Source organism: Cherax quadricarinatus, chromosome 76 (assembly GCF_038502225.1).
Source record: "Cherax quadricarinatus isolate ZL_2023a chromosome 76, ASM3850222v1, whole genome shotgun sequence".
NCBI lineage: Eukaryota > Metazoa > Arthropoda > Malacostraca > Decapoda > Parastacidae > Cherax > Cherax quadricarinatus.
In genome coordinates, this window is record NC_091367.1 from 15,097,586 (window position 1) to 15,241,764 (window position 144,179).

The 144,179-nt window shown below is 39.7% G+C and overlaps 2 protein-coding genes across 2 annotated transcripts; both read right to left on the reverse strand.

The window, feature by feature from the left end:
• Positions 1 to 5,429: 5,429 nt before the first annotated feature.
• On the reverse strand, positions 5,430 to 77,828 carry LOC128703639 (protein phosphatase 1 regulatory subunit 21). Its single transcript, XM_053798383.2, has 19 exons — positions 77,675 to 77,828; positions 76,033 to 76,101; positions 74,593 to 74,718; positions 71,832 to 71,918; positions 70,570 to 70,728; positions 68,379 to 68,592; positions 64,641 to 64,831; positions 57,580 to 57,770; positions 49,898 to 50,025; positions 46,961 to 47,053; positions 41,299 to 41,426; positions 40,035 to 40,172; positions 25,235 to 25,429; positions 23,333 to 23,443; positions 22,606 to 22,743; positions 16,760 to 16,881; positions 11,853 to 11,958; positions 8,937 to 9,004; positions 5,430 to 6,388 (listed from the first exon to the last, which is right to left on the reverse strand). The coding sequence occupies exons 1-18, from the start codon at positions 77,729 to 77,731 to the stop codon at positions 8,984 to 8,986; spliced, it is 2,274 nt and encodes a 757-aa protein (XP_053654358.1). The 5' UTR covers positions 77,732 to 77,828; the 3' UTR covers positions 5,430 to 6,388; positions 8,937 to 8,983.
• Positions 77,829 to 93,955: 16,127 nt separating this feature from the next.
• On the reverse strand, positions 93,956 to 134,829 carry LOC128703641 (sucrase-isomaltase, intestinal). The gene is made up of 19 exons (XM_070101328.1): positions 134,672 to 134,829; positions 129,960 to 130,102; positions 129,177 to 129,281; positions 127,873 to 128,024; positions 126,016 to 126,187; positions 124,861 to 124,960; positions 123,031 to 123,155; positions 121,821 to 121,946; positions 118,225 to 118,356; positions 116,515 to 116,745; positions 115,458 to 115,648; positions 115,008 to 115,115; positions 113,968 to 114,104; positions 113,482 to 113,605; positions 111,679 to 111,808; positions 110,715 to 110,876; positions 102,677 to 102,825; positions 98,085 to 98,220; positions 93,956 to 94,845 (listed from the first exon to the last, which is right to left on the reverse strand). The coding sequence occupies exons 1-19, from the start codon at positions 134,781 to 134,783 to the stop codon at positions 94,627 to 94,629; spliced, it is 2,754 nt and encodes a 917-aa protein (XP_069957429.1). The 5' UTR covers positions 134,784 to 134,829; the 3' UTR covers positions 93,956 to 94,626.
• Between the last annotated feature and the right edge of the window lie 9,350 nt (positions 134,830 to 144,179).

Below are 144,179 nucleotides of genomic sequence, written 5' to 3' on the forward strand. Positions count from 1 at the left end.
TCTTCAATACTTTGGTGAAACCAGCTGCCCATTTTTTTACTGATTTAAAGAACACCTTATTAATACTTTCCCTGCTGACACAAACAATGGTCCTCTGCTAAAATTATCTAACCTTCTAGACCTCACAAATTGGTCGTTGTACACAACTTTCCTAATACGAATCCAAGTCCTGATTTTGCTTCAGTAGATGCTTGCTTCTCTCACTACATTATCAAATGTTATAATCTTCAGAACACTTCTGACTTAACGTGACCTTTGCCTTCTTTTCACTTTTACTCCTGATCTATATTCTATATTTCCTTCACTTTTCCTGTTTCTTTTTCCATTATTGTTTATTATCTAGCAAGGGTAAGTACACCTACTGAAGTGCCCCTCTTTTATTTGTTTGTAAGCCTTTCGGTGATGTGTTTTAGTGCTGAGTTACCTCCTCCTCCACTACCATGAGATGTAATTTACTGTAATTACTGCTACCAGGACATGCCTAGAATGGATCCTTAAGCCTGCTACAGTGCTCCTGTTTATATACTACTACTACTACTACTATTATTACTAAGTCTGTCACTACCATTACTATGCTACTTTCTTCTTTTCCCTCCTTCTTCCCAACTTTCTTCTGGTCTCCTCTGCTTTTTCTTGCTCAGCTGACTTAATAAAAATCAGTATGGACCAAAACATCCTTAGTTTCTTAATTATGGGTTACTTGTACAAAGATTTACCTATTTAATGCTTTGACAAGATCTAACAAAGCTTTCCAAAGCTTCTTTGTTTAGTACTGTAATCATAATATATGGTAATAAATCTTAACCCTTTCAGGGTCCAAGGCCAAAATCTGAAGTGGTGCCCCAGTCTCCAAGAATTTAAAAAAAAAAATTGTAATTTTTTCTTATGAAATGGTAGAGAATCTTTTTGTGAAATGTAATAAAACAAAAAGTACTAAATTTGATGGAAAATTGACGAAATTATGCTCTCATGTATTTTGATGTGTCAGCGATATTTACGAATCGGCGATTTCGGCGACTTTGACTCCCATTTTAGGCCAATTACATTATTCCAGTCGACCAAATTCTTAGCTATTTCACTAGTATTACTTCTATTCTATCGATTGAGCACAAGAAATCACAAAGTCAACTGTTTCAACTACAAAATAAAGTGACCAGAAATTGGTAATTTGGCCAATTTAACACAAAGTTCAAAATATTCCAATTTCAAAATAGGGTCCAGAATAAACAATGTAGGTATTCCTGGCACTAAACTAACATTTCCTCTGTTCATTAGTTATGTTTTGAGGCTTTACAAATAAATTTCGTTTTTATTTTTTATTCACATAATGAATTTTTATTCACACCAAAAAATAGAAGATTTACTGTTATGCAATAATGTAATAATTGTATAAATATCATCACCACATCTGTGAACGTATATTAGACCCACCAGCTGGCGTGTATTAGACGTGTGAGGTCGTTTGTTTACTCTTGAACATCGGCAAAAATTTAACATTTCCGCCACTTTGAGCTCAGTTTCAAGCCATTTCCAGTGCTAAAACCAATCAAAATTATCTCTATTTCTGTAATATGTCTTCCATTCTATCAAATGAGACCAAGAAATCACAAATACAACTATAAAAAACATACAAAAAAAACACTGCAAAGTCGCTGTTTTAATTGAAAATCACGGTCTCAGTTTTTTTTTCTCTCATTATACACAGTGTGCTGCAGGATTTGTTTTATGTGGTGCACACATACCACATAGATGTATTCTCTCATATCTAGGCCCAAATTTACTACTCACAGTTTATCAGAATGAGCTAAGCTCATGACGTAGATCTACGGTTTGGACCCTGAACGTAAAGCCGTAGATCTACAGGACGGACCCTGAAAGGGTTAATAAAAAAGTTATTTACCAGTGCCTCACATCACCATTTTTGTCCTGTCCTTGTATCCTCAAATTTAAAATGCAGACAAAAATCTCTGAAATGTGTGTTGAAGTTCTCTGCTTATAACTTGCAAATATAAATAAAGTATTTGACTAGATATACAAATAAGAATAATGAATGTTTCCTGAAACATACACTGGATCACAAACCCAGTAATAACCAGGTACATAATTAACATTTAAAATGGAAGACAAAATATTTGACATAAAAACAGAAGTTAACAAGCTATAAAAAGTTGCCAAGTGCCTAAGAATGTACAAGATCACTTGGTATCTGGCTCAGGGGTGGCAATCATTTTTGATCCGAAGAAGAGGGTAGTACTAGTTCCTAGAATCACGAACATTTCACAAGCATCCACACACCCCCTTAACCCTTAAACTGTCCAAACGTAGATCTACGTTTCTTCAGCATTTGAAAGTATGTAAAAAGATTAGATCTTCTTTACTTTTTTTTACGTTTGAAACCGTGTAAAAAAAAATTATCTACGTTTTTTTTTTTTGTTATATTTGAAAATATGTAAAAAAAAATGTAGATCTACTTTTGGAGCACTACGCATGTGAACGTAGATCTGCTTGGACAGTTTAAGGGTTAAAGGTCTATCATTAAAGGGAAAAATTCTCAAGTATGACGAAGATGACAGGAGTGAAGAAATATTGTACCCAGTATGGAGCACTTTTTGTGTCAATTGAATGTAGTCTGTTGCAATTTAACCCCCTGAGGGGTTCGTCCCGTAGTTCTACGACTTTGAAGCCAGGGTCCAAGCTGTAATACTAAGTCACGAGCAGTAAAGTTGAGCCTAGATATGAGAGAATGCATCTATGTGGTAAGTGTGCACCATATAAAACAAATCCTGCAGTATGCTGTGCATAATGAGAAAATAAAAAAACTGCGACCATGTTTTTGGATTAAAATAGTGACTTTGCAGTGTATTTTCACATGTTTTTTATAGTTGTATTCATGGTTTCTTGGTTTTGTTTGATAGAATGGATGATATATTACAGAAATAGAGATAATTTTGATTGGTTTTAGTACTGAAAATAGCTTGAAACTGAGCTCAAAGTAGCATAAATATTCTATTTTTGCCGATGTTCAAGAGTAAACAAATGACGTCATGCGTCTAATACATGTCAGCTAGTGGGTTTAATGCGCGTTCACAAATGCACTGATAGTATTTATACAATTATTACAATACAGCCTCTCCTCACTTAGTGACATACTCATTTACTGACAACTCGAACTTATGACAGGCTCTCTGACCAATATACATACCTAAATAATGTATATTAGAGCTGATTTTCTCTATTTTGTTTAATACAATATACAGTACACTACTGTATAAACATTTAAAAATACCCCAGAAATGTTATAAATGGTGCAAAAATGACATTAAAACTATATCAAAGATTGACACAAATCCACTACCAATATAGTATGCTCCTCACTTAGTGACGAATTCATTTACCGACGTGGTCTTAGGAACAGAACTCCGTCGTCAAGTGAGGAGAGGCTGTATTGCACAACAGTAAATCTTCAATTTTTGGTGTGAATAAATATTCATTATGTGAATTAAAAATAAAAATGGAATTCATTTTTCAAGCCTGGAAACATAACTAATAAACAGAGGAAATGTTATTTTAGTGCCAGGAATGCCTGCATTGTTTATTCTGGACCCTATTTTAACCCCTTGACTGTCGCTACCCCAAATCCTGAGGTGTCTCCTGGTGTCGCAAAATTTAAAAAAAATATTATTTTTTCTTATGAAATGAAAGACAATCTTTTCCCGATTGTAACGACACCAAAAGAACGAAATTTGATGGAAAACTGATGGAATTATGTTCTCGTAAATTTAGCGACCTCAGCGATATTTACAAATCGGCGATTTTTGTCCACATTGAGCCTTATTTTCAGCTAATTCCATTGTCCCAGTCGACCAAACTAATGGCTATTTCTTTAGAACTCCATTTGTTCTATCGACTGAGTACAGGAAACTGCCCATTTACTGATTTCAACTACCCAATAACGTGGTCAGAAATTTGCAATTTGGCCAATTTCACAAAAATTAAAAAATACGACAATTTCAAAATAGGGTCCAGAATGAACAATGCAGACATTCCTGGCTCTAAAATAACATTTTCTTTGTTCATCAGTTACATCTCCAGGCCCCTCTGATATTACTCTTGCTTTCTATTCTGAATTTTTATTCAGACAAAAAATAGAAGATTTACTGTTATGTAGACTACTGCAATATTGTAATAATTGTATAAATAATGTCAACCCATTCATGACTGCATATTAGAATGGCTACTTGGACATTTATTGGAAAATGACATGATTTGTTTAGTTTTGAACATCGGCAAAAATCAAACATTTCCCCTACTTTGAGCTCCATTTCAAGGTTCTTTTCATAGTAAAACCAATTAAAATCACCTCTATTTCTACAACATGTTTTCCATTCTATCAAATGAGACCAAGAAAATGAGAATACAACCATAAATACTATACGAAAATAGACCACAAAGTCGGCATTTTAGTTAAAAAAAACGATCGGAGTTTTTTTTCTCATTATGCAATGCGTGCTGCAGGATTTTTTTCATATGGTGTACACTGACCACACAGACCCATTCTCTCACATGTGGGCCTACCAGTTTTCTCCTGCTTGATTTGAAGCCGCTAGAATTATTGAGTATATATACATCTGAAACACTGGCTCGTAAGACGTACATATACGGCCGAAACAGTCAAAGGGTTAAATTGGAATATTTTGAACTTTGTGTGAAATTGGCCAAATTACCAATTTCTGACAACTTTATAGGGTAGTTGAAAGAGTTGACTGGGCGATTTCTTGCGCTTAATATATAAAATAGAAGTAATACTAGAGAAATAGCAAAGAATTTGGTCAACTGGAATACTGTAATTGACCTAAAATGGGAGCCAAATTTTGTACATTTTGTTTTATTACATTTAGAAAAAGATTCTCTACCATTTCATAAAACAAACAAGTTTTTTTTTTTTTTTTTTTAAATTCTAGGACCCTGTGGACAAGTTTCAGATCGGGGCTCTAGACCCTGAAAGGGTTAGACTATTATGAATTACAGCAAATAAAAGTTTTCTTCAACCGGAGGTAGGAAATACAGTACCTGCACTCTGAATGAGGGGTGTTAATGTTACAGTTTTATAACTAGCGTAAGCACGCATCTGATAAAACAGAGATAGAGTGAATGATGAAAGTGTTTCTTTTTCGGGCCACCCTGCCTTGGTGTGAAATGGAAAATACATTGCCTGCACTTTAAAGAAGGGGTTTGGGATATTAGCAGTTTGGAAGGACTTCTGAACTTTTGTATCTGAGCACCTCTGCAAAGACACTGATTATGTATGAGTGAGGTGAAGGTGTTGAGTGATAATGAATATTTTCTTTTTGGGTCACCCTGCCTCGGTGGGAGACGACCGATGTGGTAAAAAAATATATATATATATATCATTAATTTAAACAAACATATAACAATATACTTTATTATTATAGACAGAAGCACCAAGATATTTTAGAAATTATATCCATAAGTAAAAGTTCTCAGTATATAATGCTAAGGGTAAGACCACTGTTAACACCTTTCAGCAAACAATGAAAAGGTCTGCTAAATTCTGTCAACCATTGTCTACAATTATTTAAATTGTTATAAACCATTATATAATAAATGTATAAAGTATATTCTTGAATTTATTTCCTACAAGATTCAACTGTGACAACACTATCACATAAGTCACAAGTATGCAAAAGAATTATGAAAAGAATCACTTGTGTGTATTGGTAACTTATTCAGTGACTTAGGTCAATTCATGGCGTCACCTCGTAACTTACACTGTATCTTGCTCAGTCATTGTGGTCAACACTCCTTGTCACCTTATCACTATCATCATTGTTACTGTTCTCATTATGGAGTCGCTGTACCAGTAGCAACAAAACTGATCCCTAGAATGATACCAAATAGAAATAACTAATAACTTTTTCAACTTCACAAGGATTCTGCAACTTAGCAGACGTTAAACCATGTATAAATACGATATCTTAAGTATAATTTTCCAGGCACAGATCTTAGAGGAGCCTTAATGGTCCAATGTTTTCCATTCATTCAATTAATATAATCATGGAGAAATACTAAACCATAAGGGGGGATATATAGTGCCTTCCATTTACTGAAGATGCAAATGTTTGGAGAGCCTTACTGATTCAGCATTTGAGGCAATCCCCTCTCTGATCATCTTCAAAGTTCACATGGTAAGAATTCCATGATTGCTTCCTCCTTTTGACTTTGCATTCTCATCTTTTTCCATTAAAGGCAATTAGGACAACCAGTTCCTTGGCACCCCCTCTAGGATGCTCTCAAATACAAATCTTCATCATTCTGTGAGTCAACAGTCCATGGAGTGCTGTAGTCATCCTGCTTCTCCATTCTGTTTCTGCATGCAAATAGATAATACAGTATTACTTTACATTCATTGAAATATTGTTTTTACTACTCAATAATTCCATATACTTCACTGGTCTTAGGTAATTAGTAGGCTTTAGTACATATTTAATCCAATTCATTTTGTACAGAGATGCAACATATATGAATTTAGTTTGATGTGACTATACTAAATCTCAGTTGCATTATTTGCACCTAAGTATGCTGTCTACAGAACTTTTCCTTGTGGGGTGACAAGGCAGCAGTAATATTTAGCTTTATCTTGTTGATTTAATTAAAAAAATTTAATGTTTGTGAAATATGCACCCCTGCAATGGATTCTGTTCCTCAACCAACATTATTCACACTACTACAGTACAAACTAATCTACTGATACCTCATTAGAAGTGTATATGTACAGAGATCTACATCAACAAAACATCTAAAACTAATCACAATATAAGGCCACCCAAAAGAATAATCACCTTCTCTTTTCAATTATAATAATTAAAGCTACTCAAAATGAAGCACTGGAACTGTATATTCAAAAATACTGCTGTGGATTAAGTCAAGACAATATTATTACACTATTACTACAGTAGGTCCAACATTAACCCTTTGACTGTCACGGCCGTATATATACGTCTTACGAGGTACCGTTTTTGATGTATATATACTCATAAATTCTAGCGGCTTCAAATCAAGCAGGAGAAAGCTGGTAGGCCCACATGTGAGAGAATGGGTCTGTGTGGTCAGTGTGCACCATATAAAAAAAAATCCTGGAGCACGCAGTGCATAATGAGAAAAAAAAACTCCGACGTTTTTTTTAATTAAAATGCCGACTTTGTGGTCAATTTTCATATAGTATTTATGGTTGTATTCTCGTTTTCTTGGTCTCATTTGATAGAATGGGAAACATATTATAGAAATAGATGTGACTTTGATTTTACTATAAAAAGAACCTGGAAATGGAGCTCAAAGTAGGGGAAATGTTTGATTTTTACCGATGTTCAAAAGTACACAAATGATGTCATTGTCCAATAAATGTCCAACTAGCCATTCTAATATGCAGTCATGAATGGGTTGATGTTATTTATACAATTATTACAGTATTGCAGTAGTCTGCAAATAGTAAGCCTTCTATTTTTTGTTTGAATAAAAATTCAAAATAGAAAGCAAGAGTAATATCAGAGGGGCCTGGAGACATGACTGATGAACAAAGAAAATGTTATTTTAGAGCCAGGAATGTCTGCATTGTTCATTCTGGACCTTATTTTGACATTGTTATATTTTTTAATTTTCGTGAAATTGGCCAAATTGCAAATTTCTGACCACATTATTGGGTAGTTGAAATCGGTAAATGGGCAGTTTCTTGTACTCAATCGATAGAAAAAATGGAGTTCTAAAGAAATAGCTATGACTTTGGTCGACTGGCACAAAGGAATTAGCCGAAAATAGGGCTCAAAGTGGGCGAAATCGCCGATTTGTCAATATCGCCGGGGTCGCTAACTTCGCGAGAGCATAATTCCATCAGTTTTCCATCAAATGTTGTTTTTTAGTGTCATTACAATCGGGAAAAGATTCTCTATCATTTCATAAGAAAAATCATTTTTTTTTTTTTTTTTTTTGACACCAGGAGACACCTCAGGATTGGGGGTTGCGACAGTCAAGGGGTTAATGATATAAATATGTTCCTGAATGTTTTGTTGTAATTTGAGGGTTGGAACCATTTTTTTTCCCCCTCCACCAACAACCACATTATAATCAGAGATGCAGTCCTGAACCATAATATTCTGTATGCAATTTAATTTTTTCCTATAAATATTTACTAGTTATTTTACATTAAACACTGCTCTTCTTCAGCTGCAAGTACAGTATGTATTCCCCATATGATATTAATACATACCTGAAAATTATTTCCATGTAGAAAGGTCTGAACTAGGAACCTATTTTCTCACATACGTTATAATAAAAAATGAGTTCCTGACCAATAATAATCCGTATCTTACTAAACACAATTTTATTTTTTGATTATATACCCGTACTTTTATTCTACATTCAGTACTGGTTATTTTCACTAAGGGTATTAAACAATGTTTAGTTAATACATACATATTAATTAAAGAGAACAGAGCAACTGTACAACACTGTATTCAGTACAGTAGAAGTATTGGGGCTGGTGGCCCCATTTGCACACTGTTCTGACAGACATGAAGACATTCAGTCTTAAGAGACATAACCACTCCAACAATCAGGCTTGGCAGTCTGTATGAAAGAGCAGTTATGGGAATTCACCTGTTAGAAAACACAAGGGGGCGATAGTATACGTAACTGTACTATGACCCCATAAGAGATGTTTGAGATGAATAGCCCAAGTGAAATCAGCCAACCACCAGGGTGTGCACTTGTGAAAATGCCTAACTTAAATCCCATGAGATGGCAACATTGGCAGCAGAAAGAAGGGAAGACTCAAACTGGTGCAACAGCTTATCAGTGTGGGATATGTCCAGGGACAAAAATAAATTTCAAACATTGGCATGTCAACTAAGTACATTGATTACCTTAAAATTTTGAAGAAAATTATACTGCAGATTTCTATTCTTTTCCTTCACTTCTTTCCTTTTCTGTTCTGCAAAGAAGAGAAATATTTGATAAAAAAATCACCTAGTTTGGCAATTTTTTTAATATATATTTTAAACAGAACTCAAGTCTGGCAAAACCAGTTTCCCTGAATCCCTTCATAAATGTTACTTGTTGACATTCCAACAGCATATCAAATCATAAAATATTACTTCTAATTGCTCCTATTTAAAATGCTCACACAAGCTTACTGGGCATCCAAACCCCTAGCACTCAAAACTCCTTTTCCCCTTCACTCAATTAGTGCATAATTTACAGTTATAATGTGATAATTTAAGAACATAAGAAAGAAGGAACACTGCAACCGGCCTACTGACCCATGCACAGCAGGTCCATGTCCCCCCTTCCTCCTGGATTAGCCCAATGACCCATCCAGTCTGGTCACCTCCACTCAAGGATGGAGCACTGCACCATACCCAGCAGCACAAGCTAGTCAGGTCCAACTCACACCCACTCATGTATTTATCTAACCTATTTTTAAAACTACGCAACGTTTTAGCCTGAATAACTGTACTCGGGAGTTTGTTCCACTCATCCGCAACTCAATTACCAAACCAGTGCTTTCCTATATCCTTCCTGAATCTGAATTTTTCCAACTTGAAACCATTGCTGCGAGTCTTGTCTTGGCTGGAAATTTTCAGCACGCTATTTACATCCCCTTTATTTATTCCTGTTTTCCATTTATACACCTCGATCAAATCCCCCCTAATTCTACGCCTTTCTAGAGAGTGCAGATTCAGGGCCCTCAGTCTATCCTCATAGGGAAGATTTCTGATACATGGGATCATCTTTGTCATTCTCCTCTGTACTTTTTCCAGAGCATTTATATCCATTCTGTAATACGGTGACCAGAACTGAGCAGCATAGTGTAAATGAGGCCTAACCAAGGATATATAGAGTTGAAGAACAACCTGAGGACTTCTATTATTTATACTTCTAGATATTTTTTTTTTTTATTAACACACTGGCCGATTCCCACCAAGGCAGGGTGGCCTGAAAAAGAAAAACTTTCACCATCATTCACTCCATCACTGTCTTGCCAGAAGGGTGCTTTACACTACAGTTTTTAAACTGCAACATTAACACCCCTCCTTCAGAGTGAAGGCACTGTACTTCCCATCTCCAGGACTCAAGTCCAGCCTGCCGGTTTCCCTGAATCCATTCATAAATGTTACTTTGCTCACACTCCAACAGCACGTCAAGTATTAAAAACCATTTGTCTCCATTCACTCCTATCAAACACGCTCATGCATGCCCGCTGGAAGTCCAAGCCCCTTGCACACAAAACCTCCTTTACCCCCTCCCTCCAACCTTTCCTAGGCCAACCCCTACCCCGCCTTCCTTCCACTACAGACTGATATACTCTTGAAGTCATTCTGTTTCGCTTCATTCTCTCTACATGTCCAAACCACCTCAACAACAGTTTTGGTAATCCCCCACCTCCTCCTAACTTCCACATTGCCCTCAGACATGACATCTCCACTGCCTCCAGCCTTCTCCTCGCTGCAACATTCATCACCCATGCTTCACACCCATATAAGAGCATTGGTAAAAGTATACTCTCATACATTCCCCTCTTTGCCTCCAAGGACAAAGTTCTTCGTCTCCACAGACTCCTAAGTGCACCGCTTACCCTTTTCCCCTCATCAATTCTATGATTCACCTCATCTTTCATAGACCCATCCGCTGACACGTCCACTCCCAAATATCTGAATACATTCACCTCCTCCATACTCTCTCCCTCCAATCTGATATTCAATCTTTCATCACCTAATCTTTTTGTTATCCTCATAACCTTACTCTTTCCTGTATTCACTTCTAATTTTCTTCTTTTGCATACCCTACCAAATTCATCCACCAACCTCTGGTTTTACTATAAAAAGAACCTGGAAATGGAGCTCAAAGTAGGGGAAATGTTTGATTTTTTTGTCGATGTTCAAAAGTAAACAAATGATGTCATTGTCCAATAAATGTCCAACTATTACAGTATTGCAGTAGTCTGCATAACAGTAAATCTTCTATTTATTGTTTGAATAAAAATTCAAAATAGAAAGCAAGAGTAATATCAGAGGGGCCTGAAGACATGACTGATGAACAAAGAAAATGTTATTTTAGAGCCAGGAATGTCTGCATTGTTCATTCTGGACCTTATTTTGAAATTGTCATATTTTTTAATTTTCGAGAAATTGGCCAAATTGCAAATTTCTGACCACGTTATTGGGTAGTTGAAATCGGTAAATGGGCAGTTTCTTGTACTCATTCGATAGAAAAAATGGAGTTCTAAAGAAATAGCTATGAGTTTGGTCGACTGGAACAATGGAATTAGCCGAAAATAGGGCTCAAAGTGGGCGAAATCGCTGATTTGTATATATCACCGAGGTCGCAAACTTCGCGAGAGCGTAATTCCGTCAGTTTTCCATCAAATTTCATTTTTTTGGTGTCATTACAATCGGGAAAATATTCTCTATCATTTCAAAAGAAAAAATAATTTTTTTTTTTTTTTAAATTTTGCGACAGCAGGAGACACCTCAGGATTGGGGGTTGCGACAGTCAAGGGGATAAATAAAGAATTTGGCTAAGCATAAGAAATCTTCAACTTACAAAACCTCCGGTTACAGGCAATTACAATATGTTTGAGTTCCACTTATATAGTTATTAATGCTAATACGTGTGATATGAGTTGTTTTCTATGACAACAACTCGTGTCACATGTATATAAGGTTGTTTCTAGAGTTAAACACCAAGTTAAACACCAAGAATGAAACTCTTTTGTAAGTTAAACCCTCAGTAAAGTAATCTGTCTGCTAATTAGAGACTTGAGTATGAAATGAACTTACCTTGTTTTCATATTTTAGATGTTCAATCAACTCTGACTGTGCTGTTATTTTCTCATTGAGATCAGCCAAATGTTCAGACATTGTTGATATTTGTTCCTCATAATTTCTGAAATAAACAGAACATGAGAACAAAAAGAATATAATTACAGTAGTTATTATTACTACTACTATTATTACATTTATGTGGAAATACTAAATATGGAAGGGTAACACAGCACCTGGAAATGAAAGAAAATTAGGTTTGACTGAAGGGGGAGTAGCTTCAATGCCTTGGATCAAGAGGCCTTCGCCAGTATCACGTTTACCTCTCACCTCCTTAGTCATGAGACTAGTGAGAAAGGATACTCAGTCACTGCTGAGGGCACTTAATGTTAAAACAAAATAATGAGTTAACTAGAAGAGCAAGTTATTGCAGTAATGTTTACATGGCATGTATGTTGAAAAATACACAGATAACCTGCACATAGGAATACACAAATAACCCACACATACAAGAACAAAACTTGTGACATTCTGATCTGACTTAGACCATTAACTGTGTGACAGTTTATGGTTCAAGCTGGACCAAAACATTATCACAAGTGAATTGTTCCAGTCACAGTATTGTGTCATTTTATTCATCACGAATATACAATAATTTTGCAGTTTAAACACAACTTACAATTACACAGTAATATGTGAGGGAGAAGTGAATTTCCAACAACTGTGATGGGGTTGTATTACATGGGGTGATTTTAAATAAAAATGACAGTAGAGAAGTGAACTGTTTAAAGACAATGTAACCTAACGATACAGTTTTTCTTTTCTCATAAGGAAATTCGAGTTTGTTGTACATGAACCTATTCTATATTCATGAATACTGTAAAACATTTTTTTACACAACTATTATGTGTAAAATGACAGGGAGCTGGAGAGCATGGCTGTATTGCAGCAGCAAAAATCCTCTGGTATTATTGTACAGCTGTAATGATAACAAGAATAGTTTGCTTAAATAATAAATATCTCCTAATCAATTACAATGTCTTATAAACTGTTTATTGCTTAATTCCAAATATGTATATACAGGTTTCCCTTATTTTATAAGAGTTCACTGTAAGCGAATTCTCTATTATCGATGTTCCACTTTTATCTGTATTGCCATAACTGCAATATGCAGTTGCTGTTTTAAATCATTTATAACAGTTCCAGGCCATTTGTATGAAGTACACTGGGTACACTGCTTCTTTACCACCACCCTGGCAGGGTGCATCACTCCACCACTACCCAGGCTGGGTGCACTGCTCTTCTACGAACACCCAGGCAGGTAGTATTGCTCTTACACCATTACCCCGGGCAGGCTGCATTGCTCCTGCACCACCATTCTGGCATGCTAAACTTGAGCAGTGACTTCCATCCTAGATGGACATGCAAGCTGTTGTTCTCACTTCTACAAACATACATTCATCCATATCACACACACACTAAAGTACATAGTAATTCTCAAAGTTAAATATGGATGTAATCATATTACTTACATGTTTCCTCTTGCTGGGAGCTTGTGACTAATTAATGGTCCAAGTTGGACCGAAACATTGCCGTAAGTTTCTTTCTCCTATGTGAGAGTTATTTGCGTATTGCTTCAGTCATGCTTTTTTATTCTTTATGGTCATTCTTGCCTGGAAACAAGTTTTGAAGGATATTTGGCTTGTGTAGGTACTAGTTTGTTTCTTGAAGACTGGAAAAATTGAATTACTGCTCATGCAGTAATTTTGTGTTGCATTTGCTTAGCTTGAACATTTCTAAGCTGACTTAATAAGTCAGCTTTTGATTCACTTAAAGCTTAATGTTGATCTCTTAAAAAGATTATACTGTATACCATGTTTTTGGAAGAAACATGGATATTAGTTTCCTTATTGTTCTATGGCATTTTTCCATGCATTCTCATCCATTTTTGCTGATATTTCTTATCTCATCAACAGAGCTATAGTAGAAGTATTGTAACTGTAGTATATATTTCATCACAGATATCACAGGAATATGTAGGTAATTACTGTCATGTGCAGTAAGAGACAGTGATGCAGTGTGTGAAGTATGATGCTGTAGTGAAACCTGGGTTAAGCTGTTAATGGGCACTGTATTTTTTCTTCCAACTGTTCACATACAGGTCATTTATTGAAATAGAATGAGATAGATGATGAAGTAGAAATTGCTAATTCATAAAAGAATTCAACCTTAAAAGGCAGGGAAATGGCATTTTCAGTTATCTATAAATCACTAATTATTAGCAAACATTGTTGACACTCAAAAGGTTTGTTCCTTTTCCAGTTGCTTTGATACATATTCCTTTCTTTTATTTAAATATAGTATGGGATAGGAGAATTTGTAGAAATTGCTAATTCATTATGAAATTAAACTTTTTAAAGGATAGGGAATTTTTTTTTAACAAGTCGGTCGTCTCCTACCGAGGCAGGGTGACCCTAAAAGAAAGAAAATCCCCAAAAAGAAAATACTTTCATCATCATTCAACACTTTCACCTCACTCACACATAATCACTGTTTTTGCAGAGGTGCTCAGAACACAACAGCTTAGAAGCATATACGTATAAAGATACACGACATACCCCTCCAAGCTGCTAATATCCCGAACCCCTCCTTTAGAGAGCAGGCACTGTACTTCTCATTTCCAGGACTCAAGTTCGGCTATATAAAAATAACCGGTTTCCCTGAATCCCTTCACTAAATATTACCCTGCTCACACTCCAACAGATCGTCAGGTCCCAAATACCATTCATCTCCATTCACTCCTATCGAACACGCTCATGCACGCCTACTGGAAGTCCAAGCCCCTCGCCCACAAAACTGCCCTTACCCCTTCCGTCCAACCTTTTCGAGGACGACCCCTACCCCGCCTTCCTTTCCCTACAGATTTATACGCTCTCCATGTCATTCTACTTTGATCCATTATCTCGAAATGACCAAACCACCTCAACAACCCCTCTTCAGCCCTTTGACTAATACTTTTATTAACTCCACACCTCCTAATTTCCACACTCCGAATTTTCTGCATAATATTTACACCACACATTGCCCTTAGACAGGACATCTCCACTGCCTCCAACCACCTCCTCGCTGCTGCATTCACAACCCTGGCTCCACACCCATATAAGAGTGTTGGTACTACTATACTTTCATACATTCCCTTCTTTGCCTCCATAGATAACATTTTTTGTCTCCACATATACCTCAACGCACCACTCACCTTTTTTCTTTCATCAATTCTATGATTAACCTCATCCTTCATAAATCCATCCGCCAACACGTCAACTCCCAAGTATCTGAAAATATTCACTTCTTCCATACTCCTCCTCCCCAATTTGATATCCAATTTTTCTTTATCTAAATCATTTGATACCCTCATCACCTTACTCTTTTCTATGTTCACTTTCAACTTTCTACCTTTACACACACTCCCAAACTCATCCACTAACCTTTGCAATTTTTCTTTAGAATCTCCCATAAGCACAGTATCATCAGCAAAAGGAACTGTGTCAATTCCCATTTTGTATTTATTTCCCCATAATTTAATCCCACACCTCTCCTGAACACCCTAGCATTTACTTCTTTTACAACCCCATCTATAAATATATTAACCATGGTGACATTACACATCCCTGTCTAAGACCTACTTTTACTGGGAAGTAGTCTCCCTCTCTTCTACACACCTTAACCTGAGCCTCACTATCCTCATAAAAACTCTTTGCAGCATTTGGTAACTTACCACCTATTCCTTATATTTGCAACATCTGCCACATTGCTCCCCTATCCACTCTATCATATGCCTTTTCTAAATCCATAAATGCAATAAAAACTTCCCTACCTTTATCTAAATACTGTTCACATATATGCTTCAATGTAAACACTTGATCTACACATCCCCTACCAACTCTGAAACCACCTTGCTCATCCGCAATCCTACATTCTGTCTTACCTCTAATTCTTTCAATTATAACCCTACCATACACTTTTCCTGGTATACTCAATAAACTTATTCCTCTATAGTTTTTACAATCTCTTTTGTCCCCCTTCCCTTTATATAAAGGGACTATACATGCTCTCCACCAATCCTTAGGTACCTTCCCCTCTTTCATACATTTATTAAACAAAAATACCAACCACTCCAACACTATATCCTCCCCTGCTTTTAACATTTCTGTCATGATTCCGTCAGTTCCAGCTGCTTTACCCCCTTTCATTCAACATAATGCCTCACGCACCTCCCCCACACTCACATCGTGTTCTTCTTCATTCTTAAAAGATGGTATACCTCCCTGGCCAATGCATGAAATCACCACTTCCCTTTCTTCGTTGACATTTAAAAGTTCCTCAAAATATTCTCGCCATCTACCCATCTACTAACTCCTCTACTCTGTTTTTAACTGACAAATCCATTCGTTCTCTAGGCTTTCTTAACTTGTTTAACTCGCTCCAAAATTTTTTCCTATTTTCATTAAAATTTCTTGGCAGTGCCTCTCCCACTCTATCATCTGTTCTCCTTTTGCACTCTCACCACTCTCTTCATAGGGAATATGTACATAATATATCCATTTTTTGCACCACCACAATCTCTTAGCATGCTTGTACAGTTTCAATAATGTACAGTAAAATGTACAAAAACACTGATATTGTATTTACCAATCCCTGCATAACTTATGCATCTAAAATGCAGTGCTCTGGATTCATCTTAAGGATTTGACTCTAAGAGAAAAGTAAAACTTGTTAAGGGATTTCAACTATATTCAAATAAACACTATGAAAAGCTGCAAAAAATCCTGGTTGAACAGGCAAACCTGGCCCCAGACTGGGCCACAAAGGTGAAAGGTGAAAAAAAAAAAAAAAAAAATCTTGAAAACTATCATAGGTATGCATACCTGGAGGTAGTCTGCAGTGTTTCTTTGAGCTGATTGACAATCTCTCTCTGATTATCAACCTCCTGGTCACAGCTGGCTCGATTCTCCTCACTCACAACCAAACGTCTCATCAATGATTCACACTGTAATTTTAAATGCATTATTTTTACTAGGAATAATTATTTAACACTGGCCATTTCCCACCAAGCTAAGGTAACCCATCAATTAAGAAAACACTTTCACCCATTCAATCACTGTTTTGCCTGAAGGGAGCTGACATCACAGTTCAGATGCCCCTCCAAACTGCAACATGCCTACCCCTCCTTTACAGTGTTGGCACTGCACTTTCCACTTCAAGGACTCAAGTCTGATTAACTGGTTTCCCTGAATCCCTTCATAACTGTTACCTTGCTCACACTTCAACAGCTCATCAAATCACATGCCTCTGATGATTCCTATATAACACACTCACGCAAGCCTGTTGGATGTCCAAGATCCTAGCACTCCAAACCTCCTTTACCCTCTCCCAAAAACCTTTCTTAAGATGACCCCTACCCCTCAACCCTAGACTCAGCCATCTGAATAATACTTTTGGTAACCCTGCATCTCATAGTCACCAATCTCTGAATTCTCTGCATAATCACACCATACATTGCCCTCAAATATATAATTTAAAGCACACTATTTTTACTAGAGATAATTACAATACATTATATCAAGTGAACTCTTGGTTATCGGCTGTGCCGCTTATCGGCCTGCTTTTCGGCTTCTGGTTTCGGCCATTATTTCGCTTATCGGCCGGTGACACTCGTGCATTCCTGAATCAGGTAGCTGGCTGAGTGAGAATGCTTCTGCTCATTCATCCAAACATTTTGCTATAAATCAGTGTTTTTCTCTGTTATTTATTAAGTGCAAGTGTGAAATAAGTAAGCATGGCCCCAAAGAAAGTTCCTAGTAAAGTTTCTGTGGTAAAGAAAGTGAGAAACACTATGGAATTTAAGAGAGAAGTGATTGAAAAATTTGAGAGTGGTATGCGAGTGTTGGAACTTGCCAGGATGTATGGGAAAAACAAATCTACTATCACTTCCATCCTGGCATAGAAAGAACAAATCAAGGAAGCTGTTGTTGCGAAAGGAGTAAGTGTGATAACGAAATGAAACAGGTCACCAATAATGGAAGATATGGAAAAGTTATTATTGTTGTGGATCAGGGAAAAACAATCAGGGGAGATAGTGTTGTGGAGTCAGTGATTTGTGAGAAGGCAAAGCAGTTGAATGTGGATCTTGTAAATAAAATGCCGGGAACAAGTGCTGTTGTTAGTGAATTTAGGGCCAGCAAAGGCTGGTTTGAGAGATTTAAGAAGCGTAGTGGCATACACAGTGTGGTAAGGCATGGAGAGGCTGCAAGTTCTGATAAATGTGCGGCTGAAAAATCTGTGAAAGATTTCATGGGGTACGTAGAGGCTAAAGGATTCCTCTGCCAACAAGTGTTCAATTGTGACAAAACAGGCCTGTTTTGGAAGAAAATGCCAAAGAGGACCTACATTACACAGGAGGAAAAGGCCCTGCCTGGACACAAGACTATGAAAGACAGACTTATTCTCTTGTTTCGTGCTAATGCTACTGGGGATTTCAAAGTGAAGGCTTTACTGGTGTATTACTGAAAATCCCAGAGTGCTCATGAAACACAATGTTTTCAAGATTAAATTGTGTCAGTTGTGGAGGGCTAACAATAATGCATGGGTCACAAGCCAAATTTTCAAAGAATGGGTGAATGATGTGTTGGGCTCGAGTGTGAAAAAATACCTCCTGGAACATAAACTGCCACTCAAGTGCTTCCTGGTACTGGACAATGCTCCTGCTCATCCTCCAAACTTGGTAGACCTATTGTCTGTGGAATTCTGTTTCATCACAGTGAAGTTCTTGTCTCTTAACACCACTCCTCTCATCCAGCCTATGGACAAGCAGGTCATTTCTAACTTCAAAAAACTGTACACCAAAGCAATGTTTCAAAGGTGCTTTGAAGTGACCTGGGACACAGATTTGACCCTAAGAGAGTTCTGGAAGAATCACTTGAATATCCTCCAGGACTTTGAACTCTGCTTGGAGAAAATTGTGGCCAAAATGTGCCCAGGAGAGGGATTCTGAAGGGTTTGGAGCTGACCCTGAGGACCCTATGCCTGTTGTGGAAGCCACTGTATCTCTGGGCAAGTTCCTGGGGTTGGAGGTAAGCAGTGAGGATGTGGAAGAGCTGGTGGAGGACCACAGGGAAGAGCTAACCAATGAAGAGCTGCAAAAGCTTCATCTGGAACAACTACAGGCCACAGCTCAGGAACTTGCTTCAGAGGAGGAGGAAGAGGGAGTGAAGGAAGTGCCTTCTTCAGAGACTAAGGAGATTTGTGCAATGTGGACTAGGGTACAAGCTTTTGCTGAGAAATATCGCCCTGACCAAGCTGAAATAAGCTGCATCTGCAACAGGCTCAGTGATAGAACCTTGTCCCACTTCAGGGAAATCTTAGAAACATGCCAGAAACAGAGTTCTCTAGACATACAGTGGACCCCCGGTTAACGATATTTTTTCACTCCAGAAGTATGTTCAGGTGCCAGTACTGATCGAATTTGTTCCCATAAGAAATATTGTGAAGTAGATTAGTCCATTTCAGACCCCCAAACATACACGTACAAACGCACTTACATGAATACACTTACATAATTGGTCGCATTCGGAGGTAATCGTTATGCTGGGGTCCACTGTATTTTGTGCAACAGGGGTCCAGTGACTCTCAAGCTGGTCCTAGTGGCATTAAAAGACAAAGAAGGGAAGTAACCCTGAAGCCGTTAAGGAGGGGGATTCCCGTTCCAAACAATAAACTCTCCTCCCTCTCTCCTCCTCCCTATCTTCCATAAGCCAACAGCAGTCTTCAGTAAAGGTATGTAATATGTACTGATTTAATTGTTTATGTATTTATTTTATTTAGTTCTCACTGTTTTGTGTATGTAAAACTATACAGTGCCTGCACTCGGAAGGAGGGGTGTTAATGTTGCAGTTTAAAAACTGTAGTGTAAAGCACCCTTCTGGCAAGACAGTGATGGAGTGAATGATGGTGAAAGTTTTTCTTTTTCGGGCCACCCTGCCTTGGTGGGAATCGGCCAGTGTGTTAATAAAAAAAAAACTATAATTAATCTCTAAAAAATGTATTTTTTGTGAATATTTTTGGGTGTCTGGAACGGATTAATTGTATTTACATTAATTCTTATGGGAATAATTATTTCGGTTATCGGCCATTTCAGTTTTAGGCCGGCCTTCTGAAATGGATCAGGGCTGATAACCGAGGGTCCACTGCATTATGATTTGAAGCAAATTATCTTTACCAGGTCTTCTACTTCTTTCAACAAACCAGCCATATCCCACCAAAGCATGTGGCCCAAAAAGAAAAACGAAAGTTTCTCTTTTTAACTTTAGTAATCCCTTCTCCTGTATATATTACTAGACTCTTGCTCTGAGCATTTTAGTCACTGCTTACGACAAGCATGCCCACAGAGGAAAAATTCTGTTCCACTCACCCATGGAGATAAGAGGAAATAAACAAGAACAAGAACTAGAAAGAAAATAGAAGAAAACCCAGAGGGGTGTGTATATACATGCTTGTAAATGTATGTGTAGTGTGACCTAAGTGTAAGTAGAAGCAGCAAGACGTACCTGAAATCTTGCATGTTTATGAGGCAGAAAAAAGACACCAGCAATCCTACTATCATGTAAAACAATTACAGGTTTCCGTTTTACGCTCACTTGGCAGGACGGTAGTACCTCCCTGGGCGGTTGCTGTCTACCAACCTACTACCTAGACTTTACTGGGTATAATCAAATAATATGTGACATGATTATAAGTACACTACCTTTACTAAGCACAAATGTGAAAATACAGGGAACCAATGAATGCCAAAATAATGACAAATCTGTACTTATGAACAAAATTCTCCCAAAATTATGTAATAGTGAGAATTTTGTTTTTTTAACATGTCAGCAGTTTTCCACCAAGGCAGGGTGACCCATAGAGAAAAACTCAAAACAGCAACAAAATACTTTCATCATTCTCATTCAACACTTTCACCAACACTCATACAAAATCAATATCTTTGCAGAGGCACTCAGTTATGGAAGTTTAAATGTCCTTCCAAACTGCCAATATCCCAAACCCCTCCTTTAAAGTGCAGGCATTGTACTTCCCATTTCCAGGACCCAAGTCTGGCTAACCAGTTTCCCTGAGTCCTTCACAAAATATTACCCTGCTCACACTCCAACAGCTCATCAGGTCACAAAAACCATTAGTCTCCTTTCACTCCCATCTACCATGCTCACACACACTTCTCTAGTGTATTGTACTGTTAATGAATGCATAAGCAACAAGAATTTTGAGAACTCCTCTAACTATATTCAAACATTTTCAGAGGGCCTAAAACCTACCCTATTCAATATACAAATTAAAAAAAGAAATTATTTGTGATGAGCTATATAGGCTTTAACTATGCAAATAGATTTTGGGTGAGATAATCATAAGGCTTACACATTTTATATCAAGACCTAGTATAGAATATAATATAAATCAATACAACCTGGGCAACTCATAACAATCATAAGTATGATGAGACAGGTTGCATGGTCAATTGCAAATATGCAAATCACATTGAAATTGCATCAGTTCAATGACCTGCATTTGATGGAGTGGTTGAATTGAGGTGCTGAAATCAAAGATTGAGAATTTAGAGTTGATCGATATAACATTTATGTGAGATTTAATAGGCACTTTTTAACAATATTAGTGAAGATGTTGGCAGTTGGGAAACTTCTGGTATTTTCAGGCAATGAGTTCTAAGTTTTTGGACCTATAATTTGCATGATGTTTTTGAACAGGTCAAGTCGTACACATGGAATGTCAAAGATCCTTGTTCTTTGTATTGTGTCCAAGTGTTGTGCTGCAGCTCTCCAGATAGGATTTAAGTTCTGAGTTAATATTTGAATTCAATGTCCTACTGAAATAGCATGCACAGCAGAAAGTGTGAATATTTTGTACATTAAGCAAATTTTAACTTCTGAATAAAGGGGTGTGTGTATTACCTGGAGCCTGATTGAACAATTATTCTGAGATGATTTTGTTGAGTAACAACAGGTTTAAAGTGATTAGCTGTTGATGATCCCCATGCTCTGATACCATAGGTGAGGTATGGATAGATTATAGTAGTACAAAGTAAGCAGGGATGTTTGGTGAACAGTAGCATATTTTGAGAGAATGCCCACAGTTTCTTTTTGTTTTTTTTTTTTTAGGAATGTTCTGGATGCGAGTGTTGAATTTTAGTTTGTCGTCGAAGTGAATTTACCCTCATCTTAATAATTGGTACAGTATACTGCTTTGTTTCTTAACATTATATAGAAGGTCTTGTTTGATGGTGAGTTGGTCAGTCATGATCAAGTAGATATTTTAGCAAGTTCAGCACTACTGTGTTGTTGAAAGCAGCTGGATCAGGATTTGAAATAGCATAAGTTGTGTCATCAACAAACAGAATTGGTTCAAGCTCCTGTGAAGCATTTTGAAGATCACTGATGTAGATTACAAATAGCATAAGCCCCCAAGACACTACTTTGTGGAACCCCTTTGATGATTGATCGGGTTGCTGAAGAACATTCATTAATGATCATATGTTGGTGTCTGTCACCCTGGTAAGATTTCGTGTATGAGAGGGACTGTCCTCGTATTCTATAATGGTTTAATTTGAGCTGCAAACCAACTTAAAAAATTACAAAATATATAGGCAACAAATTATACCATATGTAGTGAGTTTTGTGACAATATATTAAGAGTGACAATTTACTTCATTCTGATAAAGAGCCGCTTGGCTTGTTGCTGATGTAAGTTGCATGTATAGGTGAGAACAACGACTTGTAAAATGATTCCTAATGTCCTTCTCTCTCTCTTCTGATGCTCCATCAACTCCATACACTTCACCAGCCTGCAAAAATAAGTATGACTAGATTAGTTTGTCCTCATATTCAATATCCATTAAATTACTTTATTCAGGAGGGATTGCTAAACTCATAGTGGTCATATAGTACCTGAGGAATGGGAGGCATTCAGATTCAATCAAAGGAAGGGAAAGATAAGTACAGTTTCTTGGATCAAGTGCCCCTCTCTCACTGGAATCAAGGCACCTCTCTTGTCTTAATTATCAGCTGTTGAAGACATGTCTTACTTATCAGCATAGGCAGGTACCATAGCAGTACTTGAGTATTGGAAATGAGAGTAGCAACCCAGGATTGAGTATTTTTGAGGTGGTGGTTCAATGTTTGTCATTTTCTACCCATCATACAAGTGAATCCCTAGTATTATAAACAACAAAAAAAAACTGAGCATTAAAACTCTACTTTCAAGTCAGTATTAACAGTACTACTGATGTAGTTGATGAACCTAAACCAGTGCTTCTTGGTGTGTAACTTACTAATGATGCAGATGATGTACCTGAAGCAGTTTTTTCCTTGTTGTGTAACTTAATATTGATGTAGCTGATGAACCAACAGTGTTTTTCTTGGTGTATAACTTACTATTGATGTAGTTGATGCAACTGAAGCAGAGTGTTCCTTAGTGTGTAACTGGTCACATTCCGCAGAAGCTGTAACCTCACCCTTTAGTTGATTCTCCAATTGCCGAACACGCTACAAGAGTAAAATAAATCCGACTTTAGTCACATCGAATAATCATGTTCATCTGTAAATACGGTAACATTGTTCATCGATAATAAGTCACAATATCACGGCCAGAACAATCCACATCTCACAATACCACGAGAAAACTTTAATACACATTTTAGTCTATCCTACGATCTGACTTCATAATGGTTCAAAATGCATCAAAATGTTGTCTGATGTTTCCTCTTAAATAACAGGTTATCAGTGTATTTGTATTCAAATAGGGATATAAAAATTGAGAGAGAAATGGAGATGGTAATCTATTAGGCAAAGACAACAAATAAAGCCAAGAATTAGTTATTTCTAGTAACTTTATTAATCCAATTTTAACCAAGAACAATAAAATTTATGAAAGTTCATACATTTTAGAAATTTATGTAAGGAGTAGTTGTGTAAGTATTCAAACTTTAAATAACATGTAATAGTGCAACATCTGGGTATCTTTATTCGTAGATGTTTTGCCATCCAGTGGCTTTATCAATACAATACAAAAGATCACTTTGTTCCTCTGTAGTCCTACTCTCTATCTTACCCATAATTCTTTCAATAATACCCCAACCATACGCTTTACTTGGTATACTCAACAGGCTTATTCCCTTATAATTCTTCCTCTCTTTTATCCCCCTCTCCTTTATACGAAGGAACTATGCATGCTCTCTGCCAAACCTTAGGTACCTTTTCCCTTTCAAGCATATACTGAACAAATGCACCAACCACTCTGAAACTATATCCCCACCTATTGTTAACATTTGTCTTTATCTCATCTACTCCAACTGGTTTACCCCCATTCATTCTACCCACTGCCTCCCATACACACCCATCCAGCTCTTCCTCCCTACTCAATGCAAGATATCACTGCTTCCCTCTCTTCAACATTCAAAAACTCTTCAAAATATTTCCTCCGTCTTTCTTATACTTCCACCAACCCCAACTTACTGATTTTTTTTTTAACAACAACAACAACAACAACAAAAACAATTACTGATATTATTTCAAAACTTGTAAAGTAAAAGGACACAAGTGCAACTAATGTGACATTTATTGTGGCAACGTTTCGCTCTCCAGGAGCTTTATCAAGCCATTACAAACAATACATGGACACAGAGGGTATATAAGTAATAGCTTTTATATCCTTTTACTCATGTACGAATTAATTGCTCTACCATATTGTATTACTTTTGTCACTACCACTACTACTACTACCACTAGTGAACATTGAAATGGTACCTCACTAGTATTCACCTCACTCTGAGCCTTTATATACCCTCTGTGTCCATGTATTGTTTGTAATGGCTTGATAAAGCTCCTGGAGAGCAAAACGTTGCCACAATAAATGTCACATTAGTTGCACTTGTGTCCTTTTACTTTACATATTGTCGGTAATTCTACCAACTATATTACATTTCAAAACTTTTTCTTGTTCTCAGCAAAATTTTTTGATCAAACCTCACCCACTCTTATTAACTCTTTTTCTGCATTCCCTTACCACTCTTTTAACACACCAGCCATCTTCCACCGAGGTAGAGTGACCCAAAAAAGAAACACTTTCATCATCATTCACTCTATCACTGTCTTGCCAGAGGCATGCGATACTACAGTTCACATGCCCCTCCAAACTGCAAATATCCCCCACCCCTCCTTTAGAGTGAAGGCACTGTGCTTCCCACCTCCAGGACTCAAGTCTCAAGAGAAAGTTTACAAATTTACTCTAAGGCAATGGCAGATCTTGAGATGATGATGACAAGAGCCACTACAAACCTTTGCTTCCTTTTGATGTTTACACTGCAGTAGCTGGTGCTCCAGCCTCCAATGTTCTCTCTCAGCTTCAAGTTGACTTAATTTTGAGGTTGCAAGAGCCAACTGTTTCATGAGTGAGGTCTCGGTGCCTGCCAGGTTAGTGGCATCTCCAGGGCTGGCTAGTGTACTATCGAAAAGAGCTGGCTTGCTTTCCTCCTGAAACACATGAAAAATTCTAGTCATATATAGTACAAAAAAAGGAAGTGGTGAGATTTGCAGAGCACTTAAATACACAAGAGCACAAAAGGTAAACCTATGTAACAAATATCAACACAACAAGCATGAACAAATGTACTATACAAAAAAAATTGTAATTAATGTTCATGCTAAAACCATAAACCAGACAGAGAAAATACTCCTGAAAATTAAAATGAAAAGTTTATAAAAGTTTTCTATCCTCCTCTGTGGATGATACCAAAATAAGCCAGAAAGTCACTTTGATAGAATACACAAAAAGTTTAGAAACATATGCATTATCAACAAAGTTTTCAGTGGGTAATAGAAAATACAGTGGTACCTCAGTATACGTCCGCGTTGGAATAAGTCCAACTTGGTATACGTCCTGTTTAGACGCGAAAATTTCAGCTTGGTACATGACCTTTGTTTGGAATACGACTCGTGTGCTAGAACTTCCATGGATCAAAATGAGTCACGACACCGTGCGCTACCCTTGTTTACCTCTCTCTCAAGACAAAGCCTTGACTGCCCAATAGCATCAGTAAGCCCATTGCTACCATTCAGTAAACAACCCGTGCTGTAACTCTGTGAATTTTCACGTGATTTTGTGTTTTTTCATATAAATTTTTAGTAAATTCATTAACCATGAGTTCTAAGAAAGTTAATGAGAAGAGCAAAGCAATGAAGAAAATGGTTAGGATCATCATGGAGGTGAAAAAAAGAGATTGTTGAAAAGTATGAAGGTGGCATGTGTATCCAGGACTTGGCTGCTGCATACCATATGCCGAGAACAATGGTATCTACGACTGTGAAAAACAAAGATGTTATTAAATCGGCTAACGTTGCGATGGAGGTGAAATCGATAACCAAACAAAGATCAGGGACATTAGAGCACATTGATAAATTGCTTCTGATCTGGATAACAGAAAAACAGTATGCCGGCGACAGTTTATCAGAGGCAATGATTTGCGAAAAGGCAAAACTGATGCATGCTGATCTTGTGAAAAACAAGGCAGGAACGAGTCAAGAAAGTGAAGTGTTTAAAGCTAGTCATGGCTGGTTAGATCATTTTTAGAAGAGGACTGGCATTCACAGTGTTGTGAGGCATGGAGAGGGAGCCAGTGCTGATAAAGATGCCACCAATGATTTTGTTACAGCCTGTAATGCTATGCATATAAGTGGCTTTGGCATGCTGCTCTTACCTGTATTTTTTTGTACCTCTGTATGTATGCTCAAATTACTAAATAAAAAAATAAATAAATAAATAAATAAATAAATTTGTGGAGGCTGAGGGTTTTGTTTCCCAACAAGTTTTCAATTGTGACAAAACAGGCCTGTTTTGGAAGAAAATGCCTAACAGGACCTATATTACACAAGAGGAGAAGGCATTACCAGGACACAAGCCAATGAAGGATAAGTTAACTCTCTTCTTCTGTGCCAATGCAAGTGGGGATTGCAAACTGAAGCCTCTACTGAGGGCTTTGAATGCTCTCTCTGGGCAGGTCCATGGGTCTGGATGTGAGTGATGGTGATGTGGAAGAGTTAGTGGAAGGGCACCAGGAAGAGCTGACTACTGAGGAGCTGCAGAAACTTGAGAAGGAAGAGCACAAGACAAGATGGATGCACTCTCTTCAGGCTCGGAAGAGGAGACAGAGGAAGCCCCCACTTCATTAATCAAGGAAATCATTGCTAAATGGATGGATGTCAAAAACTTTGCAGAGACGTACCACCTCAACAAAGCCCAAGCAAGCCGTAATAGCATTGTCTGGAATGACCAGACAATGTCACATTCCCGAAACATCTTGAGGAGAAGGGAGCTTCAATCAGGTCCAAATACAGTGGACCCCCAGTTCGCGATGCTATCGGTATTCGATAAATCCGGTAACCGATGCATTATATCGCAGAAAATTTGCCTCGCTTCCTGATACAAAACCCGGTATGCGATGTGGTTTGTACGAGATGCGTCCATGTGTGGCCTGAACTGCCCCATGTGTGCCAGTGTTTACAAGCCAGCCAGTGTGCGTGCATCTAAGGATACATTCGGTACATTCCATATTATCCACATTATCACTGTTTTTGCAAAATAAGTCACCATGGGCCCCAAGAAAGCTCCCAGTGCCAACCCTTCGAGACCAAGGGTGCTAATGACTGTTGAAATGAAGAAAGAGATAATTGCAAAGTACGAAAGTGGAGTGCGTGTGTCGGAGATGGTCAGGTTGTATAGTAAACCCCAATCAACCATCTCTACTATAGTGAGCAAGAAAACGGCAATCAAGGAAGCTGTTCTTGCAAAAGATGCAACTGTGATTACGAAACAGCGACCGCAAGTGTTAGAAAATGTTGAGAGACTGTTATTGGTGTGGATAGTAGGAGATAGCATCTCTCAAGCAATCATTTGTGAAAAGGCTAGGCAGTAGCATGATAATTTGGTAAAAAAATTGCCTGCAACTAGTGGTGATGTGAGTGAATTTAAGGCCAGCAAAGGTTGGTTTGAAAGATTTAAGAATCGTAGTGGTATATATAGTGTGATTAGGCATGGTGAGGCTACATTACTCAGGAGGAAAAGGCACTCTCAGGACATAAGCCTATGAAAGACAGGCTTACTTTGTTGATGTGTTCCAATGCTAGTGGTGATTGCAAAGTGAAGCCTTTATTGGTGTATCACTCAGAAACTCCCAGAGCGTTCAGGCAAAAGAATGTCCTCAAGGCTAATTTGTGTGTGCTGTGGAGGGCAAACAGTAAGGCATGGGTCACTAGGGACTTTTTCTATGACTGGTTACACCATGCATTTGCCCCCACTGTGAAAAATTACCTAATTGAAAAGGAATTAGACCTAAAGTGCCTCCTGGTATTAGACAATGCCCCTGGTCATCCTAGAGCGACTTTGTGGGGACATGAGTTTCATTAAGGTCAAGTTTTTGCCTCCTAATAGCACTCCTCTCCTGCAGCCCATGGACCAGCAGGTCATTTCCAACTTCAAGAAACTGTACACAAAAGCTATGTTTGAAAGGTGCTTTGAAGTGACCACAGAAACTCAATTGACTCTAAAGGAGTTTTGGAAGGATCACTTTACTATCCTCAATTGTGTAAAACTTATAGGTAAGGCTTGGGAGGGAGTGACTAAGAGGTCCTTGAACTCTGCCTGGAAAAGACTGTGGCCAGAATGTGTAGACAAAAGGGATTTCGAAGGGTTTGAGGCTAACCCTGAGAAGCCTATGCCAGTTGAGGAATCCATTGTGGCATTGGGGAAGTCCTTGGGGTTGGAGGTTAGTGGGGAGGATGTGGAAGAGTTGGTGGAGGAGGACAATGAAGAACTAACCACTGATGAGCTGCTAGATCAACTTCAACAGCAAGAGGCCACACCTGAGGAAATTGCTTCGGAGGAGGGGAGAAATTGAAGAAGTTGCCTACTTCAAAGATTAAGGAAATCTGTGCAAAGTGGCTTGAAGTGCAAACCTTCATGGATGAAAATCACCCTCAGACAGCTATTGCAAGCCGTGCTGGTGACTATTACACTGACAATGTTGTGAACCACTTTAGGAAAGTCATAAAGGAACGAGAGGTACAAGCCTCTATGGACATATATGTTGTGCGACAGAGGTCCAGTGACTCTCAACCTGGTCCTAGTGGCATTAAAAGAAGAAGGGAAGTAACCCCGGAAAAGGATTGCTACCTCAAGTCCTAATGGAGGGGGATTCCCCTTCTAAATGCTAACACCATCCACACTCTCCCCTCCTCCTATCCCATCAATCATCACCAGATCTTCATTAAAGGTAAGTGTCAATTATTCTTTCATTATTTATTGTTATTGTTGTTATTGTAATTACTATTCTATTGCATTAAACTTAATATTTCATGTGGTAAAAGTTTTTTTTTTTCATACTTTTGGGTGTCTTGCATGGATTAATTTGATTTCCATTATTTCTTATGGGGAAAATTGATTCGCTTTCCGGTATTTTTGGTTTACGATGAGCTCTCAGGAACGGATTAGTATCGCGAACCAGGGGTCCACCGTAGAAAAGAGAGAGAAATGAGAAGGGGACTCTCCTTCCAAACAATAACATTTCCTCCTCCTCCCTTCTCAGCACTATCCTAGAGGTACTCAACTCTTTCCAGCAAAGTAAAGTGAGGTTAAATTTGCATTTCATCTAATTCTTTTGTATTTATGTATGTATTTTAGTATTAAGCAGTGTTTAAATTACATATTTTAGTATTAAGCAGTATTTAAATTATTTTATACAACCCCATCAATAGGATTTTTTTCATGGGAATGGATTAAGGACATATACTGAGGTACCACTGTAACATGATACTGAATGGTGACATATACCAACTGCTAAAATGTAGAAAGAATGGAGAACCAGATACAAAAAGTTAGTATCTCATTTCACTTAACATTTAGAGAGGGCTGAGGAGGGGTTGTTGAGGTGGTTCAGACATGTAGAGAGAATGGAACAAAATAGAATGACTTCGAGAGTGTATAAATCTGTAGTGGAGGGAAGGCTGGGTAGGGGCCGGCCTAGGAAGGGTTGGAGGGAGGGGGTAAAGGAGGTTTTGTGTGCAAGGGACTTGGACTTCCAGCAAGCGTGCATGAGCATATTTGATAGTAATGGAGACAAATGGTTTTTAATACTTGACATGATGTTGGAGTGTGAGCAAAGTAACATTTATGAAGGGATTCAGGGAAACTGGCAGGCCGGACCTGAGTCTTGGAGATGGGAAGTACAGTTTCTACACTCTGTAGTGTAAAGCACCCCTCTGGCAAGAAAGTGATAGAGTGAATAATGATGAATTTTTCTTTTTCAGGCCACCCTGCCTTGATGGGAATCAGCCGATTTGTTAATAAAAAAAATATTTGGGCATCAAAACATTCGCAAACCCTACAGTACTATATTTCCCTACATCATATTTGGACACCAAATATTCATGAATTTTCAAGATTCGTGAGGTTCTTTATCCCCTAAACCTTGTGAATGTGGAGAGCCTCCTGTACATGAATGTCATTGAAAACTGCTGTATTAGTGAAGTGCCCTAGAACGAGCACCATATTAGCAAGGTAAGCTTGTATTTAGGCACACCCCTACCTCAAAGTATAGAGAATGTACTTTATGTAATGAAGAATAGATACCTCATAATATTTACATAGAAGATATTTGAAGGTCTAGTCCAAAATCTACACACAACTATAACAATATACAGTGGATGTGAGGGAAAAGTTCAACAGATAGGAGTATCGAGCAAGTACATGGTAACAATAGTTTGATTGCCGGCTACTTGTTAAGGTAGGGGAAGTCCAGCTCCCGCTATCCCCCCCCTTTCCCCCACCCCGAAAGTGATAGTTTGATTGCCGGCTGCTTGTTAAGGTAGGGTCAGTCTAGCTCCCGCTATCCCTCCCCCCCCCCCGGGGGGCTCCGGCCGAACAGTAATCACTCGACTCACAGCTCCCAGCACTACTGTAAGTACATGCCTGCTCATATTCTAGTGGACTCATTGGTTGAAAGCTTCACTTTTAACCAATAATAAACTTAGTCCTTTCAGTCTTGCTCTGTTAAATGTCTTAATAATCACCATGTCTTTTAGGTATTGTACTTATCATGGAGAGTGATTTCTTAAGTAGTGGGTAACCTGTCTCTCCAGCTTGGAATGACAGAATGGGTCACCTGCCAACCAACGAGTAGAATTGAAGGAGACGGACTAACGTCCTGAGACGTCCCATGTTTTATCTACTTGCCTGTGCACATGTATGAAGAATCAGGACGTAACCCCTCATCATTGCAGCGGTAAAGAACCTGATTTCCTGTCATCTGGATAGATTATTTATGGCTATAGACTCTGTGAAGAACGAGCCGGTGGGTTGTCACCCACACCTGCGACCCCCCCCACATCATCAGCAACGGCTACGATTTCAACAACACGCAGTGTCACCAACACCAGACACCCAAGTTTTATATATATTAGCATTGAATTCTGATATCATTTATATTTTTCATTTTTCATTTACTTTAATGTAGGATCAATATTTCATATTTAAGTGTTTTATATTTTCTAAATAATGAAGTGTTTATGTTTGTCAGTTTTTATTCTTTTTCTATGCATTAATTTTCCTGAGGAGGAGCCAGCCTTAGCAATACTGACTGAAGTTGTTGCAGGGCTGAGTAAGCCTTCACAAGTGGCAACCTTGCCAGGATCAACTCGACTGAATCAAGATTCAACTTCATCTCGAATCTACCATTGGAACTTCAATGCCGCATACAACAGACGGTTACCACCAGCCATGAGTAATCATTCTCTATGGTAGGACTACAGTACAGGTATTTAAAAGATTTGGTGATTGTTATAGTCTCAATTTATTGTAAGTCAAGTCAGGCAGGATATAATAGTTAATTCTGCCACCTTTTTCGAGCTTGAAACACTTTGGAGGATTAGACTCTAGGGACCCGAGATTTTCCAGTGACAATTTGTTTCATTGAGCTCTTTATTATATCATGGGAACTGTCGTAGGACACTCTTGATTTGTTGGTGAGAAGATTGGATGGTGAAGGGACCCCATTCTACTTACTGTTTGCTCGGAGCCGGCATAGAACCCTTCGTTTTCATTAATACATATTGTTTAATTGAAGCAGGGATCAAGCCTTCTGGTTTATTTGCAGTTTGAGCGGAGCAGGAATTGAACCCTCCGTTTTCTTTAATACCCGTTTCATTTCCCCTGAAAGTTTAAGTTATTCTTGCAAGTATGGAGGAATACCAGTTTTGGATGAATGCTGGAAGTTAGGAATAACAGGGAAAAATTTAGAATCTTTCATTAGTGCTAAGATCCAGGAAAGAAGTGAAAGAGAGAAGAGAGGCAGAAAGGGAAAGACAAGAGGAAAAGGAGAGAGAGAAAATCGAAAGAGAAGAAGAAAAGGAGAGATAATTGAAAGAGAAGAGAAAAAGGAGAGAGAGAACCTTGAAAGAGAAAGCCAAGAAAGACAGAGAGAGAGAGAGAAGACAAAAAGGAGCGTGAGAGACTTGATCGTAAGAAGAGAGCTAGAGTACGTGAGGAACAAGTTAAATTAAGAGAACTTGAGGAAAGAGCAAAGGATAGAGAACGTGAGGAAATAGCTAGAGAACATGAGTTAAGAGAGAGGGAAAAAGATCGCGAGCTCGAAAAAGCTCGCCTTGAATTAGAGAATAAAAAGTTAACTCTTACACAACAACAATTAGAGGAAGGAGTAATTGAACATCATGCAGCTAGTGCACAAATTCCAACACCTAATTTACCTCCCTTCACAGAGGGTGAAGATATTACTTCATACATTATCAGGTTTGAAAATACCACTACCCTCTGTGAATGGCCTGCTGACACCTGGGCTACCAGGTTAGGAATGTTATTTTCTGGTACAGCTTTGAATATCTATGCAACTTTGTCGCAGGATATCATATGTAATTATAACCTACTGAAGAAGGCAATCCTTAAAGCATATCAGAAAACCACAAATTCTTATAGGAAAGATTTCAGGTATGCCACCTTACAGCATGGCCAAAACTTTCAGCAGTTACAGGTAACACTCTTTCGTTTGTTCGACTTTTGGATAGAGAGTTCAGGAATTGATCACAGTTATGAATCTCTTAGAGACTTCATGGTTGCTGACCAGTTTCTGACAGCTCTTCCCCACCAGATAAGAACATCCATTAGAGAACATAACCTGATTAAAGCTGATGAAGTTGCTGAGGCCGCTGACCTGTATGCTGAGGCTCACAATTCCTATAAAGACCTAAAGGGATCGAACCTTAAGGGAAATGGTTCACCTGAACCAAAGATTAAGAAGCCTACAGTAGAAGCAAAGTCACCAGCTATTATACCAACATGTCATTGGTGTGGTGGTATCGGACATAAACGTCCAGATTGTCCTTCCAAGAAAATAGAGAAAGTTGGAAGATGTTTTGTTGATGGTAATGACCAAGCACCCTTCTGTTCAGGAGCAGTTAATGGTATAAAAGGTTTTGTGGGCGAGGGGCTTGGACTTCCAGCAAGCGTGCATGAGCGTGTTAGATAGGAGTGAATGGAGACGAATGATACTTGGGACCTGACGATCTGTTGGAGTGTGAGCAGGGTAATATTTAGTGAAGGGATTCAGGGAAACCGGTTATTTTCATATAGTCGGACTTGAGTCCTGGAAATGGGAAGTACAATGCCTGCACTTTAAAGGAGGGGTTTGGGATATTGGCAGTTTGGAGGGATATGTTGTGTATCTTTATACGTATATGCTTCTAAGCTGTTGTATTCTGAGCACCTCTGCAAAAGCAGTGATAATGTGTGAGTGTGGTGAAAGTGTTGAATGATGATGAAAGTATTTTCTTTTTGGGGATTTTCTTTCTTTTTTGGGTCACCCTGCCTCGGTGGGAGACGACCGACTTGTTGAAAAAAAAAAAAAAAAAATTACGTGACACTGGATGTACGTGCATCGTAATTTCGGACAAACTGTTCCATTACTTTAAAACCTCTCATGTGTCCTCTATTCTTTCAGATTACTTGGGTCGTGAAAATACTTTCTCTACAATACGTTGTTACTTGAAAACTAAATGGTTAACCGGTTGGACTAATGCGGTACTAGCCCCAATTACTTGTTCTATAATAGTGGGTAACATTAACCCTTTGATTGTCGCCGCCGTATATATACATCTTACGAGGTACCGTGTTTGACGTATATATACTCATAAATTCTAGCGGCTTCAAATCAAGCAGGAGAAAGCTGGTAGGCCCACATGTGAGAGAATGGGTCTGTGTGGTCAGTGTGCACCATATAAAAAAAATCCTGGAGCACGCAGTGCATAATAAGGAAAAAAAAACTCCGACCATTGTTTTTAATTAAAATGCCGACTTTGTGGTCTATTTTCGTATAGTATTTATGGTTGTATTCTCGTTTTCTTGGTCTCATTTGATAGAATGGAAAACATATTATATAAATAGAGGTGATTTTGATTGATTTTACTATAAAAAGAACCTGGAAATGGAGCTCAAAGTAGGGGAAATGTTTGATTTTTGCCAATGTTCAAAAGTAAACAAATGATGTCATTGTCCAATAAATGTCCAACTAGCCATTCTAATATGCAGTCATGAATGGGTTGATGTTATTTATACAATTATAACAGTATTGCAGTAGTCTTCATAATAGTAAGTCTTCTATTTTTTGTTTGAATAAAAATTCAAAATAGAAAGCAAGAGTAATATCAGAGGGGCCTGGAGACATGACTGATAAACAAAGAAAATGTTATTTTAGAGCCAGGAATGTCTGCATTGTTCATTCTGGACCTTATTTTGAAATTGTCATATTTTTTAATTTTCGTGAAATTGGCCAAATTGCAAATTTCTGACCACATTATTGGGTAGTTGAAATTGGTAAATGGGCAGTTTCTTGTACGTACTCAATCGATAGAAAAAATGGAGTTCTAAGGAAATAGCTATGAGTTTAGTCGACTGGAACAAAGGAATTAGCCGAAAATAGGGCTCAAAGTGGGCGAAATCGCCGATTTGTAAATATCGCCAAGGTCGCTAACTTTGCAAGAGCATAATTCCATCAGTTTTCCATCAAATTTCGCATTTTTGGTGCCATTACAATTGGGAAAAGATTCTCTATCATTTCATAAGAAAAAATTATTTTTTTTTTTTTTTTAAATTTTACGACACCAGGAGACACCTCAGGATTAGGGGTTGTGACAGTCAAGGGGTTAAAGGTGCCGTTCTTCCTTCAGAGGTGGATCTTTTGTCACCACCCGTGGATCTAAGTTTTCCAGCTCTTCTTCCTTGCAAGTTAAATAATCCCCTTAACAATTCCGCACCGGAAGCTGCATTGTCTCGTACTGTTCATTTGGGGGTGGAAACAGATGATACTGCTCTCAATAGTGAGGTAGCAGGATCACCTGTCCACTCGTCGGGTGAAAGTAAGGGTATTGCCTCCGGCACTCTCAATGTCTTGACTAGGGCTCAGACTATAACCCCGGCTTCTCCTACCTCCTCTTCTCCCACCGTAAGTCCTTTTATTTTCCCAGATTTTATGTCCAAGGATGACTTTGTCAATATACAGCGCAATTGCCCTTCACTTCGGGATTGTCATAATCAAGCTTTTAACAACAAAGTTATCCACGGGAGATACGTATCTCATAAGTTTGAATATATTAATGGTATCTTATATAAATCTGTATTTAAATCTCATTCTTCAGTGATAGATTATTCCCTACTTGTTGTTCCTAAACCAAGTCGAGAGACTGTTCTTCAAATGGCTCATAATTTGCCATTGACCAAACACTTGGCCCATCGTAAGACGTGGCATAAGCTCGAACACACTTATTTTTGGCCAAGCATGTACTCTCAGGTTACAAAGAAGTATAGTTCTTGCAATAGGTGTCAGGTGCTTACTGCACAAAATACACACTCCTAGATCCTGTACATTTATTAAGTCTAAAACTTCCTTCCCACAGAAACGAGATACTCCACCACAGAAAAGGAATGTTTGGCCCTTGTGTGGGGTATCTCCAAGCTTAAATTTTATCTACTGGGAAAAGAATTCATTTCAGAAACAGATCACAAACCTTTGATATACCTAGAAACTTTTAAGGGAACCAACAGTCGCCTCTTGAGGTGGACATTGGCTCTCCAAGCTTTTAAGTTCCATATTGTGTATATCAATGGTTCTTCCAATTATTTCTCTGACTGGTTAAGTCGTGACAGTCACTAGAAGATTTGTTGCCTTACGCGACTTTCACATGTTAGAACTTTTTCCTCGCCTATTCTTCTTATACTCCTTGACTATAAGTCTTGGTATGGGGGAGTGTGAGGGAAAAGTTCAACAGATAGGAGTATCAAGCAAGTACATGGTAACAATAGTTTGATTGCCGGCTACTTGTTAAGGTAGGGGAAGTCTAGCTCCCGCTATCCCCCCCCTTTTTCCCCCACCCCGAAAGTGATAGTTTGATTGCCGGCTGCTTGTTAAGGTAGGGTCAGTCTAGCTCCCACTATCCCTTCCCCTCCCTCTTCCCCCCCCCCCCCCGAAAGGTGACGTGTGGGGCTCCGGCCAAACAGTAATCACTCGACTCACAGCTCCCAGCACTACTGTAAGTACATGCCTGCTCATATTCTAGTGGACTCATTGGTTGAAAGCTTCACTTTTAACCAATAATAAACTTAGTCCTTTCAGTCTTGCTCTGTTAAATGTCTTAATAATCACCACATCTTTTAGGTATTGTACTTATCATGGAGAGTGATTTCTTAAGCAGTGGGTAACCTGTCTCTCTTTCCAGCTTGGAATGACAGAATGGGTCACCTGCCAACCAACGAGTAGACGGACTAACGTCCTGAGAGGTCCCATGTTTTATCTACTTGCCTGTGCACATGTATGAAGAATCAGGACGTAACCCCTCATCATTGCAGCGGTAGAGAACCTGATTTCCTGTCATCTGGATAGATTATTTACGGCTATAGACTCTGTGAAGAACGAGCCGGTGGGTAGTCACCCACACCTGCGACCCCCCCCCCAACATCATCAGCAACGGCTACAATTTCAACAACATGCAGTGTCACCAACACCAGACACCCAAGTTTTATATATATTAGCGTTGAATTCAGATATCATTTATATTTTTCATTTTCTTTAATGTAGGATCAATATTTCATATTTAGGTGTTTTATATTTTCTAAATAATAAAGTGTTTATGTTTGTCAGTTTTTATTCTTTTTCTATGCATTAATTTTTCTGAGGAGGAGCCAGCCTTAGTAATACTGACTGAAGTTGTTACAGGGCTGAGTAAGCCTTCAGAGTGGACCCCCGGTTAACGATATTTTTTCATTCCAGAAGTAAGTTCAGGTGCCAGTACTGAACGAATTTGTTCCCATAAGGAAAATATTGTGAAGTAGATTAGTCCATTTCAGACCCCCAAACATACACGTACAAATGCACTTACATAAATACACTTACATAACTGGTCGCATTGGGAGGTGATCGTTAAGCGGGGGTCCACTGTACAAGAATGAGAGGTATGGAAGGAAATGTAAATTAACACCAGTAAGAAAGTGGAGGCATCCTGGGCACAGGAGAGCACTTTGTCAACATTCATGGGTCGAGACTATTCAACCTGCTACCAGGAGATAACAGAAACATTACCAGAATAAGTGTAAATGTTTTCAAGAGGAAACTGTATTGCTATCTCTGCCAAGTACCAGATCAACTAAACTATGATGGATATATGAGTCAGTGAACTGCCAATAGCAACAGTCTAACCATAGGCTAGACTGCAGGGGGTAATAAAAAACTCTCAAAACTAATTATGGGTATATATTGTTGCTCCTTCATATTAACATCGAGCTCTTCCTCCTTCTCAACAGTGACACTTGTACTGTTCACCCACGTTATCAGCTACACTCATGCACTCTCCAATACCTACTTACATAATACCTCTACATGGAAGAGAGTAAGGTGATGAGGGTATCAAATGATTTAGATAAAGAAAAATTGGATATCAAATTGGGGAGGAGGAGTATGGAAGAAGTGAATGTTTTCAGATACTTGGGAGTTGACATATCGGCAGATGGATTTATGAAGGATGAGATTAATCATAGAATTGATGAGGGAAAAAAGGTGAGTGGTGCATTGAGGTATATGTGGAGACAAAAAAACATTATCTATGCAGGCAAAGAAGGGAATGTATGAAAGTATAGTAGTACCAACACTCTTATATGGGTGTGAAGCTTGGGTTGTGAATGCAGCAGCGAGGAGGCGGTTGGAGATGTCCTGTCTAAGGGCAATGTGTGGTGTAAATATTATGCAGAAAATTTGGAGTGTGGAAATTAGGATAAGGTGTGGAGTTAATAAAAGTATTAGTCAGAGGGCTGAAGAGGGGTTGTTGAGGTGGTTTGGTTATTTAGAGAGAATGGATCAAAGTAGAATGACATGGAGAGCATTTAAATCTGTAGGGGAAGGAAGGCGGGGTAGGGGTCGTTCTCGAAAAGGTTGGAAGGAAGGGGTAAGGGAGGTTTCGTGGGCGAGGGGCTTGGACTTCCAGCAGGCGTGCGTGAGCGTGTTCAATAGGAGTGAATGGTATTTGGGACCTGATGATCTGTTGGAGTGTGAGCAGGGTAATATTTAGTGAAGGGATTCAGGGAAACCGGTTATTTTTATATAGCTGGACTTGAGTCCTGGAAATGGGAAGTACAATACCTGCACTCTAAAGGAGGGGTTTGGGATATTGACAGTTTGGAGGGATATGTTGTGTATCTTTATACGTATATGCTTCCAAGCTGTTGTGTTCTGAGCACCTCTGCAAAAACAGTGATTATGTGTGAGGTAAAAGAGTTAAATGATGATGAAAGTATTTTCTTTTTGGGGATTTTCTTTCGTTTTGGGTCACCCTGCCTCAGTGGGAGACGGCCGACTTGTTAAAAAAAAAAAAAAACTCCATATCCAAAACCTTTGACTACTTAAATGATCTCTTTCTCTCCTCATACCCTATAACCTTACCTTACCTACAAGTCATTATCTAATGTGTCTATCACCTTATCTAATATCTCATCTCTATATTGCCTCTGCTTCCTTATCAAACACTTAACACTTTGCATCAGCATCTCATTCTTACCACGCTAAGTTTATTTGATCCTAAAGTTTCATCTTGTTTACCTCCTTTCAAAACACTGATTCTCAGCAAAACTTACTTATAATGCCTTACCCATTCTTTCATTTGCTCTTCTTTTACACTTTATCATTTTTCTCTCCATCTTATACTCCACCTACTTTGTATCTTATCACTGTAAACACCTTTCATATGTGGTATAAACCTTGGTAATAGATACTGACAAATTGGCTTAGAAAGACACGTAAGGAAGCAATGGTACATATTTACTGTATTAGAAAACATTTCGGTCCTGGGACCTTGATCACTTCTGATCAAGGTTCCGGGATCGTAACGTTTTCTAATAAATATGTCCTAGTGTTTGCTTGTGTGTCTTTCTAAACCACCTTTCATATTGGCAGTTTGGAGGAATATGTTGTGTATCTTTATATATGTATGCTTCTAGACTGTTGTATTCTGAGCACCTCTGCAAAAACAGTGATAATGTGCGAGTATGGTGAAAGTGTTGAATGATGATGAAAGTATTTTCTTTTTGGGGATTTTCTTTCTTTTTTGGGTCACCCTGCCTCGGTGGGAGACGGCCGACTTGTTGAAAAAAAAAAAAAAAAAAAGTTTATGACATAATTTTAATAGCAAAATACTCCAAATACAGACACACAAAAGCAGTGTAATGAGATCCTTTTTGATATTTCACCCAAACACTGGGCTTTTCTTAAGTCCTCAACTGAAAAAGCCAAAGTGGGGAAAACATTGCCTAAAAAAATATTATTACACTGCATTTGTGCATCTGTTTCCATCATGATGGTATTTTATTCCATTTCCCCAAGCTCTTGATCCAACCAACTGCAATTACACTTTCTCCTTCGGATCAAACTTAATCACCTTCCATTCATCAGGCAATGCATGACTTCCATAGGTTTAGTTTCCCCATAAATATTATAATAATCTAGCAGCACTTCAGAATTTTGCTGATATGACAACTTACTTGTGGAATGGATGCATAGTTACTGAGAGATTTATTTAAGCTGTAAGGCATACTGGGGTATGGTGAAGAAGGAGTGCTTGGGGTTGATCCACCTCGAACCCATGAAGGAGCAACTTGCTCTCGGAATGTAGTCGACATCTGTAATAATACACTCAGCAGTTGAAGACACATTAAAAATGTAAACGGCAGCTACAAACACACACACCAGTTGAAGACATAAATGCAGACAGCATCTACAAGAATAAACACAACAGTTAAAGACACATTATAAATGCAGAAAATGTCTACAAGCACACACACACACAACAGTTAAACACATACACTATGCTGAAATGTTAATAATATTTAACATCAAAAGGTAAAAATTGCTAATACACTCCTACACAGTAAGACAAAAACAAGATTCTAGCAATGTGCAGAGAAACTACAACAGCACTGCATTTATCTTTTATTGTGACCACCCCTCGCATCATGATTAAAATTAATTTTTCTTTTACTTCCCATGAAGATTACTGCACTTAAGAAAAAGGAAGCCACTTTACAATGTAATGAGCAAATTCAAGTAATAATTTTTCTACAATATACAAATATTATGAACTACAAATTTCACATTCAGTTATACAAACGTAATCTAAGAACTTATAAGACAGATGACTTTATATATTTTAAACATATTCCAAATATTGGCATTGAGGATTTTCTGAAAGTTAGGAAAATGTATTAATTTGGTTCTTATTTATTTTGCTAATGGAAAGCACTAAACAATTTTGTGTCAGTCAGAATACATTATAAATTTAGTAAGCTAATTTAATTCCAGAGGTGTAAAGTGAAAATAAAAATATCCCAGTACAGAAATACAAGTGTAATAAACAATGGTCAGTGGTACACATTGAGAAAACGATACACAAGTTAACAGGAGTACTGTACGTGCTGACCTACAACTAACACTCTTAAGCTAATAATGAGGACCTCGGTTATAAGTAACTAAGTTTATTTAGGCACAGGTACACATAAATACAATTATCATAGTGTAAATTACTTAGGATAATCACAAAAAAAACAAAGTGGCTTATTTCCACTGAATGCCAAAATTTCAGCACTCTCCTTACCTTTCCAGTTTCTCTCTAAAGCAACAGAAAATTGCCTTGGGTGTAGGAAAAAATAATACAGAACTCATCATACCTTCTGTTTCATTTTCTCCTTGTGGATTTGCTTGCATCATAACCAGTATAACATTAACAATACAAATTAAATGTTAACTAACCTTACTTGTTATAGAAGATAGTGCCATGAGAACAATGACAATCTCATCATTGGCTGCCTTTGCTTCCCCTGATATAGATGGCTGATCTTTTTCACCTGCAGTCTTCTTTTGGTATGTGATGGATGCCTCTGTAGTGTGAGCAAATATATAAAGCATTACAAAAACTTATTCAATAATGTCTATGATGTGTGATAAAGTTTTAAACTGAAAACATTTGAACAGTACATCAAATCGTTAAAAACTTGCTTATGTTTAATTTTCGTCAAACATGCCTGATGGATACACTCAACACCCATTTAAAACCTCTTTTAGTCCATCTCTCAAGAGTCTTCCAGGGATGGCCCCTACCCCTTCCTTCCATCAACCCTGCATTTGTACAACCCCTTGATCATCTTATTCTGTATCACTTTCTCTGAATGCCTAAATCAATTCAAGACCCCTTCCTCCAGCCTTTGAATTGTAATTCACACTGTTTTTTAAAACTTCTATACTCCAAATTCTCTGCATAATATTCACACAACACTGATCTTATTTATTTTCATATAGTCGGACTTGAGTCCTGGAAATGGGAAGTACAATGCCTGCACTTTAAAGGAGGGGTTTGGGATATTGGCAGTTTGGAGGGATATGTTGTGTATCTCTATACGTATATGCTTCTAAACTGTTATATTCTGAGCACCTCTGCAAAAGCAGTGATAATGTGTGAGTGTGGTGAAAGTGTTGAATGATGATGAAAGTATTTTCTTTTTGGGGATTTTCTTTCTTTCTTTTTTTTTTGGGTCACCCTGCCTCGGTGGGAGACGACCGACTTTTTTAAAAAAAAAAAAAAAAAAAAAAAACACTGATCTTAAACATGACATCTCCAGTGCCTTCAGCCTCATCCTACTGCAACATTTAAAGCTCATGCCTCACACTTGTGTGAGTGTCAGTACCAATATTTTTTTTTTTTTTTAACAAACTGGCTGTATCCCATCACAGCAAAAAAATGAAAGTTTTCTTTTTAAATTTATTAATTTATACAGTAGGGGTTGCTAGGCCCTTGCTCCCAAGCATTTTAGTTACCTCTTACAACACGTATGGCTGACGGAGGAAGAACTCTGTTCCACTTCCCCATGGAATCAGTATGTTGCAACATACTCATACAATTCCCTTTTTACCTCTATAAACTTTCTTTTCATAGACACCTCAACACTCCATCTACCTTTCTGCTCTTTCACTGTCGAAAATTTTTTGTTATTCTCATTACTTTGCTCTTTTCTAAGTTCACTTTTCTTTCAAGCACCCAAAAAGACTCCTTTGCCAACCTCTTCAGAAACTCCAAAATACCTGTGTATTCAGAAGTTTCTGGATACAGACATCACAATTCAACTGACCCACAAAAGTGCATCATTCCCATTACTCCTTCAGAGTGCAGGCACAGTTCTTCCTACCTCTAGGTCTTAAATCTGGCTAACTGATTTCCCTGAAACTCTTCATGAATGTTGACTTGCTCGTACTCAAACAACATGACATGTCATAAAACCCACATGTCTCTATTCACTCCGATCTAACAAATTCACATAAGCCCCTAGCAATTTAAACCTCCTTTACTCCTCCTCTCTAACCCTTCCTGGGATGACCCATATCCCTCCTTCCTTCCATACAAGATTTATAGACCCTCATGGCCATCTTATTCTGCTCCATCATCTCTAAATGCCTAAATCACCTCAACAACACCTCCTAAGCCTTCTGAATTATACTTTTGGTAACTCCTCTCCTTATATACATACAGGAGGGCCAGGCTTATACAGCAAGTTAGGTTCCAGGATACCACTGCAAAACAAAAATTGTGGAAAGTGAAACATGGCCTGTTTTCACTTTCACATGTATATAAAAAGTTTGATTACATCTTTATACTATCATATATTAACCCTTTCAGGGTCAACAGGCCCTCTCCCAGACTTGTTGTCAGGGTTGACAAATTTTCACAAAAAAAAAAAAAAAAAAAAAAAAAAAAAAAAAAAAAAAAAAAAAAAAAAAAAAAAAAAAAAAAAAATATTTTTCTTATGAAAGGATAGAGAATCTTTTCCCAATCATAATGACACCAAAAGTATGAAATTTGATGAAAAACTTACGGAATTATGCTCTTGCGAAGTTAGCAGTCTTGACGATGCTTATGCATCAGCAATTTTGCCCACTTTGAGCCCTATTTTCGGCCAATTCCAGTGTAATAATCGATAAAAATCATAACTATATCACTAGAACTCCATTTTTTCTATCGAATGAGTACAAGAAACTATCCAATAAAGTGGTCAGAATTTAGCAATTTTGCCAATTTCACACAAATTTCAAAAGGTGCCAATTTCCAAATAGGGTCGAGAATAAACAAGAAAGACATTCCTGGCACTAAAATAACATTTCCTCTGTTCATTAGACACGTCCCCACGCCCCTCTTACATTCTTTTGCTTTCCACTTTGAATTTTTATTCTCACAAAAAATAGAAGATTTACTGTTATGCAGACTACTGCATTTGTGTAGAAATGGTATAAATAATATCAGAGCACTTGTGAAAGAATATTAGACTCGCCAGTTGACGTGTATTGGACGCGTAGCATGATTTGTTTACTTTTGAACTTTGGCAAAAATCGAAGATTTCTGCTGCTTTGAGCTCAATTTCAAGGTACTTTTAATGGTAAAACCAATCAAAATCGTCTCACTTTCTGTAATATGTCTTCCATTCTATGAAATGAGACCAGGAAAACTAGAATACCATACAAAAATACAGTGCAAAGTCGCTGTTTTAAGCCAAAAACACTGTCAAAGTTTTTCTCTCATTATGCACTGTGTGCTGCAGGATATTTTTTATACTGTGCACACTGACCATATAGACCCATTCTTTCATATGTAGGCCCACCAGCTTTCTCTCACTAGATTTGAGGGTGTTAGAATTTATGCGTACTAGTACGTCAAAAACCCTTGTGTGTAAGCCATACTAGTACGTCAGAAACCCTGAAAGGGTTAAGCAAGCAATAGAGCTAGGTCAAGAAAATGCATATACAGTACACAAATTACTTATCTTAAAATATTTTCATCCTTAGCTTATAATGAGTGGTTACTATATTTATTGCAGGAAGTCTAAATAAAGAATGGGTATACAGTGGACCCCCGGTTTACGATATTATTTCATTCCAGAAGTATGTTCAGGTGCCAGTACTGACCGAATTTGTTCCCATAAGGAATATTGTGAATTAGATTAGTCCATTTCAGACCCCCAAACATACACATACAAACGCACTTACATAAATACACTTACATAATTGGTCACACTGGGAGCTGATCGTAAACCGGAGGTCTACTGTAGTTGAAAACCACTGCATTAGCAAAACAGTGAAGCGCTGTAAAGTGGGGGCTGCCTGCATATTAAACCGTATATTCATGTTTTATGCCTTTCTAAACAGTATGTCAATGATGTCAGATAGGTCTGTATTAGTTGTATCATGTACTTGTAGAAATAAAGATTATTCATAAAATTTATTTATAAAATGCCTTTCTTAAATCCATGTAACAAACAGATCCCGACCTTCACTTGAATCATGAAATCGTTAACCACTCGAGTGGTTAACATACTGGCCTGTGAGTTTTAGGACTTCCTTGCTGCCATGGGTTTAAGCCTCACTCATTCCCTGATTTCCTCATCTGAGTAATAATAATAATAATCTTTATTTCTACAAGTACATGTACAAGGTATACAGGCCTAGCCGACATCAATGACAAACTACTATACAGAAAGACCCTTGTTATGCAGAGCATTTCCTGCAAATCAGGTCAATTTTGTCCCAGGATGCAACCCCCACTAGTCAACTAACACCCAGGTGCCTACTTACTGCTAGGTGAACATGGCGAGCAGGTGTCTTAAACACTTCATCTACACATTCCCTACCCTTGCTAAATCCTGTGTTTTACTCTATAATAGTTCTACCAAACACTTTACCCAGTATACTTAACAGGTTTATTCCCCTATAATGCCTTCACCCTCTCTTTTACCCTTTTCTCTTGTACAAAGGAACTTTGCATGCTCTTTTCACATCCTCAGACACCTATCTTTCTTTCATGAATATACTGAACAAGCATACCAAACACTCCTAAACTGAATCCCTCCCTCTGCTTTTAACAAATTGGCATTCTCATTTTTAGTAGTACAGTATTATTATTGTGATGAATGGTTTGAGAAACCGACAAGTTGAAGATTGAGACACTTATGCAGCATATGGGAATCTTTATTCAGGAAACGTTTCGCCACACAGTGGCTTCATCAGTCCAATACAAAGAGGAAGGCGAAAGGAGAGGAGGAGTATGAGGTAATCAGTCCCTCTTTGTATTGGACTGATGAAGCCACTGTGTGGCAAAACGTTTCCTGAATAAAGATTCCCATATGCTGCATAAGTGTTTCAATCTTCAGTATTATTATTATCATTATCATTATAATATTTTTTTTCAAAGGGAACTGCTAAATTTGTAGAGGTTTTACAGCACTTGGAGAATGGGAGGCAATCAGGTCTAATCCATGAAAGGGTAGCTCCAATTCCTCAAATCAGGAGCACTTCAACATCAAGGCACTCACTGCACTTTCCTGCCTAATATACAACTCTCAATACATGACGTAGCCTTTAAATTTATCCATACTTTTGATATGCAGCTGAAAGCTAATTTAGTAAAATCAACAGATGTACATTCAGTATTATTTAATATAGTCAGATCTCTGATAAAGCTCCTTTGTATAGTGTGATTTTTCATAAATGCAAATGAAAACAGTACATTAATAATTGAATTGCACATGGAAAGGTCTTCATAGTACACATTATTCAATTTTTTTATGCTCTTTCTCAATTACATTTAGAGTATATGATCCGTGGACTAACAAACTGCAAAAGAATTCAATCCCTTGTTTCATAAGAAATGAGAAAAAGATTTTGAAAATAAAAAACAAAGTCTGATTAATACAGAAAGGGAACTTGTAATAAAGAGTGACTGTGAAAAGCTGAAAATGAACTAATGGAGGAAAGCAAGTGGCCTCTAATGGTGATAATGGTAGATGGAGGTCAGATGATTTTACTATGTTGGTAATAATAACAATGGGAAGAGCAATTGGCTGGTAATGGAGATTATGTTGGATAGAGAAGAAATTATCTGAGTGTTTTCTTAACGATAACAATATGGGGAAGCAAGTGGCCAATAATGGCAATTGTGGTGAATAGAGGTAGGATTAGTTTTACTGTATTCATAACAAAAACAAAGACTTTGCTCCTGAATTGACTGACACAGTGGATTTTGTTTCATATTTCAAAGGTGTGTTAAATCAAGGGGTTTACTGTAATAGCGCATGTTAATACAGAATCATCTTTTTATTGTTAAGTGAAGGTGGCAGGTGTCAGGTGTCAGGAGACTTGTTCACATGTCATCCTGCAACCAGGATTCACACCTGAATTCTTTCCATTGCAATCTCAGAGCTCTGCCACTGAGCTATGATACAGATAAAGAATTAGTGTAGATGAATGTGTCACCTTACCTTGATAAGAGACTGCTGGTGTGTTATAAAAATGCATTTTCTTCTTTCAAACTCTACCCTAGTGGGAAAACAATCAATGGGTTAAAAATATTGCATTTGTTAATTTTGTTATTCACCTTTAAGGGCAGCATGAAGATTATTAAGGCGGTCGCTGAGCATGGATATGACACGTCCCTGGGCACTAGGAGGCAGATTGGAGTTTGGTGCACCTAAATTAAGTTAACTTTATTATTACATGCCAACTGTGCTCATTTTCTATCATATTCAGTATAACTTTAAACTCCTGCCATTTTAACAATGAAATTATACAAGTTTTCTGTTGAAGCCCAGAAAAAGATTTTACAAGGAAAATTAAGTGTAACATAAATAATACTTGAGAATATTCTTAAACAATAACATAAAAGTAACTTCCTAGACACTGATGTATGTAATCAAGTGCAGGTCTTGTAGCCTTACTTGGTGTCTGGAGGCAGAATGCTGATAAATATGCATAATATAATGACTCTTAAAACAATACAAGCCTTTATGAGTATAACATTTTGATTAAGGAATGTTCTATCTAGTTATTAATGACTTATTACTTAAAAAAATGTACACATAACCCTGCTTATGTAGCAGTTGTACAGACTTTGTTAAAAATGTACATATAAAAGCCTGTGCATGTCTTCACTGTGTAATCTAACAAAATGTACAGATATAAGCCTGTTCATGTAACATTTGTGTAGAATTAAGTACACATGGAGGCTTGCTCATGTAGCAGTTGAGTATAAATTAAATGTTGTATGAACAGGAAATAGGATACTGGCTAGTGTTCACTGTGGAAATATAATTGCAGAAAAATGGATGCTGAAGTTATATGGCATAGACAGAATTTACTGACAAGTGAAGAAAGAAAAATGCTCAAAACATTCATAAGTATATGAAGAAAAATTCTAGAAAAACCAGAGAAGAAAATGTAGGGGGAAGCAGAGAGAGTAAGAATCTCGGGAAAAAAATTAAGGAATATTTGAAGATGCTTAAATATAGCACCTTAATTGTGCATATATTTAAGTAAGAGAAAGCTACACACCATCAATATTAAATTAATATTACCAGAAAAGAAGAAATCATTAGCACCTAGTCACTTTTACCAAGTTTTATGTGTGATAACATACGTTAAAGAAGAAACAAAAAACTAAGAGTAACAACTACATATCAAGAAAGATAAGTATGTTGACTTATGACAGAATTTCAGAAAACCTAAATGACACAAAATATACAGTGGAACAATACTTTTAATGTGACCAGATTACACTAACCCACACTTAGGCACATGGGCCAGTCATTGGCCCCTGCCAGGCAAAACCCAGCCCAGACAGGCTTAGATGAGAAACAAGGAGAGGAAATGGGCAAGGAAGTGCGGCATGCACCTCTGTTTCACACACTGCTAATGCTTAGAAGAAACTACTATCAACCTAGTGTGTTTACACCAACACAGATCTAATGTGTAATCTTTTAATGTTATTTTCCATTAAGATAGATTATATCTTATGTCTTATGATCATAAATCAACACCTAAAGTTCATTCTAATAAGTGATAAGCATGTAAAATAGTGGTGTTAGTGGCTTGGCTGAATAAAGCTTCTTTGCAAGCATATTTCCATTTATATTTCAGCCAGTTTTGTTATTTCATATTTATAAAATAATTTGATATGACAGCTACCTATTTGTTTTTACAGGTTGTATTTATAACATTTTGTAGCATGTTAAATGCAACTTTACTGCATGCACACCTCAACTGCTGTACAAGTTTTGCTATCATGAATGCAGTGCTAAGGTTATGAATTTACAATGGTTAAAGATGAATTCCCTAGAAGAAAAAATATAAGCTTAGACATGTGAACCATCTGAAAATTCAGAGAAGCAAAGTTTTAACCAAAAATGATACACTGCATACCGATTTTTGAGGTAGCCATCTCGGATTTCTGCAAATTCTGCAAAATTCTCAATGCTGCTATGGTGACTTTCATCAGATCCTGTACCAGGGACCTCTAAGGATAATAAATCTGCAAAAACACATTTGACTACCACCAATTCCAGGTTCGAACTATTGCTATTTATGAGTCGGGTACTTTACATGTACTATTGGTCTCAAGCACTTTCAATCAACCATCTTGCATCATGGACCTACACTTAACATGATGCAGTTGTATCATATTCAATTAAACATAATACACAAATCAAACACACATGGACATAGCACACCAAAGACATTTTACAAGAAGATAAGAACCCCAAGCACTGCTGAGTACCATTTTTTATTTCTTATTTATTAACCTGTAGAGGTAATATGGAACATGGCAAATGGGAGGAAAGTAAGACTGATCCAAGGAAAGGTAGGTAGTTCCAATACTTTGGATCAGAGATCTTCACCTTCACCTAGAAATTATCCTTTAAGGGGTAAACAAGCAAGAGTGATCATTAAAAGATAAAAGAAATCAGACAAGATTTTTGTACCATCAACAGGGAAAACAAGAGCCTGTGACTTTCACCACAAAACAGCTAAATGAAAACATTACAGCAAAATAATTCTTTGCAAAGAGACTGGTTAAAATGAGATTGAAGAAGAAATGCAGTAGCAAGTGTTACAACTGAGAACCTTAAGCAATAATATGACACGCTAAACACTGATGACAGGACACCAGCAGCATACCTTTACTTATGTAACTATAAAAAGGTAATCAAATATAGTAACCACAAGAGAGAAAAAGCAATTATCAAATTAATGCTTTGGATCCAATTACCAAAATAGTAAAAGCAGAGTCCAAAAGTTTCTATAGTTATTATGTAGAAAGTTTTCTGTATGGCTGATTAACATACTATATCTTTGTGTTAATTAAAATAAATAGCTTAGGTATAGTGTATTAGATACATCTTGTATTAACTTAAATACCCTAAAGAGACCAGTGTGATGGCTATTAATTCTTCCAAAAAATGAAACCAAAATATAAATAACTATTCATTAATCATCAAACTTTGTTATGAAGGGCATACTCACCTAAAACGGAACTTACTCTGACTGGCAAGAGTTGCTACATAGGGAGCTAATGAGCCCCATGATGATACCAGCCTGCTGAATGCTGCGCTCCACGCTGCTCCTAGTCGATCCCCATCAACCTGTCCTCTGCTGCCTTCTGACACCCTAAACACATTAAGGATGTGTGTCTATAGGATATAGCTTAAAAAGGACACATTCATTGCTACATCATAAATATCAAAATTTTATTTTATTTTTATTATCACACTGGCTCATTCCCACCAAGGCAGGGTGGCCCGAAAAAGAAAAACTTTCACCATCATTTACTCCAACACTGTCCGAACCACCTCAACAACCCTTCCTCAGCCCTCTGGACAACAGTTTTGGTAATCCCGCACCTCCTCCTAACTTCCAAACTACGAATTCTCTGCATTATATTCACACCACACATTGCCCTCAGACATGACATCTCCACTGCCTCCAGCCTTCTCCTCGCTGCAACATTCATCACCCACGCTTCACACCCATACAAGAGCGCTGGTAAAACTATACTCTCATACATTCCCCTCTTTGCCTCCAAGGACAAAGTTCTTTGTCTCCACAGACTCCTAAGTGCACCACTCACCCTTTTCCCCTCATCAATTCTATGATTCAACTCATCTTTCATAGACCCATCCACTGACACGTCCACTCCCAAATATCTGAATACATTCACCTCCTCCATACTATCCCTCCAATCTGATATCCAGTCTTTCATCACATAATCTTTTTGTTATCCTCATAACCTTTCTCTTTCCTGTATTCACTTTTAATTTTCTTCTTTTGCACACCCTACCAAATTCATCCACCAATCTCTGCAACTTCTCTTCAGAATCTCCCAAGAGCACAGTGTCATCAGCAAAGAGCAACTGTGACAACTCCCACTTTATGTGTGATTCTTTATCTTTTAACTCCACGCCTCTTGCCAAGACCCTCGCATTTACTTCTCTTACAACCCCATACCACGGTGACATCACACATCCTTGTCTAAGGCCTACTTTTACTGGGAAATAATTTCCCTCTTTCCTACATACTCTAACTTGAGCCTCACTATCCTCGTAAAAACTCTTCACTGCTTTCAGTAACCTACCTCCTACACCATACACCTGCAACATCTGCCACATTGCCCCCCTATCCACCCTGTCATACGCCTTTTCCAAATCCATAAATGCCACAAAGACCTCTTTAGCCTTATCTAAATACTGTTCACTTATCTGTTTCACTGTAAACACCTGGTCCACACACCCCCTACCTTTCCTAAACCCTCCTTGTTCATCTGCTATCCTATTCTCCGTCTTACTCTTAATTCTTTCAATAATAACTCTACCATACACTTTACCAGGTATACTCAACAGACTTATCCCCCTATAATTTTTGCACTCTCTTTTGTCCCCTTTGCCTTTATACGAAGGAACTATGCATGCTCTCTGCCAATCCCTAGGTACCTTACCCTCTTCCATACATTTATTAAATAATTGCACCAACCACTCCAAAACTATATCCCCACCTGCTTTTAACATTTCTATCTTTATCCCATCAATCCCGGCTGCCTTACCCCCTTTCATTTTACCTACTGCCTCACGAACTTCCCCCACACTCACAACTGGCTCTTCCTCACTCCTACAAGATGTTATTCCTCCTTGCCCTATACACGAAATCACAGCTTCCCTATCTTCATCAACATTTAACAATTCCTCAAAATATTCCCTCCATCTTCCCAATACCTCTAACTCTCCTCTCCTATTTTTAACTGACAAATCCATTTGTTCTCTAGGCTTCCTTAACTTGTTAATCTCACTCCAAAACTTTTTCTTATTTTCAACAAAATTTGTTGATAACATCTCACCCATTCTCTCATTTGCTCTCTTTTTACATTGCTTCACCACTCTCTTAACCTCTCTCTTTTTCTGCATATACTCTTCCCTCCTTGCATCACTTCTACTTTGTAAAAACTTCTCATATGCTAACTTTTTCTCCCTTACTACTCTCTTTACATCATCATTCCACCAATTGCTCCTCTTCCCTCCCGCACCTAATTTCCTGTAATAACAAACTTCTGCTAAACACTCTAACACTACATTTTTAAACCTACCCCATACCTCTTCGACCCCATTGCCTATGCTCTCATTAGCCCATCTATCCTCCAATAGCTGTTTATATCTTACCCTAACTGCCTCCTCGTTTAGTTTATAAACCTTCACCTCTCTCTTCCCTGATGCTTCTATTCTCCTTGTATCCCATCTACCTTTTACTCTCAGTGTAGCTACAACTAGAAAGTGATCTGATATATCTGTGGCCCCTCTATAAACATGTACATCCTGAAGTCTACTCAACAGTCTTTTATCTACCAATACATAATCCAACAAACTACTGCCATTTCGCCCTACATCATATCTTGTATACTTATTTATCCTCTTTTTCTTAAAATATGTATTACCTATAATTAAACCCCTTTCTATACAAAGTTCAATCAAAGGGCTCCCATTATCATTTACATCTGGCACCCCAAACTTACCTACCACACCCTCTCTTAAAAGTTTCTCCTACTTTAGCATTCAGGTCCCCTACCACAATTACTCTCTCACTTGGTTCAAGGTCTCCTATACATTCACTTAACATCTCCCAAAATCTCTCTCTCTCCTCTGCATTCCTCTCTTCTCCAGGTGCATACACGCTTATTATGACCCACTTTTCGCATCCAACCTTTACTTTAATCCACATAATTCTTGAATTTACACATTCATATTCTCTTTTCTCCTTCCATAACTGATCCTTCAACATTACTGCTACCCCTTCCTTTGCTCTAACTCTCTCAGATACTCCAGATTTAATCCCATTTATTTCCCCCCACCGAAACTCCCCAACCCCCTTCAGCTTTGTTTCACTTAGGGCCAGGACATCCAACTTCTTTTCATTCATAACATCAGCAATCATCTCTTTCTTGTCATCCGCACTACATCCACGCACATTCAAGCATCCCAGTTTTATAAAGTTTTTCTTCTCTTTTTTAGTAAATGTCTACAGTAGAAGGGGTTACTAGCCCATTGCTCCCGGCATTTTAGTCGCCTCATACAACACGCATGGCTTACGGAGGAAAGATTCTTTTCCACTTCCCCATGGACAATAGAAGAAATAAAGAAGAACAAGAGCTATTTAGAAAAAGGAGAAAAACCTAGATGCATGTATATATATATATGCATGTGCATGTCTGTGAAGTGTGACCAAAGTGTAAGTAGGAGTAGCAAGATATCCCTGTTATCTAGCATGTTTATGAGACAGAAAAAGACACCAGCAATCCAACCATCATGCAAAACAGTTACAGGTTTCTGTTTCACAGTCATCTGGCAGGATGACTGTAACCAAATTAATATTTTATTTAAGATAAAATACACTATGGGATATGGCCAGTTTGTTGAAAGAAAGAAAAGTGAGATTAAAGAATCTAATACGGTCCAACTACTAGATCACATAACTCAACCGATGTGTGTGCTGAGATCTCCCAGGTGCAGAGGTGAAGCTTCAGCCTAGTAGCTGTTGCCCTCTAGCAGCCGGAGTAAAACCTATTCCCAGCTACAAGGCCACAATTATCATATATTTTTCTGAATTTTACTAAAAACTGCAAAATAGACTAAGGTATTTGACCACTGTAATGTATGGATATGTGATGTAATGTTTGTTACACAAGATATATACTGAGAAGTAAAATAAACTGCAAATTAATCACTATAGAAAGAAATAATGACTTTTCTAAATGAACTTCAATTTTTATTATTTTTATATACTTGTTCATTGAAAACAATGACTGATCAACACAATCATAAAAGGAGCAGCATATTCATATGCAGCCAAGACTTGAAATTTTTATTACTGAGAATCAATGACGGAGCTATTTCTATCATTTTGCTTAATCAATGTACCTTTTAACACTAACAAAAGAATAGGGAGAGACAACAGGGTTCTGCAGCTCAACACTAAGGTCAGACAGTTTGTCCTCCACCTGTTACAGTTTTATAGTAAAATCCTTCAAATATTACCAATAGCATCACTCACTGCACCAACCACTCCCACAAAAAGACTAGCCACCAATGCCCCCTGCAAGTTAGAGGTCCTTCACTCATGAAGGACCTCAGTTCCAAACACATCCATTACACAACCACCAATAACCTACAGTATTATGATTGCACAAAAAATTACAAATCCTTTCTAAATCTGCACAGAGTGAAACTATTCAATACAAAATGCACATTTTTAAATGCATTGATATTTTCTCCAATTTTAACTTAACATACAGAACAGCCATCCTTTCTTTTTGCAGCTATAATTAGTAAATCCTTCACCACAACAAAAACTTGAGCAAGTAAATAAACTATCTGAAGAAACTCAGGACAGGGCTGCCCGTTTCTGCAAAAACAGTTTCAAGAAGCAGGTTGCATGCAACTTCTTTACATTCTATTTAGAATGTAACCCAAACACCAAGGTACTGAAGTAGTGAAAACTCTTCCCTTACTAATTTGCAAATTATGTTGAGCTTGGGAGCAGTGGAGGTCAACCACTGTACAAAGCTAGATGTGTGTGGGAAATGTGTGAGGCAGTGGGTAAACAAAGAGGATAAAGCAGCTGAGCTAGATAGCATTAAGACAGATGTTAAAAGGACGTGGAGGAATAGTCTTGGAGTGGCTGGTGTAAATGTTCACTATATGCACCAGGGATGGGAATATTACTTACAGAATGGCAGAGAGAATACATAAATTTTGGTATAAGGAAAAGGGACACAAAAAAGTACAAGTGTTATAGGCAAAACCAGGATTCTGGGAAATCAGTCAGTCAGACTTGTGTCTTGGAGGTGGGAAGTACTGTAGTGCCTGTACTCTGAAAGAGGGGGTGATATTGTTGCAGTTCTGAGGGTCATCCGAGCCATGATCTCAGCACAGTTCTAGGAAGATGGGTGAGCGAATGATGGTGAAGATTTTACTTCATTTTTTGGGTCACAGTACTTCGGTGAGAGATGGAAGGTGTGTTTAAAAAAAAAATGTTGAGTATACCAAGCAAAGTGTATACAGAATTATTATTGGAAGAATTAAGGGTAACACAAAGTAGGACTGCAGTGGAACAAGGAGGATTTAGGGAGGGTAGAGGATGTGTAGACCAAGAGTTGACATTGACACACATGAGTGAACAATACTTAGATAAAAGTTAGGAACTTCTTGCATTTATTGATTTAGGAAAGGCACATGACAGGGTGGATAGAGAGGCTCATGTTAGGATAAGCATGAGAGGAATTATTTTCCAGTAGAAGTAGGCCTTAGAGATGTGTGATGTCACCATGGTTGTAAAACACATCAATGGTGTTATAAAAGAAGTGAATACTAGGATGTTACGGGGGGGAGGAGTGGGGTTAAAAGAAAACAAATTTGATTAAAAGCAGTTGTCAGATGCTCTCTGTTAATGACTGTTCTTTTAGGAGATTCTGAGGAAAAGTTGCAAAGGTTAATGGAGGAATTTGGGAGGGAATGGAAAAGAAGGAAATTAAAAGTGAATATAGGAAGGAGCAAGGTGACAAGAGTAACAAAAAAATCTCGGAAATGAAAAACACGATATCAGATTGGAGGGAGTATGTCGATAGAAAATGTGTAGAGATATTTGGGATAAAGTAAATGTCAGATATTACAGATACCAAAAATTTCACCTGACCAAAGATAAATTTTTCAAGAAGCTAGATAGCTTGTTGCTACAGGTGCCTGATCAACTGGGTTGTGATGGCTATGTGGGCTTGTAGACTGCTGGCACAACCTGGTTGACCAAGTTGTCAACAGGGAAACTTGCCTACTGAGAATTAATTTTTCTGAGGATGGGTCTAAGAAAGACAAGTGAACCAGAAAATAGACCAGGAGACAGAAGTGGGTGGTGTGTTGAGGCATCAGTGGAAACAAAGAACTTTATTCATGGAGACGAGTACAATTCCTTTCTTAAGTATAGTGGTACAAACACTGTAGAGAACTCAGAGTCTGGAGATAAGATGGTGGTATTGAGCTGCCAAAATTATAATTCAAAAAGACTAAGGAGAAGCTGTTCAGGTGATTTGGACATTAGTGAGGATGAAGCATAAGAGAGTGACTAAGAGGGTATATAAAAACAGGGGTGGAGAGAAGGGATAGGGTTTGTTCAAGGAAGCACTGGAAGAAGAGGGTAAAGGAAATTTAGAGTACTAGGGACCTGAACATCCAACAGGCTTGTGTGAGCACGTCAGATCTAATTGGAGGCAACAGGTTTTAATGACTTGACAAACTGTAAGTGTGAGAGCAAGATAACATTATGAAGGAATTCCAGGAGACCAATTAGCTGAACTCGAGTCTTGGAGGTGGGAAGTACAGTGCCTACACTCTAGAGGGTGAGAATGTTACAGCACAGAGGGCCATCTGACTCAACATGTCAACACATTTCTAGAAAGACTGACTGAGAATTACTGTTTTTCTATTTTTTTTTTTTTTTTTTTGGAGGGGGGGGATTCACATTACCTTGATGGGAGACAGCTATTATGTAAAAAAATGAATTAGAGTTACAAAAAATAAACATTTTGTATTATGAAGAATGTGGTCAGTAATACTTTTTTGCCATGTTTTAGGTATCTAAATCATCACATCATCAGGCATAAAGAAATAAAATAAAAAAAATAAAAATTAAAGGAAGAAAGTTGAAAGTGAACATAAATAAGAGTAAGGTGATGAGGGTATCCAATTAGTTAGGTAAAGAAAAATTGAAGTGAATGTGTTCAGATATTTGGAAGTCAATTTGTTAGCGGTTTATGAAGGATGAGGTTAATCACAAAACTGATGATGAAAAAACGGTGTGTGGTGCTTCGAGGTGTCTGTGGAGACAAAATAAAACTTTGCCTCCATGAATAAAGAAGGGAATGTACAAGAGTATAGTGGTACCAACACTAGAATTTGGGTGTGAAGCATGGGTTGTGAATATTGCAGTAAGGAGGGGGCTGGAGGCAGTGGAGATGTCATGTCTAAGGGCAATGTGTGATGTAAATATTATGCAGAGAATTCATAAAATTAGGAGGAGGTGTGGAGTTACTAAAAGTATTATTCAAAGGGCTGAAGAAAGATTGTTGAAGTGATATGGTCATTTAGAGGGTGTAAAAATCTGTAGAGGAGTGGTAGGAGTGGTCCTAGAAAAGGATGGAGAGGGTAAATGAGGTTTTGTGTGAAAGGGACTTGGACATGCAGCAGCATGTGTGAGCATGTTAGATAGGAGTGGAGACAAATGGTTTCTGGGACTTGATGAGCTGTTGGAGTGTGAGCAGGGTAATATTTTGTGAAGGGATTCAGGGAAACTGGTTAGCCGGACATGAATCCTGGAGGTGGAAAGTACAATGCCTGCACTTTAGAGGGGTTTGAGCTATTGGCTGTTTGGAGTGACATCTAAACTGTTATATCTGAGTGCCTCTGCATAGACAGTGATTATGTGTGAATGATGGTGAAAATATTTTTCTTTTATGAGTCACCCTGCCTCAGTGGGAGATGGCTGACGTAGTGAAAAAAAAAATGACTTATTAAAAGTTAATACTGAACTATAAATGACTGTTACTAAAAGTTAATACTATAAGTGATGTTAAAAGCTGATGCATTACTGTGACTGATTATTGTTATTAAATCTTTAATTTATCTGGCTCACCAGTGGACAACAAGTGGCAGTATTTTCCTCAAAGTGGCTCCACATGCTGTGACGTGGTGACTCACTTGGGAGAGTCCACTTAAGGTTTCCAGAGCAACAAAACTCTCTCCGAAGGAATTCTCTGCTAGTTGGTGGTATGATGCTGCTAAGGAATGCCATGGGGAAGCTGCTGACTTTAAGTGCTCTATCAGCTGAAAAAAAAAAATCCGGTCAAAATATTGGCCATCTTCCAGTGAGGTAGGGTGACCAATAAAAAGAGAAAACACATTCACCATCACTCACTGAAGTGCTGTCTGCTAGAAACATGCAAACATCACAAATAAAGGCACCCTCACAAAGAAAAAAGCTAAAGAATGTTATGAGAAAAAACTTGATGACCTGAAGAACTGAAACTAAAATGAGGTAGCACACAAGGAAGGGAGATGGGATAGAGCAGGAAAAAAAGAAGTGGATAAGCAATACTGTACTGTAAAAGAAACACTACAAGCAACAGAAATTAAAATTCAAAATGCACACAAAATATGAAATGACAAACAAATTCATTATATAAAAATGTGATACGCACAAACAATTGTTTAACGACAAATGGAAGATTTTTTTATTTCACAAAGAGCTTAAAGAATTTAGTTACTCAGCACTTTCAGCAGTAACCCACATAATTATTAAGTCAATACTATCATTACCAACTTGTTGCTACTGTGACTTATCTGCAGTAATATTAAAAATCTTTATCCAATGCAATAAAATTGTTTATTGTCCATTATACACAGACCACAAACCAAATATGTAACTTGTCCTGATTCATGTCAATAAGTGAAAATTTAGGAGGAAATTTGATTGATGAAAGGGGAAAACATCTCCACCACTTATGCCCCCAAAAAATGAAGGTGTTAATAATCCAGGATAACCTGTGGAGAGAATGACACTGAAGAAAGTGATGCACCCTGTGGGAAGAGTGACACATCTAGTACAGTGGTGCACTGGGGAGAGTGACACATCCAGTAGAGTGGTGCACACTGTGGGGAGAGTGACACATTCAACTGAGTGGTGCACCTTGTGGGGAGTAGAGCACACCTCCCTGAGAAGTGAGGTTACGTTTTCCTGAACACAAGCTGTACAAACCCCACTATCTCGTCAAGGTGATGCATCAATGAAGGTACGACATGCCAAGAATGAATTTCCCAGAATAAATAAAGGACTGCTTAATATACTAAAGAAATTGTTAGTGAAAATCAACCATGAAAATGCAAAAATAAAAGCAGTGTAATCGGGGATTTCTATTAAAAATGAAACAGATTCGATGGATTTATTGGCAGATGGGTCTATGAAAGATGAGTTAAACCACAGAACAGATGAGGATAAAAAAAAGGTGAGTGGTGCACTGAGGCATCTGTGGAGACAAAGAATTGTATCTACACAGGCAAAAAGGGGAATGTATCATAGTATTTTATAGTGGTAGCTCGATTGTTTGAGGGCAATGTGTGTAGTGAATATCATGCACAGAATTCAGTATGCGGAGATTAGAAGATAAGTGGAGTTGCCAAAAGTATACCCCAGAGGGCTGAGAGGTGGGGTGGAAGGTAGGAAGAGTTGGAGGTTTTCCCAGGAAGGGACAACCCCCAATCAAACTTGTGTGAGTGGAAACAAGTGAGTTGTGTGACTGGACATGCTGTTGAAGTGTGAGCAAGTTAACAGTTATAAAGGAGTAACCATTTATCTGGACTAGAGTCCTAGAGGAGGGAAGTGCAGTGCCTGCAACCTAACTGAGAGGTAAAGATGTTTAGGTTCAGAAGATCAACCTACATTGGTAGAAGAAAGAGCTGGTGCATTAAAGAAAACTGCAAGGGAGACAAACAAATGACAGTAAATGGTCGATTAATAACATGAGTTATGTTCCTGAAAATGGAATGTAAATAAAAAATCATGTAAAATGAACTTGAAAACATATGGGAAAATAGGGTTACAATCCACATACCCCACAAAATAGCCTCATAAGCATAAAGAAAACGATGTAATTTTAGATGAATGCAGTGATGTGTTATACATATTACAATACTCATTTTTTTTTTTTTAACAAGTCGGCCGTCTCCCACCGAGGCAGGGTGACCCAAAAAGAAAACACTTTCATCATCATTCAACACTTTCACCGCTCTCACACATAATCACTGTTGTTGCAGAGGTGCTCAGAACACAACAGTTTAGAAGCATATATGTATAAAGATGCACTACATATCCCTCCAAACTGTTAACTAATATTTATCTGAAATTTTGGTTGCTAGTGCAGTTGATGATTCTGAAAGGACTGGAAAGGGATGGTGTGGCTCTCCCTGGGCTGAGGTGGAAGTTTGCAGATAATTGGCTGAGGTTCTTGCACTAATGTTAGTGCAGAGTTACCATTAGGTGATGGCTGTACTGGAATAAAGGAGTATTCTCTGATGCATCTCTGGTCTGTTTTACCCTACAGTACTTTATACAGTCGACAGTAAAGCATCATCAGCTGCTCCAGACCCCCACTTCAGAACAGTGCTTCTAGCTTTGTTAGGGTTCTGTTCAGTGAAGAAGCCTGCTAGTTTCGTAACAACTCTGTTGTTTTTCTGAAGGTTCCTCTACCTTATCTTGGTCTGTTATCTGCCTCCCTTGCATCTGGCATTAATCTCAGCCAACATTTCTTCTTAACTTTTCTTCCTCATCATCTAAGAGCTCATTCACATCTAATGGCTCCCTTCTTCAAAACCCCCTCACTTGACAATCTCCTTGCTAGCTGAAAAATTTCCTGGACCTGGGGAAAACCAATGAAAGTATTCACAACAAAGGGCCATAAATTTTCTCCATCCTGCATTTAATGTTGAATGAGGCACTTCATTCTATACACTTTTGACACAGTTGATGACATATCTAATATTAAATTTATGCCAGGAGTTTGGCACTCCAAGACCTGAGTCAGCATCTATTGCTCCGATGAGCTTCCTTATCACTTTTCTTGCAAGGCTACACTTAAGTTTTAATAACCCCTTGATCAATCCATTGGTTGTATTAAATCTGCTGTACAGTGATCACTTGAATTAAGATATTAATCCATTCCAGAAGACTTATCATACCTCAAAATTATCATAACTCAAACTCCAAAATACGTATATGGCTTTATGGCAATTTGTCCCCAGAAGTGCAATTTTACTGTGCCTTGGATTTGTATGCTCACAGATATAACTTGCAGGTAGTGTATCTCCCTCCATCTGCTTTTCTCTTATCCACAATAACAACAGTCTTTCCATCTCTATGATAATCTGTTCTTTCCACTAGCTAAGATGCATTGACCACTTTAATATCTTTTATAATGTCCTTCTGCTTGATAATATTATGTTGATTGTGAAAAGCCATAATACTCGTGCACTAATGCAATAATTCTAACTCCTACATAATGTTTTTTTTTTTTCACAATTTCTCGTTTAATATTTAGAGAAATTGGCTGCTTACTATGCATTTATCACAGCTCAAAACTAAATTCCTTTATGTGGGCAAATCATAACTCAAAATTATTGTACAGTAGCTCCAGCTCATTGTAACTCAAGAGATCACTGCATTTGGTGGTAAAAACAAATTTTACATATGGGTGCAAGTCTGGCATCATTACCAAGGGTATAATTGGGATGGATTCCACTGTGTGTCATCAAAGTGATGGGGACCGGCCACAAAATGTTCATCCTCCTGCCAATCCCCGATATGGTATGGTGGTGACTGCTGGATATTTGTGGTGGTGGTGTTTGTGTAAGGTGGAGGACATGGCCTGGGGTCATTGGGATGTTGGGGAATGGTTCCTAGCCAGGATTCATGCTGATGCCGCCAGCCTCTTCATCCCACCATGCAGTGCCCGTGCCAATGAAAGCACCATCATCGTCACTAATCTGTCACCGATACTAGGTCCCAGGATGTGCTACATCCCTTGGGAATAGCAACTGAGACACTACCAGACAGTGAACAAATAATAATCACTATCACCAGACTGATCATCAACTGCTAGGAAATCATAGTCATCACTATCATCATTATTACTCACAACAATGCCCAAGCCACAGGAGAATAAGAGCTTTGCTTAAGGTATAGACATATTCTGAATACAGTGAACCCAGAAGTGGATGGCTGTGGGTCACCAGGATTTTAAGCACTATTTCTGGCACACTGAGCTTTACTTTCAGTCACTAAATGTTCAAACAGATACATGTCATACTCACATCTAATATCCTCACTGTTGGAGCTGTCACTGAGAAACAATACATGTTGAATTTGCCTGGGAGTGAGAAGTTAGGTTAGGTAAGATTTGTCAGGAAAGAGGACAAGTGTGTTTCCTGATGTGGGTCTTATGATGACCCTCCACTAGAGTTTCTGGTCATATGGCCAAGACCTTCCACTGGCTTACCAGTTCACCCATTTAAAAATTAAGGTTGTAGGTATAACCTTTCTTCTTACTAGTTAGTGAGAGTGAGAGACTTTAATCCACATGGCATGGTGAACAATTGCATAAGGTGGCATTCCACAATGCACTGCAGTGACAACAATTTTTTATATAATGTGCACAGTGGCTGTGCAAAACCATTCTCTCACAGCTTGATATACCAGGCCTCTCCCGCCTGAGGCTGGTAGAATTTGTGTGTAGATCTACATAAACAATGCTGGCATCAATGACATAATCTATGTGGAAATGGGCCGTGCTAAATAGTTTCTTAGCAAAGGAGTTGCAGATACTCCTTGTACCAAGATACCACGCTGCTGCTGCGTTAGACAAGTATCATGTAATTGACACCAAGTTGATAAATAAAAATGCATTTACAACACTTGGGTATCTTTGTCAAAAGGCTAAGCCTGAACAATAGATTTCTTCAGGTGAATGACAAGTTTTTTACAAGTTTTTAATTAGTAGGGTTGTAATAAATAGCTATGTTGACTTGTGGGCCATTAGCAGCAATACACTGGTTGGCCAAGCAGTCAGTAATGAAGTCAAGCATCAGGCCGAGTTGCATGGGTATAAAAAAATCTTGAAACTGGTCACAGGTTTGTCATAGTTAAATAGCCCCAATGTAATTGTATACACACCTTTTTCACTGTCGAAACTCCTGATCCTGAGGTCACTCTCAGTGTCAAAGAATTTAAAAAAAAAAAAAAAAAAAAATCTTATGAAATGATAGATAATCTTTTCCCAACAACGATGTCTACAAAATTTGATGGAAAACTTACGGAATTACGTTCTCGTGTAGTTTGCGTCTCGGCGATATATAAGCATCAGCAATTTTGCCCACTTTGAGCCCTATTTCTGGCAAATTCCATTGTTTCAGTCAGCCAAACTCATAGCTATCTCTTTAGAATTCCATTTGTTCTATCAACTGAGTACAAGAAATTGCCCATTTACTGATTTCAACTACTCAATAAAGTGGACAGAAATTGGCAATTTGGCCAATTTCACACAAATTTCAAAAGATGCCAATTTCAAAAAAGGGGTCCAGAATAAACAATGAAGACATTCCTGGCACTAAAATAAATTTTTTCTGTTCATCAGTCAAGTCTCCAGGGCCCTCTTACATTACTCTTGCTTTCCATTTTGAAATTTTAATTCACACAAAAAATAGAAGATTTACTGTTATGCAGACTACTGCATTATTACAGAACTGCATGAATAATGTCAACCCACTTGTGACTGCATATCAGATTGGCCAGTTGGACACGCATTGGACGGTGACATCATTTGTTTACTCTTGAACATCGGCAAAAATCGAACATTTCCGCTACTTTGAGCTCAATTTCAAGGTACTTTTCATCGTAAAATCAAACAAAATCATCTCTATTTCTTTAATATATCTTCCATTCTATGAAATGACACCATGAAAACGAGAATACAACCATAAATACCATATGAAAATACACCTCAAAGTTGGTGTATTAATCCAAAAACACGGTTGGAGTTTTTCTTCACATCATGCATTGCGTGCTACAGGATTTTTTTTTTATACTGCACACAATGACCATAGAACTGATGAGGAAAAAAGGTGAGTGGTGCGTTGAGGTATATGTGGAGTCAAAAAACATTATCTATGGAGGCAAAGAAGGGAATGTATGAAAGTGTAGTAGTACCAACACTCTTATATGGGTGTGAAGCTTGGGTGGTAAATGCAGCAGTGAGGAGACGGTTGGAGGCAGTGGAGATGTCCTGTCTAAGGGCAATGTGTGGTGTAAATATTATGCAGAAAATTCGGAGTGTGGAAATTAGGAAAAGGTGTGGAGTTAATAAAAGTATTAGTCAGAGGGCAGAAGAGGGGTTGTTGAGGTGGTTTGGTCATTTAGAGAGAATGGATCAAAGTAGAATGACATGGACAGCATATAAATCTATAGGGGAAGGAAGGCGGGGTAGGGGTCGTCCTCGAAAGGGTTGGAGAGAGAGGGTAAAGGAGGTTTTGTGGGCGAGGGGCTTGGACTTCCAGCAAGCGTGCGTGAGCGTGTTAGATAGGAGTGAATGGAGACGAATGGTACTTGGGACCTGATGATCTGTTGGTGTGAGCAGGGTAATATTTAGTGAAGGGATTCAGAGAAACCGGTTATTTTCATATAGTCGGACTTGAGTCCTGGAAATGGGAAGTACAATGCCTGCACTTTAAAGGAGGGGTTTGGGATATTGGCAGTTTGGAGGGATATGTTGTGTATCTTTATACGTATATGCTTCTAAACTGTTGTATTCTGAGCACCTCTGCAAAAACAGTGATAATGTGTGAGTGTGGTGAGAGTGTTGACTGATGATGAAAGTATTTTCGTTTTGGGGGATTTTCTTTCTTTTTTTGGTCACAATGCCTCGGTGGGAGACGGCCGACTTGTTGAAAAAAACAAACAAAAAAAAAACTGACCATGCAGACCCATTCTCTCACATGCAGGTCTACTAGGTCTCTCCTGCTAGATTTGAAGCCGCTAGAATTTTGGGGTATTAATACATCACCAACAGTGGCTTGTAAGACTTATCTATACAGCACCAACAGTGAAAGGGTAAAAGAAACTTCAAAAAGACAAACATTTGCAACACTTACTTTTTGTTGAATTTCAGTAGATGATTCATCAAGCTTGACTCTGGTGCTGTAACTACAGAGAAACTTTGCAAAGGAGTCTGACATTTCTTGAATCAGAGAATCAAATGTGTCAACCAAGCTCCTAGCAGTGATGCTGGGAGATCTGTCCCGTCCATTTTGTACTGGTATGTTGAGATTAGTGGATACTGCCTCTGTAGATATTATTAGTGAATAAAAAGGCTTTGTATAAACATTGTAATGAAATAATGTACAGAAAATTTATGCAGTACCATTAAATAAATTTCTTGTTATGAATGCATTCACACTTTAGAGGAGGGCCCCCGTTTTACAGTGCTTTGCTCTACCGTATTTTGCTAGTGTAGTGTTTTTTTTCAATTACACCCATTCTTTATTTATTCAGACTTCCTACTATAAATATATTTACCACTATAAGCTAAGAATGAAAATATTAAGGTAAGTAATGAGTGTCCTGTATATGCATTTTTTAGGCCTAGCTCTCTTCCTCAATTAATATATGATAGTATAAACATGTTATCAAGCTTTTATATGCATCTGAAAGTGAAGAAAGAATTCATTTTACTTTACAGTGATTTTTTTTGTTTTATAGTAGTAGCGCAGAACCTAACCTGCTGTACAAGTGGGGTCTGCCTGTACATTATAAAGGCGCAAAATGTGCTGTACAAAATATCAAATTACAAATTTTCCTCAATGTGTGTAAGTTTGCTCTATGCTAATACACTGACATAATTCCTTATTTATGTTCTAAATATCAAGTGTGCAATATACATTTGCCCTATGCAATCAGTCCAGGTAATAAACCATAATGAATATTTTTATTATGCAGTATTAAGTATTAATACTGCAGTATTAAGTATTAATGGCCCGATTAAGCTTATAATATCAACTGCATGAAGTGAGGGACAACTGTTGTAACTATTTTTAATACAACAATATACTGATGTATATATGAATTTTATACCAAACCAGTTCACTGAAATTAGATATAGATCCGTAACACTGAAAATGAAGCATAATTATACTCTTCATCTAACAGAAAATTTCTACTTTTTTGACATTTGATACAACATACAACATTTTAATGTTTTTAACAATTATTTTTGATAACACACTGGCCATCTCCCACTGAGGCAGGGTGACCCAAAAAAGAAACACTTTCACTAAGATTAATTTCTTAACACTTCCTGTAAACTTACAAATACGTACTAATTTCTTTAAATTTGGTTAGGTTACTTAAATCAATAAAGACATATATTTAACCACAAATAAACATATAAAAAAAATGGTAATACATCTGGCAACAAAATGACCAAGCATAGCCAATAAAAGTTTAACGTCCTAAGAAATTTATTCTTGGTGTAATAATGAGCTCATCTCAGACCAAGATAGAGAGCAAATTATATTTCATCACACTGGCTTGTGAGTTTTAGGACTCACTTGCCATGAGTTCAAGCCCCACCCATTCCCTGATTTATATTTGTAAACCAAGTGGACTTTCTTCAATAAACCACCAAGACATGAGTGGCTCCAGAATTTCCAAGTAGTAGTAGTTTTGCAGTGTAGTAATCTGACTGGAAGGGAAGCCAAGGGACTTGTCCTGAAGTTATCTTTTTTTTTTTTTTTTCAACATGTCGGCCCTCTCCCACCGAGGCAGGGTGGCCCAAAAAAGAAAGAAAATCTTTCACCATCATTCAACAATTAGATCATCATTCACACATTCACATCATGGGCAGAGGTGCTCAGATATGACAGTTTAGGTATCACTATATATTATATATTATTATTTTTGAGGAATTTTAGAGAAGCTAGGAAAGAATATGAGAGGCTTCAGTTTCCCTCTGACCCCCCCTTTCTCTTGGTGCTGCCACTGTACAAGACATATTGCTATATAACAGAAATTATAGCCTAAACACAACATAGACAACCCTATACAATGTTAGCCAGTCTTGAGTTCTGGAGGTGGAAAGTACAGTAAAACCTCACAGTATGTATCCTTGCTCTGTGCATTATTATTGCACAATCCATAAAGTGCCTGTGCACCTGGAGAAAAAAGATGTACAGAGAGAGAGCAAGAGAAAACGATTGATGGATGTACAGAAAGAGGATTGGTAATAGGTAATACATATTTTAAGAAAAAGAAGAAAAACAAATGAACTAAAAGTAATAACCAAGCAAAATGCAGTAGAATATATTGTAAAATTGTGCAGAATGCTTTCGTTGCTTCTGAGAGCTACAATGGCTTGAGCCATGTAAGCCCATTTCTCGGTGGTGTGGAGGGTCGAAACTGCTCAATATGGTGTAAGTTGTGATGGTTCTCTAAACCCTATACAGAAAAGTTTCTTATGGCTGAAATACAACCAAGATTATACTTCAACTACAAAACTTGCTGATTCAATAAACTTTTGACATTTGTAGAAAATGGTTGATACAGTGAAGAAAGAAATTACCAGTCGAAATATTTTACTAAACTCCCCCACCCCCTTAATAAAAAAACACTGAATTACTACAATAACTATTAACACTTCCATATACTGTATTCTCTAACCTGTCTATATTCAGTAAACAGCAGTAATATCTATGGAATACTGGAGAATAAGCATATGAAGGATCCAAAAATAAATACATCAGTCAATGTTAACCCTTTGACTGTCACGACCGTATATATACGTCTTACGAGGTACCGTGTTTGACAATATACTCAAATTCTAGCGGCTTCAAATCAAGCAGGAGAAAGCTGGTAGGCCCACATGTGAGAGAATGGGTCTGTGTGGTCAGTGTGCACCATATAAAAAAAATCCTGGAGCACGCAGTGCATAATGAGAAAAAAAAAACTCCGACCGTTTTTTTTTAATTAAAATGCCGACTTTGTGGTCTATTTTCGTATAGTATTTGTGGTTGTATTCTCGTTTTCTTGGTCTCATTTGATAGAATGGAAAACATATTATAGAAATAGAGGTGATTTTGATTGATTTTACTATAAAAAGAACCTAGAAATGGAGCTCAAAGTAGGGGAAATGTTTGATTTTTGCCAATGTTCAAAAGTAAACAAATGATGCCATTGTCCAATAAATGTCCAACTAGCCATTCTAATATGCATTCATGAATGGGTTGATGTTATTTATACAATTATTACAGTATTGCAGTAGTCTGCATAATAGTAAGTCTTCTACTTTTTGTTTGAATAAAAATTCAAAATAGAAAGCAAGAGTAATATCAGAGGGGCCTAGAGACATGACTGATGAGCAAAGAAAATGTTATTTTAGAGCCAGGAATGTCTGCATTGTTCATTCTGGACCTTAATTTGAAATTGTCATATTTTTTAGTTTTCGTGAAATTGGCCAAATTGCAAATTTCTGACCACATTATTAGGTAGTTGAAATCGGTAAATGGGCAGTTTCTTGTACTCAATCGATAGAAAAAATGGAGTTCTAAAGAAATAACTATGAGTTTGGGCGACTGGAACAATGGAATTAGCCGAAAATAGGGCTCAAAGTGGGCGAAATCACCGATTTGTAAACAGCACCGAGGTCGCTAACTTTGCAAGAGCATAATTCCGTCAGTTTTCCATCAAATTTCGATTTTTTGGTGTCATTACAATCGGGAAAAGATTCTCTATCATTTCATAAGAAAAAATAATTTTTTTTTTTTTTTAAATTTTGCGACACCAGGAGACACCTCAGGATTGGGGGTTGCGACAGTCAAAGGGTTAACACAACGTACGCTTTCCAGCTCTGTGCCGAGGAGAGACTTTGGCATCCTGGTCGTTTAGCTGTGGTGGATGGCAGTTATTAAGAGTACTGGTGGTAGTGGTAGTATGGGTGAGCTTCTCTTTAAGTCTGCTGATTTCTTCCTTCAGTGCTCGTAGTTCTGCCTCCCGCTGCTGTGCCACCACCTCTTGGCAAACTCGCTCACTTTCCAGTTGATCCACTGTTTCCTGGTCAACACAACAGAGCCATAACTAATATTATCATGCTTCCGAAATCATAATAAAGCGATTTCAAACAAACCATGGAACAGGTGGGGTTTAAACCAATAGCATGTCCTAAAACTCCAGGACAGTGCATAAGCCACTCAGTGGCTTAAGCACTGGCCTGGAGATTTAGGACTCATTTGCCATGGGTTCAAATCCCACCCATGTTCAGCGCTTCTTTTTGATAATACAGGAAGGCCCCGCTTTACGGCGTTTCACTTTACGGCGTTCCGCTAATACGGACATTTCAAATTATGACCAAAACTCACTATACGGCTCCCCCCACCTGACTTTCTAATACGGTCACCGTGCCCCACCCTGTTTGTTTACATTCTCCATGAGCTCAGTAAGCACTAAGTCTCTCCATTTTGTCTGGAAACTCCAAATGTTTTTAAAAGTTATTTCATATTTTATATATACTCTGATAATTATACTTATGTATACCTGTACCTAAATAAACTTACATACATCGAGTCATTTAAATGTCGTATATTACGTTAATATACACATTTTCATTAATCCATCCATGATATTTTTTTCAAAATTATATAATAAACACGATGCATAACATATAAATAAGATAAATACACCCCACAGTAGAATAAATAAACATAAATGTGAGATGTGAGCAGACGACTTCCACAAGTGACGCCATAATAACAATAGTCACCGAGTCTCATTAAATGTCGTATATTACGTTAATATACACATTTTCATTAATCCATCCATGATATTTTTTTCAAAATTATATAATAAACACGATGCATAACATATAAATAAGATAAATACACCCCACAGTAGAATAAATAAACATAAATGTGAGATGTGAGCAGACGACTTCCACAAGTGACGCCATAATAACAATAGTCACCGAGTCTCATTAAATGTCGTATATTACGGTAATATACACATTTTCATTAATCCATCCATGATATTTTTTTCAAAATTATATAATAAACACGATACATAACATAAAAAGATGATAAATACACCCCACAATAGAATAAATAAACATAAATATAAGATGTGGGAGCCTGGTTTGTTTACATAACTCTGCGCCTGTTACCTCTCATGTACTCATTCTTTCTCTCTCTCATTTATTCGTTTTATCTCATTTACTTACTCCTGACCCTACATTAAGACTACAAATATTTTAAGGTAAGTAATGAGTGAACTGTATATACATTTTATCGCTCTGGGATGCTTAAATATCATAGAATAGTATGTGTGGGTGGGGTGGCCTGGTGAGGTAGCCTGGCTATTACAATACATACCACACTTGATTTCTTACAATAAATACTACTTGTCTCACCCTAGATTAAGACTATAAATATTTTAAGGTAAGTAATGAGTGCACTATGTGTGTATTGTACTTTTTTATTGTTTTTTGATGCCTGGTTCTATTGCTAACATAATATATGTTAGTGTAAACTTGTTATCTAGTGTTTGTATGCATTTGTAAGTGGAAAAAAAGGGTGTTCCACTTTACGGCGGTAGCCTGGAACCTAACCCGCCGTATAAGTGGGGCCTTCCTGTATAATAATCAAATCCCACCCATTCCATATTTTACTATTATGCTAAAACACCAAAATCAATAAATAACTTTTCAATGCCAGTAAGTTTAAACATTATCTAAATGGCAAATAAATTTATATTTTCAGATACAGGGGGTAAAAATATCTGTTCAAAAAAAATTACACTTTCAGATAAAGGCTAAAAATATTTGTCCAATTTAGTACACAAAATTTAATTCAAGGGATTTTATTAACAGTAAAATTAAGATGTAAAAGACAATCTCCATCCAACATCCTTTATGAAAATTCTACATTTCGCTATTATTACAATTCTAAACAAAACAATGTCTTAAAATTACACTATTAAAATAAATAATCTAAGCTTCCTACTACAGTCATATATTCAAAAGCCAAAGACCTGAGATACCTTTGCAGATTTTTCATGACGTTCCAACACCTCCTTGTACTTCTGAGCTTCTCGTTTAGCAGTTTCTAGTTGCATTTCCATTTCTGACAAACGCCTGCGATAGTTCATTTCAATTTCTGCTAGTTCAGACTGTAATCTGGCATTCTCTTGAATCTTAGACTGCATGGGAAAAACACAATACAAAGAAAATGTTATTAAATTAATAAATCACTTTAGCTTATCATCTGATTCAACGTATGCTCTAAATATCCAACCTAGACACTATTCTCTTAACTCAAGAGTAGTAGTAGTTTAATATATGTACTTTTCAAGTAGGTCAACAATTAGCTTCTTTCTGCTAGGGTTATGAATGTTATGCTGCTCCAAATACAGTGGACCCCCGGTTTACGATCAGCTCCCAATGCGACCAATTATGTAAGTGTATTTATGTAAGTGCGTTTGTATGTGCATGTTTGGGGGTCTGAAATGGACTAATGTAATTCACAATATTCCTTATGGGAATATTGTGAATTCTGGAATGAAATAATATCATAAACCGGGGGTCCACTGTATATAACTCAGTAAGCCTTCCAAAATGCACCACATGATAGTGGCTTTTTGTGCCCAACAATATTTTATTACGTGTAAACTTCATTATCTGTATACTGCACAAAAGTAATAAAGTACTATATGAATTTGAATTCATCAGCAAAACCTTAGTTGGTCTTCACCAACTAATGTAAAATTTGGCTTATTAAGGTAAGAGCCATATCAAGTTGTCATACTAGAGAAATAACAGCACTGGGGAGCTAGATCTAAGCAATATCAATTATGTAGACATTCCTGTCTGACACAGCAACATATTGGGATCTTAATACAGGGAATTCTTCAACTTGCCTAACCCTTGGGCATGACCTACTTCCCCACTCATCAAATGTGATACCACCTATGACTGCTGTACCTCTCCTTCCTACAGTATATAAACCACTTCTTCGCACATATGCTGTATTCTTTTCAAGACTGATGGACTGATCACATCGACTAAAGGCTTATGGAATGATAACTTCAAACTCCTCCTGTTCTTCACCTTTCTCCTTGGTATGGGCTGATGAAGTCACTGTGTGGCAAAACGTTTCCTCATTAAAGATATCCAAATGCTGCACATGTCTAATTTATCAATATCAATTATAAAAAATAAACTTACTGTAAATCTTGCTGAGCTTAAAAAAAAACATTTTTTCAGCTCTTTATCCCATACTGAGGAACTTTTCTTTAACACTAACCTGAAGCTCCTCAGTGAACACAGAGTTGTCTGCCAATGTTCCATCAACCACACTCTCGGATTTCACTTTACCTCTCTTGGATTTGAGCTGTAAATGGACAGTGTACTTCATGATAAATCTTCTTTCTAGATAATAGTTTAAGCCAACCAAACATAGATGAGATCAACCAAAACATGCAACATACCACAAACTGTGAGGTGAGATATATAATGTCTGTGAATGCAGTTACTACCTTACCAGGTGCAGAATACAGTTATAGATAACACATTTAAAATCCCTGAATTTTAACTTTACTCGATAATACTCTATATTTCAGCACAGTTGCTGATTTATTTTCATTTAATTACTGGAAAATACTGTCATTTCATTATCATTTATATTTAGATAAGCACTAAACCAATTGCTTTGCATTCCTACAGGCAAAGGTAAAGGAATCAGAACAAAAAGGAGGTACAGGCTCAGAGTGAGAGTAGCACATAAGCTACAGAAATCAAAGAAAAAAATTTCTATTAAAATTGGAGCTTTCATACTAAGGAAGACAGAATAAATATTGTTAGGGCACTGAACTACAGACCAGTGAAGCCAACATGTTCTCTGATGAGCACAACACCAATGAAGCCAAAATGTTCTCTGATGAACACAACAATCATATAAAGAGATGCTGAGCAGTCAGCATGACCTAACAGTTTTTACAGAGTAGAGAATGGCACCCGTATATGAGTTGGCCATGAAAGAACCTAGTGTGACCATTACACAAGCACAAGGCTAATGTTTCCAACAACTGGAAACAATGCCAGGACAGCCAAAAAGTCAGTTGTGATTTGAAAAAAATAGCTTGTTGGATATACACAGATAAGTGACACTACCAGTGATCTCAAAAGAGAAGAGTTAGTATCAGAAAATAGGAAAATGGAAACTCTGCAAGATGTGAAATCTCCTAAAGTAATTTGATAATAGTAGTTTTATTCTGCCTGAAATGCTTCACATAACTAAGGCATCTCCTTAGAAAGAAAAAACAAAATCTCAGAGCTGAATCAACACCCTGTAATTCTAGGAAATAAATTTTATTTATTGATTTTATTTTATTTTTTATTAACACATCGGCAGTTTCCCACCAAGGTAAGATGGCCCAAAAAAGAAAAATTTTCATCGTCATTCACTCCATCAGTCTTTTCCAGAGACATGCCTACACTAGTTATAAAACTGCAACATTAACACCCCTTCTTCAGAGTGCAGACACTGTACTTTCCATCTCTAGAACTCAAGTCTGGCCTGCTGGGTTCCCTGAATCCCTACATAAATGTTAAGATGAGACCTTTCAATTTTTTTCCAAAGTAATATTACATGAGGAATCAAGTACTTTCTAGATCTCTAAATCTCTTATCTCCAGCACTATGTATGTTACACTTGTTAATGACACTGGTCTGTAGTTTTGGTTCGTTGTCTTCCAGACATTTGGCACTGCACTACAAGCTTATGATTTATTAAAATCAGTGCAAGTAACTTGCAAAGAATTTCAACACCACCTCTAAATATTCTTCATTATATTCCACATAGTCCTATTACTTTTACTGTACAAAGTTTTATCAGGAGCCCCTTTCCCCTCCTCATTAATCATTTCAATATTTGATAGTTCTATTTGGTTTATCCTCTCTTACCTGTAAATGATTTTTGTTCATATGTAAACACATTTTAAAATCTTCTGTAAAGCTCACACTTACCTCCCTGTCATTTTCTGTGATTGTTATTATTCTTAAAGCAAATAAACACTTGATCCTTCAATGTCATTTTCCTTCTAATGTTGATTTTAAGCTATGACTCTGCCTTTGGCTTAATCACTTAGCCCATCTCAACTTTTTCAGTTTGTCTTCTCAGCTACCACCACAACTAAAGCCACAACTACTGCCACCAATACCACAAGAAGTCAAAATAATAGGAACCATCCTTCTGACTAATGAAAATACTAACACCATTGCCCACACATTAGCATCATAGGCAAATAAACATAACTGCAAATCATTACACTTTTATAACACTAAATCACTTCAGTGGCATTAGAGGTGATCCCAAGAAGCATATTTCCAGTGAACATCCAACTCTCGCTAGTAGTGGCCAAAATGTCTTATTACCCACTACTGAAATGTGTACACTCGCTGAGTTTGGAGAGTGCACCCATGGGCAATTACATCCCAGAACAATGGACTGTCAGTGTCTGGATTATCAATCCTTAACAAAAAGGGAAGACAGAAGAGTTGTGCATCAATTTCCATCAACAACTGCACCAAGCAGCCTCCCCAAAAAACATACAGGTCGACTTTTATAGTGTAATTGCTTGTAATAATCCTGGGCACATTCACTTAACCAGAAAAAGAAGTAAATAAATTTAGACTGCTGTTAATATTTCTGCAGGGGTAATAAGACATTGTAGCTACCTCTGTATAGCATTATTATACATATGATACTGTACAGTATGACTAACTTGGCACAGCTTTAATACAGATCACAATATACAAGAATAACCAACTTAGCAAAAAAATGCTACATACAGAGCAAATCTTTCTTCACTTATGACATTTCAGTTTAAGAAAAGCTCAATCAATACTTCATTTAACTCTATTAAGAGAGAAATGCCCTCTGTGAATGATGGTTTACTCTATATCTAGTGTCTTTTCATCATGTGCTGGCAAGTCCCACCCTACAACAACACCTAACCTGTATGAACTTTCGATGTTAATATTGGCTTAACTCAAACACTACATACCTGGATCTCCTCCAGATCTTCCTGTAGTAGTGTAAGTCTCTTGGTTAACTGCTGGTTCCTGAATGTGAGGGAATCATTCTCTTGCTCAGCTTTCCTAAACATCTGATCACGAGACTTTATCAAATCCTAAAATAATAAACCACAGTTATTTTGTATACAATGAAAATAAACTATATATTTTTTTTTTTCAACAAGTTGGCCGTCTCCCACCAAGGCAGGGTGACCCAAAAAGAAAGAAAATCCCCAAAAAGAAAATACTTTCATCATCATTCAACACTTTCACCTCACTCATACATAATCACTGTCTTTGCAGACATATACAAAAAAATATACATATAAATAAAATAAAATAAAAAATTGTAAAATTAAATAAAAAATAAATAAATAGAGAAATTTCTAAAGTTAAACAGATATGGATCATTCAGTGTAATGTGACCTGCCATCTGAGAATGACCCTTTCCCCATCCTCCCAAGGACTTTAGTGCACAACCATTTTGTCCGGCATTACAAATATATACCAAGTATCAAGTTTGAAGACTGGGGTGTTCTGAAAAATAAAAAGAGGCAAATGGGACATCAAAACAGGCACTGGTGTAAACCCCTAACTGAAACCTATCCTGGCAAACAACCCAATTTATGTACATGAGTGTTAGTTAACTGGTGTGGGTTGCATCCTGGGACAAAAAATTAACCTAATTTGCCCAATATGCTCTGCCTAACAAGGGGATTCTATATACAGCCTCTCCTCACTTAGAGATGTACTACGTAGTTTACCAGCCAATCAGACTTAGGACAAGCCGTCGACCAGTATGCAAACTTAAGTAACGTATATTAGACCTGATTTCCTCTATTCTGTTTAGTACACTACAGTATAAGCATTTAAAAATATACTAGAAATGTTATAAATGGTGTAAAGGTGACATTAAAAAATATCTAATGATACTTCACACAAACCCACTACCAGTATAGCATGTTCCTCGCTTAACGACCTATTCACTTACCGACCTACTCTTAGGAATGGAACCCCATCGTTAAGTTAGGAAAGGCTGTAGTGGTATGTCACTGATGTCAGCTAGGCCTGTATACCTTGTACATGTGCTTATAGAAATAAGATTACTATTATTATTATTATAAGAAAAACCTGACTGCAAGAATAGCACATCTGTCTTGTACTTTGCATATGGAGGACCAAACCTTCACCACATCTTCACTGAATGACACACTGGTTTAGTACATAAAAAAATTCAATACTGTATTGTAAGTTACATAATGATACTATATATTTAAGAAAAGTCCTCAAAGGCAATATGAATTTTCTACTTAGAAATGAATTCTCAATGAGTGTTACTATACTAAACTGTACTTCAACTTGTTTAAAGATATTTTGACTGACAGTTATTTCATGGGAAGATTGCTAAATATGAAATACTCTGTACTCACATTTAGTTGAGAAGTTTTTGACTGCTCATCAACAATCGCTTTTTTTAGCACCTGATTCTGAGCACGTAACTGCAAGAGATTATGAATAACTTTATACTAATACTCTGAGCAAACTACCATGCACATGTTTGTGCTTAAAATTTACACACTCACATATATATCATACACACTAGACCCCAGGGATGTTCATTCACTCTAGTTCAGAGCATACATGATATTGTGGATATTGACCATCCCATGTATTATGCACTAACAAAGATATACATTGGCCCCAATTATGTTCATGCATATGGGGTGAGTAGTGTCATGTTAGTGAGCGATGTTATGTTATAAAGGATGGCAATAAGCTGTAGTGGTGAATCTTGAGGAGAGTTGTGATGGTAGCATGTTATAGTTGGTGGTGGCATTTTCTAGTGAGTGATGGTGATGTCGTGTTATAGTGTGTAGTGGTATGCTGTGGTATCATGTTATATCAGGTACTGGCCTGTTATAGTGGGTTGGCATGTTACAACTGGTGGTGGCAGATTATAGTGAGTAGTGGCATGTTGTGCTCAGCTGTGGTGAAAGCAATGTTTTAGTAGGTGGTGGCATGTTGCGGTGATGGTGATACACTGGAAAGCAGTGAAAATTTTAGATTGAGTTTAATACAATTTGAGCATTTAGGAAAAGTAAACATTAACAATTATAAAAAATTAACCCTTAAACTGTCAAAAGACCTAAAACAAAAGTGCCCCAATGCTGGCAATTCGGAAAAAATGTTCTGTCTTACCAAAATGTTCTCCCTGTATTCAGAAGTGTAATAAAAGAAGAACGAGTAAAATTATAGTAGTCCTTTCAGAGATATGAAGACTTGAAGGTGACCTATATATGTTTTCATTATTCTACATTTGAATTAATGTAAATTTAGGCCGGCTACAAGAGTAGCAAGTCCGTCAAACGACTAGCAGATGAAGGATTGAACCTTCACTACTCCTGACTCACACAGGTTTAGCACATCACAGAGAAAGCAATAAGCAATGTAAAACAGGGTATTTCTGTGATTCCTGCATTTTTATTATATTCATAAATAAGACTCATCCATAGGGTTCATATACCACTGTAAGTACATAATTAACTTTATTTAGGCACAGGTACACATAAGTACAATTGTCACACACGTGTATATTACCTAGAATAATCCCAAAAAAGTCTGTGACTTATTTCTATTGGGGTCCTAAACCTGTATGGATGAAATGTGGGATAATCAAGCTTCATCCAGGGAGAGGATAGCTCTGAGTCCATGGATTAAGAACCCCCTCACATGCCTCAAGGCACCCCCACCCCACCAACCCTTCAATACTACTAACTACTCACGGGGAAACGCTAAACTCGCAAGGGCCATAGAACGCCTGGAGGAAATGCAAAATATTCAGGTTCAACCGGAGAGAGCAGATCTAACCTCTTGGATCAAGAGTCCCCCACCAGCACCAACGCACCCCCTACCACCCCTTGATGATTATTAAAATCAAAATTAAACGCTAAACCCACAAGGGTCATAGAGACCTCTTGAAGAGAAACATTGTTATTGTTCCGTTTACACCCAAATGACCAAACAATCAGGTGATACTACACTCTGTGCCAGCATTACTGGCACTCCTCTCACCTTAGAGTACTCTGAGGCTAGCTTCTGGTACTTCACTTGTATGTCAGGGGACTCCATCCTGCTCAAAATGACTTTTTACAAATAATTTCTTTGAATTTGACACTTGTCCGGGCCGAGATGACAACAAAACGCCTCGTCCCTCCTCCTACCTCCAGACATTATCAGGACTACTCTACACACCATTATTTCAGGTGTAAAACGCTAACAAAAAATTATTCTAACTAAATAACTCAAAACTTGTACAATAAGGAAGTTATTTATTATTTGTTTATTGACTTATATTCAGTAAAAATGCATGAAAGTGACCCTAGTGAATATATTGCAGATGGGTTCAGCAATGTTCCTTAATACCAGCATGAAGGGTTACAGAAAAGAGAGCATATATATAAATATAACTATTTCGCTTGTTCTGCGAAGTCTCTCTCTCGCTCTCGCTCTTTCTCTCTCACACACACCGGGGCCAGGAGCTGAGTCTCGACCCCTGCAACCACAATTAGGTGAGTACACACACGTACATTCGCCCCTGTTCGCAGATGTGAAATTAATGAGGAGAATTAAATCAGATGAGGATCAGGTAGGACTTCAAAGAGACTTGGACAGGCTAGACACATGGTCCAGCAACTGGCTTCTCGAATTTAACCCAGCCAAATGCAAAGTCATGAAGATCGGGGAAGGGCAAAGAAGACCGCAGACGGAGTATAGGCTCAAACCTCGCTCAAGGAGAAAGATCTTGGGGTGAGTTTAATACCGAGCACGTCTCCGGAAGCACACATCAACCAGATAACTGCTGCAGCATATGGGAGCCTGGCAAACCTGAGAATAGCGTTCCGATACCTTAGTAAGGAGTCGTTCAAGACACTGTACACCGTGTACGTCAGGCCCACACTGGAGTATGCAGCACCTGTTTGGAACCCACACTTGATCAAGCACGTCAAGAAATCAGAGAAAGTGCAAAGGTTTGCGACAGGGTTAGTTCCAGAGCTAAGGGGAATGTCCTACAAAAAAAGGCTAAGGGAAATCGGCCTGACGATACTGGAGGACAAGAGGGTTAGGGGAGACATGATAACGACATACAAAATACTGCGTGAAATAGACAAGGTGGACAGAAACAGGATGTTCCAGAGAGGGGACACAGAAACAAGGGGTCATAATTGGAAGTTGAAGACCCAGATGAGTCAAAGGGATGTTAGGAAGTATTTCTTTAGTCATAGAGTAGTCAGCAAGTGGAATAACCTAGCAAGTGAGGTAGTAGAGGCAGGAACCATGCATAGCTTTAAGATAAGGTATGATACAGCTCATAGAGCAGGGAGAGATAGGATCTAGTAGCACTCGGTGAAGAGGCGGGGCCAGGAGCTGAGTATCGACCCCTGCAACCACAATTAGGTGAGTACACACATACACAAGAGGTTGGCTAACAAGCAAAATGTGCAGTAGCATACAGTGAGTGTGAAGAAGTTAACAGGAAAAGGAAAAAAAGAAAAAATGTAACTAGGGAAGGTGGCAGGAGTAGGCCTTCATGATGTGGTGACATCATAGCAGGTTGTGTGCCATTATAAATAAGTGGAACTTACCAAATGTGAAGTGTATTTTACCAAAAGTGAAAAGTGAAAACACTTGAGGAGCAGGTGGAATACGAGCATAAATGGATATAACTATCACGGGTGAAGGCCTGCTAGATGATCAGCCTGTAACTGATTTCATCAACAATATGAACAACACACTTCTCATACCAACAATAACTAAACCAACCAGGCTCACTGAGAAAGTGCAACCATAATAGACCACATATGGACTACTATACTAGCCCCCGTTAAATCAGGGATAATCACAGACAGCACTACAGACCACTACCCTACCTTCCTCTTAACAAACATTAGTAAACCACCACTGGAATACAACAAAGTTTCCTTTAGACTCCATGACGAGGCCTCAACAAGGAATTTCACAGCAGACCTAGAGACTGTTGACTGGCCAATGGCACAAAAGAGTCAAAGAGGCATCACTGGACATCATAGCTCCCGGAGAAACCAAGCTCACATGTATGATAACAGATGCCATCTTTCCAATGGGATATCAGATCCTGAGGAAAAACAGAGGGAACAAGGGGGGGAGGAGGAGTAGCACTGCTGATCAAAAACCGATGGAATTTTGATGGGCTGTAGAGAGGAGACAGTGGTGAAGCAAGAGATTACATAGTAGGAACGCTTCAGTCTGGAGGTCCCAAGGTGGTAATTGCAGTGATGTATAGCCCACCACAGAACAGCAGGAGGCCAAGGCACGAGCATGATGAGAGTAACTGAGCGATGGTTGACACACTGGCTGCAGTGGCCAAAAGGTCTCTTGCGAGCAGGGCAAAGCTACTGATCATGGGTGACTTCAACCACAAGGAAATCAATTGGGAGAACTTGGAACCACATGGGGGCCAAGAAACATGGAGGGCTAAGATGATGGAGGTGGTACTGGAAAATTTCATGTACCAACACATAAGGGACACTACAAGAGAGAGAGGAGAGGATAAACCAGCGAGATTGGACCTAGTATTCACTTTGAGTAGTGTAGATATTGAGGACATCACATATGAAAGACTCCTTGTGGCCAGCAATCATGTGATTTTAAGCTTTGAATACACAGAGTTACAAGTGGAGGGGGAAGCAGGAAGGGCCAGACGAATGAAGCCAAACTACAAGAAAGGGGACTATGCAGGAATGAGGAACTCCCTTAATGGGGTTCAGCGAGACAGTAAACTGGCAGGGAAGTCATTAATGGAGATGATGGAATATGTAACAACAATATGCAAGGAAGCTGAGAAGAGGTTTGTACCCAAGGATAACAAGAATAACGAAAAAGCCAAGATGAGCCCATGGTTCACCCAAAGATGCAGGGAGGCAAAAACCAAGTGTGCTAGGGAATGGAAGTATAGAAGGCAAAGGACCCAGAAGAATAAGGAGAGCAGTCTTAGAGCCAGAAATGAATATGCACAGGTAACAAGGGAGGCCCAACGACAATATGAAAACGACATAGCAGTGAAAGCCAAATCTGACCCAAAGCTGTTATACAGCCACATCAGGAGGAAAACAATAGTCAAGGAACAGGTAATTAGGCTAAGGAAGGAAGGAGGAGAGACAACGAGAAACGACCGTGAAGTATGTGAGGAACTCAACATGAGATTCAGTGTTCACAGCGGAGACAGAAGGGACTCCAGAAAGATGGAGAGGTGGGATACACCACCAAGTGTTGGACACAATACATGCAACCGAGGAAGAAGTGAAGAGGCTGCTGAGTGAGCTAGATACCTCAAAGGCGATAGGGCCAGATAACATCTCTCCATGGGTCCTGAGAGAGGGAGCAGAGGTGCTATGTGTACCCCTAACAACAATATTCAACACATCTATCGAAACAGGGAGATTACCTGAGGTATGGAAGACAGCAAATGTAGTCCCAATTTTTAAAAAGGGAGACAGACATGAAGCACTAAACTACAGACCAGTGTCACTGACATGTATAGTATGCAAGTCATGGAGAAGATTGTCAGGAGAAGAGTGGTGGAACACCTAGAAAGGAATGAGCTCATCAACAACAGCCAACATGGTTTCAGGGACAGGAAATCATGTGTCACAAACCTACTGGTGTTCTGTGACAGGGTGACAGCAGTAAGACAAGAGAGTGATGGGTGGGTAGATTGCATTTTCTTGGACTGTAAGAGGGCGTTTGACACAGTTCCACACAAGAGATTAAAGCAAAAACTGGAGGACCACTCAGGGATAACAGGGAAGGTACTACAATGGAACTGGGAATACTTATCAGGAAGACAGCAGCGAGTCGTGGTACGTGGCGAGGTGTCAGAGTGGGCACCTGCGATGAGTGGGGTTCCACAGGGGTCAGTCCTAGGACCAGTGCTGTTTCTGGTATTTGTGAACGACATGACGGAAGAAATAGACTCCGAAGTGTCCCTGTTTGCAGATGACGTGAAGTTGATGAGAAGAATTCATTCGATCGAAGACCAGGCAGAACTACAAAGGGATCTGGACAGGCTGCAGACCTGGTCCAGCAATTGGCTCCTGGAGTTCAACCCCACCAAGTGCAAAGTCATGAAGATTGAGGAAGGGCACAGAAGACTGCAGACGGAGTACAGTCTAGGGGGCCAGAGACTACAAATCTCGCTCAAAGAAAAAGATCTTGGGGTGAGTATAACACCGAGCACATCTCCTGAAGCGCACATAAACCAAATAACTGTTGCAGCATATGGGCGTTTAGCAAACCTCAAAACAGCATTCCGACATCTTAATAAGGAATCGTCCAGGACCCTGTACACCGTGTACGTCAGGCCCATATTGGAGTATGTGGCACCAGTTTGGAACCCACACCTAGCCAAGCACGTAAGGAAACTAGAGAAAGTGCAAAGGTTTGCAACAAGACTAGTCCCGGAGCTAAGAGGTATGTCCTACGAGGAGAAGTTAAAGGAAATCAACCTGACGACACTTTTACAATTTGAGAGTTTTATTAAAACACAGCATGTCACTCATTTTTACCTGTGTAAATTTCAATTTTCCATTTTCTTTTAAGCAAATTGTTGCCCATGAAATAACTCGAGAATGCCTCTTTTGATCCGCTTCAATTCCTAATCTCTGGTGTATCTTAATAGGAAGCATTTTTTATTAATTTTGGATTGTGGGTGCCAATTTCCCATTTTTCGTCAATTGTATCAAACTGGATTTGAAAAAAAATGAAAATCGGATATTTTTTAAATATCTAATTTGATATACACAGCCAAAAATTTGTATAAATAAATACTTCATATTAAAATTTACCAGTATTTTGAGTTTTTAGACAATGTAAACGAAGTAAAATTGGGGGGGGGGGAATGCAGGTTTTACGTTGTTTTATTTTTTTAATATTAACGAGGAGAGACTTTTCTATTTTTTCGGAAAATTTTTAGCAATATTTTCGTTTGCTTTCTAACAAACAGTCTCGGCTGAGTGGTTGAGGGGAGTAGACGTGTGCTGGGGATCTGGACCTACTAATTCACAGGCCTACCCATTTCTCCCGACTGATAAGTCATCATTAAAACTCCTACTGTTGGAAGACAGCTTCAGTGTTGTGAGAACTCTTATGTGCGAGCTGTGACTAAGGATATACCTAGTCAAACACTGGAAATAGTTTTCCTTTTTGCAAAGGCCCTCACAGGCCTCTGCTTCCCCTCTGCCTTTCATTTGACCTCAGCCTTTCGCCTCTATCAACATAGAGTGTAGAGGCGAATTTTGCTAGTCCACTGCTACTCGTGCCTCTCAAAATGCTCACAACTCATCGCTTTACCAATCTGAGGAATAACGACGAGCGTGCAGTCCTACGTGAGTTGGTAACCCAGGTGTCCACACACTGAAAATTCGTCTTTCACTCCAAGACACGTGTGCTAGAAGTTCTGCAAGCTTGGAGTGAGTAACAATCTCTACGAGTATTGCAGTGTGTGGTAACTCTTGAGAAGTCTGCCTCAGCCTGTGACCTTGAGCGAGGCACTGCATCACCTGCCTGAGACTTTCGCCCATATTGACTATGAGAAGAAAGGCGAATGTGCGTGCTCAGTTACCTCTGCTGTTCTCCTGTATCCCCAACTCTCCTCCTTTAAACTCAGCCGTTCGCCTCTATCAACGACGTGCAGTGTAGAGGTGTATTTTGCTGCCCCGCTGGTACTCGAATATGTGAGTTCCGCAAGTGCTGCAGATTTGTTGTAACTATTTGCATGAGTGGATTACGCTGACTTAGGACATTGTGCTACCATCAGTACCTACGTAGGCTTAAAATGAGTGAGGAATGTCTGGCCTGCTGGGTGACCTTGAAAATGGCACTATAAGACCCGCATGCCACTTACACCCATACTGCGTGTGTCTAGTGAGGTGAATGTCCCTTCCTCGACTTTCCTATTCACCGGTATCCCTTAACTCGTCGCCATTATCTACATATGGGATAAGGGCGAGTTTAGCTGATCCAGGCCAAACAGCGCTCCAAGCCAGCCAGTGAAGGCCAAGGCTACATCTGTTCTGAATCCCAGAATGCCTTTGTGAACGTTCTACAGTGTTCCGGCCGTACCTTCGGTGTTGTGAGAACTAGTTCTTATGTAGTGAAAATTTGTGTCATTCCAAGACACGTGTGCTAGATGTGTTAAGTGCTGCAGGTTTGGAGTTAACAAGCAGTACAGGGTTGGTAACTCTCGAGACGACTGTGGGCCCAGTGAATGACCTTGAAAATTGCACTGCGACCTGCAGGCCACTACACCCTGTGTCTAGCGAGGTGAATATCCTTTCCTTGTCCCTTCTCCTTCCTCGATTTGGAACTCAGCCGTTCGCCTCTATTTGCTTGTGGTCTAGAGGCGGTTTTTTGCCAGACCACATGGGTGCTTGAGTGCCCGTGTCCTCTGTGCCGCACTCCGCTCATCTTGCGAGTGTCTCCTGTGTGCCTGCCTGCCTGCCTGCTGTAAGCAGGTGTCAGGGTGGTTGGCGCGGGCTTGGTGAGCACAGTCAAGCAAGCTTGAGGGCAGCACTAAAAGCTAGCCAGAACAAGCTAAGGCAGCCTGCAATAATAGCTGTCCTAGGGCCCAGCATGTCTGTATACGTTCTGCAGTGCTGCTGGCATACCAGTGTTTCCTGTAGTGGCTTGAGAACAATTTGACGAGCATTGCAGTGCTGACATTTTGAGTGGGACATGCCAGAGGTTCACTTATAAACATAGTAAGCTTGTGGTGATTGGCTTGTACACAGTGAACATTCATCTGTCATACGTGTGTTAGAAGTGTTAAGTGCTGCTTTCCCCAACAGTTAATTGTCACTTGTAAGCCTGTATTAAGACTTTAAAAGGCTCAGAGTGTACTTCAGTGTAGTGACTCCTTACATTTGATAAATCAGTGTAATACATGCTCTGCTCAGTGTAACTGAACTATTAAATACGGTTACATAATTAAGTTGCTTGTTCTAGTGTCATTGCTGTGTTTTCTAATACATTTTCTCGTTCAGACTGAAACTTTACTGCTAAATTCCCAGTAATATTTCAAATTGCAGTGTTCATCTGTGATGTGAGTGTGTAACTTATGCTTTGTATTTTTACTGTGAACAAGCTTACTCCTGCATAATGTTCAGTTTCATGAATACTTTCTTACTTGAGTAATTCGGTTACCTTTCTACTGTGTTAAGCAAGAGTCAGCCTGTTAACATCTATGTTCCTTGCCATCTCATCTAGTGGGTCTAGCGCCTAGTTAAAATTGTAATAGTAACAATTTGCAATCATTATACTTCTAGTTATACATTGTGTAAATTGTTTTAGACTATTTGATCAACTGGATTGTAGTGTTTAACTTCTGATACACCAATTTAATGACTGCAGACACGCACTGACACATAATAAACACATTAAAACGCTGGTAACTCCAGAAGCTGGGCCTAGTGTGTGACCTTGAGAAGTTGAGTGTGTTTATTACGACCAGCGGTGTACCACTCTCACCTATATTTACATCAACAAAAGTGTATTCTAAGTGATAAAGTGTACACTTGGTGTACTTGGTAACACTTGTCATACATAGTAATGCGTGTGTAAGTGAGATTGTTTAGGTACTGGTTCATCTATCTACAGCTGCACACTTATGCTTGCATACATGTATAACATAGTAATGTGTGAGTTACCCAGGATGGACCAAGGAAGTCAACCAGAGTGATTTATCTCATTGTCATTGTAACATCACCTAGTTTTTTTTTTTTTTTTTTTTTTTTTTTTTTTTTTTTTTTTTTTTTTTTTTTTTGTTTTAGTAATTCTGTTTACAATCTATGGTTGGGGTAAGAGGTTGTCTTCAGCATTCATTGTGATGTCTGCTATATTATTATTTCAGTGAGGTACATTAGGTGGCAGTAGCCTGAACTATCTCAAGTGGAAGTTATCATTTGAACCTCATGTTTAATGTGATGTATGTCAGAATTCTAATTTTATGCTCAATATTACCTACTTTCTCTCTCTCTCTCTCTCTCTCTCTCTCTCTCTCTCTCTCTCTCTCTCTCTCTCTCTCTCTCTGTTCATCTTTGTAATTTGTGATATGGTATAAGACCTCGCCTGTACCATCCATTATATCATTATATGTACCATATTATTAACACACATACAAGAGGTCTCTGAGTGTGTTTTTGGTGGGGTGTGTGTCGTATTGAGTGGTGGTGGTCTGGGTTGAGTATGGTTGGAGGTGTTCATTGAATTTGAGCACTTGTGTCTTGTGATCTATTTTGGACTTCTGACTTTGTAGTGAATATTTGCTCTTGCATAAGCTATAAGGGAAAGATAAGCGAGGAATTCTTGTGTTGTGAGTCTTACACCAGATATCATCACTGGCAAACATGGCAACTGTCATAGAGGAACCTATTTCTGCAGGTGATGGAAATGATGATAGCTTCCAGACCTTTAAAAGTAAACAAAAGAGAAAAAGTGAGAAAGGGCTAGAGCGTCGACGTAGTCAGACTCACTTGACTCGTACACAATGTGATACTAAACGTCCTTGGTGCACAGAGGCTGCAAGAAGTCTTTCTTCAAAGGAAGAATGTGTTAAGCTGAACTTCCCTGACAACACCCCGCTGCCTGCTAAGTGTGCATGGCTAATGGAAGCTGTAAACAAGCATCCTAACTCAAGGATCCAATTTAGGAAAAACACACACAACTTTGTGTTTGTGGAACAGAATAAAGAGCTGATCAATGATCTACTTAGTACACCTTATGGGGATATTAAGCTGCTCCGACCTCAATCAGACACTCACCACTTTAAAAAATGGGTCAGTATCATAATCTTTGGATACCCTCACTGCATGGACCCATCCCATCTGACTCTAAGTGAGCATATCATCAAGCCTAAAAGACTTAAAGGAAAATCCCAAATTATTGCCAGTTGGGTGGGTCCTGTGCCCCTCCCCCGGAATATCTGGGTGCATGGTTTACGTTTCCTAAACATCGAAGTGTACCTACCCCCTAAACGTAGGTGTTACAAATGCCAGCACTATGGCCATGTTGCAGTAGACTGTGGAATACTACATTCTTGGTGTGGTAAGTGTGCTGGGAAACATTCCACTAGAGAATGCACAGTAGGCCCTGACAGCCAAAAATTTAAATGTATTAACTGTAAAGAAGTTGGGGTTACAGTTTCCCACAAGGACTGCAGTCAGAACCCAAACAACCTTCGAGGTAAACCTGATAACAGTCCTTTAATGGTAACTGAGGATGGGGCCATCCAGTCTACCACAGCCAGATCTGAGACTGAACCTCTGCAAAGTGTGCAAGAACCCCACCTCACTGCAAACAATTCTGGTGATACCAGAATGCCATCACACACACCAGCTGTGGAGGAGCTAGCCATCCCTGCTAGCACATATGGAACTACTGGTCTGCCACTACAGATACCTATGGCTACACCTGAATATGGGGATGAGTTTGTCATTTCTCCCAATACACACAACTACAACAGTCAGACGGACACCACACAGGTAACCCCCCTGGAAATTGGAGATGAGTCGGATGCACAGGACCTACCTGCAATGAATGATGAAACAGAGAACACTAATGTAACCATGGTACCTGTTAAGGTGATAGGTGTTAAAGGAAGCTCTAACCCAGAAGTGCCATTTTCCGGAGAGGCATTGGATTCGCCTGACCTTCCTCATATTATAACAAATTTCCAGAAAAAAATTGAGCATCTTGAACAGATCCTGACAAGTTTAATAAATATATGTAATCAGGATGATGCTCTTGAGCATGGTGATGATGTCAAAAGTGCAGCAATCTCCGTTCAGCTTCCAGCAATTTGTGAGAAAGAAGCCCATAACTCTTGCCTTCAAAAATTGCCTTATAACTGGCTGCCAAAATGCCGAAAAATGCTTAAAAATAAAGGTTCTGAAGATAAAGACGTACAAACTATGCTATTTGCTCTTAAGTGTCTGCACACTGCAGTCAAAGCATAATAGTTTTACCATCTTATGAGCAAGAGATTGTAATAACTCACTACAATGGATACATTACAAATCTTTTCATGGAACATTGCTTCCATCAGGAAGCGGTTGCCTGACTTACATCATATTAGTGCAACCAAGAATATTGATGTCATCTGTTTGCAGGAATGTAGATTGAAAGATGGAGCACCTCCACCAAACTTGCCTGGATATGCAGCTTATAACCTAAGGTCAACCAACTGTTGTGTGATGTATGTCAGAAAGAACTTGCCACATTCACTCCTTTCCTTGCAGAGTCGAGTTAACATGCAGTATCATGGTGTCAAAGTATATGCAGGCGATTTTTCCATAAACATTTTTAATCTCTATGCCCCAGCGAACCAGCTTCGACCTGATGCTTTACCAGATCGCATCAATAGTGAACCTACCATCATTCTTGGAGATTTTAATGCCAGACATAAGAATATTGGTGGGTCTATTACAAACACCAATGGAACTAAACTAGTGAGATTGCTGAATGAGCATGATAATGTTCGAATTGTGGGCACTACTGAGCCTACTCACATATATGGTGGCATACTAGATCTGTGTCTTGGATTTAATACATCATATACGATGCATGACTCTGTCATAGTTGATGATCTTCTATCTGATCACTTCCCAAGACTAACAACTGTCAATCTTGATCACATCTCCAGCAATCAAGGAGCTAAATACAGAAGGAGGAAACTTATTCTCAAACCAGAACACAGAGACAACTTTATTAACCACTTGGATCAATGGTATAAGAATTACGAGCCCACTGGCACACAAAAATTTAATGATGATTTAATTACCACTATTGAGAGTGTTCTCACAGATCAAGTGGGCAGGAATAGGAAACAAAGACCCTCCACTATAAATAACAATAAAAACCAATGTAAATACTATAATGATCCACAGCTGCGCAATCTAACACATGCAGCTAGGAGGATTGGTAAAGCATACCGTGAATGTAGAACCCCAGACCTGCTCAGAACGTTCCAAGCTGCACTAACAAATGCAAGGAATAGAAAGGAAGAACTTAGGCAACAGGAATGGGAACAGTTTGTTAGTGGATTAAATAGGTCCACCCCTTTGAGTTTGGCTTGGAAAGGTATAAATAAAATAACCAGGAAAAAGACTGGCAATGTTGCTCATCCCTTTCCTCTTGAAAAAGCAAATGACCTCATAAATGACTGGTCCAAAACATCCAGGCATGAAAGCCTTCCATCTCATATTAGAAAAAATTTAGAGAGTACTTCTGAAGAAATGTTGAAACTGATTAATTTTATGAGCCAAAATATTGATGAGAGTGATTGCCTCTTTACCGAGTATGAATTAGATAATGCATTAACCAAAGGTCGATCAACTGCTCCTGGAGAGGATGGTATAACCTATGATATTCTCAGAACTCTAAGGCACGTGCCTGATAACCCTTTGTTGGCACTGTATAATCTCAGTTACATTGAGGGCGTTCTTCCTACTTCCTGGACCAATAGTCTCATTGTGCCTATCCCTAAGCCCCAACAGCCTGATACATTTAGGCCGATCTCCTTAACTAGTTGTCTTTGCAAAACTTTTGAAAGAATGATGCTTAACAGATTGTACTACAGAATCAGACATCAACTTTCCCCCTACCTCTATGGGTTCATGAAAGGTAAAAGTGTGCAGAACTGTATTTCCACCTTTCTCACTGCACACACCTCTACTAGTTTTACCACTTTTCTTGATCTAAAATCTGCATTTGATATTGCAAACAGAACAGTTATACTACATGAACTAGCCAAAATGAATATTGGTGGTAGCTTACTCTGCTGGATAATAGGATACCTGTCAAATAGAGTATCCTCTGTCCTTTACCAAGGCTTCAGAAGTGATTCTAAAGAAATGTCTTTAGGTACACCGCAGGGAGGAGTTCTTAGTCCCATGCTATTTAATATTCTGATTAATGCTCTCCTAAATGCTCTACCTGCCTCACCTAAACATATAGCTATAAGCTATGCTGATGATATCATGATCCATACAACAGGGCATAAGAAGATGAATACCATTCTTAATGAAGTTCAAGCAATTTGTAATCGACTAGGCCTTATAATATCTTCCTCTAAAACAAAGATATTAACAAGCAAACGACATCCCCCACCCATCTATTTGCAGGGTGAAATCATTAGCTACGTTAAAACTTACAGATATCTTGGTGTAGATGTACCCTTTAACAAATCCACTATACCACAACTAAACAAGAAATGCAAAGCTAGGCTAAATGCTCTCAAAGCTGTTGCTGGCTACAATCCCAACTATGGTGCTAATGTGAGAATCGTGAGAATGATGTACATAGCCTATGTTAGGTCCTTAATTGATTATGCTGCTCCCATGTTGATATTAGCTAGAGAAAGTTCCCTCCGACCCTTGGAGTTAATGCAAAATGAAGCTCTCAGGATTATTCTTGGCTGTCCCAGATCTACAAAAGTTCTTAACATGAGGAAGGAGCTTGGTATTTCTAGTATCAGTGATAGGATTGTTGAAATTAACACTGTACTCGGTATTAGAATGTTGAGAAACGAACCAGACACTGTCACAGTGAATCTTACCAAGTGTCTAGAGGTAAATACACACAGATCTAAATGGATTGTGAAAACGTGCAATTGCATTAAGTTTTATAACCTGCATGAACTGTATCACTGTTGGCAACAAGAGCATTTCACCCCTCCATGGAAGATGTGTTCATTTAATATCACATACCTACAAGTCCCTCCCAAGAAGCTCATTGCTAGTAATCCCTTCCTTAAATCTCTTGTTAGAGCAACTGCTCAAGAAGAAATTTTTCGCCTAGCTGGTAGTAATAAGTTATCACAAGTTATATACACTGATGGATCTAAACAGGAGTCTTCTGGCAGGGCTGCATCTGCTCTTGTTGCCACCTCCCTAGTTAAGAACGATAATAAATTTGTTGAGTTAGGCATAAGAATTAACAACTGGGCGTCTACACTGCAAACTGAATTGTTTGCAATCCTAATGGCGCTAAAGCTAACCTATGACACTGAGCTTGACTCTATCATCATTACTGATTCTATGTCATCATTGAAGGCTCTTGGCTCATATAATGACTCCAACAACATGCTCATTGGGGAAGCCAGGTATAGATACTCAAAAATTAGGGACAAAGGAATTAATGTACAATTGCTATGGATCCCATCACACATTGGATTACTCCTTCATGATAAAGTTGATATGTTAGCCAAGAAGAGTATCCAGAAGGAGAACGTAGAATATAACTTTGGTATAACTGTGTCTAGCATTAGGAATAATATTAGGAGAGAAGTAAATAATGAAGATGATTGTTATAGGAATGCAGTTAGAAGCCTGAGTAGATCTATAACCCACTATGATAACATGAACGTAGATAAGTATGTTTATGGAGCAACTTGCAATGTGAACAGACTGACTGATGTTGTAGTGGCCAGGCTTAGGCTTGGTTACAAGTACTTCTGGCAGTTTGGGAGACACACAGATGATCAAACTAAATGTAAATTATGTGATCAGGCATATGGTCACTGTCTTGAACACTATGTGCTTAATTGTCCACTTATTGAGGAATACAGAGACAGACAGTATAATAACCTATGTGACATGTCAAGATATCTTATTAATGAAAATAAGATACCAGATATACTAAGCAAATTTCCTAAATTTGCTTGTAACAGATAAGTGAACTATAGATATGTAGATATAAATCCATATGTATTCCTGTTAACCCTTTGGGGCCTAGTTCCTAGGCCTTTTGTGTATCCACATGCTCTCGCGCTACCGTCCACAGGATGGATATGGGGTGCACAATAAACTAGCCACTTCGGTGGCAAAATCTAAATCTAATCTTTCTAACAAACTGTAGTGGAGCCACACCACTCCCACAAACTCTAAGAGGGCTCTTGGGAGTGGTGTGGCGGGGATGGTGTCAGAGCCAGAGCTTACTACCACCTGCAGCACACACGACTGCCACTCCCACGAGTCCCCATGGGGTGGGGCAGATGGCAGACCAGAGGCCTAGCTTCTCCCTACGAGTCCCGTGAGGGCGGGGAAGGGGGCTAGGCCTGGGGACAGTTGGTCCCAGAAGATGATGAGGCCCTTGTACCTACTCCCATTGCAGACATAGGTCTCAAGACACTCCCAAGACAGGGAGCCAAGGCCGGGTCATCATCTGGAAAAGACCTGGACCTGGAGAGTACCAGCGAATCAAGAACAACAGCTAACAAATTTTCGTCTTTTTTTTGAGACCGCCATATTTGACTGGCTTCCAATTTTCAACGCAGGTATAATGTAACTTGAGCAAGATTCATGGGGCAATTGTATGCCTGGGTAACCTATGTACAATAACACTACATAGATCGTACGTGAATGGTATACATTACGGACAAGATGAAACTTAAGTACGTGTGCAGCATCTGGGTATCTTTATTATAGACGTTTCACCATCCGGTGACTTATCAATGTATTGATAAAGCCACTGGATGGCGGAACGTCTACAGTGAAGATACCCAGATGTTGCACGTGTCTAAGCTTCACTACATAGATCATTCCCAAATTTTGTTTGTGTGATAGGCGGAGACAGTCTCATAAGAACATAAGAACATAAGAATGTAGGAACACTGCAGAAGGCCTACTGGCCCATCCTCAAAATTCCAACACTAGTGTATCATACATAGAAGGTTGGTATATTGAATGGAGTGTGTAGATGCCATTTTGATAAATTAGACACATGTGCAACACTTGGGAATCTTCACTGAGGAAACGTTTCGCCACACAGTGGCTTCATCAGTCCATACAAAGGAGAAGAACAGGAGAAGTTTGAGGCAATCAATCCCTCAGTCCTGAGTCCATCAGTCTTAAAAAGAATACAGCATATGGGCGACGAATTGGCTTATATACTGTAGACAAGTGAGGTGCAGCAGTCGTAGGTGGTATCACAGGGTGATACCACCTACGGGGAATAAGCCACCCAAAATAACCCAAGAAAGCCAGTGCGTCATCGAGGCTGTCTGTCTTGTTTCCATTGTGGTTCTTCAGTTTTGTCCCCTAGGATGCGACCAACATCAGTCCACTGACACCCAGGCACCTACTTCTAGGTGAACAGGGACAACAGGTGTAAGGCAACATGCCCAACATTCCCACCCGTGGATTGAACCACGGATCCTCAGTGTGTGAGGCGAGAGTGTTGCCACCCAAACCACCGGACATCCACTTCGTAGCAGCGACACTACAATGCTTCCCCAACTATTGCTGTGGAAATATCGCCAGGAACTACGTAACGTGGAGCCACGAACATTGTCGCTCTTTTAATGATAACGTAAGCGAATACGTTGTAATAATTATCAAAAGCGAGAGCTTAACCAATAAAGGTCCTTCAGCACTGTTTTAGCATTAGTTAAAATTTTATTCAACAAGGGTTACCTAAAAAACAGTCTTAAATAGTTCAGTAACATATATTTTAAACGTATATGTTAAATTTTGGGGGATAATTAAGTTTTCTATGTCTGAGATGTGTAGAAAATTCATGAAAGTTTATTTAGGTACAGGTGAATATAAGTGCAATTATCATACATAGTAACACATTAATAACAACACTGCGCTAGCCAAGGATTCGAACCATGTTGTACTGGCCTGCCTCATGGTAAGCGAGAACCACATGACGCTTTAAACCACAGGACCACCCAACCCTACAAGAATGGAGCAGCCAGCACACAGCTAGCTGTTGGGCCACCATCCAAGGGCATACGGAGGTGTGGGAGCTTCTAAGCTAATTTCATTCTCATCCCTGTTAGTAGGATTGGGTGGTCCTGTGGTTTAAAGCGTCATGTGGTTCTCGCTTACCATGAGGCAGGTCAGTACAACATGGGTTCGAATCCTTGGCTATCGCAGTGTTGTTATTGATCAATACCACTCGTTCGTGGTTACAATAATATACAAATACTGCTCGTGAGGCTAGTACACCAAACAGGGATGAGAATGAAATTAGCTTAGAAGCTCCCACACCTCCGTATTCCCTCGGATGGCGGCCCAACAGCTAGCTCTGCTGGCTGCGCCATTCTTGTAGGGTTGGGTGGTCCTGTGGTTTAAAGCGTCATGTGGGTCTCACTTACCATGAGGCAGGCCAGTACAACATGGGTTCGAATCCTTGGCTAGCGCAATGTTGTTATTGTTCAATTCCACTCGTTCGTGGTTACAATAATATAGTGACACATGTGTAAGTTACCTGGGTTAACCCCGAAAAGTCAGACAGTTTTTAGGTTAGTAAAGCAAATTTTTGTTAGAAGGATGATCTTTATTGAAGAGATTTCCTACACGGGTGCATCAGCTACAGTATGTGTAGGGGCTCAGCAGGTGACTGTTAAACTGAAATGCAGGGATAGACAAGTAAGAGAAATATTCCAGGCCAGAATAATGGCAGAGAAGCCATTGACGTCTCAGACTAGAAAGAGAGCGTGGGAGTCGTTCCAGTGAGGTTTCAGAAGCACGATGATAGCGTGGAAGTCCCTCTAGTAACCTCTTAGATCATTATGATGACGTGGAAATCCTTCCAGTGACTTCTTAGACACATGATGATGGCTTTTAAGCTTTTTTCGAGTGACGTCTGAGACCATGTATATGATGTGGGAATCATTCTTGTGATTTCTCAGATGATGAGGACGTTATAGCCATAGTGACTTTTAGACCAGAATGATAGCCTTTAAAGTCCTTCTGGCGACATGTCTGATCAGAAAGATGGTAAGAAACAGTAAGAAAACTACAAATTTCACAAAGGTTTGGTAACGTCGGTAAAGACAGCTGGGATCTAAAATAAAATAACCAGAATGTATACTCCCTGCTCCTCGAATTCATAATAACGATGGATTCCTAAAACACAAAATACTGTACACTAACACTGGACACGCCGCGCTAAGTGTAAAAAAAATATATGCATAGATCCGTTTTTTATAGGATTATAACATCAAGTGGTCCTGCCAGGGGAGTATGGGTGGTGATGTTGAGGACACTGCTGGAAGCGTCGTAGTTCCAGTCCTCAGCAGTGAGAGGTTCATCATTGACAGTGATGCTCTCTGGGTCACTGGGATAACCGTAGATGCTGACTGTGTCGATGAAGAGACCGGCTACTATGTCCTCTCCATGCATGACAGACATAGTCAACTCGCCCTGGAAAATGATTCGTGGAAGTGCTTAGGATGATCGGACATTAGAGGGACTTAGGGTTTACACTAAGAATGACTTAATTTTTATCTCGAGTAAGGATTATCATGTGTTATCTAGATGTTTGAGGTTACAATCATTACCATTATAAGTAACTTTAACAGTCTCTCTCTCTCTCTCTCTCTTTTTTTTTTTTTTTTTTTTTTTTTTTTTTTTTTTTTTTACACATGGTTTGACAAGGTTAAGGATCCCTAGCTTTATTGACAAGCTATTTACAGGTTAAGGATTCCTAACTTTATTGACAAGCTAAGAGCTGTTACCTACATCAGCTCATTTGAAAGCATTTTTATTGTTATGAGACATACAAGTAGGGAACAGGATGAAGTTGGAGCCATCTGTGGGCCAGCATTTTCATTTGATCAACTGACGTTATCTCGTTGACATCATTATGCTGAACGAATGTGTTCCATACTCGAGTCATCCTGGGTATGTATGATCTCAGATGGAGTGATGTTCTGGAGAAGGGTACAGCCAGAGTGAAGTTGCTGCTTTCTGCCCGTCTTGTGGCATAAAAGCTTGTTTCGCGCTGTCCTCGAAGTGGATCCAAGTGTGGTATTTTGACAATATTGGCCTTGTACATAACAGTAAGGCCACCCACATCCCTCCTATGTTGAAGGCTCTGCTGAAATGACAGATCCATCCAGGATGGGTCCAGGCGAGAGATGAGACGTCTTGCTCTGTTCTCTACTCTGTCAAGCAGTCGCAGATGAGAGGGGGGACAGGCAAACCAAGAAAGTGGAGCATACTCAAGGTGTGAGCGTACTTGTGCCTCGTACAGTATCTTGCAACCCCTACTGTCAAGCAGATGCGAGATACGGCGAAGTGCTGTAAGCTTCCTGGCTGCCTTGTTTGCAAGATTTACAACATGGTTCTTCATGGTTAGTTTGGAGTCAAATTTCACCCCAAGGATATCAACTTCTTCTCCAGGTGCCAACATCCTCCCATTCATCCTTACTACTGCACCAGCATTACCATCATGGTGCCTAGAGACGATCATCATTTGCGTTTTCTCAGGTGCAAATGTTACTTGCCATCTATTTCCCCAAGCTGATATAGCTCTCAGCTGGTGATTGATGTAGCTTAGAGCAGCTGGCATTTCTTCTCTTGGATAAGTGAATGTCAGTGTACAGTCGTCTGCATATGCATGTGATTCTGGGATGAGATGAAGAAGGTCGTTGAAGTAGACATTCCATAACAGTGGACCCAGCACACTTCCTTGTGGAACGCTTGCCCCAATAGGATGTCTTGCTGATTCCGTTCCATTGAGGACTACACTTAGAGATCTACCATGAAGGTAATCACTGAGGAGACATAGCGTAGAGCCTGCAATTCCCAGTGCTTGAAGTTTTGCTAAGAGGCCCTGGTGCCACACCCGGTCGAAAGCGCCAGCAATGTCCAGTGCTACCACACAGCTGACTTTGGATTCATCCAGTGACTGGTGCCACTTAGTGGAGAGGTTTAACAACAGATCAGCAGCAGAGTAACCTTTCCTGAAGCCATATTGACGATCACAAAGTAGTGAGTGGTAGTCAAAAAAATCTGTCATTTGTCTTGAGATTATTGTCTCAAGGATCTTACCAGTGATTGACAGGAGTGACACTGGTCTGTAGTTGCTGATTTCTGCTCTGCTCTTCTTTTTGTGAACAGGGACTACATTTGCCTCTTTCCATGGAGAGGGCCATTTGCACTGTACTAGGCAGTGCTGAAAGATGCGAGTTAGAGGTGCTGCTAGCTGGTCTGCACATCTTCTCAACAATCTTGGGCTCAACTTGTCTGGGCCCACAGCCTTTTCTTGGTCAAGTGATTTAAGAAGGAAATGCACCTCCTCCTGCCTTATTGTCACCCCTGACAGTTTTGATACAGTTCTTGCAGCTAGCCAAGGAGGGTCCCTTGCTGGATCAGGAACTTGCATTTTGGTAGCAAAGTGTTCAGCAAAGAGGTCCGCTTTCTCTTGACTACTAGTAGAGGTGGTCCCATCCTCTCGATTTAGAGGTGGAATAAGTTCATCAGGCAGATAACCTTGTCTGTCCTTGACCAGGGACCACCAGGTTTTGGAGCCTACCCTACCTGATGCTAACTTTCTCTCTCTCTCTCTCTCTTCTCTTCTCTTCTCTTTATATATATGTCGTGCCGAATAGGTAAAGCCAGCCAATTAGCAAAAACTCATCTAAAATTTTCAAAAAATTTCTTTTATACGTTTAAAGACATTTTTTTCATTTATGTTCATGTAAAAATTAATAATTTTGTACCAAATAATTTAATAATAAACAAACACAATGAAATATATTTTTTTGTTAGGTTCAGAATCATTTTTTGCGATATTATTGCATACACAAATTTTAGTTTGCCTTATTCGGCAAGAAGTGAGTTACTATTTAAGCCAAAATCGTAAGTTTTACCTATTCGGCACGACATATATATATATATATATATATATATATATATATATATATATATATATACACTACTAATTATAAAACCACCTTACCACCAGCCCACTCGCCACCAGCCCACTCACCACCAGCCCACTCACCACCAGCCCACTCGCCACCAGCCCACTCGCCACCAGCCCACTCACCACCAGCCCACTCACCACCAGCCCACTCACCACCAGCTCACTCACCACCAACCCACTCACCACCAGCCCACTCACCACCAGCCCACTCACCACCAGCCCACTCACCACCAGCCCAATCACCACCAGCCCACTCGCCACCAGCCCACTCGCCACCAGCCCACTCGCCACCAGCCCACTCACCACCAGCTCACTCACCACCAGCCCACTCATCACCAGCTCACTCATCACTAGCTCACTCACCACCAGCCCACTCGCCACCAGCCCACTCACCACCAGCTCACCACCAACCCACTCACCACCAGCTCACCACCAGCTCACTCGCCACCAGCCCACTCACCACCAGCCCACTCACCACCAGCCCACTCACCACCAGCCCACTCACCACCAGCCCACTCACCACCAGCCCACTCACCACCAGCTCATTCACCACCAACCCACTCACCACCAGCCCACTCACCACCAGCCCATTCACCACCAGCCCATTCACCACCAGCCCACTCACCACCAGCTCATTCACCACCAACCCACTCACCACCAGCCCACTCACCACCAGCTCATTCACCACCAACCCACTCACCACCAGCCCACTCACCACCAGCCCACTCACCTGGTCGTAGCTAAAGGAAGCCATGTAAGCAGTCATCATCGACATCGTAGGAGTCTCACCATCATCCCAGAAGAGTCGTCCCCAGGCCGTCATGTCTTCTGCCAGCGCCACTGTCAGTCCCAGTGGGTTCTCACGACTACGAGACATTAATATCATTATTGTTTTTTAACTTAAGCACCAGATTAGTGTTAGACTTGTATGACCCTTGCTGGCTTAGCGCTTAGTATTCATAATTATTGACGAGAAATAACATCGGCATCTGTACAACTTCAAATTCAAATCAAAATTCATTTATTTCTTCGGAAGCAGTACATTTAGATTATATTTCTACAATGATGGGTTGCAGTACAAAGAGTATCTATTATGCCTTGGTATTATGGGCTGACTTAATTTAATGTCTTACTGACTACTTATTACTAAAGAAATGATCATAGTTGTACAGTAGTTTTATTAATAATAAGTGAATCTAATTTATACAAACCAAAGGATATATTCATTTATTCCATAACGTTTACAGTAGTTTACAGTATGAGACTGCTACAATTTGGTGAAGGGTAATACTGGTTTTGGTAGGTATGTATAACTTTATGTGGTAATTTGTCAGCTTGGTCGTCTAGTCATGAAGTTTTAAGATTTAGGTAATTGGTAGATTTACTGGTAGCGTTAAATATTGAGTGTATTGAGTATTTAGTTTAGGGTGATTAAGTGGCTTTTGAGAAGAGTCTTAAATTGATTTTTACACCTGCTTACTTTGGTATTTTCTGGTAATGAATTCCAAATTTTAGAGCCCTTTATGTGCATAGAGTTTTTACACAGTGTGATATGGACACGGGGCACGTCAAAAAGAGATCTGTCTTGTGTTATGGTCGTGTGTCCTGTTTAGATTTGTGAGGAAAAGTTTGAGTGTTGGGTTTGTTTGCGTATATTGTTCTGTGTATGTAGTAGGCACATGAATAAGTATAGATGTTCTTTATGGTGAGCAGATTTAGACTTTTGAATATTGGTGGGGTATGCTGTCGGGAGTGGGAATTTGTTATCCTGATTGCAGCCTTTTGCTGGGTTATTAGTGGTCTTGGGTGATTTAATGTTGTTGATCCCCATCCATAAATTCCATATATGAGATAAGGGTAGATGAGTGAATGATACAGTGCCAGGAGAGCTGATTGTGGAACATAGTACCCAATCTTTGATAGTATACCTACAGTCTTACAGATTTTCTTGGTTATTTGTTGTATATGAGTCTGGAACTTGAGGCTACTGTCAAGGTGGATTCCTAGGAATTTTCTCTCCGTGAGTCTTGTGACGGGTGATCCGTTTAGCGTTATGTTAAGTGGAACATTTGTAGCTTTGTTTCCAAAATGAATGAAATAGGTTTTGTCAGTATTCAGTGTAAGTTTATTAGATATCATCCAGGTAGATATTTTCTGCAATTCGGCATTGACTGTGTTGGCGAGTATGACTGTGTTTGGGTGGGAGAAGACGTATGTAGTGTCATCTGCAAATAATATGGGTTTGAGAAGCTGTGATGAATTCGGTAGGTCATTGATGTAGATAAGAAAGAGGAGTGGTCCAAGGACGCTTCCTTGTGGGAATCCGACTGTGATTGTGTGGAAGAGTTTGCACCATTTGTGTACACATATTGGCTTCTGTTGCTAAGGTATGACTTTAGGTAGTTGAGGGAGTGCCTTCTTATACCATAATGTGTTAATTTAGTGTACAGCAGTTCATGGTCGACTGTATTAAAAGCTTTACGTAAATCAATGAAAATTCCCAATGGGACTTCTTAGTTCTAGCATGCGTATGATAGCATCATTTGTGCTTTTATTATTCCTGAATCCAAATTGACAGGGCTTTAATATGTTATGTGAGACGAGGTAGGAATAGATCCGTCTATGAATTAATTTTAGAGAGGCGTGGTAAGTTAGATATTGGTCTATAGTTATTCAAGTCTGCTTGGTCACCTTTGCGTATCGGAGTGACCCTCGCTATTCTGAGAATTGTTGGGAAGGTGGAGGATTCAATGGATTTGTTGAAGTATGTTGCAATAATTGATGACAATACTTGAGAAGCTTTTTTGTACATAAAAGTTGGCAAATTGTTTGTCTCCTGCCTTGTTTTTAAGGGTGTTGATGTGCGAGACTTCTGTTGGGTTGGTTGGAGCTAGGAATAATGTGTTCGGGTAGGTGCCTGTGAGGTAGTCAGATGGACGAGTGTTTGAGTTTGGGATTTTGCTTGCTAGGTTCTTTCCTATGGTGAAGAAGAAAACATTGAGCCTGTTTGCTGCTTCAGTTGGTGGGAGTAGGGGTTCGTCTGATTTTGTTAATTTGATTGTTTTGTTTTCGATATCTTTTTAGTTCCAAGAATTTCGGATAGAGTTTTCCAGGTCTTTTTCTTATCACCTTTGATGGTTTGTAGTCTGTTTTCAAAATACAATTTTTTAGACCTTCTTATGAGGCTGGTAAGAGCTGACGAGTAGTGTTTTGACTGTTCTCTAGTTATTTGGCCCATTCTGTACTGTTTTTCATATTGGTGCTTTGTTGTTAAATTAGACACATGTGCAACTCTTGGGTATCTTTACTGAGGAAACGTTTCGCCACACAGTGGCTTCATCAGTCCATACAAAGGAGAAACTTGAAGAACAGGAGGAGAATGAGGTAATCAGTCCCTCAACCTTGAGTCGATGTGGTCAGTCCATCAATCTTGAATATTCTATTCAAGATCAATCTTGAATATTCTCTTCAAGATTGATGGACTGACCACATCGACTCAAGGTTGAGGGACTGATTACCTCATTCTCCTCCTGTTCTTCAAGTTTCTCCTTTGTATGGACTGATGAAACACTGTGTGGCGAAACGTTTCCTCAGTAAAGATACCCAAGAGTTGCACATGTGTCTAATTTAACAACATGTCGGTTCTCTGAACCATTCATCTACAATTGGTGCTTTGTGTTGATGGATTTAAGGATGCTGGGTGTTAGCCAGGGACTGTTCAGTCTCTTAGCTGTGATCTGTTTAGTGTTCCTAGGGCAATGTTTATTATAGAGATAATGGGCTTTTTTATAGAAAATTATTAATACATTCATTCATATCTGTATATGTTTCGAGCTCATTGCCCCAGTCAATGTTATTCATAGCTGCTATAAAGTTATTTACAGCTGTCTCATTATGTATTCTGAAGGTAACTTTAGTAATGTCATGGGGCAATTTACCTAGATTAGTTATGAGAAAGGTTTGGTAGTGGTCTCCGGTGTTGTCTGTGATTATGCCTGATTTTAAAGGGGATATGGTGTTAGTCCAGATGTGGTCTATTAAAGAGACACTGGTCTCGGAGATTCTTGTAGGTTTAGATATTGTTGGTAGCAACAAGCAGTTGCTCATAGTGTTTGTGAATTCGGTTACTTGTGGGTCTTGGTCATGTAGTAGATTCATGTTGAAATCTCCTGTCGTATGTGCATCAGTTATCAAGTTTCCTAATTTTTCACTAAAGTGGTAAATTTTTGACTGTGATACTCTGTTTATAACTGTGAGTAGTTTTTGCAGGTCTTTTGGTGTAAATTTAGCTATGATATATTCACCATGCTCATCCCTTGTACAAGATTTATAGATACATTCAAGCTGATTTGAGTAGTATAAAGCTGTTCCACCCCCTAGCTGGTCTGTCCTACAGTTGCGTATAGCTGTGTATCCAGGAATGGTATAGACAACTGTAATACCAGGTTTTAGCCAGGTTTCTGTGAGTGTGATGATTGACAGGCTGGAATGAAGGGAACTGAGTAATGCTGTGAGGTTATCAGTTTGCTCAGGGATCTGACATTTTAATTAAAGATAGTTGTTATTGTTTGCTCTGAGTAATGTCTTTGCTTGGTCTGTTGTATAATAATTACAGTTGTTGTTTGATTCATGTAATTCATTGAAGGAAAGGTTTACACCAGGATCAATGTCTGTAGTCATAAGAATGAGAGTGACTCTACAGCTAGTTTTTTTAATAAGATATTATGTTATTAAGAATTATGATACTTATCTACTTTATCTTACTGGCTAATAGATTGTTACAAATGGGAGATTGGTATAAGATCAATGCTTGTAATCAAAGAATTATAGTGAATCTATAACTAGACTTAGGAATAAAACTATGTAGATGTTCTAAAACTAGGGAAAATTATAGGAAAACAATGAAATTATACACTTTAATATTTAATCTCGAAGGGTTATTAATTAATACATATTGAACAAGAACCTCTCTCCCTTATATACTGAAAACAGCTATACGGTACTATCTGTGTAGGCCAAAATTTTGAGTACCAGTATCGGACTCGGTAAAATTTTTGGCATCGTGCGACCATTAAACAGCTTATAGCTTATTGGGAAATTATGATGATGTATCTGGAACAGGCAGGCAGAATTTCTTGCTTTTCTGAGTGTTTTAACCACGTATTTAGGGCGGGTGGATTATTATTATTATTATAATAAAAAAGAAGCGCTAAACCACAAGGGCTATACAGCGCTGCTAGGGCGGGTAAGTTCCAGGAGACTGGAACTTACGAAACGTTATGAGTTTGTCTATATCACCACAGGAAAACAGCGAGGACTCACCTCTCGGTGGTGGAGATGGATGGTACTTGGTAGGGCAGGATAGTTCCACCTGGCACGTACAAGGGGATGACCTCGAGAGGAGCATCAACAGTAAGTGTAGTGGGACCTGATGCCACCTGAACACCAGTCACCAGGTCGTACCAGAGACCCTGCCAGAGAAAGCACAGTTGTGATTGGCTGTGAGAAGAGCCTGCCTAGCATGGGCCAGAGATCGCGTCGATTGACTGAATGGCAACAGTCACTTTCACGGCTGCTTTCACCATCACCTTGTACCGTGGTTCAATTGGCAACACTTTTGCTTCACACACTGAGTGTCTGCGGTTCAGTCCCCGGCATTGGTGGAAACTTCGGGCATGTTTCCTTACATCTGCAGTTGATAGGTACCTGGGTGTTAGTCGACTGGTGGGGGTCGCATCCTTGGGGACAAGATAGAAGAACCCAAATGGAAATAAGACAGTCTTCGATGATGCACTGACTTTCTTTGGTTAATCCTGAATGACTAACACTTACCTGGGTTAAAAATCCCAAGAAATCTTATCATACCAGAATACTGCCTTATGGCGATTATAAAACACAATAAAAACGAGTCAATGAATAAATGAATTCCACATGAAGACTAAGAGAATGCGTAAATGAATTACGAATGCATACTTTGTTTTTCACCTGAAATCCTTTTTCAGAGACTCACTAGGAGGTCTAAATTTACAAGCATTATTGGGTGTGATTTACAGGGCCCCAAATCTTGATAGGGAGTGCAGTAAACTTCTATGGGACGAAATTCGTAAGGCATCTACATACGAAAATGTTTTGCTAATGGGAGATTTCAACTATAGACAGATTGACTGGAACAATTTGACAAGAAATTTAGAGTCAGGTGACTTTCTTGATACGATCCAGGATTGTTTTTTAAAACAGTTTGTGACAGAGCCAACTAGGGGAAATAACCTCCTTGACTTGGTTCTTGCCAGTAGGAAAACACTAATTAATAATCTTGAGGTTAATGATGAGCTTGGGGAAAGTGATCACAAATCACTCAGTTTTAATATATCATGGAATTCCCCTAATAATGGCAATCAAGTCTCTGTCCCTGACTTTCGCTTAGCTGATTTCATAGGACTGAAAAATTACTTAGGTGGGCTGAACTGGAATGACCTGACTAAGGGTCAGGTAGGTGGTGATGGTTGCCGATATGACGCTTTCCAGGGCATAGTTCTAGCTGCTCAGTCAAATTATGTTCCAAATAGGGAAATCAGATCAAACAAAAATGATCCTAAATGGATGAACAATAGATTAAAATATCTGATTGGTCAAAAGAGAGGCATATATAGGCAAATCAAAAGAGGAGAGAGGCAATTAAGAAATCGATATATTCAGTTAAAGAGAGAAATAAAAAAGGGAATTAGAAAAGCAAAAAGAGATTATGAGGTTAAAGTTGCAAGAGAATCGAAGACTAACCCAAAAGGATTCTTTCAGGTATACAGAAGTAAGATCAGGGACAAGATAGGCCCACTCAAAAGTTCCTCGGGTCAGCTCACTGACAGTGATAAGGAAATGTGTAGAATTTTTAACACATACTTCCTCTCAGTTTTTACACAGGAGGATACCAGCGATATTCCAGTAATGATAAATTATGTAGAACAGGACGATAATAAACTGTGCACGATTAGGGTCACAAGTGACATGGTCCTTAGGCAAATAGATAAATTAAAACCTAACAAATCCCCAGGCCCTGATGAACTGTATGCAAGGGTTCTAAAGGAATGTAAAGAGGAGCTTAGCAAACCTTTGACTAATCTTTTCAACATATGACTACAAACTGGCATGGTGCCAGATAAGTGGAAAGGGGCAAATGTGATAACTATTTTCAAAGCTGGTGACAGGTCCTTAGCTTCGAACTATAGACCAATAAGCCTAACCTCCATAGTGGGAAAATTTATGGAATCAATAATTGCCGAGGCAGTTCGTAGCCACCTTGAAAAGCATAAATTAATCAACGAATCTCAGCATGGTTTTACAAAGGGGCGTTCCTGCCTTACGAATTTATTAACTTTTTTCACTAAGGTATTTGAGGAGGTAGATCATGGTAATGAATATGATATTGTGTATATGGACTTCAGTAAGGCTTTTGACAGGGTCCCACATCAGAGACTATTGAGGAAAATTAAGGCACATGGAATAGGGGAAATTTTTTCCTGGATAGAGGCATGGTTGACAAATAGGCAGCAGAGAGTTTGCATAAATGGGGAGAAATCAGAGTGGGGAATCGTCACGAGCGGTGTTCCACAGGGGTCAGTGTTAGGTCCCCTGCTGTTCACAATCTACATAAACGACATAGATGAGGGCATAAAGAGCAACATCAGCAAGTTTGCCGATGACACCAAAATAGGCCGTCGAATTCATTCTGACGAGGACATTAGAGCACTCCACGAAGATTTGAATAGACTGATGCAGTGGTCGGAGAAGTGGCAGATGCAGTTTAATATAGACAAATGCAAAGTTCTAAATGTTGGACAGGACAATAACCATGCCACATATAAACTAAATAATGTAGATCTTAATATTACGGATTGTGAAAAAGATTTAGGAGTTCTGGTTAGCAGTAATCTGAAACCAAGACAACAGTGCATAAGTGTTCGCAATGAAGCTAATAGAATCCTTGGCTTCATATCAAGAAGTATAAATAATAAGAGTCCTCAGGTTGTTCTTCAACTCTATACATCCTTGGTTAGGCCTCATTTAGATTATGCTGCACAGTTTTGGTCACCGTATTACAGAATGGATATAAATGCTCTGGAAAATGTACAAAGGAGGATGACAAAGTTGATCCCATGTATCAGAAACCTTCCCTATGAAGATAGACTAAGGGCCCTGAATCTGCACTCTCTAGAAAGACGTAGAATTAGGGGGGATATGATTGAAATGTATAAATGGAAGACAGGAATAAATAAAGGGGATGTAGTGTGCTGAAAATATCTAGCCTAGACAGGACTCATAAGAACATAAGAACATAAGAAAGGAGGAACACTGCAGCAGGCCTGTTGGCCCATACTAGGCAGGTCCTTTACAATTCATCCCACTAACAAACATTTGACCTACCCAATTTTCAATGCTACCCAAGAAATAAGCTCTGATGTGCAAGTCCCACTCAAATCCAACCCATCCCACTCATGTATTTATCCAACCTAAATTTGAAACTACCCAAAGTCCTAGCCTCAATAACCCAACTAGGTAGACTGTTCCACTCATCTACTACCCTATTTCCAAACCAATACTTTCCTATGTCCTTTCTAAATCTAAACTTATCTAATTTAAATCCATTACTGCGGGTTCTCTCTTGGAGAGATATCCTCAAGACCTTGTTAATATCCCCTTTATTAATACCTATCTTCCACTTATACACTTCGATCAGGTCTCCCCTCATTCTTCGTCTAACAAGTGAATGTAACTTAAGAGTCTTCAATCTTTCTTCATAAGGAAGATTTCTAATGCTATGTATTAATTTAGTCATCCTATGCTGAATGTTTTCTAACGAATTTATGTCCATTCTGTAATATGGCGACCAGAATTGAGCTGCATAATCTAGGTGAGGCCTTACTAATGATGTATAAAGCTGCAGTATGACCTCTGGACTTCTGTTGCTTACACTTCTTGATATAAATCCCAGTAATCTATTTGCCTTATTACGTACGCTTAGGCATTGCTGTCTTGGTTTAAGGTTGCTGCTTACCATAACTCCCAAGTCCTTTTCGCAATCTGTATGGTTAAGTTCTACATTATTTAACTTATAAGTGCTAGGGTTATGGACACTCCCGAGCTTCAGAACCTTGCATTTATGTACATTGAACTGCATCTGCCACTTTTCTGACCAAGAGTAGAGTTTGTCTAAATCCTCCTGAAGTTCCCTAACATCTACGTTTGAATCAATTATCCTACCTATCTTCGTGTCATCGGCGAATTTGCTCATATCACTAGTAATTCCTTCATCAAGATCATTGATATATATTATAAACAACAACGGGCCCAAGACTGATCCCTGTGGAACGCCACTTGTTACTGATCCCCACTCGGATTTAACCCCATTTATGGACACTCTTTGCTTCCTGTCTGTGAGCCATGATTCGATCCACGAGAGCACCCTTCCCCCAATGCCATGAGCTGCTACTTTCTTCAACAGTCTTTGGTGCAGAACTCTATCAAATGCCTTACTAAAATCTAAGTAAATAATATCAAATTCTTTATCGTGGTCAACAGCCTCAAAAGCTTTACTGAAGAAAGTTAATAAATTAGTTAGACAAGACCGGCCTCTTGTGAATCCATGCTGAGTATCATTAATCAAGCTATGCTTATCGAGATGGCTTCTTATAATCTCAGCTATAATTGACTCTAGTAATTTGCCTACAATTGAGGTCAGGCTTATTGGGCGGTAATTTGACGGTAACGACTTGTCCCCTGTTTTAAAAATAGGAATTACATTAGCCATCTTCCACATATCAGACACTGCACCTGTTTGAAGAGATAAATTAAAAATATTAGTTAATGGTTCACAGACTTCCATTTTGCATTCCTTTAGAACCCTTGAAAAAACCTCATCAGGACCCGGTGACTTATTTTGCTTCAATCGGTCTATCTGCTTCACAACCATTTCACTAGTGACTGTGATGTTACATAATTTATCTTCTTCTGATCCACTATAAAAATTAATTACCGGAATATTATTAGTGTCTTCCTGTGTAAAAACCGAGAGAAAATAATTATTTAAAATCGAGCACATTTCATTCTCTTTGTCAGTAAGATGCCCATAGTTATTTTTAAGGGGACCTATCTTATCTCTGACTTTTGTTCTATAGACCTGGAAAAAACTTTTTGGGTTAGTTTTCGAATCCCTAGCAACTTTAATTTCATAGTCCCTTTTAGCTTTTCTTATCCCCTTTTTAATGTCCCTCTTAATGTCAATATACTGGTTCATAAGATGACCCTCGCCTCTTTTGATACGCCTATAAATTCCTTTCTTATGCCCTAGTAGATATTTCAGCCTATTATTCATCCATTTTGGGTCATTTCTATTTGATCTAATTTCCTTATAAGGGATAAACGTTGTTTGAGCAGCATGTACTGTGTTCAGAAAACTGTCATATTGATAGCTCTCTTCGTTACCCCAGTCAACAGATGATAAGTGTTCTCTAAGCCCATCGTAATCTGCTAAGCGAAAATCTGGGACTGTTACTGAGTTATCCCTACTATCATACTTCCATTCAATTCTACATGTAATTGATTTGTGGTCGCTAGCACCCAGTTCCTCTGAAACTTCTAAATTATTAACAAGGGATTCATTGTTTGCCAGAACTAAGTCAAGCAGGTTATTACCCCTTGTAGGTTCTGTCACAAACTGCTTCAAAAAACAATCCTGAACTACTTCTAAGAAATCGTATGATTCTAAATTCCCAGTCAAGAAATTCCAATCAATATGACTAAAGTTAAAGTCTCCTAGAATTACTACATTATCGTGCCTTGTGGCCCTAACAATTTCCTCCCATAGTAGTCTCCCCTGGTCCCTATCTAAATTTGGGGGACGGTATATCACACCTAAAATTAATTTTTCATGTCCCTCTGAAAATTCTATCCAAACAGACTCTGTATGTGTTACTTCAGACTTAATACCCGTTTTTATGCAACAGTTCAAGCGATCTCGGACATACAATGCCACCCCACCCCCCTTCCCGATACTTCTATCTACTTGGAACAATTTAAAACCCTGAATGTGACATTCTGCAGGCATGTCCCGACTTTTTGAATTAAACCACGTCTCAGTAATGGCAAATACATCTATGTTACCTGCACTAGCAACTAGTCTCAACTCGTCCATCTTATTCCTAGCACTGCGACTATTTGTGTAATAAATATTTAATGACCCTCCTATCTCTTTACCCTTTCTGCTCCTTTCTGTTATTCCACTAAACCTATTACTGTCATTGTCAATTAGTGCCACTGGCTTTCCAATATCCTCCTCATTTTGCCTATTACTAGTTCTCCTAGTACTCATGTTACTACCCTGCGACTTCACAGTTTTCCCGCCAAAACCCATACCACTAACTATTCCTAGTTTAAAGACCTAACAGCTCCCTCCACTGCGTTGGCCAGTGCTCCCACCCCACTCCTAGACAAGTGAACCCCATCCCTGGCATACATGTCATTTCTGCCATAGAAGAGGTCCCAGTTGTCAATGAATGTTACTGCATTTTCCTTACAGTATTTGTCCAGCCAGCAATTGACACCAATTGCTCTGGACAACCATTCATTTCCAACTCCTCTCCTTGGCAAAATGCCACATATGACAGGTTTCCCACCCTTCTTCCTAATTATCTCTATTGCTGACCTATACCTGCTAATCAGGTCCTCACTCCTACGTCTGCCAACATCGTTGCCTCCAGCACTGAGACAGATAATAGGATTGCTCCCATTACCTCTCATGATGTCATCCAGACGGCTAACAATATCCTTCATCCCAGCCCCAGGAAAACATACTCTCTGCCTCCTACTCCTATCCTTCAAACAGAATGCCCTATCCATGTACCTAATCTGGCTATCCCCAACAACAACAATGTTTTTACCTTCCTTGGCGTCGTCCGTAGTGATGCTCCGAGTAGTCGACTCACATTCGCCAGGTAGCATTACACCACTTGTAGAATTCGTCATGACGTTCTCGATGGTCTTCGTTGGGGTTTCTAGGGATGTCTCACTCACGTCTGCCAATGCTTCCTTGGTGCTCGTTGTGGCATTCCCAGTAGAACACTCACATTCGTCAGGTAGCACCGAGAATGAGTTGGAAGTTTCCACGGCAGTCTTCTGGTTTCTCGTTGTTTCTGCCTCTCCAACCGTTTTCTTAATCTTCAGCTTGGTTCCATGTTGCCCGACCACTGACCAAGCTCCCCTCTTAACCTGGGGACTCACAACAGGAGGACTACTACGAATCCTCTTGTTCTCCTCCGTCAATCGCCGTATCTCCATCTTAGCAACTCTGAGTTCTTCTCTCAGCTGCTGGTAAAGTTGCTCAAGAGAGGGCATCCTGGTTCAGATTCACAGAGAGCACACAAACAGGTCTTCACAGAGCTAAGTACACGTCACCACTGCAGCAATGGTTTTAAGTTGGAAAAATTCAGATTCAGGAAGGATATAGGGAAGTACTGGTTTGGTAATAGAGTTGTGGATGAGTGGAATAAACTCCCAAGTACAGTTATAGAGGCCAGAACGCTGTGTAGCTTTAAAAATAGGTTGGATAAATACATGAGTGGATGTGGGTGGGTGTGAGTTGGACCTGATAGCTTGTGCTACCAGGTCGGTTGCCGTGTTCTTCCCTTAATTCAATGTTACCTGACCTGACTAGGTTGGGTGCATTGGCTTAAGCCAGTAGGAGATTTGGACCTGCCTCGCATGGGCCAGTAGGCCTGCTGCAGTGTTCCTTCGTTCTTATGTTCTTATGTAAGTTTTCTTAATCACGACAAATCGTAACAGACAGACGTCTGTTACGATTTATCATGGTGCTAAACGCTATATAAAGTGTTCATATAATAAATTTCAATAAAACTAATGTTAGGGGTCGTTTTTTAAATAGTTCTTTGCTTGTAGAAACAGACAGGAGGCAGCCTTCACAGTCTTATAAAAATCAGTATTTCAAAGAAATGTAGCCTATATCAAAAAAGAGGCACTTGAGGGTCGCATCTCGGAGAAATTGGAGGTCCTGCAGGATACGTGGTTTTTGACTTCCCTGATCTGAAAAAAAATATATGTGAAGTATGCGGGTGTGGGATTCCTTACTACAGGGAAGTAGGTGGACCTGAAGCTTTTTACTTCAGGGAAGTAGGTGGGTCTGAAGCATCTTACTCCAGGGAAGTAAGTGGGCCTGAAGCACTTTACCCCAGAGAAGTATGCAAGCCGTGAACTTAATAGAAGACAGTAGCCGGACCAAAAGTCTACCTTGAGACAGCAAACGGAACCAGGAACTTTCATGGCCCTATTGAAGTAGATAAGGCCAAAAACTTACCTGGGGGAAGTAGACGGATCTGGAGGTGGCACCCTGTGTGACCACGGGGGCAATCATCAACCCATCACCCCACATGAACTGGTCATCAACATCACGAGCCTCCAGGTCGGTGGGGAACACATTGAGGAGCGGCCGAGCCACGGAGCTGCCGTGCATGTGTGCCTGTGGGTACAATATGGCAGCGTAAGTAAACTTATTTTGGTACAGGTACAAGTAAGTAAGTAAGTTTATTCAGGTATACACAAATACAGTTACATAGAATTATTATACATAGCAGCATATGTGTAGAGAACCTAGGATAACCCAAAAAAGTATTAGTATTAGTGTAGTATATTATAATACAGATAAGTAGAATGCAGTGCAGTATAGAGTAGCATTCTTGTATAGTGTAGAGTAGCAATATAGTATAGCAATTTAGTATCACGTAGCAATGTAACACAGTGAAGCACATTGCGGTACAATTTATTATTATAGTTATCGTTACACTGAAGGGGGACCGCTAAAACCGTAAGGGTCATGCAGGGCCTAAGGGAAAAGGAAGCATTCAAGTTCGACCCAAGGAAAGGAAGGTCAGATCCACATCCTCTGGTTAGCGCCCCTCACCGTAATCAAAGAACCTTCTCTGAGGAGTTTATCACAGTAGTAGAGAGTGTCAGTGTGATGCAGAGGTTCTGCAGAATTCTATAGATCGTAGCAGTAATGGAATAAACCTCAATGAACACTTAAGAGGCATTAGTACGTAAACCAAATACGGCAGGAAATCAGCAAGAAAAACTTTTGGTATGTAAATCAAGAAAAGATACAGACGCTGTATTGCCAAAAAACGTTTTGCCTTGTTTACAGCGAGACGTCGTTTCAGTAAAAGACTGTATGTGTGTCTTGTCCATATTTCTGTCTACATTACACTTTAGTATCAGAATATAAATTCGAACCGACTAATTCCCTGGTAGTAATGGAGACTGACCATGTGGAAGAGGGTGTAGAGGTAGGGCAGGTACTGGTAGCGGAGGCTGAGAGTGTACCGAGAGATTTCAGCCACCTCTGGCCACATGGCTGGGTCCTGGTCAGCCGTCCCGTCCGTGTTGTGGTTACGGCTGACAAAAAAACAAACAAACAAAAAAAAAAAACACGCAAATTAAAATCAAATAAATAAAAATTTCCATTTTTTAAAACATTATATATAAATACGGAACATTAACTCTACAAGAAGGGTTCTCAACAAAACACAAGTCATTACTTGTGTGTTTCAAAGCTTTTCCATCAAAAAGATTATAGTTATTTTATCACTGGATCTCTGGTGTTGTGAACTAAACAAGTCTGCAGATATTCATTATATATATATATATATATATATATATATATATATATATATATATATATATATATATATATATATATATATATATATATATATATATATATATATATTTAACAAGTCGGCCGTCTCCCACCGAGGCAGGGTGACCCAAAAAGAAAGAAAATCCCCGAAATGAAAATACTTTCGTCATCATTCAACACTTTCACCACACTCACACATAATCACTGTTTTTGCAGAGGTGCTCAGAACACAACAGTTTAGAAGCATATACGTATAAAGATACACAACATATCCCTCCAAACTGCTAATATCCCGAACCCCTCCTTTAAAGTGCAGGCATTGTACTTCCCATTTCCAAGACTCAAGTCCGACTATATAAAAATAACCGGTTTCCCTGAATCCCTTCACTAAATATTACCCTGCTCACACTCCAACAGATCGTCAGGTCCCAAATACCATTCGTCTCCATTCTCTCCTATCGAACACACTCATGCACGCCTGCTGGAAGTCCAAGCCCCTCGCCCACAAAACCTCCCTTACCCCTTCCTTCCAACCTTTTCGAGGACGACCTCTACACCGCCTTCCTTCTCCTACAGATTTATACGCTCTCCATGTCATTCTACTTTGATTCATTCTCTCTAAATGACCAAACCACCTCAATAACCCCTCTTCAGCCCTCTAATACTTTTATTAACTCCACACCTTCTCCTAATTTCCACACTCCGAATTTTCTGCATAATATTTACACCACACATTGCCCTTAGACAGGACATCTCCACTGCCTCCAACCGTCTCCTCGCTGCTGCATTTACAACCCAAGCTTCACACCCATATAAGAGTGTTGGTACTACTATACTTTCATACATTCCCTTCTTTGCTTCCATAACGTTTTTTGTCCCCACATGTACCTCAACGATATATATATATATATATATATATATATATATATATATATATATATATATATATATATATATATACATATATATGTCGTGCCGAATATGCAAAACTGGTCAATTAGCAAGAACTCATTTAAAATTAAGTCCTTATTAAAATTTTCTCTTATACGTTTAAAGATATATTTTTTTCATTAGTTTTAATGTAAAAATTTTTAATTTTGCACCAAAAGAATCTTAGCGAACTTACCTAACCTTATTATAACAAAATCAATTTATTTTAGCCTAACCCAACTAAATATATTTTAAATACGTTTAAAATAATTTAGTACTAAACAAACACAATCAAATATATTTTTTTTGTAAGGTTCCGAATGATTTTGGCGAAATTATTGCATACACAAATTTTCATTTGTCCTATATGGCAAGATGAGCGTTGCTATTTAAGCCAAGATCGCAAGTTCTGCCTATTCGGCACGACATATATATATATATATAATACACACGTAAATCTTAAGAGTTTTTTTTTAAATACAATTAAGTTGTGACTTACCTGAAGGGATAAAAGGATCCCAGTTCCATCCATCTTGCACACATCTCCATGTCAGGCTCGTTGAGGAAGCCGCAGATGTCAGCTCCGACCATTGGCACACCAAACATGTTAAACTCTAACAAACCTGGAAAATAACAGAGATGAGTGAGATCGGAAAAAATTCTCGTGTTTAATTATGTTACAGCTTTGTATCATGCCAGTGCTGTACGTAAAACCTTAGTGCATAGTACAAAAATTTAATTATGTAATATGCTAATTTCATTGGACCTTTGTGCTACAGGGTTTTGAAGTTTAATAGTTTATTCCCTCTTCTTATTTCTAGTAATGTCTGACATCTAGTGCCCTACCCTTATGCGCCTCACTTGGAAAATGGAGTGGTGCTAATTGACCAATTCTACCTATTCGGCACGACACACACACACACACACACACACACACACACACACACACACATCATTAATTATGGTACAGTATGTCAGTACTTACCAATAATAGAATTCTTCATTTGGATCCACTCTGCAGAGTTGTCACCTAGCCAGTGTACAGCATACTGTCCCGAGCCAGGGAAGGTAGAGCGAGTGAGCACCATGGGTCGCCTCTCTGGGAATACCTCCACCATTGCTCTGTTGGGTGCCACGCCACGTTAGTGCTGCATAGGGCTCAAATTGCTCTGACCATTTATCAGTTTATTAATGTATTTCAATTTCACGTGAAGTGAGGCAGAACATAGTCTAAACCTGAAGGATTTTCATCTCTTAGGAGTTTGTCATACGGGTAGATTAAATAACCCTGCTACAACAACAAACTCATTAATTTATTTAAATTTAAGATCAGATGAGGCAGAATATAGTCTAAATTTGAAGGATTTTGTCTCTGAGATTCATGGTTACGTCTTTGCTCTAATTACACTCTAAATCTATTTTTAATTTCAGCAATTAAAACCCCAGTGATCCGTGCTCAGAGGAGACATCTCAAATCTATAACTAGAAATTGCGAGATTAAGCGCTATTAAAAACCCCACAGGAGAAAAAAACGTATACTGAATGCAAAAGAAAGGTATTTTAAGATTTATCTGTCATCTAACATGTTGATAAAGCAAAGCAGAAGCCGGCAGTCCTGCCAGATTATAAACAAATTCCACTAGACTACAGTTTTTCACTCGTATGTAACCCAAGAAGTCACATTCCTGTATTCTAATTTATGTATTTAAACAATTGTGCCCGCAACCTCTCTGGCAAGTGGGGACTGTGAGTCGACCCCTGCAACCACAAATAGGTGAGTACACACACACACACACACACACACACACACACACACACACACACACACACACACACACACACACACACACACACACACACACTATAATACATATACATAGGTGTATTATTAACAAGAACAGTGGGTGAGGTGTTCCCGTGGAGTGACTTGCAAAGAACAATATACACAAATAACCCACACATAGGGAGGAGGAGCTTACGACGACGTTTCGGTCCGACTTGGACCATTTACAAAGTCACACTTACTTGTACGTTGCGACAGCCTCAGACCAGCCGTAGAGGGAGTGCACGTCGTAGTGCATGTAGGTCATGGTGCCATCTGTCTGGCTGGCAGACATACACAGTGTGTGTTCACTGCCAAACGAATAGCAATAATAATAATTAATAATTAATAATCATTGTTATGTTCTATTCTCTAGGCACTGTATAACCCCTTAGCGTTTCCCTATGAATATAACAGTAATGTGTTCATTGTAATGGCTTAAAGTTCCTGGAGAGCGAAACGTTGTCACAATAAAATGTCTCATTAGTTGCATCTGTGTCCATTACCTAATACTCTTGATCTGCAAGTACAAGTACTTGCAGATCATAAGTTTTCCTCGGGTTCCTGACGTCTCATCATCAGGTTCCAAGTGCCTCACTGATCACCTATGGCCACCTTAGTGCATCAGGCATACAAAACTGTGGGTGAATTACCTAAGTCTCTTACTCTCGTTGTCGGTTGTACGGGCCACCATGGTGGGGTAAGGCGGTGAGTCCCACTTGTTCTCGGGACACTTGAGGCTCCAGTCAGGCTGGTCTGGTGGCCAGTTCCATGGATGGTCCAAGTTGGTGCCGAAGTTGGCCGGCTCGTTCATGTCGATCCAGATGGTGTCCCAGTCGAGCAGCTGTGGGGGGAGAATTAATTAGGAGGGGAAGAACTAATCAGATTCTATCCAAAGAAGAGGATAACGTCATTTCTATTGATGAGTAAGATACTCGTGCAACATTTGGGTATCTTTATTCTTTATGCCAGAATAAAGTCGATACCCAAATGTTGCACAAGTGTCTCATTTATCAGATTGTCGGTTTTCTAAACAATTTATTCAGAACCATTTCTTTTAACCACGAGCTCTTCACCGGTATGAAGGCGCCTCTTGAAGGAAGAGGCACATGGAGCTGGTGGTGTACGATGCAATGTTCGGTGTTTCTCGATCGCTTAATGCGAAACCCTTCAAGGAATGTTTGATGCTGCTGAAGGAAATCGTGATCCAAAAAATTTTAATGAAACCTAAGTACACCAGATGCTGTAACAATTCTTACAGATTTAATCCTTCGCCATTTAAATAAAAACTAATTATCTGTTTACAAGAATATTTATTATATAGAAACTATACGTAAACATAACCAGTTTGTGCAAATTACAATATTCTGTTTAAAACTAATATTAATAATAATAGTAATATAATAATTGGGAAGCACCATGCCTATAAGAATCTTCCAGTACCAGAAGAATGGTAGGTAATCAGTCCTGATCCAAGGAAAGGAAGAGTAACTCCACTCTATTCAGAAGACAGAAGAAACGTAAGAGATTCTAGGAATAAACAGATATAGTACTTTCTCTAAGAGAGTATTATAAATCTGAAAGTTTTTCAAATATATTTTAAAGTCTCTCTCTCTCTCTCTCTCTCTCTCTCTCTCTCTCTCTCTCTCTCTCTCTCTCTCTCTCTCTCTCTCTCTCTCGCTCTCTCGCTCTCTCTCTCTCTCAACTAACCTCATGGAAGATCTTCATTTCATTGATCCACCAGTCCTGAGTCTCTGGTTTTAGGAAGTCCGGAAAGATGGTCTTATTTGCTGGCCAGACGTAGCCGACCATGTACTCGTCTGTGCCGGGTTCCTGGTCATCCGGCACCAGGCTGGGGTCAGACCACTTGATAAATACATCAGCCTCCTTACCCCTAGCCACTGGTGGGTAGTTTTCGAAGTCGATCACCAGCGCCGGGTCCTGCAATGTCATAATTAGAAATATGTGGATGGGGCAGAGATAAACGCTTTGAGCTTGGGGAATTTGAGGAAATTCACTGGCTACATCCCTTCCCAATTACAAAGAACTTCCTTAATATGTAAAGATATCTTGGATTTTTCCTAGGTAGTAGGTTGGTAGACAGCAACCACCCAGGGAGGTACTACCGTCCTGCCAAGTGAGTGTAAAACGAAAGCCTGTAATTGTTTTACATGATGGTAGGATTGCTGGTGTCCATTTTTCTGTCTCATGAACATGCAAGATTTCAGGTACGTCTTGCTACTTCTACTTACACTTAGGTAACACTACACATACATGTACAAGCATATATATACACACCCCTCTGGGTTTTCTTCTATTTTGTTTCTAGTTCTTGTTCTTGTTTATTTCTTCTTATCTCCATGGGGAAGTGGAACAGAATTCTTCCTCCGTAAGCCATGCGTGTTGTAAGAGGCGACTAAAATGCCGGGAGCAAGGGGCTAGTAACCCCTTCTGCTGTATATATTACTAAATGTAAAAGGAGAAACTTTTGTTTTTCCTTTTGGGCCACCCTGCCTCGGTGGGATACGGCCGGTGTGTTGAAAGAAAGAAAGATCTTGGATTTTTAAACCGGAGGCTTAGCTACCCAGGATAACCCTACGTACTGTTAGGTGAACAGGGACAGTAGGTGTAAGGAAACATGCCCAATGTTTCTGCCCGGCCTGAGAATGAACCACGGACACTCAGTGTGTGCCAGGCGAGAGCGTTGTCTACCGAACCACGGGTTTTCAAGTCCCAAGATGAACTCATGTAAGATGCTGATATCGTTGTTACGGCTGATGAACTGATCGTATTGAGGGAGTTGAATTGTTGTTTTATGTGGTGGGAGGAAGCGAGTACAGGTAGTTAAGTGCCACAATGGACACTGTCCAGTTTGAGGGCGCCCTTGACACCGACACTGACACTGTCCTGGCTGTGTGTAACATTGATAGTAAGTGAAAATAATGAAGAATGAGTACTTGCAGAGTACCGGGAAGCGCCAAACCCGTAAGAGTCTTACAACGACTAAGGACAAGGAAGTGTAATCAGATTTGGTCCAAGGAAATATTAAAATTGATCCAGTTTATTAGATTAAGAGCCCCTCACCAGCATTCACAAGAAAAGAAGAGCCAAAAGTCAGTAACAAGAAAATTCCTTAAATATTTATATTAAAGAAAGGAACATCGAGGAACGCAGTCGATCCCTTCAACTGCGAAAAGGGTCGTCACACACTCCTGCTTCCACCTCTTGAGTTACTTATAATCATGATTGATTTCTACTGTAGCCTACACGTACAATTTAAACAACAATATATCACCAAGACCCCAGTGGAAGTCACTTCGTCTGACTTTGATAACTGTGGTCAGGATCTAAATCTGCGTAACTGTGATTATATACCTGTAGCTAAATAAACTTACTAAATCAAGAGCCTCCAAGACTTACCACAAGGAGAGTGACTCTGATGTTGTCGTCGTGCAGCTCCTGGATAAGCTCCGGCATGTCACCGAAGTTGATGGGGTCTAAGGTGAAGTCCCTCTTGTTATCCGTGTAGTCGATGTCAAACGTCTGTATATCCTGTGCCACAAGCCAAGCTTTAAGTATCCATTTTTAAGGCCCTAAGAGGGCTGGCATAAATGGAGAGGGTAAGTACTAGGGTAGAATGATACAGTGATAAAGACTGTTGGAAGATAAGAGGGAGGTAAGAAATTTTAAGGAGCCTGACCACTTTGGGCAGGTTTAAAAAAAGTGGATTTTGTCACATAGTGAGGAATGTACATTGTAATGATTTTTTTTAAATACGATATTTATAAAAATCCTCGTTATTTTTAATGTTCTAATCCAAAAATATGCATTATTTATCAGAAAATACTTATTGTTTTATCTCTATATGACTAGATCTTGTGAAATAAGCACTAAACCCGTTGGAGTCATAAAGCACAATATTTTAATGAAAGAGGAAATATCCCAACTTTCTAAGCAAAAGGAAACATTGCTTTCATAGTCTGTGGAGAGTGCTTGGGAAACCCTAGTTAACCGAACCTAACTGAACCTTCCCCCCATGTGAAGGTGACCAAGGTGTGGTGATAGTGTGAGTGGACGGGTGATTCCCCGTCATATAAAGGTAACCCAGCTTTAGGGTAACCCAGCTCTAGGGTAACCCAGCTCTAGGGTAACCCAGCTCTAGGGTAACCCAGCTCTAGGGTAACCCAGCTCTAGGGTAACCCAGCTCTAGGGTAACCCAGCTCTAGGGTAACCCAGCTCTAGGGTAACCCAGCTTTAGTGTAACCCAGCTCTAGGGTAACCCAGCTCTTGGGTAACCCAGCTCTAGGGTAACCAAGCTCTATGGTAACCCAGCTCTAGGGTAACCCAGCTTTAGGGTAACCCAGCTCTAGGGTAACCCAGCTTTAGGGTAACCCAGCTCTAGGGTAACCCAGCTTTAGGGTAACCCAGCTCTAGGGTAACCCAGCTCTAGGGTAACCCAGCTCTAGGGTAACCCAGCTCTAGGGTAACCCAGCTCTAGGGTAACCCAGCTCTAGGGTAACCCAGCTCTAGGGTAACCCAGCTCTAGGGTAACCCAGCTCTAGGGTAACCCAGCTCTAGGGTAACCCAGCTCTAGGGTAACCCAGCTCTAGGGTAACCCAGCTCTAGGGTAACCCAGCTCTAGGGTAACCCAGCTCTAGGGTAACCCAGCTTTAGTGTAACCCAGCTCTAGGGTAACCCAGCTCTTGGGTAACCCAGCTCTAGGGTAACCAAGCTCTATGGTAACCCAGCTCTAGGGTAACCCAGCTTTAGGGTAACCCAGCTCTAGGGTAACCCAGCTTTAGGGTAACCCAGCTCTAGGGTAACCCAGCTTTAGGGTAACCCAGCTCTAGGGTAACCCAGCTCTAGGGTAACCCAGCTCTAGGGTAACCCAGCTCTAGGGTAACCCAGCTCTAGGGTAACCCAGCTCTAGGGTAACCCAGCTCTAGGGTAACCCAGCTCTAGGGTAACCCAGCTCTAGGGTAACCCAGCTCTAGGGTAACCCAGCTCTAGGGTAACCCAGCTCTAGGGTAACCCAGCTCTAGGGTAACCCAGCTCTAGGGTAACCCAGCTCTAGGGTAACCCAGCTCTAGGGTAACCCAGCTCTAGGGTAACCCAGCTCTAGGGTAACCCAGCTCTAGGGTAACCCAGCTCTAGGGTAACCCAGCTCTAGGGTAACCCAGCTCTAGGGTAACCCAGCTCTAGGGTAACCCAGCTCTAGGGTAACCCAGCTCTAGGGTAACCCAGCTCTAGGGTAACCCAGCTCTAGGGTAACCCAGCTTTAGTGTAACCCAGCTCTAGGGTAACCCAGCTCTAGGGTAACCCAGCTTTAGTGTAACCCAGCTCTAGGGTAACCCAGCTCTAGGGTAACCCAGCTCTAGGGTAACCCAGCTCTAGGGTAACCCAGCTCTAGGGTAACCCAGCTCTAGGGTAACCCAGCTCTAGGGTAACCCAGCTCTAGGGTAACCCAGCTCTAGGGTAACCCAGCTCTAGGGTAGCCCAGCTCTAGGGTAACCCAGCTCTAGGGTAACCCAGCTCTAGGGTAACCCAGCTCTAGGGTAACCCAGCTCTAGGGTAACCCAGCTCTAGGGTAACCCAGCTCTAGGGTAACCCAGCTCTAGGGTAACCCAGCTCTAGGGTAACCCAGCTCTAGGGTAACCCAGCTCTAGGGTAACCCAGCTCTAGGGTAACCCAGCTCTAGGGTAGCCCAGCTCTAGGGTAACCCAGCTCTAGGGTAACCCAGCTCTAGGGTAACCCAGCTCTAGGGTAACCCAGCTCTAGGGTAACCCAGCTCTAGGGTAACCCAGCTCTAGGGTAACCCAGCTTTAGTGTAACCCAGCTCTAGGGTAACCCAGCTCTAGGGTAACCCAGCTTTAGTGTAACCCAGCTCTAGGGTAACCCAGCTCTTGGGTAACCCAGCTCAAGGGTAACCAAGCTCTAGGGTAACCCAGCTCTAGGGTACCCCAACTCTAGAGTAACCCAATTTTAGGGTAACCCAGCTCTAGGGTAACCCAATTTTAGGGTAACCCAGCTCTAGAGTAACCCAGCTCTAGGGTAACCCAATTTTAGGGTAACCCAGCTCCAGAGTAACTCAGCTCTAGGGTAACCCAATTGTAGGGTAACCCAGCTCTAGGGTAACCCAGCTCTAGGGTAACCCAGCTCTACGGGAACCCAACTTTAAGGTAACCCAGCTCTACGGTAACCTAACTTTATGGTAACCCAGCTCTAGGGCAACCCATCTCTAGGGTAATCCAGCTCTAGATTAACCCAGCTCCAGGGAAACCCAGCTCTAGGGTAACCCAATTTTAGGGTAACCAGCTCTAGGGTAACTCAGTTTTAGGGTAACCCAGCTCTAGGGTAACCCAGCTTTAAGGTAACCCAGCTTTAAGGTAACCCAATTTTAGGGTAACCCAATTTTAGGGTAACCCAGCTCTAGAGTAGCTCAATTTTAGGGTAATCCAGCTCTAGGGTAACCCAGCTCTATTGTAACCCAGCTCTAGGGTAACTCAGCTCTAGGGTAACCCAGCTTTAGGGTAACCCAGATCTAGGGTAACCCAGCTCTAGGGTAACCCAGCTCTAGGGTAACCCAGCTCTAGGGTAACCCAGCTTTAGGGTAACCCAGATCTAGGGTAACCCAGCTCTAGGGTAACCCAGCTCTAGGGTAACCCAGCTCTAGGTTACCTAGGAGACCTAGATTTGATGAAAATTATGCAAGATTCGCCCCCCCCCCCTCCCCAGATATTTATAGTATACCCTTAATGGCAACAAATATAAATAACTGCGATACGAAGGTCTCAGTATAACTAAATTATGTAAATTAACTAAACTAATTCCAACATATTTTTTTAAATATTGGTAATCTGGGCTCATGAGAGGATAAGATACCTTTACCGTTTATGAGGATGCTGTTATTCTCTCGGGAATACTGTTACCCATCTGGGGGATAGTATTACCCACCAGGTTTGCCATTATCCAACCTTGAGAGGCCCGTTTGTTCCCTTGGTTATACGACCACTTACCTGGGGGATACCGTAGGACTTCATCCTTTCCCGGACACCCCGGACGTAGTCAGTAGACTTGTAGCCCCAACGGGAGAGTTGGAAACCTAAGTACCAGTATGGGGGGAAGAGGGTACTTCCCACCATCTGATGAAGATATGACGGGACATAGTAATATCAATTAATCAGTCATATATATATATATATATATATATATATATATATATATATATATATATATATATATATATATATATATATATATATATATATATATATATATATATATATATATATATATATATATATATATATTATATGTGTGTGTGTGTGTGTCGTGCCGAATATGTAAAACTGGTCAATTAGCAAGAAATCATTTAAAATTATGTCCTTTCTTAAATTTTCTCTTAAACGTTTAAAGATATATTTTTTTCATTAATGTTAACGTAAAAATTTATAATTTTGAGCCAAAAGAATCATAGAAAACTTACCTAACCTTATTATAACAAGAACAATTTATTTTAGCCTAACCCAACTAAATATATTTTAGATTTGTTTAAAATAATTTAATATTAAACAAACACAGTGAAATATATTTTTTTCGTTAGGTTCAGAATGATTTTGGCGAAATTATTGCATACACAAATTTTCAATTGTCTTATATGGCAAGATGAGAGTTGCTTTATAAGCCAAGATCGCAAGTTCTGCCTATTCGGCACTACACACACACACACACACACACACACACACACACACACACACACACACACACACACACACACACACACACACACACACACACACACACATATATATATATATATATATATATATATATATATATATATATATATATATATATATATATATATATATATATATATATCCTGAAACATATGTTGCTGTGTATAGACATCGAGGAGGGTGAACACGTACATTCAAATACATCGTATTTTAGGCTGTATTAAATTCAAATGATCTGAGAATGTAAATCATGATGGACGAATTATTTTCCTTTGATAATATATTGTGCAATATACATTGATGCTAAAACTGTGTTTAGTTTTTAGTTAAAATTTGCTATTTTTAAACTTCCTATGACTGACTAATAGTTCTTGAGGGAGGGACAGTGTGATGGAGGGAGGTGATGGTGAAGCAAGTTTTGTGAGGGAGAGAGGGATGGAGAGTGGTGACGAGATACCGTGAGGGAGAGTGTAGGTACAGTACTAACATTGGTGTACTCCTCGATGAGGTCCTCTGGCTGAGGTCCCAGGAAGATGTGCAGGTCGATGATGCCACCGATTGTCCGCAGTGTGAGCGCCGGTGTACCGTCAGGCAGCAGGAAGGTGGAGTACTCTGGTGGGTGATGAGATTTGGGATTTTTAACCAAGGAATATTGGCTAACTGAGCTACATCGAGGCCTGATCTCAGACCGGACCGCGGGGGCCTTGAACCCAAAAACCCCCCTCCAAGTATACTCTCAAGGTATACCCAGGATAACCCAAGAAAGTTAGTGCATCATCGAGGACTGTCTATCTTTATTTCCACTGGGATCCTTCAATTTTGTCCCCCAGGATGCCACCCACACCAATCGACTAACATTCGTTGACCTATATGTTAGATGAAAGGGGGCAGCAGATGTAAGGAAACACGCCCAATTCTTTCATCCTTGCCGGGGATTGAACCATGGACACTCAGTGTGTGAAGCGACAGTGTGGCCTACCGGGTTACAAGTACAGGAGGTGCTAGCCTCTGTCACGATGTCATATCTGCTGTGTGGAATACTAACACAAAATGCCGTTGCTGAAACAAAACGGAACTATATCACAATTACGGGGCAGCAACTATTCACAGCTAACCTATATACTGGATGCAAAACTTGACAACTAGACGAAAATACAAGGTGGAGGTGTTGTTGGATTTATAGGTTTCAGGGATGAATGATTCTTTAGTACTTTGTACAGCAGAAAATTGCATTTATTCTCCACTTGTCAGACACACACACACACACACAATGGATGGAAGAGCTGAACGAGGAGCCCAACGGAAAGGAAGGAGACATGACTTAAGCTAAGGCCCTATCAGACCACCAAACAGGACCGAGGAATGAAAGGGGAGAGCAGCTGGGAGCAAGGAAAGCAGTGAGAGAGGGGGGAGAGGGGGTTAGGTCCTATGTAGAGGCACAACCATGCCACCAAGAGCTACAGGAAAAAATAAGGGAAACAATAGCCATGTACAAATGGGACCCAGAAGCACAGAGGGAAAGACAGTGGGAGGAGGAGAGAGAGAGGTCAGTGTTTATTCATGGGCTTCAGGAGAGCATAGGGAGGACGCACAATGAAAGATGGCAGAAAGAAAAACAGGAAATTGAAAACATCATCAAAGAAATAGGCGAGGAGGACATGACTAAGATAGTAAATTTTCAGAGAATGTGGGGGGGGGGGTACTTGAAGGAGAGAAATCGTTCGGTCAAGCTGACTTTTATAAAAGAAACAGTACAAAACAGGATCCTGCAAGAGAAACCATGGCTGAAGGGATCGTCAACATACAAGAGGGTGTTCCTAGACCGATTCATTGTAAGTGAAGAGGTTGGAGAGCTTCACCTGTATAGAGGTGGTCAGGAGCGTTGCTAGAGTTTTCTTAATCATGTCCGAGGTAGTCCCACGAAATGAACACCCTCACGGTGCTCCAGCATCTTGGAAAAAGCAGTTCGGTAATGTACTGTGTAAGTGTGCACAGCTCTCTTCCATGAAGCTAATGATGACCTCTTGGTCTAAGAAAATTAAATTATCCTTCCCTTCCTGTTTACCTTCCATATTCCCACGCTGTAGACTCCCACGGATTAGTGCTTCCCATGAATATAATAATAATAATTAAAGGGCGCAATAGTATGAAACATATACGAATAGTATACAAATAACCCGAATATAAGAGAAAGATACTAATGACAACGTTTCGGTCCGACTTCGACCATTAAGGAATCACAGATTAGGAGGAGGAGGAGGAGGAGGAGGAGGCGGAGGAGGAGGCGGCGGCGGCGGCGGCGGCGGCTAGTACTCACCCATGGCGTTGGAGTTGTAGAGAAGGACAGAGTGGGAGTTGCCTTCATCATCCTCCATCACCATGTAATAAGGATGGTGACCGTACTCGCTGGCTGGTTCCTGTGTGAGTGAGGGAGTCTCAGAGATGGAAGGTGCACTCTACCCAACACAACAGTGCACACATGCAAGTGCACTTATGACAAAGTTTACTCACAACATTGTACATATGAGAGTTCAGACTATGTGCACATAGCGTATACACACTGTTCAGACAGTACATATGAGTGTACACATATCAGTAAACACACGTACATGCAACACTATTCATACAAGTGTACACACAACAGTATACACAGCAGTGCACGCACACTGTATACATAACCGTGTATATACAACAGTGTACATGTACTGTATACATAACCATGTGCACAGAACAATACACATATTATGCTCTATGTATACATAAGTGTACATACAACATAGCACATACAGCACTTGACACATTGTGTACACACATAATGCTATGGACACACAACTGTATTCACAAGATCGTGTACACAAAGCAGCATACACATAACGATGTACACACTACACACTGAACAAATACAACACACAATGTATACACAATACACAGTACATACTCACAACATTGTAAACACAGCACCATACAAACAAGACAGAGTACACATAACGTACACTCAAGGCAGTGTACACACATCAACGGACACAGTGTGCACATAACATTGTGCACACTAGATATTGTATATACAATAAAACATGGTTTAGAAAGACACGTAAGCAAACACTATAACATATTTATTAGAAAACGTTTCGGTCCTGGGACCTTGATCAGAAGTGATCAAGGTCCCAGGACCGAAACGTTTTCTAATAAATATGTTATAGTGTTTGCTTACGTGTCTTTCTAAACCAACTTGTCGGTATTTATTACCAAGGTTTATACCACAATAAAACATACACACGATAGTGAACACACAACATAATATGTAAACTTAAGACAGTGTACGAGCACCTTTATGAATACACACGCAACATACAACATACAAAGGCAAATACTCAACATTATGTACACCACACAACACAACGTACTCACAACACTATGTACACACAATACAATGTACTCACAGGACAGTGTACAATAGCATGAGTGTTCTCACCGTGTCCACAGCCCTGTCCCTGGCAAATATCGGGAAGGTGGCACGAGGCTCGAACTTGTGTCTGAAGGAGAGGTGGGTGTTCTCACCAAACCCGTAGAGGTAAGTGGAGGCCAGGTGGGTGTGCAGCTGCAGGAACTGATCCTCGTAGGTCAGTGGACCCAATGAGCTCAACCTGAATAGTGATAATAGTAATAATAATCTTTATTTCAACAAGTACGTGATACAACATATACAGTGAAATACTATATAGAAAACCCCTGGTTATGCAGAGGTTTTCTGGCAACTTAGGTTAATTTTGTTCCCAGGATGCGACCCACAACACCTGATTGACTGCTAGGTGACGAGGGCAGCAGGTTTTGGGAGGGTTTTTCCACACGTCCTGCCTCGCCCGTTTTGACCCCAGGTTCTTTCAGGTGTTAGAAGTCAGTATACAAGACAGTGAGGGAGTTGGTGTGTGTGGAAAGATTGGTAAACATCCGTAATATTTATAGAGCATTTAGACATATTGAGATCATTCAGTGATCGTGTCAGTAAAAAAAATATATACACTCATACACATTAATACTCACAAATCAAACATATCCTGCAAACTAAGATTCATTTACACTGCTAAACGCTCAAGAACAAACTAATGTTATCCAGGCACATCCTGCAGGAAATGGCAGCCCGTGGTTCGATCCCCGATAAGAGTGGAAACACTGGGCGTGTATCCTAACATCTGCTGTCCCTGTTCACATAGCAAGTAGGTATCTGGGTGCTAGCTGACTGGTGTGAGTCGCATCCTGGGGGTCAAGCTTAACCTAAATGCCTGAAATGCTCTGCATAACCAGGGACTTTCTGTATAGTATATAACTGATGTCAGCTATGGTCTGTATAAGTTGTGTCATGTACTTACAGAAATAAAGGTTATTATTATTATTATTATTATTATTTATTATTATTATTATTATTTATTATTATTATTATTATAAGATATCTGAATCTTAACACTGCATCAACATCCTGCATCAGGTAGATAAATAAAGTGATATTAGATTAAACTGCAAACCAGAAATGACTAATATTTTTTTAATGGCAATAAGGTACTTCAAATTGTATCTCCATATGGTTTTGTGTACATTAGGTATGTGACGTAATTATATGACTTGATTATAATATTTCTAATGATATTACTATGCCTAGTGTGATCTGATAAACACCCACTGTGATTTTTAGTTCGTTTAATATCTTTATAATGCACCCCATACCCATCCTGGGGGTGGCGGTCATCCCATACCCATCCTGTGGGTGAGGGTCATCCCATGCTTATCGTGTGGGTGGTGGTCATCCCATACCTATCGTGTGGGTGGTCATCCCATACCCATCGTGTGGGTGGGGTCATCCCATACCTGTTCTGTGGGTGGGGGTCATCCCATACCCATCTTGTGGGTAAGGGTCATCCCATACCCATCCTGTAGGTGGGGGTCATCCCATACCTATCCTGTGGGTGGTAGTTACCCCATACCCATCGTGTGGGTGGGGGTCATCCCATACCCATCCTGTGGGTGAAGGCCATCCCATACCCATCCTATGGGTGGGGGTCACCCCATACCCATCCTGTGGGGGGTAGTCAAAAGATTACAGAGGTACACAGTGTGTCCGGGGACTGCGTAGCAAAGTTCTGATAGCTGAACAAGTGACAGTCGTAATGAAGAATTTACATATGAGTTATTTATGCAGACCTTTGTTATTCTTACGAATTAGACACACGTGCAACATCTGGGTATCTTTACTTGTAGACGTATCGCCATCCATTGGCGCTACATCTCACAGGATGTTCATGGTATTCTGGCGGCACAGTCTACGACAGAGACTTACACAATGTTGTTATTGGATTCTCTGTTGACAGAGAACTGGAAAGGTTCTCCGTCACCGCTGACCTCGACAGTGTACAAGGCGTCAGTGTCAGGGGAGTCAGGAACGTACACTGGCACTGGTACCTCGTAGCGGGCATTGTCTGCGTCGTAGATCTGCCGGGGAAGGGCAAGTGCTGTAGTAACATTAAGAAAAGGATGGCGTTATTAACGTTAGTAATCACGGAGGATTGATAGCCCGGCATAATCCAAAGAAGTCGACTAGTGTGACGTGTGTCCGTTATGTTTTAGGTCTTCCACACTTCTAGTGAACTATTTATTGCAATTCTGTTACCATGCAGGTGTTAAGAGTCTTACTCGTATGTCCCGCTTCAACTTGGGGTCATTCCCGGTTCCTTTCGGTTGTGAGTCGAATGCGCTATCGCTCCTCTACACTGCACTGATCACAGCATTTGATTAGCGAGTAATATAATATTTATAAGAAGCGCTGAACCTGCAAGGACTGGAGTAAGCTCAATCATCTTTCCTCTAAAACGAGCCCAATCTCAGACCAGTGATGCAGTTTATGATGGCTTAGCCAGCAGTGCGTGTTTTCTACTGGCTGTTGAGTGACTTCAGGATAAGACATAAGGGTAAGATAAGATAACTAAAATTAACTAAGTATTGACCTAAACCCACATAGTAAGTAAGTAACTATTGGGGCAACGATCTCACCCTAATCAGGAGGTTTTGCTCATTTGAAGTCCATCCTCCAACTTTTTTACTGCGCCAGATGTAAGTCGCAAGCTTTTTCGTTTTTGTTGGGGTAATTATACGTAAATATGAGAATAACATAAAGTGCAGTGTGAGAAATAATGCATTGAGTATGTGGAGAACAGGTTCATAAACTGATGATTAAGACACCTGTGTAACAGTTGGATATCTTTATTAATGAAATGTTTCGCCTATGCAGTAGGCTTCTTCAGTCAAATACAAAGGCAGCAGGTGTAGTAGTGCAATGAAGATGATGTAATGAGTCCATCAACCTTGGTTAAATAGTGTTTGAGATTGTCAGTCCCTGGTCTGGAACTCTTCTCCAGACTGACCACCTCAAGTACTATTTCAATAAGGATGATGGACTGATAACATCATCATCATTTCCCTACTACACACGCTACCTCTGTATTTAACTGAGAAAGCCTACTGTGTAGGCAAAACATATCACTAATAAATATACCCAACTGTTGTACACACCTTAATCATCAACTCGTCAGTATTTTATACCAGTTTCAAGCCAGGTTGACAAATAATTGGTGTGGGCGGGTTTACCTTGATCTGGAGGTGGTAGTCTTCGTGATGAATCACCTCAAACACCAGGTTGGTCACGTCATCGCCAAACATCGTCACTGAATCATCTGCTTTCTGCAGATGAACCTGGAATATTTCAACGGATAAAATTTACCTTTTCAAGATATGATTTTTCAGTATGACTATCCAGTATATATTACTAAATTAAAAAAAACAACTTTCGTTTAAGTTTTTAGGTCACCCTGCCTCGGTGGGGTACGACGGGTTTGTTTATATATATGTATAAATGACAATGCTAAACCCATGTGGGTGGTAAAATAGCGTGGGAATGTCAGCGTATGCTTGTAACTTTATCAGCAATATGAAGCTTCTCATTCACCAGTCTAAATGGCCAAGCAGTCTCTCAAAACTTGAAGTGAAGATTGGTAGATTTGATCTACGGAAAGGCAACACAACTGCAGTACTTTGTAGTCAATTAAAGGATAGAAGCCATGCTGAGTCACGTTATGGCTAATGGAAGGACTTATAAGTCATATGAAGGAATATTTCACAGTTTTTAAGTTGAACGGAGAACAGATTTTTTGTTATAGATGGGTAGGAAAACAATTTACTCACATCTAACACTGTAGATAAACCTAATCGACTTTTCCGTCGGTCCTCGACCATTAGCGAGACACAAGACTTGATAATGGCCAAGGAACCTCCCGAATCAACGTTTAGTTTTTTCTAGTGTTTGAGTCGTGATTATTTGTTCTCCCCCAAACACTGTATTGAATATTTCATTTATCAAAAACCTGTATTCACCAAAAAACCCCTGGAGGTGACTTCCTGAGGTCCCTGGACGATGTAGCCGCCAAGAGCGTTGTCCACCATGTGACACACACCGTCTGTCCACTCACACGCTGAGTACTTGCCACACTCCTCCTCTGACAACACATCTTGTCCCTCTGTCAACACCATGTTATAATTTAGTATTTCATTTCATACCACATAATATTTCTTTTTTTACACAATGGTCTTAAGGGTATATATGTTATAGACACAGAATACATTACTGAAGATTCAACGTGGACACACAGTACATTACTGAAGATTCAGTATAGGACTTCCCATTAAGGTCAGACAGTGTGCCTTCCTGGAGCTGGTGTTGGTGACATAGTCAGCAGACCATACCACGGGCAGGATGGAACCCGCGATCGTGAGTCATATAGTCAGCAGGTTGGATAATATTATGGCAGGTAATGGGAACAAGCCCATTATCTGTCTTAGTGCTGGGGGTAATGACACTGGGAAGGGCAGGAGAGAGGAGCTGCTGGATAAGTACAGGTTAGCCATAGAAGTAATTAGGTCTAAGGGAGGGATCCCAGTTATATGTAGCATCTTGCCTAGAAAGGGAGTGGGCAATGAATGGATGTCTAGGGCAATTGGTATAAATTGCTGGCTAGACAGGTACTGCAAGGAACTTGCAGTCCCATTCATTGATAACTGGGACCTATTCTTTGGCAAACGTGATATGTATGCAAGGGATGGGGTTCATCTCTCTGGGGATGGAGTGGTTGCATTAGCCAATTCAACTGAGAGGGTAATTGATGACTTGTCTAGGAATTTAAACTGATAGATTATAGAGGTATGGGTGTTAGTGGGAAACAATCAGGTTACAGCATTAGGGTTAAAAACAGCAGTTATTACCGGGATACGTCAGGGATATGTTTAAAAGACAATATTCAAAATAAAGTTGCTAGTAATGGCAAATCAATTGATCAACAAACAAAGAGAGATAGTGGAATGCAACGAGTGACTAGCTCCCTTAAGGTTTACTATACAAATAGTAGGAGTCTAAGAAATAAGATAGATGAGCTAAGATTACTTGCAAGTGTAGGTAATATAGATATTATTGGTATAACAGAGACTTGGTTCAACCTGAAAGATAGAGAAATGCCTTCTGAATGCAACATACAGGGTTATAAACTATTCCACATTGATAGGGTCAACACAAAGGGTGGTGGGGTGGCGATGTATGTCAGAGAAAATTTAAATTGTTGTCTTAGATATGATGTAAGATTTGAAACATCCAACACAGAATCTGTTTGGCTACAGTTTCTCGAGGGACGTGACAAATTAATTTTGGGTGTGATTTATAGGCCCCCAAACCTTGATATGGAGTGCAGTAAGCTGTTATGGGACGAAATTCATAAGGCATCTAGATATGAAAATGTTGTGATAATGGGAGATTTTAACTTTAGACAATTTGATTGGAACAGTATGACAAAAAATCTTGAGTCTAGTGACTTTTTTTGATACGGTTCAGGATTGCTTTTTAGAACAGGTTGTGACAGAAACAACTAGAGGAAACAATCTGCTTGACTTGGTTCTTGCCAACAAAGATTCACTAATTAATAATCTTGAGGTTAATGATGATTTTGGAGAAAGTGATCACAAATCCCTTAGTTTCAATATATCATGAAATTACCCATATAACTGCAATCAAATCTCTGTCCCAGATTTTCGCTTGGCCGACTTCATGGGACTGAAGAATTACCTGGGTGGGCTAAATTGGGATGTCCTGACTATGGGTCAGGTAGGTGATCTTGGTTGCCAATATGACGTTTTTCAGAGCATAGTTCTAGCTGCCCAGACAACTTTTGTTCCGAGTAGAGAAATTAGATCTAACAAAAATGATCCCAAATGGATGAACAATAGATTTAAACATCTCATTGGTCAAAAGAGAGGCATATATAGGCGTATCAAAAGAGGGGATGGGCAGTTAAGAAATCAATATATTCAATTAAAGAGAGAAATAAAGAAAGGAATAAGAAAAGCAAAAAGGGATTGTGAGCCTAAGGTTGCAAGGGATTCAAAGACTAACCCAAAAGGGTTCTTTCAGGTATATAGAAGTAAGATTAGGGACAAGATTGGCCCACTTAAGAGTAACTCTGGCCAGATCACTGGCAGTGATAAGGATATGTGTGAAATTCTCAATACCTACTTCCTCTCAGTTTTCACCCAGGAAAATACTAGCGATATTCCTGAAATAATAGAATATGTAAAACAGGATGATAAACTATGCTCGTTTGCGGTAACTGGTGACATAGTCCTCAGACAAATAGAGAAACTAAAACCTAACAAGTCCCCAGGTCCTTATGAACTTTTTGCAAGGGTGTTAAAGGAATGTAAAGAGGAACTTAGCATACCTTTGGCTAATCTTTTTAACATATCAGGCACTATGCCAGTTTGTAGTGATAAGTGGAAAATGGCAAATGTAATACCTATTTACAAGGCAGGTGACAGGTCCTTGGCTTCGAACTATAGACCAATAAGCCTTACCTCCAGCATGGGAAAATTTATGGAACCAATAATTGCCGAAGCAATCCGTAGCCATCTTGATAGGCACAGATTGATTAATGAATCTCAACACGGTTTTACAAAGGGGTGTTCCTGTCTTACACATTTGCTAACCTTTTTCACTAAGGTGTTTGAGGAGGTAGATCATGGTAATGAATATGATATTGTGTATATGGACTTCAGCAAGGCTTTCGATAGAGTTCCACACCAGAGCCTATTGAGGAAACTTAGGGCACACGGAATATGAGGAGAAATTTTTTCCTGGGTAGAGGCATGGCTGACAAATAGGCAGCAGAGAGTTTGCATAAATGGGGAGAAATCAGAATGGGGGCACGTCACAAGCGGTGTTCCTCAGGGGTCAGTGCTGGGCCCGTTGTTATTCACAATTTACATAAACGACATAGATGAGGGAATAAATAGCGACATAAGCAGATTTGCTGATGACACCAAAATAGGCCGTCCAATTCATTCTAATGAGGACAATAGAGCACTCCAGGATGATTTGAATATACTGATGCAATGGTCAGATAAGTGGCAGATGCAGTTTAATATTGACAAATGCAAAGTTCTAAATGTTGGACAGGTAAATAACCATGCAACTTATAAACTAAATAATGTAGATCTTAATATTACTCATTGCAAAAAGGATTTAGAAGTTCTGGTTAGCAGTAATCTAAAACCAAGACAACAGTGCATTAGTGTTCGCAATAAAGCTAACAGAATTCTTGGCTTCATATCTAGAAGTATAAATAATAGAAGTCCCCAGGTTGTTCTTCAAATCTATATATCCTTGGTTAGGCCTCATTTACACTATGCTGCTCAGTTCTGGTCACCGTATTACAGAATGGATATAAATGCTCTGGAAAACGTACAGAGGAGGATGACAAAGATGATCCCATGTATCAGAAATCTTCCCTGTGAGGATAGAATGAGGGCCCTGAATCTGCACTCTCTCGAAAGGCGTAGAATTAGGGGGGATATGATTGAGGTGTATAAATGGAAAACAGGAATAAATAAAGGGGATGCAAATAGCGTGCTGAAAATTTCTAGCCAAGACAAGACTCGCAGCAATGGTTTCAAGTTGGAAAAATTCAGATTCAGGAAGGATATAGGAAAGCACTGGTTTGGTAATTGAGTTGTGGATGAGTGGAACAAACTCCCGAGTACAGTTATAGAGGCTAAAACGTTGTGTAGTTTTGAAAATAGGTTAGATAAATACATGAGTGGATGTGGGCGGGTGTGAGTTGGACCTGACTAGCTTGTGCTGCTGGGTCTGGTGCCGTGCTCCATCCTTGAGTGGAGGTGACCAGACTGGGTGGGTCATTGGGCTAATCCTGGGGGGTGGGTCATTGGGCTTATACGGGGGAGGAGGACATGGACCTGCTCCGCATGGGTCAGTAGGCCGGTTGCAGTGTTCCTTCTTTCTTACGTTCTTATGTTCTTATCTGGGTATCTTAATTATAGACGATTCGCCAGCCAGTGGCTTTATCGATACAAATTCAAGAATATAAATGGAAGATAATAGAAATAGAAATATATATAAGTAAATATATATATATGGAAGTCAACAGATATATATATATATATATATATAAGTAAATATATATATATATATGGAAGTCAACAGAAATATATATATATATATATATATATATATATATATATATATATATATATATATACTGCGACTAGTCAAGGAGTTGAACCACATGCTGCTTTGGCCTGCCTCATGGTGGGCGAAAACTCAGGGCTCCTTAATCCACGGGACCACACATTCCGTAAGAGTAGCGCATCCAGCTTAAGGATTGTGTGGTCCCGTGGATTAAGGCATCATGAGTTTGCGCCCACCATGAGGCAGGAAGAAGCAGCATGGGTTTGACTCCTTGACTAGTCGCAGTGTTGTTATTGATCAATATCATTTGTATGTGTGTATGTATGTATGTATGCAGAATAACCATTGTGAAAAAATAGTGAAATTCCAAGCGCTTTCATAATTTCTCACATTATCAAGGAACTATGATAATGTGAGAAATCACGAAAGCACATGGAATTTCACTATTTATTCACAGTGGTTATTTTTCATATGGTGATATCATCTGTTCCCTGAGATTTTTTTTATAAAAATGACTCAAGTAAAGCAGCATTAACATTTCTGTCATTTCAAGTGGACCCACCTGGGAAGGGACACTCTATAGCCTGAAGGTTGGCATCCTGAGCTAGTGTAAGTGTGCAGGTGACTGCCACCACCATCACCATCACCTGCTTCACACTGCCCCGGAAACTCATCCTGCTGGGAGAGCTAGACACTGCTGCTGTTGCTGTCGTGTCCCGAGGTTTATATACTCCCGGTGCCAGCGTGGCCCATGCGGACCAACGTGAGGGTGATATGCTGATAAGCTTGATAAAGCTCCTGGAGAGCGAAACGTTGCCACAGTAAAATGTCACATTTGTTGCACGTGTGTCCTTTTACTTAACGTGATATGGTGACTTGGAATGATATGGCATTAGGAAACAATGCAAGATTTAATCAAGGTTTGCATTCTAAGGATGTCAAGATGTCATGAAACCTTTTCGGAAGTCACTTCCGAGGAAATATAGGTGAAGACATCGGTCAGAGTACCCAGGAAGTCTAGAAATTAAAACTAGAGATCCATCAATTGCCAGAAGATCGCTTACGAACGATACACGAGTGTCCATTTCCCGTATAAATGGAAGCATTGCCCGTGTTCACCTATCGCTAATAGGCACCTTAAAAGTCACTCGATTTTTGTGGGTGGCATACTGGTAGGTGGATATATATCTTAGACAAGACTGGGTTTGGAAATTGACTGAGATTGTTTGTAACTTGAGTAGTGTGAGCAAAATCCAAATGGGAAATTAGCTTTGGTATTTAGGAGAGAAATACAGTGTATTATTTTCATTCTTTTCTCCTCCCCGGAACACAGGCAGCATAGGAGGGACCAGGTAGGGTATGGTCTTGATGACCATGTCGATATGTGGTGTTAATAACTTTGTCATGTGATGCCTTGATGACCATGTATGGTGTGACCTTGACTCGCAAATCTAATGTGCGTGGCCTTGACGGCTACGCTGGTTATGGTCCTGACAACCTGCTTTGGTTTTGATGACCAGGTCATAAACTGACCTTGACTAACAGTTCTGTGTGGCCTTGACGACCAAGTCAGGGACTGACCTTGACTATCAGTTCCATGTCTGGCCTTGACGACCAAGTCAGGGACTGACCTTGACTATCAGTTCCATGTCTGGCCTTGACGACTAGGTCCGAGTGTGGGACCTGACGGCCAGGTCGCGTTTGGTCCATATGACTAAATCAGGCATTGTTCTGTTGGCACTTGTTTTTCGAATATAATTATTGCCTTAAAATGATGCCTGGTAATTCGGCCTTCTCTTTAACAGTCCTAAAATACTTTCTCCTTTTAAAAATATATACCTTACAAGAATACGTGACTTATTGTTGATTTAGATAACTCAGAGCTCACTCTAAGAATCTGTTTGTACCATGTTTGCGTGAGACTATTTTCAAGGATCTTATCTCACACACTCACACACACGGTTGAATTCTCAGACAAGCTGAGCTGCAGTCACCCAGAGCAACAAAGCTGGACACACCCAGGAAAGAGCTTATAGACCTTGAACTGTAAAAGGTCCTCAAGGCTTCTGTGCAATGGTCATCAAAAGCCTGACTGGAGTGAGACTTTGGCGTTTAGCCGACTAAGAGGAACAAGTCCTCACTGAATTACACACATTACCTTTACCCTTCATGAATTTCAAGTCCGCCTTTTATACGTGGATCAAACTAGACTTGTTAATGCATGTTAAGACCAACGGTAATGTTACGATCTATGATGCCGCATATTAAGTGTTTTGGTAAGTATAAAATCTTTAAATTACTCACACACCTTCGGTCAACATTTTTTCTAATTTATCTAATTATTGTCATAACTCAGAGAAAGTAGAGGTGCTATACAGTCAGCTAGGAAATAAATTTTTAGATTTTGCCGCCGAAGTGGCTAGTTTATCGTGCACCAAACATCCATCCTGTGGACGGTAGCCCAAGAGCATAAAAATACACAAAAGGCCTAGGAACTAGGCCCAAAAGGTTTACAGGAGTACATTTGGATTTATATCTACAATTCATTTATCTGTTACAAGCAGATTTACTAAATTTGCTTAATACATATGGTATCTTATTTGCATTAATAAATATTTTTGACATGCCACGTAGATTATTATACCATCTCTACATTCTTAAACAAAGACGTAATGCAGTTATTATACTTTTTTTTTAATTCTACAAATTATACCAATCCTGGGATGGAACGCTGCCACATCCCAAAATGATCTTAGTCTCTGAAGTGACGATAAAATATATTAACAACTCGAAGAAGGATTTGAAGCTCAAGATTATGTATGTAGTTACACTGGTGAGCTGAAACCCCTGTGAACAAAACAAGACACAGTGAAGAAAACGCTTCTGGAGGCATCGTTTTACGAAGTCGTAAAGCTTTATCAAGTCGAAAGACTTGATAAGCTTCATACGGAGAGGAACATTATCCCCAGAAAGCTTGTTCTGTAACGTTTATCATTTCCTTACTATTCTTGGAAGTGCGTTATTTGGACAGAGACCCATCGTGTGGAATCTATCTGCCGTTGGAAGAATGCCTATTTAGAATTTATTTGCAACACACCGGCCGTATCCCACCGAGGCAGGGTGACATAAAAATGAAAGGTGTTCTTAAATTTAGTAATGTATACAGGAGGAAGGGTTACTAGCCCTTTGCTATCGGTATTTTAGTCGCTACTTTCGACACGGATGACTTACGGAGGAAGAATTCTTTTCAGTTTCCCCTTGGAAGTGGAATAGAACTGACCACTTAATATATCTCTTCAAGCAGGTGTAGTGTATGAGCTGTGAAAGATAGCTAATGTAATTCCCATTTTTAAAGCAGGAGATAGGTCATTACCGTCAAATTATCGCCCAATAAACCTGACATCATTTGTAGGGAAATTACTAGTCGATTATAGCCGATATTATAGGGATCCGTCTTGATAAGCATAATTTGATTTATGATATTCAGTATGGATTCATGAGGGGTTATTCCTGCCTGACTAATTTGCTGACTTCAGTAAAGCATTTGATGCAGTTAATCATGATAAAGAATATGATATTTTTTATTTGGATTTTAGTAAAGCTTTCAATAAAGAACCACAATAAAGACTTAAAAAAGGTGGCGGCTTATGGTATTAGGGAAGAAGTGTTGTCATGGATGTAATCACGGCTCACCAACAGAAAGCTTCAGAAAGTCTTCTTAAATAGGGTGAAATCGGAGCGGGGATCAGTCACAAGTGGCGTCCTACAAGGGTCACTTTTAGGTCCAAGGTGGTTATACTGAGGCGACCCAGCCAAGAGGTCACAAGGTGGTTATGGTAGGGTGACCCAGAGCAGGAAGGTCACGAGACTGGTATGCTAAATTTATCCAGCCTTGGGGGAGGGTACTTAATATACTTATCCAACTCACGGGTACCTGACAGGTGCCTCCGTTCTCACAAACTTTTTCCTGACAGATAAGGTGGAGCTGTGGTAACACTTGTTGGGTATTAAGAGAGACAGGGAGAGATGAACAGAGGACGATATGTCAGAGGATAATCAGAGGGAGACAGAAGAGACAGAGAAGAGACAGGGAAGGCAAAGCAGGAGATGAAGATGAGAGACAGAGGGTGCAGAGACAGAGGGGAAGAGACAGAAGGGAGAAACAGAAGGGAAGAGGCAGGAGAGAAACAGAGGGAGAGAGACAAAGGGGAAGAAAAAGAGGGGGGAAACAATAAGGAGAAACAGAGGGAGAAAGACAGAGGGGAGAGACAGAGAAGAGAAACAGATGGGGAGAGACAGATGGGGAGAGACAGAGGGGAGAAACAGAGGGGGGAGAGAGAGAGAGGGGGAGAGAGAGAGAGGGGGAGAGACAGATACAAATCAAATGACAAGCGTGCAGACAAAGGAAACGCAGAAGAAGAGAAACATAGGAGGGAGTGAGAAAAGGGGAGAGACAGAGATGTAGAGAGATGGAAGCCATGAGACTGACTTATATATACAGGGGAAGAAGCAGTGCGGGAGAGAAAGAGGGGCAGAGACAAAGGGAAAGAGAGAAAGGAGATAGAGGAGGAACCGAGGGGTGGAAACAGAAGCAGTAATTAAAGTACAGAGACAGCAAGGAAAAGTAAGAGCAGGTGAAGAGAAAGGAGAGAAATGACGAAACGTTTAGACACAAGGTGAGAGTGTTGAAGAGATAGTGTAAGATAATGATGAGAAACAGAGGCGTCTCCCTCCTCCATCTTTCACCTGTCATCCCCTCCTAGATATCGTCGAGAGACAGAAGGGAAAGAGAGTGAGTCAGAAGGTACAGACAGATAAAAAGAGACAGAGGGTAAAGATACAGAGTGGAAGAGACAGAAGAGAGACAAAAGAGAATAGATATAAAGGTGAAAACAATTATAGGGAGTCAGATAATTATCTATCCCAGTACTGAATTACAGGGATCAACAAGGCTAGGGTTGCTAAATTGGGGAAAACCTAATTGGGTAAAACCCAATTTAGCAACCCTGGGAAAAACATGGAGATAGGGAAGTAATTTTTTTTCGAACGGGAGGCTTGGGGGAAAAAAAAGCTGGGGTATTTTAATTCCATATTTACTGTCTCATTAGTATTTTCCCAAGAGCGTCCGGATCTTATCAGAAATACTACTCAAGCTTGCTGACCTTGCTGACCCTGCTGACCTTGTTGATCTTGCTGACCTTGCTGACCCTGCTGACCTTGCTGACCCTGCTGACCTTGCTGACCCTGCTGACCTTGCTGACCTTGTTGACACTGCTGACCTTGCTGACCTTGCTGATTTTGCTGACCCTGCTGACCTTGCTGACCCTGCTGATCTTGCTGACCTTGCTGACCTTGCTGACCTTGCTGACCCTGCTGACCTTGCTGACCCTGCTGACCTTGCTGACCCTGCTGACCTTGCTGACCTTGCTGACCTTGCTGACCCTGCTGACCTTGCTGACCCTGCTGACCCTGCTGACCTTGCTGACCTTGCTGACCCTGCTGACCCTGCTGACCTTGCTGACCCTGCTGACCTTGCTGACCCTGCTGACCTTGCTGACCTTGCTGGTGAATAATACTGTGAGCTCATCGAGTTGTGGACACAGATACTTGTGTGCACTTCAGGACGTTTACTGAAGGGAACGTTTTGCCACGAGCGGCTTCGTCAGTCCTCAGAACTGAAGAACCCACAAGTGGCGTAAAGTTTCCGTTAGTAATTTTCTCCACCTCCTGCACTGACTGGCTTTATTTCCACCTCCTGCACTGACTGGCTTTATTTCCACCTCCTGCACTGACTGGCTTTATTTCCACCTCCTGCACTGACTGGTTTTATTTCCAGCTCTTGCACTGACTGGCTTTATTTCCACCTCCTGCACTGACTGGCATTATTTCCACCTCCTGCACTGACTGGCTTTATTTCCACCTCCTGCACTGACTGGCTTTATTTCCACCTCCTGCACTGACTGGCTTTATTTCCACCTCCTGCACTGACTGGCTTTATTTCCACCTCCTGCACTGACTGGCTTTATTTCCACCTCCTGCACTGACTGGCTTTATTTCCACCTCCTGCACTGACTGGCTTTATTTCCACCTCCTGCACTGACTGGCTTTATTTCCACCTCCTGCACTGACTGGCTCTATTTCCACCTCCTGCACTGACTGGCTTTATTTCCACCTCCTGTACTGACTGGCTTTATTTCCACCTCCTGCACTGACTGGCTTTATTTCCATCTCCTGCACTGACTGGCTTTATTTCCACCTCCTGCACTGACTGGCTTTATTTCCACCTCCTGCACTGACTGGCTTTATTTCCACCTCCTGTACTGACTGGCTTTATTTCCACCTCCTGCACTGACTGGCTTTATTTCCACCTCCTGCGCTGACTGGCTCTATTTCCACCTCCTGCACTGACTGGCTTTATTTCCACCTCCTGTACTGACTGGCTTTATTTCCACCTCCTGCACTGACTGGCTTTATTTCCACCTCCTGCACTGACTGGCTTTATTTCCACCTCCTGCACTGACTGGCTTTATTTCCACCTCCTGCACTGACTGGCTCTATTTCCACCTCCTGCACTGACTGGCTTTATTTCCACCTCCTGTACTGACTGGCTTTATTTCCACCTCCTGCACTGACTGGCTTTATTTCCACCTCCTGCACTGACTGGCTTTATTTCCACCTCCTGCACTGACTGGCTTTATTTCCACCTCCTGCACTGACTGGCTTTATTTCCACCTCCTGTACTGACTGGCTTTATTTCCACCTCCTGCACTGACTGGCTTTATTTCCACCTCCTGCGCTGACTGGCTCTATTTCCACCTCCTGCACTGACTGGCTTTATTTCCACCTCCTGTACTGACTGGCTTTATTTCCACCTCCTGCACTGACTGGCTTTATTTCCACCTCCTGCACTGACTGGCTCTATTTCCACCTCCTGCACTGACTGGCTTTATTTCCACCTCCTGTACTGACTGGCTTTATTTCCACCTCCTGCACTGACTGGCTTTATTTCCACCTCCTGCACTGACTGGCTTTATTTCCACCTCCTGTACTGACTTGCTTTATTTCCACCTCCTGCACTGACTGGCTTTATTTCTACCTTCTGCACTGACTGGCTTACTTTATTTCCTCCACTTCTTGCACTGACTGGTTTATTTTATTTCCTCCACCCCTTGCACTGACTGGCTTACTTCTTTTCCACCTCCTGCACTGACTGGCTTACTTTACTTGCACCTCCTGCATTGACTGGCTTACTTTATTTTCTCCACCTGCACTGACTGGCTTACTTTATTTACACCTCTTGCACTGACTGGCTTACTTTATTTCCTCCATCTCCTGCACTGACTGGCTTTATTTTTTCCACCTGCACTGACTGGCTTACTTTATTTTCTCCTCCTACACTGACTGGCTTTATTTTTTCCACCTGCACTGATTGGCTTACCTTATTTCCTCCACCTCCTGCACTGACTGGCTTTATTTTCTCCACCTGCACAGACTGGCTTACTTTATTTTCTCTGCCTGCACTGACTGGCTTTATCAATAACTTGCACATTTTAGTGATTTAAATATTAACGTGTGATTAGATATAATTATTATTACATTCATATGAACAATAAACCCGTAGGGATCATACAGCGCCTAGGGGCATGGAATGTATTCTGGTTGTATGCCAGGAAGGGGAACACAGGGCTAAATCCTTACATCAAGAGCCCTTTAACTATTATCAAGGGCCCTCCCTTGAGGGATGTTAGTCACCTAGCTGTTCTTGTTATGTATTCCATAGTGTCGCTATGCTGCTGCTGCTACTACTACTACTACAACTATACTACTACTACTATGCTGCTACTATTATGCTGCTGCTGCTACTACTACTACTACTACTACTAGCTGCTGCTACTATACTACTACTACTACTAATTGCTGCTGCTGCTACTACTACTACCACACGACTACTACTATCACCAGTCACACACGCGAGTAGAGTTCCACACTGTCAGTACTAGAATCATTACTTTTTCCTGTATATGTAAACAACATGACAGGAAATTGAGCTTATACTTTGTGTCTTCAAATCTAAAACAGTTAAAACGAACACATATTTCGACAAGGAGCACAAAATCCTTCAAGGAACAGGTAACTCTGTATCCTCATTAATCGACCTGCGAAGAGGATCAATGACTCACGAAATCGTAATGACACGATTGCAAACAAACCATACCACGGGTGGGGTTAGAACCCGCGACGGTCTGGAGTTTTGATACTCTAATGTCGGGTTCTAACCCCACCCGTGGCATGTTTTTTTTTTTTTTAAAGATCAATGGCTTGATCAACCGGAACATTTGTAAATACAGCAGCGACGTCGACACTATCACTCATGTCGCGATCCCTTACGCGGTCAAGGTCACGCGAATGCTTCATGTGAGCCTGACTAAATGTACCCAGAAATCTCGATAAATATTTCGCCAAAATTCCTGCTAGATTTGCGGGGTGCTGCCAATACCAGATATAACAGGTCTCATAGTCACATCTGGTTTGTGGGTCTTCGGTAATCCATAAAGCCTCGCTGATCTGGGGTTGGCAGGGACGAGGTGTAAAAGCTTTTCGCCTTCTGATTTTCTGAGTATGCTGCGAGTCTTAAATACTCTGTCTCTTCCATGTTTGCTGGGAGATGGAAGCGTATGTGTTGATGTCGCTTAATAAGTCTTGTATCTTGTTAACGCATGATTCAAGATGTCCATTCTTCTCTCACCATGGTACTAGGACTAAAATAAGGAAAGTTATAGGATTCTTTCTGAGGGATTACGGAATTCTCAGTCCGTAGTTCTTCCTCGAGGAAGAATGTACATACATCACATATTTAGTCTGTTCGATATACTTTTCACTACACTTCGTACGTGACTGAAGGAAACGTGCTACACACATCGTTGAGGGAAACGTGCTACACACATCGTCGAAGGAAACGTGCTACACACATCGTTGAAGGAAACGTGCTACACACATCGTTGAAGGAAACGTGCTACACACATCGTTGAAGGAAATGTGCTACACACATCGTTGAAGGAAACGTGCTACATACATCGTTGAAGGAAACGTGCTACACACATCGTTGAAGGAAACGTGCTACACACATTGTTGAAGGAAATCCTCCCAGTTACATCGTTTTACCGGTCAGCGACGTTGCAACTAACGCCTCTAAAATACTTGACAGAAAACTTGTTAAAATATCTACCAATTCTTCAACTACTGTTTAAAACCGACGCCGCTGCCGCTGCCGCTGCTGTCGTCGCCACTGCCGCCGCCATTTTATATACTCGTTCGTAGTTATCTCTAAATTAGAAATTAAGCCACTCGTGGGGCTACGTTTTCTCTAACAAATGTCCTGAACTGTACATAAGTGGCTTTTTTCCACACAGTTCCTATCATATAGCCAGAGGTTCACAGTAACCGAATAACTTCGGCAAACAATTTTCACCTTTTCACAATTTTCACTCATGAAATCGTAATGACACGATTGCAAACAAACCATACCACGGGTGGGGTTAGAACCCGCGATCAGAGAGAGTCAAAACTCCAGATCGACGCGTTAGCCATTGGCCCGGTGGCTAATGCGTCGGTCTGGAGTTTTAAGACTCTCTGATCGCGAGTTCTAACCCCGCCCGTGGTATGGTTCGCCTTGCAAATCTGAGTGACCTACAGGAATATCAATAAAAAGTCATTCCGATTGTTTTGTACAACTTCTGTCAGGGTCATCTTAGAGAATGCAGCAAAAGTATGGAACCCACACAGAAAAAGTACTAAGGACATCTATCCAAGGATGGCCTCGATATATTTAGATTTAGAAAGGATAGTGGGATCGAGTCCTGCTGACTACGATCTTTATATATATCCGCCTGTTTCTGCGTAGTGCATTGGTAGAAAAAATCGCATGTGAGGTCAGAACATACAGGAGATTGAACTAGCTTGAATCCATGCTTGTGGTTCACTGACGTGCCCGGGCTGGGAAAGAAACATGGCTTGTGAACCAGGCTGCCCAGCTTTTGTGGCATTTGTAGATGAGTGGATAAGAGCGCCAC

Bases quoted from the DNA above. Each gene is read 5' to 3' on its own strand.
- LOC128703641 (XM_070101328.1), bottom strand. From the start codon at position 134,783: ATGAGTTTCCGGGGCAGTGTGAAGCAGGTGATGGTGATGGTGGTGGCA. The intron at 130,103-134,671 runs GTGGGTCCACTT...TGGTGTTGACAG, and splicing joins TATAGAGTGTCCCTTCCCAG to AGGGACAAGATGTGTTGTCA. The intron at 102,826-110,714 runs GTAAGTTTTTGG...TTTCTCTGGCAG, and splicing joins GATCCGTCTACTTCCCCCAG to GGTCTCTGGTACGACCTGGT.
- LOC128703639 (XM_053798383.2), bottom strand. From the start codon at position 77,731: ATGGAGTCCCCTGACATACAAGTGAAGTACCAGAAGCTAGCCTCAGAG. The intron at 50,026-57,579 runs GTGAGCCAGATA...TAATGTGTTTAG, and splicing joins CTGCCACTTGTTGTCCACTG to GGTGTCAGAAGGCAGCAGAG. The intron at 11,959-16,759 runs GTATGCATACCT...TGTTTATTTCAG, and splicing joins ACACTGCAGACTACCTCCAG to AAATTATGAGGAACAAATAT.